The following is a 136,878-nucleotide window of genomic DNA, read 5'->3' as shown; positions in this document are numbered from 1 at the left end:
ACAAAATATCACACACACTTTCTGAAAGGCAACAGCTTGCCACTTATGGGACTCCTTTGCCACTTGTAGACCAAGCAGCAAGGTCTTTTAGTCATGTTATGAGTACGAACACGATCAGTTTACGCTCTCTCTGCCTTCCCTCCAAATGGTTGGCAACTAGCAGGGGTCATTTCGTAGAAAAAGAGCCACAGGAACTCATTAGCATAACTCATTAGCATATGCCACACCCCTTGACATCACCAGACGTGGTTCATTAGAATAACTTATTTGCATAAGCCACACCCCCTGACATCACCTATCCTGGCTGTTTTGGACCCAATCCTGGCCATTCAGGGCTGAAATTGGGCCCAAAATGGCAAAAAGGGGCTGAAATTGGCCAAAAAGGGGCACAAAATAGGATCGGGCCACTGATGAGCAGGAGATTGATCCACCACCTATCAGAGGCCCGATCCTGGCCGTTTCGGGACCAATTCTGGCTATTTTGGGCCCAAAATGGGAGAAAGTAGCCATTTTGAGCTTGTTTGAGCCCAGATTGGGACCAAAATGGCTGGGACTGGGTTGGTGCCAGGCAGGGGAGGGTTCCCCCACCCGGCACCGACCCAATTCAGGCCAGAACAGGCCCCAAATGGCCGAAAATCAGTTGGGCAGGGCCACTTGACATGTGACCTCTTTGGAGAACTACCAGAGCTGCGTTCCTACGCATTCCTCCTCGAAACGAGCCCTGGCAACTAGTGATGGCTGATGCAATCCAAATTGCAAGATCCACTTATGGGAAAATATATGGACTCAAGATATAGAATTTACAGATTGCCAGCTATTAAGAGAAAATTGGTATACAATGTTCTTTAGATGGTACTCTACTCCCAAAGATATTGCGAGAATTAGTAAGGGCTATAGTGGACATTGTTTGAAATGTCAGAGATGCAACATTTTACCATAAGTGGTGGACTTGCAAGGAAACACGAAAATATTGGATAAAAATACATGAAGAGATGCCAAAGATTCTCAAACTCAGATATGAATTAAATTCAAAAAGGATGCTTTTAAATATTTTACCGATTAATGTGAGAAAAGAACAAGGAGATCTGTTCCGTTACATGGTGACGACAGCAAGAATATCAGCAAAATGGAAAACAGATACTTGTCCTGGCCTCCCAGCATGGAGAGATAAGACTTATGAATATGCTTCAATGGCCAAACTGACTACCTACTTACATAATAGATCGATAGGGATGCCTGTTTGGGCGCGGATCGGGGCTGCTGCGGAGTGCAGAAGCACTCCTGCGCTCCACAGTGGCCCAAAACGGGCCCGATCTGCACCAAAACGGGCGCAGATCGGGCCCATTTTTGCACGAATTGGGCCCGTTTTGGGCTGCTGTGGAGCACAGGAGCGCTCCCGCACTCTGCAGCGGCTCAAAACAGGCCTGATCCGCACCAAAACGAGCCCATTTCAGGTGCTGCGGAGCGCAAGAGTGCTCCTGAGCTCCGCAGCGCCTCAAAACGGGCCCTATCCGTGGGCGCATTTTGGGCTGCTGTGGAGGGCAGGAGCGTTCCTGCGCTCCGCAGCGGCCCCCAACCCAAGACCCTGCGGAGCGTGGGTGCGCTCCCAGGGCTGCGTGATGACATCACTTCCCAGAAGTGATGTCATGCTTGTGGGAGTGCACGTGCGCTCGTTCCCCCCCTGCTCAAAGGTAAGAGCCAGGCCCCAATCCCCCGCTGGGAGATTGAAGGGGCTTGACAACCCTATAGATTGATAACCAAATTCTGGGGGAAATGGAAGGACATTTTTGATTACCTAGGCAGATAATAAATGACAAGAAGTTCACCTTAAAATATGGTAAGGAGAGGGAAGAGAAATATAATATATCCAGGCTTAGAGATGCTAAATAGACAAGATTTTTGTTTATTTGTATTGTTTGTTTAACTCCCAAAACTGTTCTATATGCACTGTTCACATATTTATTGTTTATGCGTGATTGTATAAGTTTCAATCTAATGCCTAATCTGTATAATCTTTTTATTATGCGCTTACTTTACTATACTTTCTTTTTTAAAAATAAAATTTTATAATTAAAAAAAGAGAAGCAAGGAATCAATTTGGGAGAGGGGAGGGAGGAATTGCAAGATCCACAAAAGTGACAGGTATCCAGAGCAGTCCACAATCTGGTCAGTTGACTGCAACATGTTCTGAAAATCATGGTACGCACCATGTTCTTGTCTGTGATTTGTTTATGGAAATAAGTACAGTCCTTTCCCATCATCCTTAGTGTCTTCTGAAAGCAGGGCTAACCGCACTGTACAAAGCAAGTAAAAACACCACCAAGCAAATTCAACCAACCCCCCTCAAGATTTGAGTCTAGTGGCACCTTAGAAACCAGCAAGATTTTCAGGGTCTCAGCTTTTGAAAGTTAGAGCTTGAATGAACAAGAGCCTGTGGGCTATACTGCGCCCATCTTTGCTGGCAGAGAAACAACCTAGCATTGTCAAAAAGAGTCCAGTAGCACCTTTAAGACTAACCAATTTTATTTTATTGTAGCATAAGCTTTCGAGAATCAAGTTCTCTTCATCAGATGCCTGATCTGAACTGGTCAAATACAGAAGAGGAGGGGAGGGGAAAGAACAGGACATATATCACAAGAAGACAGAATGCAATTAGTGTGAAGGCAATCAAAACATTCCTTTGCTTGTAAATGTAAACATCTCCTTTTGGTGTGGAGTCAGTTTGCCGCAGTGAAGGTATACAATTCCTATGTAGTATAAGCCCTCGATAACCACAGCTCTCCCTGCCAGCTGCATCTGACAAAGAGAACTGTGGTCCCCAAAAGCCCACAGGCACTCAGGCTGAGATAATTGACAAACAAAGCCCACACCAGGCGTCTCTGGGCTCCCCCAGACCACGCCTCTGTAAAGGAAATCTGTTACCTGTGATAATGTGATAACCATTCATAGTCTCTATTCAGTCCCAGCTTGACAGAGTCAAATTTGCATATGAATTCCAATTCAGCAGCCTCCCGTTGGATTTTGTTTTTGAAGGGTTTCTGTTGAACCACAGCGACTTTTAAGTCTTTGGTGGAATGTCCTGGTAGATTGAAGTGTTCTCCCACTGGTTTTTGGACGTTTCCATTTCTAATGTCAGATTTGTGTCCATTTATTCTTTTGCGTAGAGGTTGGCTGGTTTGTCCAATGTACAGAGCAGAAGGACATTGTTGGCACATGAGGGCATATATCAGATTGGAGGATGAGCAGCTGTAAGAGCCAGAGACAGTGTAGTTGATGCCATTGGGTCCTGTAATTGTATTCCCTGGGTAGATATAGGGGCAGAGCTGGCATCTGGGTCTGTTGCAGGGCCTGGTACCTGTGCTGGTGGCCCTGCTGGCCGATTCATGATTGTAAGTGAGAAGTCGTTTAAGATTGGGGGGCTGTCTGTAGGCAAGGAAAGGTCTGTCTGTAGGCAAGGAAACCTAGCATTGCTATTGCAAAAAAAAAAAAAGGCTCTCTTTCAGTTTCACTTAGCTCAGAAGATAGACATAGTCAACAGTGGCCAGGAGGTGGCGCCAAAACTTTATTTTTAAAAGGTAAAGGTGGTCCCCTGTGCAAGCACCGAGTCATTACTGACCCATGGGGGGACGTCGCACCACGACATTTTCTTGGTAGACTTTTTACGGGGTGGTTTGCCATTGCCTTCCCCAGTCATCTGAATTTAACCCTCTGGAAACTGGGTACTCATTTTACCAACATCGGAAGGATGGAAGGCTGAGTCAACCTTGAGCCGGCTACCTGAACCCGGCTTCCACCAGGATCGAACTCAGGCCGTGAGCAGAGCTTGGGCTACTGTACTGCAGCTTACTACACTGCACCACGGGGCTCTCTAGATCTTTATTATCTGGAACATAAAAGGGAGGTGCAGATCCCAAAGCCATGAGCTGCCAGGCAGAGGACTGTGGGGCTAAGGCACCTGGGAGTGGTGGGGAGACTGTAGATCATATCTATTTAGTCACAGTTTGTTGGCAATAAGCAGACAGAGATGCATCTCCCCTTTTTTGGTATTGAGCATGAAAGTTTGTACTTGTTCGTGGAAGTGTTTTGCGATGATCTATTTCCATCCACCCACTGTCAGTTCACATCTTTCAAGATACAACTGTACACTAACAACAGCCGGATCGGCTCTGGCACATGGGCTCCACCCAAGACCTGGCGAGTCCAGATAATGTTCAAGTGGGTGCTGTTTGCTAAGCACTGGGTCCCAAGTGAGATATCAAGTGAAGGGTATTCTTTCTGGGGCATAAGGAAGGAAAGTAAAAATAGCTAGGGAGGGGAGTCTAATAAGGAGATTCTTTTATCTACACTTTCCACCAAGGGTGCAGCTGCTGTTTCATTTAATTTCGTTTAATTTTTATTTATTAACTTTATTTCGTGGAGAAAAGGCAGCATGGTATAGTCCGATGTTGTCAGATCGCATAAGCTAAACAGAGTCACTTACTACTTGGATGGGAAACTAATAACAACAACAACAACAACAACTGTGCTTATATAGACGGATTAGTGCCCCACTCAGAGCAGTGAATAAGGTTAATGTTGTTATTATCTCCACAATACAGTTGGGGGGCTGGGGCTGAGAGGAGCAGCAGGAGTGGAATTCGAACCACCAGAGTGCTGCTTCACAGCCCAACCACTTAACCACTGTACTGCAGCAGCTCCTATAATAATAATTGTACTTACATATCTCACAGAGGAAGACCCTGCCGAAGAAGGCAATGGCAAACCAACTCTGTTCTTCTTTTGCCTTGAAATCCCCTTGATGAGGTGTCATAGATAGGTTGTGACTGGATGGCACGTATGTATGTAACTTTATCCTCTGCCTATCTCACTAAGACTCATAGCGGATTACACTGTGTAGCTAGACTAGAGGCCTCCCACACCCTCAACATCAAACTGCACTCTGTTAATGCTCAGAGATTAATGTAAAAACCTCCTTCAGAGGTATGGAAAGGGTTATGGAGCAGGATTTTCTAGCTAGCCTCTAGGTGTAAACTGTTTCATATGTAAAGAATGGTAGCCAATAGAACAAAAGATTCCTAGAAATAGAGACTGGCAATTTTCTGTAAGGGTCTGATGGGATTTAGAGGAAGACCTTCTTCCTTCATTTGGAAGTTGGAAGGGAGGAGGTGGGGGAGGGGGAGATGTGACTTTGGAAAGGAAAAGTTTCAGGAAAAGGTGAGATTTGAACAAACAAGCTCAGGTATAGCAAGAGGAAGAGGAAGAAAGAGCCTTAAACAGGGGCGAAAAGAAAAATCTGGTAACTTAAATTTTGCTGACCTCTGAACTCATCACCACCAAGGGGCTTTAGACCTAGAGGGAGAAGATGGTTTTTAATTGCTTATTTTCAGAGTCACAATTCTCTAGCCTGCCTTTTAGTTAAAAAAATATATACATACACTTTAATGCAAATCATCATCAAGACACTGTTCATGAATTGCATCCATGGCTTTCTGCGTTGGCCATGTCTTAGAGACAAACTACACAAGATGCCCAACACGTGTTCTTAGTGTGTCAGTTTCCGGAAAGTTTCCATGGGAAGTGTAGTGAGACAGAATGGTTGCTCAATGTGATTCTCCACTAGGGAGAAGAGGGAGAGAATCTCTCCCACCTTGCTCCCCTAAACATGCTCTGCAAGGAGGGAGCTCCCCTAAATGTGCTCTGCAAGGAGGGAGTGTGCCGGTGGCCAGAGGGAGCCGAGTGTGCCAGCAGCGGCCACAGGGAGCCAAGCGAACTATGCTCCACCTATCGGTCCTAGGGAGGTGGTGGAGCATTCATGGCGTTCGTTCAGTCCCAGAGTGGGTGCTGGTGGCTGGGGCTGCTGCAAGCACTCCTGGCTAGGCTGGGAGGAGGAGTGCTGGGCACCACCACCACATGGTGAGGCGGGCATGTGGGGGGGGGGGCTGGCTGCAGGCTTCATGGGCTACCCTCCTCAATATGATCCTTGAGCTGTGAGAGGGATTCTCTTGTTCTTCTCCTTGGCCGAGAATCACAACGAGCAGCTGTTTTTTCTCTCTACACTTCTCATGGAAACTTGCAGGAAACTGACACGTGAAGAACACGTGTCGGACGTCTCGTGTAGTTCCTCTCTACATTAAAAGGCATGGAGCACCTATACATAAAACTGCGAGGAACTCAGCTACAGCAAAACTTGCCACCCATCCCATTCTGTTAGTTTCCAGGAATCAGCTGTTGATGTTCTCCCAGCTTGGAAGTGGGGGAGGTTTCTTAAGAACGACCAGAGATCAATCCAGGCAATATTGTCCAAATGTCTTGATGCCAAGTTTCTGAGCTGGCTCGGAGTCGCTGAGGATCGTCTTCTTAAATGCTGGGAAAAGCTTTTCACTTTTTATTCATCCTCTGGAGAAATGCAATGGATATTCTTTACCCCGGCCAGATCTCCAAAAGGCCTTCTCGGCCTTAAAGAATGGCATAGAAGGAGAAATTCCACCTGGGGTGCAGCTTCCAGTATTCTGGTGGGAAAAGTTAAACTTGATAAAAGTAATCCTTTAGTGCAATTTTAAAGGGAATTTGGTGTGAGGGGATTCTCACCAAAGTTCTGATATAGGGAAACCCCAGTCAAGACTCTGGCTTTTAATTAAACCAAGGCAGATGATAATTGGCAATAAAGAGTTTATTAGAGAAACACTCTAAAACGCTGATGTGTTTTAAACAACTCGGCCAAAGTGCATACTTAACAAGAGACTGTCTACATGAGACATCTGACACATGAAGAACATGTCATATCAGGAGATGCAAGGTTAGTCAGGAAGGATAGTTTAAAAAGACAGAGCCGGCAGCAGGGCAAAGGCTTTGCTATACACTGGAGCTGTGTGAAGAGGCTGTGAAATGCCAGAAGGGAAACGTCAGCCCATTAGAACCTCTCCAGGTTGAAGCCTGGCTCTGGAAGGCAGCTCCAGCCCATTTCCATTCCTGGCTGCCCTCTGGTTGCGATCCTACACGGTTTTAAACTGGAGAGGTGAAATTAACAGAGGCGAAGATGAAATTAGCAAGCCCTCTGAGGAGCAATCTCTGCCGGTTTTGTCTTTTTAAACTACGCTTCCTGGCTAATATTGCATCTCCCTACATTTGACCAACACGTACCGATACATCTTGTATAGGGAGACTCTCAATTAAACTTTTTTATTTCTGTCAACAGGGGGGAAAATAGAATTGAGAACATTCATTTTCATTTTATTTTTAAATTTTATTTTCATTGAAATGTTCTTCCGTGTTCTTGTGATACACAATATAAATGGAACGGTGGCAGACTGATTACCGGACCGTGTAACCTGAGAGGAGCATGTCATTGTAGCTAGTGTCAAACGGGGAGTACCAGGTTCGAATGTCAACATTGCCATGAAGCTTGCAGAGTGACTCTAAGTGGGCCTCATTCTTTTGGCCTAGCCTGCCTCACAGGGTTGTTGTGGTAAAAAATGATAGGAAGAACCATTTTTAAGCCACACTCAGCTCCGGGTGAGGAACAAAATGTGCTACATTGACAGGCTTCTGTGGGGCTACCTTCTCTTTAAGACAGAACACTGCCCTGCCCGTTTCTTATGCCCCTCCTCTGTCCCCATTCACTCCCCATCTTTACCATTCCCTTGAGACAGAGACAGACTCAGCTCCGGGTGAGGAACAAAATGTGCTACATTGACAGGCCTCTGTGGGGCTACCTTCTCCTTAAGACAGAACACCGCCCTGCCCGTTTCTTATGCCCCTCCTCTGTCCCCATTCCCTCCCCAGTTCCCATCTTTACCATTCCCTTGAGACAGAGACAGACTCAAGGTTACACAGCCCAGCAAGCTTCCATGGCAAAGCTGGGATGCGAAACCAAGTCTCCGAAAGTCTTGTTTGGCAAGAATGGAGTCCTGTGACACCTTAAAAACCAACAAGGTTTCAGGGTATAAGCTTTCAAGAATCAAACTTCTCTTCTTCAGATACCATAGGGTTGCCAGCTTGAGGCTGAGAAATTCCTGGAGATTTTTCGGATGGAGCCTGGAGAGGGTGGAATTTGGGAAGGGGGGGCTCAGCAGGGTATAATGCCATAGAATCTGCCCTCCAAAGCTGCCATTTTCACAGGAGAACTGATCTCTGTCGGCTGGAGCTAAGTTGAAATGCCAGGAGATCTCCAGCCACCACCTGCCGGCTTCACAAACCAAAAAACTCGGTGGAGAAACCACACTGGAGGTCAAAAAGCAAAATTATAAATATTGATTTATGGATAGATTGAAGTGAAAAGTGACTAGTGCATTCTGTATAAATACTAATAAATATTTAAGATCAATATTCATAAATAGATAGCAATAAATATACATATTTAGGATACAATTCTCAATGGAAGGCTGAAATCAAGGTAAGTAGTAATCACAAAATCATCATAGTCCATACATAATATTTTCCTCCTTTCTTTGATGCAGATGTCGGTTCCAGAAGAGAATGTTCAGCCAAAGGCAGAAGTTCAACAGGTAAGTCAATCAATAAATACGAACCAAATTTCACTTTTCTCTTTTTGTTCTCTTTACAGGTCGAGCCAAATAGATGGGCTCCACCTGTATTGATATAGAATGTTCTAGTCACTTTTCACTTCCATATATCCATAAATCAATATTTATAATTTTGCTTTTTGACCTCCAGTGTGGTTTCACCACCTGGAGGCTGGTAACTGTAAAAGTCATAGATCCAGAGGAGTTAGCCATGATTGTCTGTAGCTGCCAAATAGTAAAGAGTCCAGTAGTACCTTTAAGACTAACCAACTGTATTGTAGCATAAGCTTTCAAGAGCCACAGCTCTCTTCGTCAGCTTATGCTACAATAAAGTTGGTTAGTCTCTCAACCCTAAAAGTGTCACTAGACAGGAATCTTGCTGTTGTACTGCAGACCAACATAGCTACCCACCTGTTTTTAAGGGGCTACTGGACCCAATCCTAGTCTGACCCTCTAGCCTCTACATTATACTGGATCTCTTTTGCCTCTAACACACACACACCCTATAAAGAATTGAATGCCCTGACCCCGTGAAGGAGAAAGAAGAGCAGAGAAATGGCTGTTTGTGTCCTCCCCAGAGACTATGCATTTGATTTACATTCATTTGCACATTATTAGTCATCATTATTCATTGATCATTTATTCATATATTCCTCATGATTTCACTTGCCACATTTTTCTTCTTTTTATGCTGTTACTATTAAGCAGCTGTTTATGTATTATTCATATAGGTCTTCATGATGTAACATCAGAGACTTTCATTTTATGCTAATGCTCAATGGGTATCCTACTATATAAAAGGCTACCCATGTTCCAGACGACTCACTTCCTACCCTGGTGTGCCTCCAGACGGCGCTGCCATGGAGGGAAGCCCAGGGTGGGAGATGGCGGGAATGCCCACCCCCAGCCTTCACCCAGTTAGGAGCAGAGCAAGTGATAATGCCCGCTCCACGCCTTCACCCAGCTGGGATCAGGAGTGGAGCAGGTGGCAATGCCCCCCCCTGCCTTCACCCAGCTGGGATCAGGAGTGGAGCAGGTGGCAATGCCCCCCCCCTGCCTTCACCCGGCTGGGATCAGGAACGGAAGAGATTGCAATGTCTGCCCCCCTCCTTCTCCCAGCTGGGATCAGTCACGGAGAAGGAGGCAATGCCTGCCTGCCTGCCCTCCCCTTTCTAGAGCCCGTTGTATTTTTTCCCATAACGGGCTTTGTTATTAGTTAATCATGAATACTTACTGATAATGTAAAGCATATTCACTTTATTTATTTACCGGATTTAGAGTCTGCCTTACTCACGGAAACTCGAAGCAGAGAGTATAGGTCGATACAATCAATATGAGACATTGAATGAGCCATCAGCTCGGCCTTGGATTGCCGAAGTCAGGAGGAGCTCAGGATCTTCGGCATTATGCAGAGTGTGGATATCATGAAGAAAAAAATTGGTACAACATTAGCAGAAAACAATGAAGAAACAACATGGAAATACATGCAGAAAACTAATAATACACGGTCTGCATAGTGGTATAATCCACAGTCCTTTTTCCTCTATACTGTCTCTTCCTGAACCATTCCATTATAATGCAGCCCAGCTACGGTTAGCATTTCTATAGGAGACAGGGTGGCCAGTTCCACGTTGGAAAATTCCTGGAGATTTTGGGAATGGAGGATGAAGAGAGCAGGATTTGGGAAGGAGACGGAACTCGGCAGGGTATAATGCCAGAATCCACCCTTCAAAGCAGCCATTTTCTCCAGAAGAACTGATCTCTGAGGCCTGGAAATCAGTTAATTGCAGGAGATCTCCAGCCACCACCTGGAGGCTGGCAACCATAAGGTAGACCACCAAGGAAGAATTGCTCTGTACAAGAAGGCAAGGGCTAGGACTGCCATTCTCCTGCTAGGGGTGGGGGATTCCCCACCCCTCGCTGCCCCCCTGCCCTGAGGAATGGTCCATCTGCCGGTACACCACCTGGGAGGCCCACAACCAAAAGAGATGCGTGGTCCCACATCACTGAAAAAGTCATTTCTGGCAAAACATGGAAGCAACAGTTCATGCCATCCCCCCGCCACTTGCCAGTCAACAAACACCGTGTAAGAGAAACCAGCCTGCCTCAGTACAATGCTGCTTTTTGTGATTTAATTCTTTACAGCAAGAGAAGGGATTATATCACTACAAAAACCGCATTCTCTCTCGCTTGGCATCGCCGCAACAGTTTTCCGAGAGCCCTGCTCCATTTCTCACTCGCTGCTGGGTAATAAGATTCATCTAGAGCCACGTGACCTCCCCCAAGGACTTCTCTGCATGCTGTTTAAATGAATTAGAAACCGACCATGCATTGCACAAGTTAGATCACTTTTGTAGATTTAAAAAAAAACCCTCGGGGGATAAAATAACTCCTTAGCCAATGATGCTTCCAAACTTTAAAAGAAAATTTGTCTTCTGCATGAGGAGAAAAGAAATCTTTCTGGTAGGAAGGGTTGCCAACTGATGAGGAGCCTGTCTTGCTCCTATGCCTTTAACAAACAACCAAAAGGAAGCATCACATTATGTAACTGTTGCCAAAACTAAGAGCCTCAAGCCCTCCATGACAAAAAAAGTAATGTATAAATAATAAGAATAAATTGTCGAAGGTTTTCACGGCCGGAGAACAATGGTTGTTGTGGATTTTCCGGGCTGTATCACCATGGTCTTGGCATAGTAGTTCCTGATGTTTCACCAGCAGCTGTGGCTGGCATCTTCAGAGGTGTAGCACCAAAAGACAGAGATCTCTCAGTGTCACAGTGTGGAAAACTACTCCAGGCCTTTATCATTTGGAGCCATGGTAAGGAAGAATTGATGGGAGTTTTTAAATCACCTCAACAATATCCACCTGAACATACAATTCACCATGAAGAGAGAAACTGAGGGTAAACTTCCATTTCTAGATACCTTGGTCATCTGCAAAGCAAACTTTCAGTTAGGTCACAAGGTCTACAGGAAACCAACTCACGCGGATCGGTACTTACACAAAAACTCCAATCACCACCCTCGACAGAAAAGAGGCATAATAAAAACATTAGTAGACCGTGCAAGACGGATATGTGAACTGCACTTTCTCAATGAGGAAATTAATCATCTAAACCACACACTTCAAGCAAATGGCTACTCCAGAAATGAAATCAGAAGAGCGAGTAAACCAAGGATAAATCAAACAACTAAGGAAAAACAGTCTCCTACAGGAAAAGTGTTTTTGCCATATATCAAAGGAATCACTGATCAGATGGGAAAGCTTATGAAAAAGTACAGCTTACAAACAGTATTCAGACCCACCCGAAAAATACAACCGATGCTACATTCAGCAAAAGACAGTAGAGACCCCCTTACCTCTGCAGGAGTATACCGTATACCCTGCAGCTGTGGACAAGTTTACATCGTGACCACAAAGTGTAGCATCCAGACAAGAATAAAAGAACATGAAAGACACTGCAGACTTGGCCATCCTGAAAAATCAGCAGTGGCTGAACATAGCCTAACTCAAACAGGACACAGTATCCTATTCCAGGAAACTAAAATACTTGACAATACTTCCAACTACTTTGTCAGACTGCACAGGGAAGCCACTGAAATTCACAAGCATAAGCACAATTTCAACAGGAAAGAAGAGACTTTAAGAATGAATAGAGCATGGTTTCCAGTCCTGAAAAACACCAGGCTAACAAAACACTCAAAACACTCTATACCTGACAATAGCCCTGCAGAGAAGATTAGCACATCAAGCACCAATCCATATGCAAAAGAACCTCCTCAGGATACAGTGAAGCCTCCCTCTATTAGCATTCCACACCCTGGGAAACTCTTACAGGATGACTCAGCCCAACCACAACCCTCCTGAGTAGATACAAATGACCTGCCAACATCTTTTCCACACTGTGACATTGAGAGATCTCTGTCTTTTGGTGCTACACCTCTGAAGATGCCAGCCACAGCTGCTGGTGAAATGTCAGGAACTACAATGCCAAGACCACGGCTATACAGCCCGGAAAATCCACAACAACCAACAAGTATAAATATTATAAATGCCAACATTCAAGAAACGCAAAAGACAAAGTCTATTTCTTTATATTAAAGTATCTGTGTGAAATAAATATAAGTCACACATATATATATATAAAATCTGTACCCATCCACATCCTATACGTATAATCTAATGATCATATAAATATATGTAAATCCATAAAATGCTCAATTATATAATGAAGAAATCAGAAGAAGATTGAGACTTGGAAGAGCAGCTGTGAGGGAGCTAGAGAAGAAGATCCTTAAAGATAAAAATGTCTCTCTGGGAACCAAGATCGAGATAATCCAAACTATGGTATTCCCCATTACGATGTATGGATGTGAAAGCTGGACAGTGAAGAAAGCGGACAGGAAGAACCAGTTTGGTGTACTGGTTAAGAGCGCGGGACTCTAATCTGGAGAGCCGGGTTTGATTCCCCACTCCTCCACTTGAAGCCAGCGGGGTGACCTTGGGTCAGTCACAGCTTCTAGCTCTCTCAGCCCCACCCACCTCACAGGGTGTTTTGTTGTGGGGATAATAATGACAGGATAATGGTAACATACTTTGTAGACAGCTCTGAGTGGGTGTTAAGTCATCCTGAAGGGTGGTATATAAATTGAATGTTGTTGTTGTTGTTGTTGTTGTTGTTGTTGTTGTTGTTGTTGTTGTTGTTGTTGTTGTTGTTGTTGTTGTTGTTGTAAGAAAATTGATTCATTTGAAATGTTGTGCTGGAGGAGAGTTTTGCAAATACCACGGACAGCCAAAAAGACAAACAAGTGGGTTCTAGATCAAATCAAGTCTGAATTCTCCCTTGAAGCTAAAATGACAAAACTGAGGCTGTCGTACTTTGATCACATCACGAGAAGACAAGGTTCTCTGGAGAAGTCAATAATGCTAGGAAAAGTGGAAGGCAGGAGGAAAAGAGGAAGACCTAAAACGAGATGGCTGGACTCAATAAAAGAAGCCGCGTCCTTCAGTTTGCAAGATCTGAGCAAGTCTGTTAAAGATAGGACGTTTTGGAGGTCTTTCCTTCATAGGGTCGCCACAGGTCAGAGGCAACTTAACGGCACATAACACACACACAAATGACCACAGGATTAAATTAACACCTTTTTTAACTGTTTTGCTTTTTTCTTTCACAGGGTGTAGCGAGAGGGTATGCTCACCGGCTCTGCTCCCACCAGTCCTGTGAACAAGGTTAGTCCAAAGGTATTGTCTAATCAATATTTGCCCTGAGCCCGTCCGTGGGAAAGCAGAATAAAAATCTAAAATAAATAAATAAATAAACCTCTCCAGTGCTCATTTTGAGGGGGAACGCGTAGGAACGCAGTTCCCGTAGGTCTCCAAAGAGGTCACATGTCAGGTGGTCCCACCCACCTGATTTTCAGCCATTTTGGGCCCGTTTCGGCCTGGATTGGGCCCAAAATGGCCAGGTTCAGGCCCAAAACAGCCACAATTGGTCCCAAAACAGCCAGGATCGGGCCTCTGATGGGTGATGGATCACTCTCCTGCTCAGCAGCAGCCCAATTCTGACCATTTTAGGCCCCTTTTCAGCCATTTTCAGACTCCATTTGCCATTTTGGGCCCAATTTCAGTCCTGAATGGCCAGAATTGGGTCCAAAACAGCCAGGAGAGGTGATGTCAGAGGTGTGGCATATGCAAATCAGGCATGCTAATGACACACTTCCGATGATGGCAAGGGGCGTGGCATATGCTAATGAGTTATGCTAATGAGTTCCTGCAGCTCTTTTTCTACAAAATGGCCCCTGAACCTCTCTATTTGATTTTTCAGATTCATGGAGACGCCAGCCGCCAAGCTCCACTCTGTGAGGTCCCGGCTCATATCTTCATTTCAAGGCAACTTTTTCAAGAATGTGCCACCTTGCTGCGATTCTCCAAAGGTAAAGTAACTGCTACAAATCATACAGCAACTCCATGTATCTTGCGGCCACCTGGTTGAAAGTACCAAGTGGCAGTTAAAGGCATAAGAGCTGAGAATGATTAAAAAAAAAATCGGCAACCCTGCAGAGAAATTGTGCAAAGAACACTTTTTTCTACCCAGCGAAGCACCTGGAATTATTTTGCTTATATGTAAAGTGGTTCACAGAGTTGTCGCTGCCCCATCCAACAACTAGTACATTGCCTCTGAATGTGGAGGTTCCTTACTGTGGCTAGTAGTCTTTGATAACCTTAATTCTCCATGAACCTGTCTAACCTCCTTTTAACACCCTCTGTGCTCATAGCTATCACTACAGCCAGTGAAATTCCACAATGTAATTATTTCTTGCCCCTGATCTGCATAGCCCAGGTGAGCCTGATCTCGTCAGATCTCAGAAGCTAAGCAGGATCAGCCTTGGTTAGTAATTGGATGGGAGACCTCCAGCGAAGACCAGGGTTGCAGAGGCAAGCAATGGCAAACCACCTCTCATAGTCTCTTGCCATGAAAACCCCACTAGGGGTCGCCATCAGGCTACACACGCAATTACTTCTTGAATAAATCCTAAATTTGATTGTCCATCAACTTTATTGGGTGCCCCTCCTGAGTTCTAATATTATAGAGGAGGGAGAAAAAGTTTTCTCTATCCAATCTAGTCCGGGGTTCCTCAATACACAGGCTTTCTCTGTGGTGGCCCCTATCCTGTGGAATGACCTGCCTGAGGAAGTCAGAAGAGCCCCCACTCTCCTGGCTTTCCATAAACGATGCAAAACCAAACTATTCAAAAAAGCTTTTTACTCAAATGGGAGGGCTGCATTGTAGGGAAGGGGTCTCAGATGCTTCTCTAATGAGTTAGGGACCATAGACTTCATCACTATATTGCCTTACATATTATCTGCTGCTTTAAATATGTACTCCTATGTACCACCAGTGCTCCACGTTGTCCAATGTCAGTCCTAGAATTGATTATGTTCTGCTTCAGTATTTTTTCTACTCTGTATCGGATTCTTGCTAAGACTATGTCATTTAAACGTGTATCTATTTACCTTATGGCATTGTTTATGAAATGATACTGTATGGAAATGTGTTTGACGCTGATTGTACTGTACTGTGTAATATGCCTTGAGTCTCAATGAGAAAGGCGGACTACAAATAAACAAATAAATAAATAAATAAATAAATGTGTCCGTGGACACAATGGTGCCCGCCATCACTTCTCTTGACCCCTATCAAGTTTTTCATAAAGCGTCCGGGACTGTTGTAAGGCAGGGTTTGTTACGCATTGCCCTCCTTCAAATGAAAGGGTTTTCCATGATTGCAACAGCAGCCACACCCAGAAGGACTGAAGTGACAGCACATAAGGAGTGACAATACACGTTGCCGGTGATGTTAATACGTCGCCGGTGAGAGTTGCCTCCGCCGCCACGAATTCCTCCCAGCAGTTGCCTGTCAGGCAAACTTCGCTCTAGTCCATGTGCAATATTATAAGCTTCTATCATGTGATGACCAAAGCAAAAAAGAATCCTGCATATACTTATTAAAAAAGCCTATAGCAAAACGTGTCCGTTAATTTCTTTAATAAACATTAATTCATGTATCCTTATTCACATATGCAGTGGTACCTTATAGTAAGCATTAAAACATTTATATGACTCCCTTCTCACAACTGGAGTACCAATTCCTACACATGCTATATTCCAAAGAACCCCGTATCTTGAGTATACTAAAGCGCTACCGCTAAAGTGCTATTAGAGAAATATATCAAAGTTATCTAATATTGCACAATGATATTAAAGTGCAAGTGCAAAATTTAGCAGCATCACTGGGAATGTTAATGAGGATATATGAATTAGGGTTCATTAAAAAAATTAACTGACACGTTTTGCTAGAGGCTTTATTAGTAAGTGTACACGGGATTCTTTTTTGCTTTGGTGAATACTTACCGTGTTACTCTCTTTGCTTGGATATCTATCATGTGACTAGCATTGCCAGCTCCAGGTTGGGAAATGCCCAGCAATTTTGCGGGGTGTGTGTGTGTGTGTGGAGTCTAGAAAGGTCAAGGTTTGGGGCGAGGAGACCTTAGCAAGGTATTATGCCAGAGTCCACGCGCCGAAGCAGCCATTTTCTCCAGGGGAACTGATCTCTGCGGCCTGGAGATCTGTTGTAATTCCAGGAGATCTCCAGCCATCACCTGGAGGTTGGTAACCCTATATCCCTCCTCGCTCATCTTTTTTTTTCTAGGCAGATTCTTCAGCCTGTCCTCACAGGAGAGGTGCTCCAATCCTTTCAGCATCCCGGTTGCCCACTTCTGGGCTTTTTCTGACTTAACAGTATTTAGAGCTAGGGTTGCCAACCTCCAGATGGAGCCCGGAGATCTCCCAGAATTATAACTGATCTCCAAACTACAAGGATCTGTTCCCCTGGAGAAAATAGTTGCTTTAGAGGATGGATTGTATAGCATTCTACCTTGCTGAGGTATTTCCACTCGTTAAGCTCCTCTCTTGCCAGGTTATACCCCCAAATCTCCAGGAAATTTCCCAGTCTGGAGTTGGCAACCTTACATCAGAATTAGATGTCAGGTCTCCTGCCTTGTCTCATTTGCAGTCTAAAAGCATAATTTCTGACATAGCTTAAAAAGAAAAACTAGGCCTGAAAAGGACAAAACTGCACAGAAATTTAGAGGGTAGATTCCCCCCCCACACACACACACACAACTGTTCCCCCTGTCCTACTGAGCTGCTTCACCTGTTGAATATCCACAGGTCTGGCTGCAGCTAAAAGCCTTAGGGCCAAGCTACACATGACGAATGACACTTGAACGGCAAGTGTATTTCTCCCTGTTCACTTGCCCTCCACTCAATCCACTTGCCGTTCAAGTGTCCTGGTCAGACCTGCTTTCTGTTTACTTCAGGAGCGGTCAAGGAAACCCTCCCTGGAATTAATTCAGCGGAACAAGGAAACCACCTCTTGGTTAGTATGTTACCACCAAAATAAACAAACTTGGCTGAATTAATATTAACCTAGGCAGGGAATGTGCACCTAAGGAGTGTAACCGGCACGCCTTCTGACTTTTGGAAGGCCAGCAGGTTTAGGGCTACCGTGACATTTATTGTTTTGTCCGTCTGTGGCGTGCATAACTCATCAGAACGTGAAGCTGGGACTCTCAAAATTGGCCGCCAAGTTCAGGATGGTGGTGGGAGCCAAACTACCCGAGACGCCCAACACGTGTTCTTCATGTGTCAGGTCCTGCAAGATTCCCTGGGTAGTGTAGTGTTACAAAGAACAGCCGCGCGATGCGATGCTCCACCAGGGGAAGAGCGATGGGAGGGATTCTTCTCTCTCTCTCTGGCAAAAAGCCTCAGTTCGAGTTTTCCTCCAGGAGCTCGGGGGTAGGTGGGGGGATGTGACGGGAAGCAGGAAATCCAAGGCAGCTTTTTACGAGAGAGAGAGAAAGAATCCCCACCACCACTCCTCCCCAGTGGAGAATCGTATGATGGATTCTCTCTCTCCGGAGGAAAACCAGAACTGAGGCTTTTTGCAAGAGAGAGAGATTCCCCCAGTGGAGAATCATATCAAGTGGCTGTTCTTTGTAAGACTACACTTCCCAGGGAACCTTGCGGGACCTGACACACACCCAGGTGTCTCGTGTAGTTTCCCTCATAGTGCCAAATGTGGTTGCCAGGTCCCCTTCCCCTCCCCGCCAGGGGGGTGCGGGGAGACCTGGCCCTTATCTCCTTCTTGTCTTCTTGTCTTCCTGTGATGTCACTTCCAGTGATGTCACCGCGCAGGCACAGGAGGTGTACCCACTTCACAGCAGACCGATTTGGGCCTCAAATAGGCCCAATTCGTCCCATCTGGGGCCCAAATCGGTCCATGACAATGCGCAGGAGTGCTCCCAGGGCAGCGCAATTATGTCAGTGACATCAGTGCGCCACCGCAAGAGCGCCCAGGAGGCGGGGAGTGGAGAGTGAAATTGTGGGATCCCCTGTGCCCACCAGGCAAATTGGATCTCGAGTGCCAGACGTAAAGGAAATTGGAACATCCTGACCCAAGCTGTCCCCAGAAATTCACCCCCTTCCCCCAACAACTTTTTGCTTTCGAAGCTGTGGCTGTCTGTAGCAGGCATAACACATCAGAAAATAAACCCGGGCATCTGAAAACTGACCACCAACTTCAGGGTGATTGTGAAAATTGCAATGCCGAACATGAAGGGAATCGGACCGTCCTGGAACAGATTAGCACTGCAACATCTCTCTGCCATTTTTAACCGTTTACTCACAAGAAGACAGGGAAGCACAGCCAGTACAAACAGGGAGGGTAGAAAATATCCCCTCTGTTATTATGAGGCAAAAATCCTGACCTGGATAGCCCAGGCGAGCCTGATCTTGTCAGATCTCGGAAACTAAGCAGGGTCAGCCTTGGTTATGAATTGGGTGAGAGACTTCCAATAAAGACCAGGGTCACTGTGTAGAGGCAGGCCACAGAAAACCACCTTTGATGGTCTCTTGCCTTGATAATCCCAGCAGGGGTTGCCATCAGTCAGCTACGACTTGACAGCACTTTCAACCAACCGAAATGGGGTTTAACAATTTCCCTGACTTATCAGAGCCTGTGTGGTGCAGTGGTTCGGAGGTTGGTCTAAGATCCGGGAGACCCAGGTTCGAATCCCCATTCCGCCATGGAAAATCACTGGGTGACCTGGGATTAGCAGCACACGCTCAGCCTAACCTACCTCACAGGACTGTCGTGAGAATCAAATGGAGGGGAGGAGAATGATTGGAAGCACTTAAGGTGAGTATCAGAGAGAATGGCAGTACAAAGAGAGAGTAGAAATATCCCATCCTTTCCAAAATATATGGGGTTTAAGAACCTACCTGAGCTACTGGAGGCAGTATGGTGTAATGGTTAGACATAAATTTGCATCATCACTCTGTCTGAAAGTTGCTGGGTGACCATGGGCCAGTCATACACTCTCAGCATAACCTACCTCACAGGGTTGTTGTGAGGATGAAAAGCAGGCAAGGAGAATGATGTAAGCTGCTTTGAGTCCCCATTGGGGGAGAAAGGCGGGGTACGATATTTATTATAAATCTAATGTTGGCTACAATTTGCAAAAAAGGACAATTTCGCTTGCTGTTACTTCGTCTGGTATTGCGGCCCCTCTTTTGGCAGGAGGCAGGATTGCTTATGCAATATTCAAATGACGGATAAATATCACAAGCGCAGGGAACGACAGGGTTGGTAAGCGGAGCGAACAGGCACACTCTAGTAAATACAATATAAGGGTAATAATTACTGGCACTGACTGCAGTAATCATATAAAGCCAGCGCCGGTCCAACTACAATTACTTTTCAAGCCCAAATCAGGATGTTGATATTAACCTTTAAAGCCCTAATTGTCCTGGGCCTCAAAGGACGTGAAAGGTTGTCAATTCTCACATCACCCTACCCGGGTGGTGAGAACAACCAGCGGTGCTCTTCTGCCGGTAATGGAGGAGATGTTGTCCAAAACTTATGGGAGGGTCAGCTGCTAGTGGAGCTCTTTCCCCCTGGAAATGAGATTTTACACGAGAGTAAAGCCATTCCTATTTTGAGAAAGCATTCAATCTACATTAGAGGAATGGCGCATCGTCCTACCTTGGCTCTTAATGGAGTGCTTTTGTATTTTATGGGTTTTTAAAAACGAAGTATCATTTCATCGTCCCTCACTTTCTACATCTATTACTTAGACTTGCCAAACATCATTGCTGAGGGGGAAATCAGCATGGCGTCTATAAATGGACATCCTGTCTCATCAAACTTTTGGCACTTGGGGAGCAGGTTCACAAGAATGCGGATAAGGGTGATCCGGTAGACATCATAAACTTGGACTTCCAAAAGCTTTTTGACAAGGTACCTCACCAAAAACTGCAAGCAATCGTGGGATAAGAGGATATGTCTAACCAGGGCTTTTTTTCTGGGAAAAGAGGTGGTGGAACTCAGTGGGTTCAGTGGGTTGCCCTCGGAGAAAATGGTCACATGGCTGGTGGTCCCGCCCCCTGATCTCCAGACAGAGGGGAGTTGAGATTGCCGACCGGTGCGGAGGGCAATCTCAACTCCCCTCTGTCTGGAGATCAGGGGGCGGGGCCACCAGCCATGTGACCATTTTCAAGAGGTTCCAGAACTCTGTTCCACTGCATTTCAGCTGAAAAAAAGCCGTGTCTAACCCATAAGAGGCAGAAAGAAGACAGAAAGAAAAAAAATGGACTCTTTTCGCACAAGAAAGAAATGATCCGTAGGGGCTCCAGGGGGTTGGTGTTAGGAACAGCACTATTTAATTTATTCATCAAAGGATGTGCCTTGGACTGGTTTAAATCGTTTCTCATGGGACAGACTCAAAGGGTTGCTGTTGGAGATCAGCTGTCTCCAGAACGGGAACTATTTTTTTTAATTGAATTTTATTTAAAAGACAAAGAAAATATAAGAAAATAGGAAGGGCATAATAGAATAAAAGATTATACAGGTACTAAATTAGAAATTAAGTTGCGTCTTATACAATCATATATAAGTGATACATATAGAATAATTTTGGGAGTTAAACAAGCAGTACGTTTAAACTTATATTGACCTTATAATTAAGGACACTGTAAATTCAGCATCCGTAAGCCTAGATACATCATAATTCTCCTTCCCTCTCCTTCCCTTTTAATTATGCAAACTTTTATATCAATTAATTTCTGCCTAAATAATCAAAGAAATCCTTCCATTTTCCCCCAAAATTCAGCTATCGGTCTATTATGTAAATAAGTACTCAGTTTGACTATTGATTCGTATTCATAAATCTTATCTCTCCACCCTAGCACGTCAGGACAGGAATCTGTTTTCTATTTCGTTGCAAATAAAAGTCTTCCTGCCATCGAATGGGAATTATCTTGCGGGGTTCCGCAGGATGCAGTCGTATCTCCCATGTTATTCAACCTCTACGTAAAGCCTTTAGGAGAACTCATTCACAGCTATGGAGTTGGATGTCACCAATATGCAGATGACACCCAGCTCTATGTCTCGCTATCCAGGTCCCCTCAGGATGCAGTAGAAATCTTGGATCGCTGCCTGACAGCTGTAGTGAAATGGCTAAAAATGAACAAATTGAAATTGAACCCAGACAAGACAGAAGTGATGCTTGTTGGGAAGGCAGAGATCCTGAAGGACATTGTACTCTCCATTTTCGATGGAGTTCGCCTGATCCTTGCAGACCCGGTTAAGAGCCTAGGGGTTATATTGGACCCAGTGCTACTACTAGAAAAACAAGTTAAGGCAACTGCAAAAAATGCTTACTACAACCTCACTCTAGCCTGAAAAATGGCTTCTTATCTTGACTTGGTCGACCTGGCCACCTGGATCCATGCTATGGTAACATCAAGGCTTGACTGTTGTAATGCACTATACATTGGTCTCCCATCCAAATTAACTAGGAGGCTCCAATTGGTGCAAAATGCTGCAGCTCGACAGTAATCGGGAGTGAGCAGGAGCATGAACATCACCCCCATTCCGCAGTCACTCCATGAGCTACCTATCAGCTACCGTGCTCAGTTCAAGGTATTGGTTATCACATACAAAGCTCTTTATGGTCTTGGCCCGGCATACCTACGGGACTGCCTCCCTCCCTATGTTCCTCCACGGCAGCTTCGCTCTTCTGAACAGGGTCTCCTGCAGGTGCCAACCTGCACATGGGCGAAATCGACAGCAGCCTGTACACGGGCTTTCACTGTGGTGGCCCCTATCCTGTGGAACGATATTGGATTCTTGCTAATGCTACGCCTTTGTAAAATTGTGTTTATTTACCCTATGGCATCGTGTATGGAAATGTCCTTGAAACTGACTGTACTAATCTCACACTGTGTAATCCTCCTTGAGTCTCAGTGAGAAAGGCGGACGATAAATGAAACAAACACATAAATAAATAAAATATTTGGAATTGGGGCTGAGCAGCGTAATAGCCAAGTTTGCAGAAGGTACCAAGATGGGGGGGGGGGGAGTCAGATTGTGAAGAACCACAAGAAGACTCACTTCCTAGTAAATGCATTTTGAATTCATTGCTTAATTGACACCACCACCATCCATTATCTTTCCTGTCCACCCACTTCTCTTAAGCATCAAGTTCTCAGGGTATGTATTGAGCTCTTAAGACTCCACTGCATTAGAAAATATCCTTTGCTCTGGAGCAGTCTGTAATCTCCTTGAGAAGCGATGCTCAGCATAAACTGGTTTATGACAGCCAATTTCAATTAAGCGCCATCGTTCTTCCTTAATGGTTTGTGGGTCACAGCCAAAATTCCACTCTTAGATCCTAAAGCAATTAACATCACGACAACCTTTACACATTACGCACATTCTGCAATGTGCCAGAAGTGGATGTCTAGTGTTGCGTTGATGTGATTTGGAGCATCCATCTACAAAAGGAGCCAGTTTAAATTACTGTTAAAGGAATTTGATTCTCTTAAAATCAGCAAGTTTATACGCATGATGTCACCTTAAATCTCATGCAAATCAATGAGGACTATGGACTTACTGGGTTCTTTTTGATTTATATAGTTTCAGGTGGGTAGCTGTGTTGCTCTGTAGTAGACGAGCAAGATTCGGGTCCAGTAGCACCTTAAAGACCAACTAGATTTCCAGGGTATGAGCTTTCGAGAGTCAGTACAGTACAGTACTGCTTGATTGATTTGATGTTTAGCCCGCCCTCCCCACGAGCAGGCTCAGGGCGGGTTACAATCATAAATAAATTACAATGGATTACAATGGATAAGAACAATAAAATAACATCTCAGTACAAACATGAATTTCAGTATTCCAGATGGGGCACCCTTCCCCGTTTCCCTGCCTGCCATACACCAAGGAAGAAAAGGGTTGGAGGTGTGGGTTGGTGAAACACGAACTGCCAAGCATAGCATGTAGGGGGTAGATGAACCATACACCCACCCCCCATTGGTAGGAGACCGGCAGGGAGGCTAATTAGATGGATATTGTTTAAATGTGACTAGTTTTGCCCATAATTACATTGTGTGTACCCAGGGCTTTTTTTCTGGGAAAAGAGGTGGTGGAACTCAGAGGGTTGCCCTCGGAGAAAATGGTCACATGGCTGGTGGCCCCGCCTCCTGATCTCCAGACAGAGGGGAGTTGAGATTGCCCTCCACGCTGCTCCAGCGGCATGGAGGGCAATCTCAACTCCCCTCTGGAGATCAGGGGGCAGGGCCACCAGCCATGTGACCATTTTCAAGAGGTCCTAGAACTCCGTTCCCTGCGTTCCCACTGAAAGAAAGCCCTGTGTGTATCACAGACTATTCAAAACAGCAATATTTTTTAATGTCACGTCTCCAGCTATGCAGTTCTGACAGAACAACTTCCTGTTGGCCAAAGAGCAGGCAACAAGTCTCCCCACCACTGCAGACTCCAACCTTGCCCCAAGAGCTACTCCCGAGGAGAGAAACTGGAAGGGGGGGTGGTATTCAGTGGGCTGTAGGAGAAGGTGGAAGCGGGGAATTTTCGCTCCATAAAGTCTGCAGACCGTTGGATTTATGCCAAGGTTGTTAAATTTAACTCCTCATCCGAATCTGCTGCTAGTCCTTAATACTGTAGGTTTATTGTCATCAGCCATAGGCCATCAGAAGATTTTTTTTAAAAATGCTTAACCTAAAACCAGTTACCTCCAGCATCATAGTTAGAAAAATTAAAATAAACTGTACAAGGACTCATACAGGTAATAAGGACACCCCATTCGGAGGAGCCTTGGCTCTGATCTTCCTGGCTGCTAATGCAAACGGTGAAACTCTATAGGATACAAAATAGTAAAGAGTCGTCCACCAGCTTTATTGTAGCATAAGCTTTCGAGAACCACAGCCCTCTTCGTCAGCTGCATTTGGTGGAAGAGTGCTGTGGTTCTCGAAAGTTTATGCTACAATAAAGTTGTTTGGTCTTAAAGGTGCTACTGGACTCTTTACTGTTTGGCAACTACAGACTAACTCGGCTAACTCCTCTGGATCTATAGGATACATGACTGTCGCTGTCCTGCTAGCAAGAATACAATTTTCTCAGTTACTGAGTATGCAGCTGTGACAGGCAAAATTCCGGCCAGTATAATAGATAATGAGGAAGGTTCTGCAGATAGTCCACAAATACAAACATGGTTTTCCTTGGGTGTCCGAGAGTAGCAGCCAGCCAGAAGGCTGATAGCATGGACTGAAAGCGCAGGGCAGTAAAAGAGGCTTTAAGATGGTAGTTAGAAATGCTGACTAGGTATGTGGCTCTTGAGTGGTCGATTTTTATTAATTTATAACAGAGGGTTGCCCTAGATTTAGATATTTATACCCAAGCTTTCGAGATTCAGAGATCCTCTCGTCAGACCCTGGGAATCTAGTTGGACTTTTAAAGTGCTATCAGACCTCAATCTTGTTTTTATACGATGCTGATACAAACCTTTAATTTTGGACACTTTCATTGATGGAGTCCCTGATTTTTGTTTCTAATAGGTCAATGCCATGTATCAATTTAGCTAATCAGATGAGTCTCATCTTTGCATTTGTCTGATATGGTTTAAAGTGATTTTAACTAGTGGCTGTTACAATATCCTGTGGCAGAGCGTTCCACTAGTGAACTGGTTTCTGGTAGAAGTAGTACTTCCGTTGGTCTTGCTTCTCAACTTCATTAGGCACCAGTAAATTCTAGTATTATGGGAGGAGAAATTCTCTCCTGGGCCCTTTGTCCACCCCATACATAACTTTCATCCTGTTCGAAGGCTGTTTGACAGCTGGCATTTCCTTTAAAAATCAAGAGGGAAAGGAGAATAATAGAATTAGAGGGTTGGAAGGGACCTCCACGGTCATCTACTCCAACCCCCTGCACAATGCAGGACATTCACAACTACCTCCCCCCTTACACATGCCCAGTGACCTCAGCTAGATGCATTGGTCTGCACAAAAGTCCCAGAACCAAAAGCGAAAAGAGTCCAGTAGCACCTTTAAGACTAACCAACTTTACTGTAGCATAAGCTTTCGAGAATCACAGTTCTCTTCGTCAGATGCATGGACGGTAAGAAGAAACTGGTCAGATATATAGGTGGAGAGGGGAGGGCGGAGTAGATGCAATCAGTAGCTTCTGATAATGGGATCAGTTACTTCTGATAATGAGATAACCATTCATAGTCTCTATTCAATCCAAGCCTGACTGAGTCAAATTTACATATGAATTCCAATTCAGCAGCTTCCCGCTGGATTCTGTATTTGAAAGGTTTCTGTTGAACTACAGTGACCTTTAAGTCCTTGATGGAATGTCCTGATAGACAGAAGTGTTCTCCCACTGGTTTTTGAATGTTGCCATTTTTAATGTCAGATTTGTGTCCATTTATTCTTTTGCAAAGAGGTTGGCTGGTTTGTCCAATGTACAGAGCAGATGGACATTGTTGGCACATGAGGGCATACATCACATTGGAAGATGAGCAGCTGTAAGAGCCAGAGATAGTGTAGTTGACGCCATTGGGTCCTGTAATCGTATTTCCTGGGTAGATATGAGGGCAGAGCTGGCATCTGGGTCTGTTGCAGGGTCTGGTACCTGTGCTGGTGACTCTGATAGCCGATTCATGGTTGTGAGTGAGAAGTCGTTTAAGGTTGGGGGGGGGGCTCTCTGTAGTCAAGAAGAGGTCTTCCACCCAGGGCTTGTGAGAGGCATCATTTTCCAGGATGGGCTGTAGATCACTGATGACACGTTGGATGGGTTTGAGCTGGGAACTACAGGTGACAACCAGTGGTGTTCTGTTGTTAGTTCCTTTAGGTTTGTCCTGGAGCAAGCTGTTTCTGGGTACTAGTCTGGCCCTGTTGATTTGTTTCCTCACTTCATTTGGTGGGTACTGTAGCCCCCAAAATGCTTGTTGTAAATCAAAAGTTGTCCAATGCCTTCTGTTAAGGCCAATGAAAATTTCACTCAACGGAGCACTATGTTCTTTGTGAGGTTTCAGAGCTAAGCTACAAGAGACGAATTACACAAGGAAGAACATGTGAAGGGAGTAGCAATGTTAGCCAGGTAGCTGAGGTTTAAAAGAGATTGGAAGGCTTTGTCAATTTCCCCTCTCTACTGAGCAAGGGAGATCCCTGCTCAGGTTTATTTCCTCTTTGCCTCTTAGAAGGGGAGGTGAAACTGACTGAGCCTTAGGGAGGCAAAGAGAAAACTAACAAACCCTCTGAGCAGCTATCTCCCTGACTCTGTTAACCTGAGTTCTGTGCTGTAAACTTGGTCATCTGCGCAGGGGGTTTCCCTCTCTTAGGAGGGGACAACTAACTTTATAGGGCTCCTCACCTGCTCAGCACTTAACAGTGAAATCCTAAGCAGAGTTACTCCAGGCCAAGCCTATTGGTTTCAATGCGCTAAGACTGGAGTAACTCTGTTTAGGATTTTGCTGTGTTGGTCATTGAATCTATGGCATCGTTTATGGAGACGTCGTTGTTATTGACTGTACTAATCTCACACTGTGTAATCTGCCTTGAATCTCAGTGAGAAAGGCAGACTATAAATAACATAAATAAAAATACAATAATAAATAAAACCTTTGGGAGCCTGGCAAACCGAGGCACTGTCCCCCAGAGATGCAGACACACACAGCAATTCCCGGATCCCAAATGACGATTTTCAAATGAGAACTCCAAGCAATTTTTTCCTTCTCTTTTTCTATGACTAACGATGTCCCATTCAGGTGGGGGGAAGGCAGGCAATACGAATTGGACCAGAAAACAAGAATTCCTAAACGTTCTGAGCTGGCGGTAAATCTCCTTGCAGTCAGTAAACATGGTTGGATTGAGCCAGTAAATGAGATGGGATTGGAGGAAAACTCGGCGCTGATAAAAGTGCTACAGAATTCATAAAAAGAAAGAAACCTATTTTGGCATTGGAGTCACCTGGGGAAAAAGTGCGCATGTCACATCTGTGGAACTGATATACAAACCATTTTTACTTCCATGCCGAGATAACAGATGCATACGACTGCCGTCTGGATAGGAATCTATTTTATTTTAAAACGTAAACTGCGCTACACCTCTCTTAAAAGACTTCAAGGTGGCTCATGTGATAAAGCCAGTCTTGTGAGAAGGTCAAGAATACCTAAGTACGCATCACCCTTGGTTCTAAGATTCCTTTCTTAGCTAGCAGGGCTCTTGTGCTTCCTCAGGTAGAAATTCATCAGGTAAAGCTTTCTCTGCATTTCCATGCTAGAGAAAAAGCATTCTCTGTTGAATTTCTGTCATATGTTATCTATTATATTTTTGTGCCCCAGGAGCGCAGGGTGCTGTACTTAGTCCTCTTCTCCTGAATTTTATCATCACAACAACCTTATGAGGTAGGAGGGGCTAAGAAAGTGTGATTGGCACGAAGCAACCCAGAGAGTTTTAGGGCATTGTGAAGATTTGAACCCAGATCTCTACAGCTCCTTGCCCCAATAACTTAAAATAATGGCTCTCCTTGCAGTAAGAGAGGGCAGCAGCATTCCTCATCTTACACCATTTCCTCCTACAGTTGCCAACCTCCGTTGGTGGCTAGAGATTTCCTGGAATTACAACTGATCTCCAGGACACAAATTCTCATTTAGCAAAATCAAAAAGAGTCCAGTAGCACCTTTAAGACTAACCAATTTTATTTTAGCATTCTCATTTAGGGTTGCCAGCACCAGGTTGGAAAATTCCTGGAGATTTGGGGGGGGGGGTGCAACCTGGAAAGAGTGGGGCTTGGGGAAGGGCCTCAGTGGGATATAATGTCATAGACTCGACCCTCCAAAGCAGCCATTTTCTCCAGGGGAACTGGTCTTTGTTAGCTGGATATGTTGTAAATCCTGGAGATCTCCAGGCCCTACCTGGAGGCTGGTAACCCTAGTTCCCCTAGAGGAAATGGCCGCCTTGGAAGGGGCTTATACCCCACTGAGGATCCTCCCATCCCCACACCCTCTCCAAGCTGACAACGTCGCTTTTTTTGTTGTTGCTATCAAACCTTAAGTGAAAAAAATATGTTGGCTTTTGTGGCCTGCGGGGGGGGGGGGGGAGAGCAGGAAGATCTAAAGGATCTCAACTTTCTTCCTCCTCCCTGCAACCCGCCCCCCCCAAACGCCCAGCTCTTTTGCATTGCATCCGAGCGCCGAACCCGTAAGGAAACGTGCCGGTTGTATTCTCAGAAGGTTGCAACTCCGTGCATCGAACAGATCGGGCTTTACTTCCGAGTAAGCACGTCTAGGAGTCGGTCTCTTTCAATCTGAATCAACTGCATGCTTCCTTCGGGCCACTGTACATTACGGACAGTGCAATGCTAAGAAGAATAGTAAAGAGTCCGGTAGCACCTTTAAGACTAACCAACTTTATAGTAGCATAAGCTTTCGAGAACCACAGTTCTGTTCGTCAGAGGCAGGACAAAGAGAGCTGTGGTTCTCGAAAGTTTATGCTGCTATAAAGTTGGTTAGTCTTAAAGGTGCTACCGGACTCTTTACTATTTTGCTACTACAGATTAACACGGCGAACTCCTCTGGATCTATGCTAAGAAGAGTTACTCCAGCCTAAGCCCACTGAAATCAACAGGCTTCGACTGGAGTTACTCTGTTTAGGATTGCACGGTAAATCTCTCCGTGTAACGATTGCTCTGAAACCTCTGTGCCACTGAAATCAACAGGGCTTCCTCGCGTGTAAAAATGCTCCGGCTCCTCAATCTGCAGACTCCGGCTCGAGGAACAAACGAAAAAAATTCCCTCGCCCCAACCCCTGTATATCAAGCGCACGCGCACCCCTCCGCCCCGCCCACTGCCCTAAGCTCCACCCCTTCGCCTCAAGGGGCGGGGCTTCGAGAGGGAAAGTGCTGAAAGGGGGATCCGAAAGCGCGCAGGCTGCATTGAGCTGAGCGGGGTTCGTCCGTCCTCGTTGCCAGGTAAGAAAAGATGCTGCAAGCTTTGCAGGATCCCTGGATCGGGAGATCTGTCAGATCCTCTGCAAGAAGGGATCCAGCTGCAGAGAGCGCCGTTGGAGCGGAATCCAGCGGTTTCCGATGGGAGCCCCTCGGCGAGCCCCCGATGTGCAGTGCGCGCATCCATGCGCAAAGAGAGCGCATGGAGAGCGGGGCTCCGCTCGGCGCTTTTGATGCGCTTCTTTTAAAAGGGCAGCAGCGGGGCTGGATGCCGAAGGGAAGCCCCGGCCACAAGCCCTCTTCCTTCGCCGTCTTGTGACCGTGCTCGGTTTCCCCTCTGGCTAGGAGCGAGCGAGGCTGTAATTTTTTTTTTCTGGTGGATTTTTTTTCCGGAGAAAAGAAAAGCAGAAGGGGGGGAGAGCGCTGGGCCGTTTAAAAAAAATCAGATATATTTTTATCTTGCAATCTCTCGAAATCGGTTTCTCTTTTTGCTGTGCCCGGTTTTAGTCTTAGCTTTTCCTTCCCGCTCCACTGAAGGGAGTTCCCACCGATAACCATTTTTTCCAGGATCTGTTTCCTTGTGAGTAGATTTCGATGTGAGCAGAGCCCTGTGGCACCTAGAAAATGAACACGTTTATTGAAGCCCGAAAGCTCTGGCTCCAGGCTACTCAAAGCGTTCAGCTGATTTATACGGTTGCCAGCCTCCAGGTGGTGGCCGAAATTACAACTGCAAAATTCAAGTCCAGTGGCACCTTAGAGACCAACAAGATTGCTATCTGTATCTGAAGAAGTGCTCTGTGACTCATGAAAGCTCACACCCTGCCACAGATTTTGTTGGTGTTACAGGTGCCACTGCACTCTTGCTCTTTTCTAGTGCTGCAGATAGACTAATACGACTACCCATCTTGAACAAGATTGCTGTTCTTTAAGGTGCCATCGAACTTGAATCTGCCTGTTCTACGGCAGACCAATACGGCTACCCGCCTAAAACTACCGTCCTGGAATTGCAACTGATCTCCAGGCTGTAGAGATCAGTTCCCCTGGAGAAAATGACTTCTTTGGACTCTAGGGCATTATATACCCTGTTGAGCCTGCCTCCTCAACCCCCCAAATCTCCAGGTGCCACCCCCAAATTTCCAGGAATCCCCCAACCTGGATTTGGCAACCTTGCCTTAATTAGCCATGCCTGGTCTTTTGGACATTCAAGCTTCTAGTTCGTGTTGAGGAGTGTGTGCTGCTTCCCTTGAAAGGGATAATTTTGGGAGTCTTTGTCTGAGATCTCTGTTCTGCGATCTGCGTTCAGTGTCGTGGCTTCATTCTTGAGCATGCGATGAAGAAGTAATGGAGGAGGGCTTCTAAACTGGGTCTCCTGGAAAGCAGGAAACTTGGGCACGAGGCAGGGCCTTCGATGGTAAGCCAACACAGGAGAGCAGAAGGCCTGGGCACCCTCAGTGGGCAGTTCTCACAAAGGTGAACTGGTGGTGGTGGGTACCAGAAAGAGGGAGTGAAACAGGGTTGCCAGCCTCCAGGTGGGGTCTGGAGATCTGGAATAACAATGGCTTTTCAGACAACAGATTAGTTCCCCTGGAGAGAATGGCTGTTTGGAGGGAGGGTGCTACGGCATTATACGCGGCTGAGGTCCCTCTGCACCCCAGACCCTGCCCTCCACAGGTCCCACTCCTGAATCTTCCAGGAATTTCCCAACCTGGAGCTGGCAGCCCTAGAGTGAGAGCCCCTCCGAGGTTTAGGAGGAATCAGGTGGTTGACACGTGCCAGGCGAAGCATTGGGCTGCTGCTGGTTAATTCCCAGATGTCTCAAAGGGTAAGCTGGGTGCTCGCAGTCAACGGGGCTATTCCCACACAACTACACTGGTGGCGAGTTTAAGGTTGTTGGAACATTGCTGTATCTTCCTATTTTCAGCTCTTTGTGCTTTCTGCTGCAAACAATTGTACTTATGCTACCTGTCCTCCATTTCCTTCTCTTGCTGCCATCTTCCCTTACTCACATCTGGCTGCCCTGTCTTTAGCATCCAGCAGAGCGTTTTCCCTAGATGTGAATATCTGGCATCGTCTGCGCTCTTCTCCTTTGCTGCCTTGCTGACTGGAAGCACTCCAGCCAAAGCTGCCGGCTCTGTTCAGACAGTCAGGTTGTCCCTTGGTCAAGGGCTAGTCCTGCAGGTATGAAAGAGCCGCCGCCTTAACTCAGGCGCTGCTTCAGGTGATGCTGAACTGCATTTTGTCATGAAATCTGAACTCGGGAACGGTGGCTTTTAATCAGCCAAGAAGCCGTACTCAGAAATGACTCTAACATATCATTGAGTGTGATGCCTGAATTGACAAACTACATTTTTGACTTGTGTCTACCTCCCAAGCCCGATGCGTGTAGAAGCAGGAGTGGAATGGAGAGTGCTGTCAAGTCATAGCTGACTTACAGCAGCCCCTGGTGGGGTTGTCATGGCAAGAGACTAACAGAGGTTTCCCATTGCCTGCCTCTTCAACCCTGGTCTTTGTTGGAGGTCTCCCACCCAATTACTAAGCAAAGCCAACCCTGCTTTGCTTCTGAGATGTGATGAGATCGGGCTTGCCTGAGCTTTCCAGGTCAGGGCAGGAGTTGCAGCACTTAGCAGATAATTAGCTTGTGGAACTCTTGTCCACATGATTTAGCAGTGGCTGCTCGCTTGGAGGGCTTTAAAATACAAATTTGAGACTTACTCATTATGATCATGTTTGGAGGCAGCTTACCTCTGAATACCGAGAGTGCGGGGCGGGGAGGCGAGGAGCAAGCAAAGGGGGAGCCTTTAGCTTTGAAGCCCTGGCTGTGGGTTGGCACCTGGACTAAATGAAACACTGGTCTGATCCAGTTGGACTCATGAAAAAGGAAAGCCGCTAAGATTTGCCTATTGGATGCATTTCAAACCCTGGCTTGGTGGGAGAACAGAATAAGGCGCTCAAACCCTGCACTTCTCTGTGGAGGTAGATTCTGAATACAGCTTGTGGCTTCGTTTTGGCCTTTCTTTCTATGTCTCAGGGTTGGGCCCTCGTGACGAAAAGCAAACTGATCACCATTTACCTGCTCTGGGCGTTCCTTTCTCTGCTTAGTGCAAAACCATTTGCTAAGGATTAGTGGAAGATCTTACGTTGCAAGCGTGGTTTCTGATCAGAACTGGTGGCCTAGCTTCCCCAGTGGAGACCCAAAGTGGCTTGCAACATTTTCCTCTTTTTATCTTCACAGCAACCCTGTGAGGTAGGCTAGGCTGAGAGTGTATAACTAGATTACACTGCAGACTTTCCAGTTTGGTGGGGCAGTTGGGCAAGGACTGGGGAGACCAGAGTTTGCTTATTTTAAAATTTTACTTCTTTTATCATCTGTCTTTCTCATGGAGACTCAAGGTAGATTATAAAATATACCACCACCACCCAGGGGCAGCGCCGGGGTTTCTGCGCGCATGTGCCCTCTGATCTACATGATGATATCATCACGTAGTGACATCATCACGCAGCAAAGCCGGCCCCATTGGCCGGCGGATGGCTGGGAGGCACGCGGAGGCTGCCTGCGCTCCCAGTCGGGCGTGGCAGGTGGCCGGGGAGGTCCCGCATGCCTCCCCGGATGCCTGCTGTGCCTGGCCTGTGGCTGCTGCGCCCAGCCGGGGGCATGTGTTGGTGGTGGCAGCAGCAGCAGTGGCAGCATGGGGCTAGCCGGCTGCAGCAGCCGTGGGCCAGGCATGCCAGCTCCGTGGCACGTGCCTCCGCCCCTGGCACCCCCTCCGGCGCCCCCTCCGGCGCCTCAGCACCTGTGGTGCCCACCTCACTGCCTCAATGGTGACGCCGGCCCTGCCACCCCCCCCCCCCCCGTAAAAAAAACAAAACAAACAAGAAAACAAATCAATTCAGTTAGCAGTGATGTGGCTTTCTGGGAAAACTTGAATAGGAAAATTGCCCTGGAAAAATTTCTGAAATATTTATATATTTAAAGAATATCAAAATGTAAGGCACGTGCTCCATGTACAAGCACTAGGTGTTGTCCCTTCTTTGTATCCCTCATTTAGCCCATCTTACAGAACTGATTTGCAGCACAAAAGCCCCGACAATCCTACTATATAAAAGGCAAGCCATATTGATGATGACTCACTTTTTATCCCCACGTAGGCACGCTCACATGCCCTTCCGCGGGGATAAAAAGTGAGTCGTCGGCAACACGGCTTGCCTTCCTGCTACTACGGCGGCCTCCTCGGGGTCTCTGGAGGACCAGGAAGGCCCAGTGTGGCAGCGGGAAGACCCAGCATGGTGTTCCAGCCTTCCAGAGGTCCGGAAAGGCCCACTGTAGCGGTGCAGCCCTCCGGAGGCAGTTTTCTAGTTGCTAGTTATAAATAAACCAACCATTATCTACATATGTGAGACAGAAAGTTATAGCCATTGTCTGTTGTTCAAACAACATAAGATGCCCAATAAACAATGTAATAGGATTAGGATTACAATATGATATGTGCAATAATAATTGAAATCCTCCCTCTGCCATGGGTGACTTTCGGCCAGGCCACTGTCTCAGCTTACATTGCTATTCTAAACAGAGTTTCTCCAGTTTAAGCCCATTGATTACTGGAGTAACTCTGTGTAAGATTGCACTGTTAACCTACCTCACAAGGTGGTTGTTCTTGCGCACATGCTGCCACTGCTTTTTGTGGTTGCGAGAATCAGAGACCAAGCTTTGGTCATATGACTGAACGTGCATAAAATCTGGTGCATTGCTAGAGCTACACAGTGCTGAGGTGCCAGCACGCACAGAGACATATGACAGAGTGTAGGAGAGACCCTTAGGAGTAATCGCCACATGTCATTCCCATGCGCTGGGGCATACTTTATGTGCTTGGAGAGAATTTTAATTGGAGTTTAATTGGAGGCTTGCGGTATTTCCCTTTCCAATCAGCTTTTTGTTAAAATTATTTGTGTCTGCGCCTGCTTGCGCTTGAAGTATGTTATGGACTTCTGCTCGCAATACTGGCTTTTGTGGATATTGGCTGGCCATCCCACTGGAGCAGGGCCTGCTTGTTGCTTGCCTCCGTGCTATGGAATGTCCTTCCACCGGGATGTGGAGATGCAGCCACATTCTCCCCAAGCTCTCTGCATAAATGCAATTGCAGATTTATAGATATGCTTCCGTGACGGCCCTGGGCTTACACGATCTGTCTGGGGGTAGAGAATAAAGGCGAAACGGCCTTTGAGGGGGATTGAAATCGTGAGGTGGGAGCTATCTTGGCTGTGTAGGGTTCCTTCTGCCTTCCTCTGTCCCGTTTGTTTGTATGTGGGATCGGAAAGATGCTGCAAAATGTGTCTCCTTGAAACATCGCAACTCTCTGCTTTGCATGCCCAAGGCTCCTGGTTCAATAGATTTTGGGATAGACGTTTCTCTGCCCAAGATGCTGAAGAGCGGCTGCCAGTCAGAGCAGACAATTGCGTATTGAAGTCCTGACACAACAAACGGCAACTTTGTGTACTCATCTGGGCAGGCGGAGAAAACTACATCTTTGAGTTGGCTGTAGGATTGCCAGCGCCAGCTTGGGAAATTCTTGGAGGTTTTGAGGATGGAGCTTGGGAGGGTGATGTTTGGGGAGGGAGAGGGGATGTGATGTCATAGAGTCCCCTCCTCCAAAGCTGCCGTTTCCTCCAGGGGAACCAATCTCTGTAGTCTGGAGATGAGTTGTAATTTGGGGGGAACTCCAGCCCCCGTCCTAGTTAGCCACAAGCTTTGAAAGGAGTCCACTTTGAGGAACGGCATTTTTGCCTGGAGAGATTTTGCCATCTGGGCTGAGCTTAGAGTTGCCAACTCCAGGTTGAGAAATTCCTGGAGGTTTGGGAGGTGGAGCCTGGGGAGGGCGGGGTTTGGGGAGGAGACGGACCTCAATGGGGTTGGTGGACCTCAACGAGGGGTGTAATGCCACCCTCCATAGCAGCCATTTATCCAGGGGAACTCATCTCTCATCTGGAGATCAGTTGTAATTCCGGGAAATCTCCAGGCCCCACTTTGAGGTTGGCAATTCTAGCTGAGCTTTTCCACCTACCCTGTTGCCTTTTAAAAAGGGGTGCTGCAGCTTGGAACTGCAACCTTTTGCATGGGGAGGCTGCCATTTCACAGTTAACTTTGATGGATTTTTATAGCATATCAGCTTTGTACCCCCCATTTATGAGCGACCACGCACGGTTAAGCCGCACCTCCACCTCCGTCAGATGCTATATGGTTTTTATACAGTGAGCAGGTGTTTTATTAGAAGGCTGTGTTAAATTATTGTGATTTTATCTCTGTATATTTTATTTATTGTTGTGACCTGCCCTGAGCCCGCTTGCTGGAAGAACGGAATATTAATATTAATATTAGTATCAGTATCAATATCAGTATCAGTATTAATAATAATAATAATAAATATAGCATTTCCTCTTTGTTAGCTGCCTTGAGCATTCCTTGTAACAGAAAGGTAGGATATACATTAATTAAATAAATGGGTGAATAATAGACAGCGGGGGCCCCAGGAGGGCTGCTAGTAAATCCTATAGCTCCACCCACTGCTTCCTGCAAATAACATGCGCGTTCGTAGTCCCTATGATTGTGAAGAGAATACTGAAAGCGTATGGGCGAAGCATGTTGAAACTTCCTACAATAATAAAGTAGTGAAAATAGTAAGTGTCATTATTATCTCTGCAATACAGCTGGGAACTCTGCCACCTGCAGAGTTCATGGCAGTAGAGGGAGTCGAACTAGCGGAGTGCTGATTCACAGCCCGATCACTTAACCACTATGCTACAGCAGCAGATTTAGAAAAAGAAGATAGAATTGTACACACGGTTGTGGACTCTGCCATGTGGCTTTCCTGTGTTTCGGGCTAATAAAGCTGTTGCTATTTAACCATGTTGGCCAACGGACTTTGTCTTTGTTTGCTGTGTGACTATTTGGTGCTCGGAGGTATCACTCGGCCTCAGGCCAAGCTGCCTCAGGTGATGTGCCATATTCTCATGGTGAAGAAGGAACGGCCTGTGCATGCGGGTGTCGTAGCTCAGTGGTACAGCACACGCTTTGTATGTCGAAGGTCCTGGGTTCACTGGAGAAGATCACTGCTAGAGACCCTGGAGTGCTGTGGCCAGTTGGAATAGACTGTACTGGACAAAATGGACCCATGTTCTGTCTCATAAGGCAGCTTTGTATGTTGATTTATGTTCAGTGCGTGGCAAAAAGTGTGTGCGTGTGTGCACACACGTGAACATGGTTGGTGGTGCAATGGTTGGGTAGCTTCTGTGGACCTTTGAGTATCTCTTGTGATTCTCTGACAGTGTAGGTGTGGTCCGAGCACAGACCTTCAAGACTGACCGGTGGTGGTGGGAAGCTTAGAGGAGCATCTATCTCAATTATTGCTTTCAGGGAAGGAGCCGAATGTGATTATGGTCCTTCTTAAAGCCTCGTCTGTGAGAGACTGTTGGCTAAACTACACGGAACAAATTACACAGATACTCAAGTGAAGGGAGATGCAATATTAGCTGGGAAGTGTAGTTTGAATTTCACCTCTCTCTACAGAGCCAGCAAAGATCGCTCCTCAGAGGGTTTGTTAATTTCCTCTTTGCCTCCACAAAGGCTCTGTCAATTATTAACAAACCCTCTGAGGAGCAATCTTTGCCAGCTCTGTAGAGAGAGGTGAAATTCAAACTACACTTCCCGGCTAACGTTGCGTCTCCCTTCATTTGAGCATCCTCGTGTAATTCGTCTTGTGTAATTTAGCTCTTTCTCTGTGTGTGTTTGAGATCCTGTTCAATATCAAGAAGAAGAATTGAGGAGGGAATCTCCTCATGGGCATGGATGAGAGCATAAATTGAAGATCTAACATTTTTGGTTGCATTGCTTTTTGTCTTCTTTTTGGGAGCCAGTCTCTGAAGAGGAAAGGTTTAAGGAAGTAAATAAAAAGGTTTCTCAAATGGACAATACTTCTGCAGTTCATTGTAAGAGAATATTTGCTTACCTTGTGTGTGGACCAAGGTCATGAAAAACATAAACTGGTTATCCATACTCTGGTCTGCTGCTTGCCCCTTGATCGGTTACTTGTCTGTTCTATGCAATGATCTTTTTTACACTTCTGAGGGATACGTGGACATATAAAGCTGCCTTCTACCGAATCAGAACCTTCCTCTATCGAGGTCATTCTTGGTTGATTCTGCACACGTTGGATTATGCACTTTCAATGCACTTTATCAATCGTTTGAGGTGGATTTTTGTCCCGCACACAAAAAAATCCATTCCAAATGATCTATAAAGAGGATTGGAAGTGCATTATCCAACGTGTGCGGAATCACTCCTTGTCTACTCACTCTGGGAGCTGCTCGCTAAGGTCTCAAGAGATCTTTCACATCATCTATAAATCTAATGTTGTTATTATTATGTTGTTATTATTATTATTATCTGTTCCTTTTGTGGGGGAACTTTTTATTTCTAATTTTACCTTTTTTAACAATCAACATAATAAAACAGGATAAACAGTCAGCATTCAAACAATAAAAGCATCTAACCAAATGATAAGTACTGTATGGAAGTTGGTAGAATACAAAGTTCATATACTTCTTCGGTAAGGCAGTCTCTGATTTGTGGTTTGAAATGTAATCTGGATACGGGAACCACTTTTCCGAAAAGCTGGATTGGAAAGTTGGGTTGTGTCATTTGTTATTAATTGGTCTGATATTTTGTCCGTAACCATCATGTCCCAGATTTAGTTCTTCCACTATGTGCTGGTTGGTACTTTGTTTGATTTCCACATTTGTGCTATCAGGAATTTCGCTGCCATCAACTGCCTGTTCCTTTTTAAGAGGAGATGATGGGAACTGAACTTGGAACCTTCCGCATGCAAAGCAGAGGCTGTACCACTGAGCCACGGCTCCTTCCCTAGGAATTTTTATTCCCACCCTCAGCTGCAGTTTCACTTGGAACAGAGTTTGCACACGCTGCCTTATGTTTCCCTTGAATCTAACAATGCCCTCCCCTGAGGATAAGAGCCAGTGTTTACTTAGGGGTCAGCCCCATTAAATTTTCCCTTGCAATTGGCCCTTTAATCCATATGTCCTAGAAACTTTCTGTTGTTCTGTGCTTCTCTCCTGAGGTCGGTGCCTGGCATTCCGGAAGGGAATTTTAATTCATCTCTCCCCCCCCCTGCCCCCGCCCCGTGTGTGTACCAGGAAAGAGGCTTTGAAGCCTTCTCTTTCCTTTGTAGCAACAGACGATTGTTCATTATGTTTTAATTAATTGCACAATGACAGCTTTACAGTCACAGAAAAATAAATACAAAGGCACAGCACGCTTTGCAGCTAAAGAGAATTGCACCAATTAAAGCCTCCCCCAACCTGGAGAAGGAACAGATTAAGAATACCTTCTGGCATTCCAGGGCAATGTTACTGAGCAGGAAGCAAGGGCAGCGTAGAAATGTCTTTAAAACAGAGCGAGGAAGGATTTATAGTGATTGAGGGAAAGGGTTTGAGTTATTGTGTTTGCCTTTGTCTGCTCTGCATGCTCATTAATATTTTTAATTATTCACTTTTGTAATTGCATGGCAATGATAACCAAATAATGAACAATCTCATTGACTGCCAGTGAAGAAAAGGAGTAATTAAAGATTTCCCCACTCTAAAGGATTCATTCAGGAATGCATTTTCTTGGCAAAGAAAGGCAGCTTTGTTTTTTTATAAGGGAGAATTTGATAGCGTTGCCTGAAAAAATCAGCTCTCCTCTGGACAGCTGGGAATGCAATTTTTTTTTTAAAGAAGTGTGAGGGGAAATCGCCACATTTCAGGTCTGATAAAATACAGGAGGGCAATGGGGGAAACCACTGGAATGCAGTGGGTTGACTGCAGTAACTTAACAGGTCGTCTGTACAATCAGGAAAATCTCAGACACTAGCGTAGTCAGTCTCCAGGTGGTGGCTGGAGATCTCCCGGAATTACAACTGATCTCAAGCCAGCAAGATCAGTTCCCCTGAAGAAAATGGCTGCTTTGGAGGTTGGAGTCTATGGTATTATACCCGATTGAAGCCCCTCCCCTCCCCAACCCCCACCCACTCCAGGCTCCACCCCCCCCAAAATTCCAGGAATTTCCCAAACTGGAGCTGGCAACCCTACCAGACACCGCTGTCCAGGTTGGCAGGTGAAGAGTTGGAAACACCGTTTTAAGCTGCGTCTTCATCACCTGGCAGTTTGGTGTAGAGATGGGCACGAACAGAAAAAAACCCAAACATGATGTTCGTTGTTCGTTGCCATCCACGAACAGGGACTCATGAACAACCACGAACATGGCCCTGTTCACGAACATGTTCGTCGTTGGCTGTTCGTGGAGGCCAGCAGGCTCTCCTGCAGCCATCATCCAAGCCCAGATCCCTACCGCACCACTCCCAGAAACCTGACCTGAGCAGGCAGCAGGAAAGGTACCAATAATAAATAATAGCTTGGCCCAGAGCCTGGCAGCAGCCCTGGAACCTGAAGGGGTAGATCCCTATCCCACCACACACAAAGCAAATTCAAGCTCCAATGCACTTTCTCTATCAAAATGCCAACAGCAGTTGTCTCTCCCTCTCCAAAGCCAGAGCTGGGAACCCCCTCCCCCCTGCTCTTTGCTCCCTTGTAACAAATTTGGAGCTCCACACTTGAAAGGAAGACCTGCCTCTCAAGCTAAATTGGGCTTAGATTGGGGTTTCCAGGGCAACAGCAGGAGTTCTTGCATCTGACAAAGAGAACTGTGATTCTTGACAGCTTATGTTACAGTAAAGTTGGTTAGTCTTAAAGGTGCTACTGGACTCTTTACTAATTGATTGCAGGTGCCAGACTGTCTGGCTTGACGAACAGCAACAAACGAGGCTTGCAACGACCACCTGTTCGTTTAGAATGGGGCCTCACAAACAGCTTCTTCACAAACAGCAGTTTGCTGTTCGTGCCTATTTCTAGTTTGGTGTAGTGGTTAAGAGTGTGGGACTCTAATCTGGAGAGCCGGGTTTGATTCTCCACTCCTCCGCTTGAAGCCAGTTGGATGATCTTGGGTCAGTCACAACTCTCTCAGCCCCACCCACCTCACAGGGTGATTGTTGTGGGGATAATAATAGCATACTTTGTAAACCGCTCTGAGCAGGTGTTAAGTCGTCCAGAAGGGCAGTATGTAAATCAAATGTTGTTATTGTTGTTGTGGCTAACATACTGAATTCATGCCTCTCTATCACTGCATTCTTGCATTAAAGAAAGCTTACCTGTGGGTTTCTACCTGTTACAGTTATAGCTGCAGTAACCTCTGACACCTGACCATTTAGGTCGGGCAAGAGGTTTTTAAATTAGCTTGGAACCGAAGCCAATTCTGATTAATGGGTCTTATAATCTCAGAAGCAGGAAACGTGAGTTTACCAAAAGGGTGTGCCACATAAGTGACTCAACTGGATAGTTCAATATTGTATCTATCTTGGTTAGTCTCCCCGTTTTATGATGTACGTGGACCTCTGGCCAAAGGTTGCATTCAAGGAATGCCTTGCGAAAACAGAATCTGTTGCTTTATAACCTCATCAATAATTATTGCATTATTAATTTGGGGGTATGTGTATGCTGGCCAGGGAGTGATCTAAAATGCAATTCTGTTTTAGCTGGCGGTTATCTTTCAGTTTAATTTTTGGGTATGGTGCAGGGTGACTGAGTAGAAATGTATTTTTTTAAGTGAGATTTTTTTAATGATTAGATCTTTCAGACCTCAAAGCATTTCTCTATAAAAATCTACTTGGTTAATAATGAAGCCTGAATGCAATATAGATAACTATGCAGTTTTGTTAAAATCAGTGGCTTCTGTATCGAACACAAAGCCTGCTTGTCTATTCTTTTTGTTTTAAAAAGTCCCTGCGGTATGGTGGGAGATACTGGATTTTAAGGGCAAGCATTATAAATATGACATGAGGGGCTATATACAATATTTATTGTTCTGCCAGACTGTGCATTTATGTCTGTTAACCCTCTTAGTTGGTTGTAAAAAAAAAAAAAGAGCCCTGTGGTGCCTTGAAGACTAGTCCATTTTTGCGTTAGCAAAAACTTCATGGCCTCTATTTCATGCAAGGTAATATACGCATGGAAATGGGTTTGCCTTTAAGGTGCCAAAGGTTTCCTGCTCCTTTGTGAATCTGTATGGTTCAACCTGCTGAACGCATGATAACAATAACAACAACAGCAACAACAGTGTGCTTATATATTGCCCTTCTAGACAGATTAGTGCCCCACTCAGAGCGGTGAACAAAGTATTATTATCTCTACAATACAACTGGGGACCTGGGCTGAGAGGAGTGGCTTACCCAAGGCTGCCTGCTGAGCTGATGGCAGTAGTGGGATTCAAACCAGCAGAGTGTTGATTTGCAGCCCAACCATTACCCAAGGCACAGCTCATGGCAGTAGTTGGAATCGAACCAGCAGAGTGCTGATTCACAACCCAACCACTATGCTCCAGCAACAGTATTCACTTTCCATCTCACGAGAGATACTATTTTTTTCAGTAAATGATGGTGGCGGTAGAAAGTGCTGTCAAGTCATAGCTGACTTGTGGCATCCCTTGCTGGGGTTTTTAAGGCAAAAGACTGACAGAATTGGTTTGCCATTGCCTTCCTCTGCAACCCCGGTCTCTGTTGGAGGTCTCCCATCCAATTACTAATCACAGCCGACTGTGCTTAGCTTCTGAGATCTGTTGAAATTGGGCTTGCCTGGGTTATGGCAACCCTCTTTTTGGAGGCAGGGTCAAGCTGGGTGGTGCGATCTCCCTGCTGTTTTTTGGAGTCCTGTTAGCCCAGTGGTATCCGTGGCCCTTTGAATAGCATCTCCCTGGCACGTCCAGTGAGCAAACTCTGCTGTTTTGCAAGGGTTGCCATCCTCCAGGTGGCGGCTGGAGAGCTCCCAGAATTAGAACTAATCTCCAAGCCACGGAGGCCAGTTCCCCTGGAGAAAGTGGCTGCTTTGGAGGCATTATAGCCCACCTAGATCCCTCCCCAAACCCCGCCTTCTCCAGACTCCACCTCCAAAATCTCCAGGAATTTCCCAACCAGGAGGTGGAAACTCTGTGTGATGCAGAATCTCTGTATTAACTGAGCCCTGATGGTGGCTTCCAGTAGAACCATCTTTTGACGTGCTGGATGCATTTCTATGAATTGGATACGTTTTGTATTTTAGCTTAACGATAAGGCGAAAGGCTTGCTGTTTCTCTTCTCCTGTTTTGGAAATAACTTCTCAAACTGGATGGCAGTGACTTCCTAGAGGGCCGAAGCCTTTTTGCTTTAATTCGATGGTGGGGAGGTGGGCCGCGGAATATGCAGTCCACATTTTCAAGTCACAACAGACTTGCCTTTCAGAAGAGGTACCTGTGTACAGATTAAGAGAACGGTCCTGTTTTTGTATAGTAAAGATTCTCCGGTTTAATCCCGGGCCTAGGGCTCAGTTTTGGAACATGTGCGAGCTTTTTGAATAAGAGCCTCTGAACATGTGCAGAGTTACTTCAGGAATCACGACTTAAGATTTCCAGCATTCACTTCTGCCAGTGCCCGTGTTAGTGCCACACCTGGGCAGCGCCGGATCTAGGGTTGCCCGTGCCCGGGGCAACCCTAGGCTGGCGATCTCGCTGCGTGATGACGTCACTTAGGTGATGTCATCACGCAGGGCGGAACAGAGGCAGCGTGCGGGGCTGGGAAGCCTCCCGCGCCATTTGCCTCCCGGAGAATGGCACGGGCGGCTTCCCAGCCCTCCGCGCTGCTTTCACCTGCCCCGCAGGACAGGGGGTGGCTGACTTGCTGCGCACCCCATTCCCTGCAGGGTAGGCAAAAGGCAGCATGGCGCAGGCAGCCCCGCAGCCCCCCACGCTGCCTTTTGCCTGCTCTGCAGGACAGGGGGTGGCCGGCTTGCCGTGCACCCCCTGTCCTGCAGGGCAGGCGAAAGGCAGCGCGGGGGGGCTGCGAGTCTGCCTGCACCCTCTGGCAGCTGGCAGCTGCTCCTGGCGCCCCCTCCCTGGGGGCGCCGGGGGCAGACTACCCCCCTGCCCCCCCTCGATCTGGCCCTGCATCTGGGTAAGGTTGGGGATCCAGTACAAGTGAAGAATTAAGATACACCAAGACTAGCAATGTTGTGTTGTGATGTATCTGAGCAAGAAGACAACACAACAGCCAATCAATAACATTCCCCTAGGGGAGGGGAATCTCCTTTGTTGAGCGGCAAGCTTATGTTACTTGCCAAGACACAGAAAAACGCACATCAGCTGCCCCGCCCAAAGTGCATTCCAGGAGCATTCAGGTGACAGTGGAACGCATTTCATCCCAGTAACTTGTGAACTGAGCCGTGGATAGGTTGGTTTGGTGGCATCACAGAGCCAGTGCAGCGTAGCAGTTAGCGGCGGAATAGGATCTGAGAGACCCAGGTTCGAATCCCTACTTTGCCACGGAGGCCTAGTGGGTGACGTTGGGCCAGTCATATGCTCTCAGCCTAACCTACCCCTTGAGGTTGTTGTGAGGAGGAAATCGAGGAGAGGGGAAGATCCTCATTAGAAAATCCCGGCTGCTTTCTTTATCTCTTCCTGCTCCCCAGTTTGGAAAGGGGAAAACAAGTAAGCTCCAATTTATGCCCTAAAATAGGGCTAGCACTTTCCTTGGTTTGTGTCAGGGTGGATTTGATTTAAATCAAACTGATTTAAATCACGATTTAAATCACGATTTAAATCACTAGTCATTAAGGCTTGATTTAAATCATACTTTTCTACATAAAGACTAATTCTTGCTGGTATAACTTTAATATGCAAGTAGATGCCTGCCTTACCGATAGGTAAAGGAACTTCATTAAAGTATTCCCAAACTGGGTCTCTTTTACGGCCTGCTGCCATTATAGGTTTTTTCCTCCAAGGAAAGAATGTGATAAACCTCAGGTCATACACACAAAAGATCCAAAAACTTGTGCAGTATTGTGCTCAAAAAGTTTCACTTTCATTTTGTACTGCTTGCCCCTCCCTCCGCACACTTAGTTTCTTCTTGTGCAGATCTATTCCACTCCAAACAATCAGAAAAATATTGTTTCTATTCACTGAACTTCTTGAAACTTAGCACTGGAGGGGTTGATTCTGTCTTCATAGGTTTGTAGAAGAATAGGATTAAGGTCTTTTTCTCAACTCTGTTCATGTTAGAACATTTTTGCTGTGAAGAAGAGGCATGTGATCTCTGCTGAGCTGACACAAATTCAGTTTTGAGAACTGCAAAACCAAGCATCTGTGATAATATCTTGTAGGCAGAGAAACTGCCCAATAATCTTACAGAAACCTCTGGAAGAGCATGACATTGTGAATGGATTAATGGAATTTATTTACCAAAAAAATTAAACATATACAGCCTTATTCTACATAATTAAAAACTAATCTTTATTTCATGATGGAATAACCTTTGTATGGTAATATATTTTCCTCAAAAAGCATTTTATTTAAAAAAATCCGATTTAAATAAAAAAAATCAGATTTAAATAAAAAAAATCTGATTTTTTTGATTTTTTTAAAAAAATCATTGATTTTTATCCACCCTGGTTTGTGTTTGGCACAACTGTCTGAGCCCAGGCCACTCCACCCTAACAATGGCTAGCTAGTGCACCTCCAACCAGGATTCAAAGCCGTGGTTTGAGATTGGTTTATTAACCATGGTTAGCCTTAACCATAGTTTCATGTAACTTACAAATCAGGACACTTTTTGGCTTCTTTCTGGGTGCTTTCCTTGCTGCAACGCATGCTGGGACACCAGCCACGTCTGTGCCGGGGAAAGAGCGAAGGCGACAAAACCAGCTTTAATCGAAGCCAATTGGAATGTGAATGCTTGCCTGTGAGCCGAGTTCTGGTTTTCACAAGATAACCGTAGCTAAAAATTAAACCCTAGTTTCATGCTATGTCTGACCTGAGCTATACAATTCTGTTTTGTGGTCCTTTGGTATGTATTTAGCCACTGGGACCTTTTGGATATGGGCTTCTGAGATCAGGTGGATTCCTTTGCCTACGTGTGCGCTTTTTTCTCTGTTCAGAAATAGAATGAAGTAAGTTTGCTCAACGGCATTTCTATTGAACTGGAACCACCCTGAGCCTTTTCACGTTTCCCAGGAACAGGTGGAAAAAAATGCCGTGACTCACTGTTTGCTTTCATTGTCTTGGGTTTTAAAAGGTGGGGGGACCACGTTGAGCGATTCCCTCTCTGCATACAAGAAGGTGTCTCCTCCTTTGTTGACATATTTGACTAGAAGGAGGGAATCCGGCTGCCTTGAGCGGTTTAATCTGCCTGTTCCAGAACAGACCTTTTTGCGGCCAGGGCAGTTTGGCTTTTTCTAACAATGAGGCCCAAGATCAGAGGATACAGGTGGTGCTATTATGGGGAAGTGCGCTGATTCCTTTCATCTTAAAAGGACGATTTGTTTCCTAAAAACACTCCGGAGATGCCCTTTGGAAAATCTAGGTTTTCTTCTCTTTTCAAAAGTGCCAAGCCCTGCTTTTGAGCGTTTCTGAGCATGCTAAAAAAAAAAATCCAGCAAGAAACCTAGAAACAAATTTCCCTTGATCATGTACAGAGTGCATTTATGAAGAAGATACGCCCTCTTCTGACCTATCAGAGACTATCTGATTTTGAGAAACTGTAGAAATGAGGGCCAGGAACACTTAGCCCAGCCTCCAGGTTGAAAGCGGTTATGTGTAGGGGACTAGATCATGCATGTATGATAGGGGTGCCAGCTCCAGGTTGGGAAATTTGTAGGAATTTGGGGGTGGAGCCTGTAGAGGGCAGGGTTTGGTGAGGGGAGGGACCTCAACTGGGTGTAATACCCTTTAAAGCAGCCATTTTCTCCAGGCAGGCTGATCTCTATGGCCTGGAGATCAGTTGTAATTCCCGGAGATCTCCAGCCACCCACTGGAAGATGGTAACCCTAAGGCGGGGCTAGCAGCTCTGTTTCTTTGGGCTATCCTTAAGGCCCGATAGCCACTCTAAATTGCCCTGTTTGTGACTAGATTCGTTTCATGGTTAGGTTGAACAGTTTTCTAATTTCTAAGAGTTATCCCAATATTGGAATTAAACGAGCCTCGTTAAATGTGGTGGGAGTTCCAACTGCTAAAAGAGTTTGCAAGGCTGGGCAACACCCTAGAATGCCTTTTCTCATTTTTGGTTCTTTTTTAATGATCCATTCTTATACTAACAGGGATGGTGGGAAATGAGTGTGTTGCTGGGCTGAGCCAAAGGTCCAGTGGTCCAGTGTCCTGGGGTCTGCCATCAGCTATTGTCCCACACCCGAAGTGCCATATTCAGGGGTCATTTCGTAGAAAAAGAGCTGGAGGAACTCATTAGCACGACTCATTAGCATCTCATTAGCATATGCCACACTCCTTGCCACCACCAGAAGTGTGTCATTAGCATAACTGATTTGCATATGCCACACCTCCTGACATCACCTATCCTGGCTGTTTTGGACCCAATCCTGGCCGTTCAGGGCCGAAATTGGGCCCCAAATGGCAAAAAGGGGCTGAAAACGGCCAAAAAGGGGCCCAGAATGGTCAGGATTGGGCCGCTGCTGAGTGGGAGAGTGATCCACCACCCGTCAGAGGCCCAATCTGGGCCGTTTCAGCCCCAATCCAGGACAAAACGGGCCCAAAATGTCCGAGAGTCAGGTAGGCGGGGCCACCTGTCATGTGACCTCTTTGGGGAACTGCCGGAACTGTGTTCCTGCGCGTTCCCCCTCGAAATGAGCCCTGGCCATGTTTGTCGGCCTTTACATTGCAATAACCAGCTTTCCTCTCTCCTCTTCCAGCTCTCACTCTAGTACATTTGAATCCTGCCCTTCCTCCAGTGAGCACCTCCAGTCGGTGAACATGGCTCTGCCTTCGGCATTTTATTTCCCCAACAGCTCTATGAAGGTGGGCAGAGAGAAACTGTCCCAAGGGCTCTCTGCAAGCTATGTTAGCAGAGTTTGTGTGTGTGTGAAACCAGCTTTCCACGAGTTTTGTGTCCCAAGCTCCTGCCACGGCCTGAACACAGCTGCCTAAAATCCCCCGGAGCGTTCCGAAATCCAGTAGGATTTATAGAAAGGCCATTTGAATCGACCCCCTTTTCTCCTTTTAATGTGGGCTTTCTGCTTTCTGAGCAGGCAAGAAATCCCATTGGGAAAACAGCCTTAGATTTTTCCACTGCTCTGCCAATTCTTAAAATTGGCCATTCTAAAAAGCCTTTTGTGTCCAAGTGTCTGTTAGGTAAGGGCGGCCCTCAGATGTGGCCAAAATCTTGCCAATTCGTTACTGTAATGGTTTTAACAGCTGGAAGGGGCTGGCACTGATTTTTCTCATCTCCCGAAATCTTTCTGTGATCATTAGCATCCTGTCGCTTGGCTCACTGCTAATCTCTGCAAAGTGAAGGTTCTGTGTTTTGGTGTCTCTTTCCTTTTCTGTTTTCATCTTCAAGCGTCTGTGTTGACAAGCTTGGATTTTGCACACGCAGCTTGCACAGAGAGTGTAGGTTTTGGCTGCCACTTCTCCCCATGTGCATATTTAAGAGCTGCCCTGAAGATTTCTCTCTGTCGTGTGTGGTTAGACTGATGGACTCGGACTTAGGAGTCCTGAGTTTGAATTCTAGCTCGGCCATGAAATTCGCTGGGTGACCCAGAGGCAGCTGTCTTTCTCTCTCAGCCGAGGCTGTGAGGTAAAGTGAAGGGAAGGAGAATCATGTGTGCTTCTCAGAGCTCCTTGGAGAAGATGGGCAGGTTAAAAATTTGTTAGATTTAGTCTAGCGCTCTGCTGGGAGCCAAGAAGAAAGGGGTGTCCAGCGTTTAAGCGTCAGTATGTAGCTACAAAATTGTAAAGAGTCCGGTAGCACCTTTAAGACTAACCAACTTTATTGTAGCATAAACTTTCGAGAACCACAGCTCTCTTCGTCAGATGCATGGAGGGTATGAAGAAACTAGCTAGAGATATATAGGTGGTGAGGGGAGGAGGGAGAGGGTGCAGGGAGTGAGGGCCATGTAAATGCAAAGCAGTTGCAAAAGCCGTTTCACACTCCACCTCTTTCATGACTTTTGCAACTGCGTTGCATTTACATGGCCCTCACTCCCTGCATCCTCTCCACCTGTAGGAATGACACGACACAGGGTTGCGATTCTGAGCATCAGTCTGCGAAGGCTAGTCTCTCTTAGCCAGGCAGTGGCTCCTTTATTTAAGCACAGCATGCATACACAAGGACTGATGACCAAGGAAATAGTTTATCGGTGCTGGCATCCAGTTAACCAGTTACTGACATGGACGGCTGAAACTGCACGTTGCATTGTTAAGCATTTACAAGGAGAGGGGAGCAGAGTGCCCTTTCAATCAGGGTAGGCTTTCCTATCCGCTGACCTAAGGACCCACATCCACCTATATATCTCTGGCTGGGGTATAATAGAAATAAATTTATTAGCTTAACTCTACTCCTCAATCCAGGATTTTTCACATTTTTAGAATGCCTGCAGTCATTGTGGAAAATAAATGATGAGCCAACTGGGGGGGGGGGAGGTGAGCTGGTCACTTTTGGTGCCGTGGCCAAATTTTAGTGCACTGGTGCCGTGGCCAAATTTCAATCAGTTTCTGGGCACTTGCAATTGCCACATATGGCCAGTAGGAGAAGCTGTTTTGCGCAGCTTGGTGCAGCTAGACTCTTAGTGGTAGAATGTTTCAGATGAGTAGCTGCGTTGGTCTGGAGTAGAAGAGCAAGATTCGGATCCGTAAAGACCAACTAGATCTCCAGGGTGTGAGCTTTTGAGAGTCAGAGCTCTCAAAACTGGTTTCATAGATGGTAAAGTAGGGGGCGCATCATTTTGAGCGGCGCATTTATACACTTCTTTTTTTTTTTTTTTGGCACACACACAGCTCTTTCTACTTGGCGCTTTCAGTACTCCTGCGGGAAATGCATTTGGCCAAGGTTTTCCGTTTTCCAGTTACAAAATCTGTATTCACTTAAGCCATGATATTTGAGTCCCCGTAAAAAAGCTTCCAAAGATTTTTCTGGAGGTCTTGTGCAATTTGTTTGCACCGTAGGAGACTAGGAACCCTCCCTCCCTTTTTCTCCCTTGTTCATTTTGAATTCCTGGGGAAGCAGTACGGTGCCTACCTGTTCTGGTTTCCTACATCAAAAGAACAGAAAACGTTGCAATTCATATTTTTCTCTCTAAAAACCATGAATAAACATCTTCTGATTTGGGAATGGAAGGTTAATGAAAGTGGCTCTTTATTACAATGGGACGTGAATAGCTGTAATGCTCTATAGAAATTCCTAGATTGCACACCGTTGGTTTTGTCACCAGGCCTTGAAATAATTAATTTTTCTTCTTCCTCTTTCCCCGCTCCTTATTTTTTGGGTTTGATACTGAACATCTAGGCTGATGAAGAGTTTTATTGATTTGTTTTTTTTATTTTACTTGATTTATAGCCCTCCTTTCTCACTGAGACTCAAGGCGGGTTACAAAAGACAAAGGGCTCTTCAACCAGGCAGCACAAGACAGCCAATAAAAATGAAATAAAGCCTGTGCTTACAGTTAGAAAACAACGCAAACAAAAATGATCTAAGGTGTGACATTCCAGGATGCAGGAAAATGATACAGTAAAAGCGAGGTAGTACCTACATTTCCTTACAAAAGCATTTGAGAGGGCTTGAAAACTTTACATACTTTGTTTTGTGTTTTTTAAAATTTTTGTGTAAAACATTTTGTATGCCACCTTTCTACCCAAAATAGATCCCCCAAGGATGGTCAAAAACTTACTTGTTTTGGGCATATTCCTCTTACCTGAGGTCAGTGGATTGAGGGGGGATACAGAGAAATGGAAAAGGGTCATTCGGTTCACTTTTATCCTTTTGCAAGGATAAAGATTCTCTAATGTTGCTAGAGGTCTTCTTTTCTGCCTGCCTCCTCCTTTGGGCACACATGGAAGTGCCAGATATAGTACTTCATACATATATATGTAACGAACAATAAAGCCTGTTGTGAGAAAAAATACAATGGGCTCTAGAAAGGGGAGGGTGGGCAGGCAGGCATTGCCTCCTCCTTCATGACTGATCCCGGCTGGGTGAAGGGCGGGTTGGGCATTGCCACCTGCTCCCCTCCTGCTCCTGGCCTGGCCTTTCTAGCACAGTGTGCTTTCTGAAGGGTCAGGCTGCCTCGCCTGGGCTTCCCTCTGTGGCAACGCCCTCTGGTGGCACACCAGGGTAGGAAGTGAGTCGTCTGGAACACGCTTACTCTTTTATATAGTAAGATGAGTATCTACCCATTAGCTTGGAAAGTGGTTTTCTGGTTGCACAGACACGGCTGAGTCTATTTCAGCTGCCACATCTGATTCAGAATCCAGCATTCTGATCTCAGCTTTTTCTGTCTCTTATTATTTTTTTTAAAGCAAATTTCTAGCCCTTATGGCTGTATAGATATCCTTGCTTCTATATGGCAATGATCAGTGGGGATCTGTATGTCACATGAGTTAGAAAAGGAACGGGCTCTGGTGGATGTTAGATATAGGTGGAGTTTTCATCTGGCCTCTTAGTATAGGAGGAGAAAGGGCAGATCCTTCGACGCCTCTCCCCTCGTGTCGGGGCGGTGTTTGCGAACATGCTGATGATTTCCTCTGGGCTGTCTGAAGTCATGTCTCTTCCTGCGATGCCAGCTGCTTTGGAGCAAAAATAATCAGGAAGTCCTTGGCTTGGATCCAAGAAGCCTTTTTAATTAAAAAGATGTCCAAGAAGCCTGTTAAATCCTGATATCTGCTGCGCAGAAATGCATCGGTGTTGAGCCGCAGAGTGAGATGAGCGGATCTTTCTCTCTCGAGGTGAAACATCTCTCTCTCCCCCCCTCCCGCTTTTCTCCTGCTGTCTTCTTGTCTTAATTCTCCTCTGGCTCCTTTACAACTTAGCTGTTGCTCAGTCTGTGGCATGCTGTCAGTGTGTGCGGTACGTTTAAGCCCAACCGATCCCCAGATTGCTGTGCATGCCTCAGTTCTATGCAAGTGCAGAAGAGTGGCAGATGTTGGCAGCGGCGTAGCATGGGCTAGGGGTGCCTGGGGCAGGAGGTGGTGCCCCTGGCCCGTGCAATGACATTACTTTTGGGAAGTGACATCATTGCACAGGAGTGCCCGTGGGAGTGCTCCCATGATTCAGGCCACTCACCACCCCTTGCCACTTCACCAGAGCTGCCCATGCCGCCACTGGGTGCCGAGCTCACGGCAGTGGCGTGGGTGGCTGCGGTGAAGAAGTAAAGGGTGGGGGAGGGGAGCAGCCCGATGAGCGGGGAGGCAGGCCACCTGCCGAGTCACCTGCTGCGCCGTTGGGGTACCTGGCTCGCTGGGCACTGAGCTGGCAGTGGCGACGTGGGCAGCTGTGGCGAAGGGGTGGGGAGGTGAGCGGGGAGGTGTGCGGGGGCGGGGAGGTGGGCCAGGAGTGCTCCGGGGGGGCAGTGGATGTGGAGCCCCCGCAAAATTTTGCACCCGGGATGGCTGCTCCTCTGGCCCCCTCATGCCACGCCACTGGATGTTGGGTGAAAAATTGAGCTTCCCAAATATTTGTTTTCTTTTAGGTTGGGGCGGGGGCGGGGGGAATATCTAATTGGTACTTCAAAAATACTGTGTACAGTAGAGGTAAGAATTCGTCAGATCTAGAGAGTTCTTCCGTCTATTTTCCAGCACAGTTCCTGATCTCAAGAGCTTCCTCTCCCCATACGTTCTTTGTGGAGGCACAGGCAAAGGGCACTCGAAGCTCCATATCTGCCAATGCCCAGCAGCAGAGGCTCTGGAAGAGTCCTTTGGCAGTTCAGTTGCAGACTTCAATGCACAAACTGTTGCCCTGTGAATGGTGGGAAGCAGCTGAGCTGGTTAAAGGAAGGCCACTGCCAAAGTCCCTGTTTCTGTTCCCACAGGGTGAGAGCGGGCGGGAGCCCCTTTCCCGAGTCTCGATGGGCGGAGCCAAAGTTGCCATCCCTGTGTCCTTTTCTCAGTTGAAAATATCACTCCTGCTGCTCCGACTGTCTGTGGTTGAACCCCAGGCCTCGTACAGGAGCCATTTCTAAACTTGCAACCAGAAATGCCTGGGATGGAACTTGGGACTGCCTGCGTGCAAAACAGATGCTCCGTGCCTTTAAGGTACGGCCCCTTCCATAAAAGATTTCTGCTCTGAACATTTTATCGAAATTATTTGTGTCTCTCTTGCAGCTGCCAGGCAGAATGTTCTCGTCAGTACAGCCATATGAAAACCAGCGATATGCGGCCCTGAAGAAGGACTGCCAGCGGAGGAAAGTTCTCTTCGAGGATCCTCTGTTCCCAGCCAACAATGACTCCCTCTTTTACAAGTCACAGATTCAGGGTATCGAGTGGAAACGTCCAAAGGTAAGATACTGGACAGGACGGATTGTGAATCCTAGCGGGCACCGTTCTTGTGGCCTCTAGTTGCATTGGTTACTGGAGATAACTTGATAACTGGGTAGCAGTGTGTGTGAACAAGATCTTGGGATATGGGTGGATGGGAAGCTAAATAGGAGCACTCAGTGTGATGCAGCAGCAAAAAAGGTGAATGCAATCTTGGGGTGTATCAACAAAGGCATTACATCTAAATCACAAGATGTCATTATCCCACTGTATACTGCATTGGTCTGGCCCCACCTGGAGTATTGTGTGCAGTTCTGGAGGCTTTATTTCAAAAAGGATGTGGACAAATTGGAACGGGTGCAGAAAATAGCAACTGAGATAGTCAGGGCCTGGAGACCAAGCCCTATGAGGAAAGACTGCGGGCCGTGGGAATGTGCATTTTGGAGAAGAGGAGTTTGAGAGGAGACATAATTGCTCTCTTGAAGTATTTAAAAGGCTGTCACTTAGAGGAGGGAAGGGAGCTGTTCCTGTTCGTAGCAGAGGGTAGGACTCGAAATAATGGATTTAAACTACAGGAGGGATATTAACAGCTGGATATTAACATGTAAGTTTTTCCCAAGAGTAATTCCGCAGTGGAATCAGCTGCCTAGGGATGCCTAGGCAGCTGCCTAGGCAGTCTTCAAGGAGCAGCTGGATGAATACTTGTCAGAGATGCTTTAGGCTACTCCTGCATTGGGGAGGAGGTTGGACTAGATGGTCTCTAAGAACCCATCCAAATCTATGATTCTGTGAACTTGAAATCTTTCTCCTGGTGTGGCTGTTCTGTTAAGGGGTGGTCATTTTCCTGTGTGTTGCTGTAAAGTCCTGAGAATTGATAACTAAGATCCCATTCTCTAGGAAAGTGACTCTAACTTAGGTTGCTTGGATGCTCTTCTAGGGGATAGTGACAAATGTCCACCATTGAAGACTGTGTTACAAGCCGGCCAAGAGGCAACCTTTTTTCTGAGGACTGTGTTATGAGCCAGCCAATAGAAAGCCTTTTCTAGGGACCGTGTAACAAGCCAGCCAAGAGGCGACTTTTTCCTGGGGACTGTTATGAGCCAGCCAATAGGAAGCTTTTTCGGAGGACTCTGTTATGAGCCAGCCAATAGGAAGCTTTTTCGGAGGACTGTGTTATGAGCCAGCCAATAGAAAGCCTTTTCTAGGGACCGTGTAACAAGCCAGCCAAGAGGCGACTTTTTTCTGGGGACTGTTATGAGCTAGCCAATAGGAAGCTTTTTCTGAGGACTGTGTTATGAGCCAGCCAATAGAAAGCCTTTTCTAGGGACCGTGTAACAAGCCAGCCAAGAGGCGACTTTTTCCTGGGGACTGTTATGAGCCAGCTAATAGGAAGCTTTTTCGGAGGACTGTGTTATGAGCCAGCCAATAGGAAGCTTTTTCGGAGGACTGTGTTATGAGCTAGCCAATAGAAAGCCTTTTCTAGGGACCGTGTAACAAGCCAGCCAAGAGGCGACTTTTTTCTGGGGACTGTTATGAGCCAGCCAATAGGAAGCTTTTTCAGAGGACCATGTTACGAGCCAGCCAATAGGAAGCTTTTTCGGAGGACCATGTTACGAGTCAGCAAATAAGAAGCTTTTTCGGATGACCATGTTACGAGCCAGCCAATAGGAAGCTTTTTCAGAGGACCATGTTACGAGCCAGCCAATAGGAAGCTTTTTCGGAGGACCATGTTACAAGTCAGCCAATAGGAAGCTTTTTCGGAGGACCATGTTACAAGTCAGCCAATAGGAAGCTTTTTTGGATGACCATGTTACGAGCCAGCCAAGAGGCAACTTTTTTCTGGGGACTGTGTTATGAGCCAGCCGATAGGAAGCTTTTTCTGGGGACCACACAAATCAGCCAATGGGATGTTTTCTGGGCAGTGCTGCCTTTTGGGTAGGATCCACACATCCCTGGATGTTGTGTTACCATGATAAAATGTCTGATATTTAGGTGGGCCCAGCAGTGTGGTGCTAATGCTGTCCTAACTCAGGGGGTGTCAGGTTTCTAGCCAGCCTAGTTCCTGTCCTGCCTCTGTGAAGCTGCCTTATATTCAATCAGACCATTGGTCTATCAAGATCAATAAGGTTTACACAGACTGGCAATAGCTCTCCAGTGTCTCAGTTAGAGATCTTTCATATCCTGTACTTAACTGCTCTTTTCATTGGGCATGCCGGGAATCGAACCTGGGGCCTCCTGCATGCCATGCAGATGTTCTACCCACTGAGCCATAACCCCTTCTTCTCTGTCTATGGGAAGATGGGCACACTTCTCTCTGAAGATAAAAAAATATTTCATAGAAGTTTTTCCCCCAGAGCTCCCTGAAAGATTTATCATGGGAAGATTGAAAAAAGCCATTGGGGAACCTTTTCCCTAAAATTTTCTAATTTTTCTCCATGGGCATTCACATCTCTAATTCCAACAACCTCCCTTAAGCAAGCTTGGAACACTTAGCACCTTCCCCCCAAATGCAATGATAAAAAATGCTTTGATCTTTCACAACATGCTGATCCCCCGTTTAAGAAAAGCACAGACAATTTGGATAGGCTTGCCATTCGCCCGCTGGCGGTGGGGGATCCCCTGCTCCCACCTCCTGCCCCCCGCCCCCACTTACCTGGTTGACGGGGGAGGTCACACCCCGGTGGCGCAGGTGCACCCCCGCACCCTGCAGAAGGCCCATTTCAGGCCAAATTAGGCCTGCGGGGGGCGATTCAGCCCTTTGGGGAGCGCGTTCACGCTCCCGGGCCGCCCTTTGACCCACATGATGACTTCATTTCCCGGAAGTGACAACATCATGCACGCCGGGACCACGTATATGCACGATGGAAAACTCCAAAGCCGGCTCAGGGTAAGTGCCAGCGTCCCAGTCTCCCGCCGGAGGACTTAAGGGACCTGGTAACCCTAAACTTGGAATATTGAACAAGTTACTGACAGATTTGGTTCCCTCCCTATGTGCATTAAAATCGATATGGCAAAGGACCCAAACTGCAGAAGGTGATTTCATTCTCTCTCACGCATACACGTACACAGAAGGAGAAAGAGAGTCTGCCTGCAGACGTTCGGCCACGGGCAAAACGATACTCCAAGCCTGGCACAGCCCCGCTTCTCCACAAAACCATTTTTATGCCTTAATTTGCTCTCTGACTGGCCGTGCTTTTTGGAGGACTTCATCAATGTGCTTCATTTTATCCCCGAAGGCAATCATCCTTCTCTCTCTTGCCTCAGCTGCAGTTCCTCCCCGACAAAAAGCACTTGAATTTCAAGAAGGACAATGAAGGTAATTGTCTGATTTGGTTGAGGAATGAGAGAACGGCCTTGATTCACTGCGGAGTCCCGTGGCTGGAGGGGCCGGTGCGCCCTCCGTGGTATTCGTCAAGGCCTTGATAGAAGGATTCTTTCTTTTCTCTCTTGAGGGCTACTTTTCTTCTACGAGAGATTTTACCGAGCCCCGGTGTGGGACTTTGCGGGTCAAAGAGGACGTTGATGAACTTAGAAAGGCTTGCAAGCCAAATTATACTCTTGGTGATAGCTTTTGAAACTGATGAGGGGTTAATAAAAGGAAGACTGGGATTTGAGAGAAGGGGTTGTGGATAGTTTTTAGATATTGGAAAAAGATTATCTGCAAGGGAAGGAACGAATCACAACACAACACGACGAACACAAACAAAGCCAAATCTGGAAGAATAATTTCCCCCCCCTGCTGGGTGATAGTTCTGTTTCATTTTCTTCTAAGGAGTTCGGATCCTTGCAACATCCCTGTGAGGTAGGATATTCAGAGAATGTCAAGCTCAAAGTTATCCAAGGACTTTAATGACAAAGAGTTGAATCTGAGTCTCGCTGGTCCAAATCTGCAATTCTGAAGAGTACGTGATATTGGCTGTATGAACGGCTTGCAGTATGGCCAAGATTACTTCCATTTGTCCTGGCTTGGAAGGTAGAATTTATTTATTTTATTATTTAGTTAATGTATTAAATTTATAATCCGTTCTCCCCTCAAGCAGGCTCCGAGTGGATAACTTCATATAATAAAACCACATTAAACGACATAAAATTCAGTAGACATATGCTCAGAATTGCCTCTGAGCATATACAGAAGTACTTTTAGTACTTTCCCCCCCTAACTTTTCCACACAAGGCACTACTTCATGGTGACTGTAGAAGAGAAGACATGTGACCTTTCACTATGGAAACTATAATTTTTGAGGACAATAAAATCGCTTTATTAGGGCCAGCCAGTCTTCTCGGTGTGACATAAAAACTGAACAGTGTTTACTTTGGGCTAGGTGCCAGAATGAGGTAGAACAGCTGTCTCTGGAAGAGGGCGTGCCGTTAAGGCCAAAAACAAACACAATTGCATTGGGGGAATGAGAAAACAGAGAATTTTTGCAATGTCCGGTCATAAATTTGTATAATGGAGATGGGAAGAGGCTAGTAAAGACAGGCTGTTCTTTCTGTAAAAACGAAAAGCTGCCATATGCAATGATTCTCGGTGAGAGATTAATAGCCTCTCTTCCTTTCTCTCTCTGCCTTAACATTTCTAAACTGAAATTCCAATATGTGTGTGTTAAAAGCGTGCTTAGTCTGACTAGAACCAGACGAGACCCTGGTTCAACTCCGCAGTGGGTTATTTTGGGCCAATCTCTTTCAGCTTAATCTACCTCGCAGGGTTGTTGTGAGTATACAATGGAGCTGGTGTTCTAAACTCCCTTGGAAGAAGCTCTAGATCGTTGGACAACGCAGGGTATCTTCCCCAGATCAGAGATGCAGATGGAAGCCTTTGGAAAAATACAGGAATGAAAGAGGAGGGGAGTCGCTCGATTGCACTCTCAGACATTTCTGCTGATACTGGATTGCAACACCCCGAGTGAATTCCACAATTGACTCCAGAGATGCACAAAGAGACCTGCAAAATTCACAGTGCAATCCTAAGCAAAGTTACTCCAGTCTAAACCCCTTGAAATCAGTGGGCTCAGAGCTAAACTACACGAGATGCCCGTCACATGTCGGGTTCCTGCAAATTTACCTGTAGTGTAGTTGGGCTCAAGCTCCTGGAGGAGTTGGGCCCAAGCTCCTGGAGGAAAACCTAAGTGGAGCAGATTTTTGCAAAAGCTGCTTGCAAAAATCTGCTCTGCTTTCCTCTGGGGGCGGAGGGGGGCATGTCAGAGCAGCAGCAGCAGGGCCAGAAGGATGGGAGGGAAAGAGTCAGCGAGGGGTGCCCGAAGAGGGCTGAGCCCGAAGCTGACAGGCGGCTAGCAGCGGCAGAGGGAGCTGCTGAGGCTGTCACCATAGCTGTTAGGCTCAACCTTCCCTTCCCACAGAGAGGGGAAGGAGACTTGAGCCCCCCGAGCAAACATCTGCCCTGCTTGGGTTATCCTTCGGGAGCTCGGGGGCGGGGCCCAACTACTCTTCCCAGGTAAACTTGCAGGAACACAATATGTGTCAGGCATCTCATGTAGTTTAGTTCTTAGACTGGAGCCTCTCAGAGCAAGTGTGGATTACAGTGGCCCATTGACGTCTCCTGTGATGCATTACACGTGTCTTTCCCCTCTTCTATGAGCCAAGCTACAAGTGATGAATTATACTTGCCTGGCAAGGGAACAGACTCACATGTATTCCTCCCTGTTCACTTGCCATTCACTTGTGTGAGACTCTTCCCTTGCCAGGCAAGTGTAATTCATCACTTGTAGCTTGGCTCTTCATCTCTAGCACTTGATCGGGAGAGGACAAAACATGGCCACACTTCACCTGTGTCTTATGTATTTCTGAAGTTGTTTGACCGTCTCTCAGTAGTGGGTCCATGGTTAGCAGTGTTTTTGCCCCATTTGGCATTTATTGTTCTTTTCCAAATTCTCATTGGGCCAGAACCTTGGTCCTGCTGTAACAAAGAAACAGAAGTTCAGGTTGCCTGCCTCTCTAGCACTTACTGGTGCTGGTACGTAATGGTGATAATTCCCAATGGGTAGCCACGTAGCAGCAAAATAAAGGGCCGCTGGACTCTTGTTTTAAAGACCCAACAAAATTTATTCCCACAACAAGCCTTTCCGAGTCAGAGCTCACTTCATGAAATGCGTGTAGCATTCAGCCAATAAATAATCAGATGGATTTATACTCAACTCTCAGACAACAGAATAGGGGCAGCGGGGGGGGGGACCTCACAAAGATAGGCCGGTTTTAAACAATATCCAACCCCCAAAGTAGTCCATCCACGCAGCATGTGTGAAGACCATTCCCAATTGTTGATGAAGAGGCAATGTGGGACTGATATAAAATAGGTGCACTCCACAGGGCTTTTTTTCAGCGGGAACGTGGTGGAATGGAGTTCCGGCACCTCTTCAAAATGGTCACATGGCCGGTGGCCCCGCCCCCTGATCTCCAGAGGGGAGTTTAGATTGCCCTCCACTCCCCTCTGTCTGGAGATCAGGGGGCGGGGCCACCGGCCATGTGACCATTTTCGCCGAGGGCAATTTAAACTTTTAAAAACTGCCCCCCTTGTTCCAGCTGACCCAAAGTGGCGTCATTGTGCGGTCTTGAGTTCCATCACTGAGTTCCACCACCTCTTTTCCCAGAAAAAAATCCCTGGCGCTCCAGAATGAAATGTGGCAAGCAAATCCAATTAGACAAGTATAGGAGAAGTATAGCTGAATTAATCAACACATGTAAGGGATAAGATATGCTAAGATATTTGCAGCTATATTGAGGAGGAGAATTTTATGGACATGGAAGGGTTAGGATACAAGGGAGCTCTGATTCTTGAAAGTTCGTACCCTGAAAATCTTGTTGGTCTCGAAGGTGCCACGGGACTCGAATCCTGCTGTTCTCCTGTAGACCAACACGGCTACCCACCTAAACTACCCTAGGGAATACAAGTTGACGTGTGAAGGCATATGTTACGTTGGTCGATGAGACCAAGATGTTATTACAGTACACTCCTGTGGTCTCATTCTTTGAGTGTCTATGAGGGCAAAATTGGCATCTCGGTTTGCTCTTTCCCAAGTTTGTATCTCGGGGCCAAGCTACAAGTGACAAATGACACTTGAATGGCAAGTGAATTGAGTGGAGCGCAAGTGTACAGGGAGAAATACACTTGTCGTTCAAGTGTCATTCGTCACTGGTAGCTTGGCCCTGAGTTGGGTGGTCTGTTGTTGCGGGGGAGAGATTGGTTTAGGTTAGGGGGCTTCCTGGAAGCAAGGAGGGGCCTGTCACCAAGTGTAAAATGGAGGCAGAGAGAAGTGTAACGGCGAACCAGACCTTTTGAGGATTAAAATTTATAACCAGCCTTCTCACGTCAGCTACGGACGGGATGAGTGCTTTGGCTCTTCCATAGGGGGGAAATGTAGGTTTGTTTTCTTTTTTGAAAGCAAGGTTTCCTGGAATTCTGCAGGCCCTGTGGGGCCTTGTGCTCTCAGGTATGCAGAAAGTCCAGTTAGACCTGCACCAAGGTAGCGTAACGAACGAACAGGCCGATTCAGCCGGCCCTTGGAGAGCTGCCCGCCGTGCCTCTTTCTGCTCAGATAAGATCTTTATGGCTGCCATGTTTGTTTTTGGTTTTAGAGGTTGCACGTGACAGCTCCCTCCCCAGAGTGACTGAGGGCCAAGCTGCAAGTGACGCCTGACACAGGTTGGACACTTGTCAGCTTCCCTCAAGTTTTGATGGGAAATGTAGGCATCCTGGTCTTGCAGCTGTAATGGAGAGCCAAGCTGTAAAACCAGGATGCCTACATTTCCCATCAAAACTTGAGGGAAGCTGACAAGTGTCCAACCTGTGTGAGGCATCACTTGTAGCTTGGCTCAGTGCTGCTTTTCATTGTTCAATTTCCACCTGTTGGCTCTCGATATGCCTCGACGGGCATTCTCCAAGTTCCTGGTTCAAATCTATGCCCCGAACCCCATAGGCGTTCTTGACTTTAGACAAGGTGCACACCATTCGCGTCAGGCTTCCTTCGCTGCAAAGACAGTAATGCTTTCGGCAACCTGCCTTACAGGTGGTTATACACCTGAAGCTGTCTTATACGGAATTAGAGCATTGGTTCATCAAGGTCAGTAATAGCATTGTCTGTTCACACTGGCAGCAGCTCTTCTGGGTCTTTCATATCACCTGCCACCTGGTTCTTTCTACTTGGGATGCTGGAGCTTGAACCTGGTACCTTCTGCATGCAAAACAGATGCTCTGCCTGCTGAGCTACTGGCCTCTCCCTTGGTTGTGAAGATTAATGAGAGAATGGATGTGTATAGTGCTCCATACACTCCAAAGTTACATAAACGCTTGGACCGGGTTGCCAGGTTTGTTCCTGTATCTGTGCCTCTTTGATCTCCTGAAAATAGCTGGTGAAACTTTTCATCATGTGGAGATGAGAAGTTATGCTCTGTTGACAGCTTGAGATGTAGCTGCTTTAAAAGAATAAACTCACAAGGTTTTTTTTTTTTTTAACATAGTATACACAAAACCACCCTGACCTGATTAGCCCAAGTGAGCCTGATCTCACCAGATCTCAGAAGCTAAGCAGGGTCATCCTTGGTTAGTTATTGGATGGGAGACCACCACCAAAGACCAGATTTGCAGAGACAGGCACGGGCGAACCACTTCTGTTAGTTTCGTGCCATGAAAACCCCACCAGGAGTCGCCATAAGTTAGCTGTGACTTGAGGGCACTCTCTACCACCACCATACACAAAAACAAAGTACCAATATTTTATTGCAGCATGTTTTTAAAAAAACATATGGACATAGTTTGTCTGAGAATCTGACATTCCAGAACATTTTAAATGACCATTTTCAACTAATCTCTCTGTCCCAGTTTATAGATCAAGATGAGTAGCCGTGTTAGTCTGTCCGTAGCAGCAGAAAAGAGCAAGAGTCCAGTAGCACCTATAAGACTAATAACATTTGTGGTAGGGTATGAGCTTTCGTGAGTCACAGCTCACTTCTTCAGATACCTTATAGTCTTATAGGTGCTACTGCACTTTCGCTCTTTTCTATTGTCCTAGTTTATGTATTTCTTGCTTCTACAACAGTCTGTTAACATTCTTAAAGTATCAACTTCCAGATCTGAGTAAACCAGCCCATAGTTCTTGAGAGTTTTGCTTGTTTCCAGGGCACTGCAGTACATAATCTTGCTGCGAACAGTAAACAGAGATCCGGTTTTAAACCTGCAAGACAGTTATTTTCCATCCAACATCATAATAGGGGGGTTTGTAGGGAGCTGGCGGACGGACACTTCAAAAATCAAATCCACAAGGTTGTTTTCTCTCTCGTCTCCTGCCCCTCTTTCTGTGGCCATTGGCAATCTTACGCTTGGGTGGGAGAGGATGGATTTTTGGCCAGAATTTGGAAGATTTATTGGGGAGGCTTTGGTTATCTTGCTTGGGGAATCACAGTAGAGCATTCTCTGTGTTAAGATTGGCTAACAATGAGCAGAGATTGCTTTCTCCTGCATTGAACAGTCTATGAACACCTGCTCTGCTGGGAGCATTTATGCAGTGCTATACTGCCTGTATTGATAAAGCCACGGGGAATTGGGCTAGATGGCTTCTGAGATGCTTTTTTTTCTAGGATTCTAAGCAGTTGCAAAATGTTTGTAGATTCAGCTGGCTGCTTTCTCCTTCCCCAAATGCTTTTAAACTCTGCTAAAGACTTCCTGAAATTGTTAGAGCTCGCCCGCATGCCCGTTTGTCTGCTGCCATTTTTGCGGACTACTTTTTAACTCCCAGGTGAGCAAATGTCAAGGTATAGAGGTGGAAAGGGGTAGAATGATGCTCAGTTTCTACAGTATATGGATTAGGAATGCTTGCCTGGGGCAATAATCCCAATAGCACACCAAGGGACATTAATTTCCTTTGAGAGAGCTGCTAGTATGTGCTGAGAAATTTTAAAGGTTCCCCATAAGCTCCAAGTGCTTGCCTGCAGAAGAAGCTAGCAGCTGTATCTCTGTATGTTCTGGATCCAGTCACACCTGATATGAGGGTACAGCAGTTACCTGCCCTTAGAAGAGGTTGTCCGTTGCCCCTCTGCACGATTCATTTTTCTGGGCTTGCTTCCTATCATTTGTGGCACATTCTGAATGGTGGCTCATGCCTAGAAAGCCGATAAGAATGGCCGACACTAGATCACTTTCCTGTCTTTCACCGTCTAAAAGTGAATCTTTTTAGGGTGTAAAGAGAGTGAGGGGAAAAACCAGTTCTTTCCAGAACCTTTTAATTTTACTCTTGAGCATCTTTTGTAGTTTTTTAACTACAAAATATAGCAGCCTTGCTTTTGCCTCTGGGTGTTCTGCCCTTTTAAGGGTGAAAAAACTCTGCACATGCTCAGAGGCACTTGCTCCAGTATGTGTGCCGTGATGGCAGATCTCTGGCATTCAAAACAGCTTCTGCAACTTCAGTCTGGTGAACCCTCCAATCCATCCCTGCGACCCAGCGTTCTTTATATTGACAAAATAATGGCAAATTCTTGGGAATGTATTTGGTGGAAATGAACTGGCCGTTTCCCTCCCCCTTTGGAGTACAAAATTTAAGCTTCCATCCTCTCCAAAATACGATTAGCTGAATGAAAGGCAGATGTTCAGACTCTCTGTTTCTCTTCATTGAGCCAAAAAAGATTAGGAAAGACAGGCCGGGAATTAGTGGCTTAGCGCAACCACGTGGAATTAGCTCTGACATGTTAGTGTGAAACTGCGATGTGTGGGACGCCATGCTCGAGAGCTAATCAACCTACTAACCTCTGTGAAGAACTGTAGAGAGATAAAGCACTTTGGGAGAGGGGGGAAGCATGAGATGAGGAGAAAAGCTTTGTGTGTATTAAAGGATGGAGAAAATGTAATTGCCAGAAGGAGCTTGTGTTCCCTGTAAGTGTTTAGCATGGGCCGGATGTTCATTTAGAGCAAATGAGATAAGCCACCCAAAAATGCAAAGTTAGGACGCAAAGCAGAATTGAATTCTTCATGCTTCTGGTTTTATAGAAGGTCATGGCTGTGTGGGTCACATGAGCAGAGTTACTCAGATCCACTCTGCCTCATTAGGAGAGGCTGTGTGGTGTAGTGGTTAAACTGCCAGACTATGATCTGGGAGGTGCCAACCACACAGAAAGACTGTATGTGGCCTTTACAGACACTGGAAATATTGCTAGAAAAAGTTGATGATTGGGGACAGGGAGGGGGCATGTAGGAAGAGCTGCTGTTGCATACTGGCTCAGTGGTCGGACTGCAAATCAGTACTCTGCTGGTTCGAATCCCTCTACTGCCATGCGTTCTGCAGGTGGCCTTAGGCAAGCCCGTCCTTTCAGCCCCAGCTCGTATGGTGGGGATAATAACACTGACTAAGTTCACTGCTCTGAGTGGGCGCTACTTTTTCTAGAAGAGGGTTGTTATTGTTCTTCAGCAAGACATGTAGGCAAATGCATGCTGTGACATCATTGCAAGCAGCAGCCATTGAAATAGCACGCTTTTGCCTGTGTCAGGTATGTCACTTCTGGACACTGCTGGCCTGAGTTGTGGTGGCAGCTGTTAAGGAGATGAGCTCTGTGCCGTCTTTACAGTTGCTACCACCTCCTGGCAAAGAGCCAGGCATAAGCATGGAAGTTGTTGCATCTTCTGCACAAAGATTGCCCTTTGGGGCCAGTGGTCTTCAGCCCCTGAGCTGGGGTCCTCAGAGGGGCACATATTCCCACCTGCTGAGTCATGTTAGCCCCTTTGGAGCCACCATTTCTTATTGCTTTTGGAAGGGTCTACTGCTAGCTTTCCTGGTTCGAGAGCGCCATCCCCCCCGCCTCTCTTCACATAGACACAGAGAATAGCAGTGACACAGCAAGGTGAAGTCCAGTGGCGGAGAGGGTTGACTGTGGAGGAGCTGTGGCTCAGTGGAAGAGTCTCTGCTTTGGACGCAGAAGGTCCCAGGTTCAATCTCTGATATCTCCAGTTAAAAGGACCAGGCAAAAGATGATGCAAAAAACCTCTATCTGAAACCCTGGAGAACCATTGACAGTCTGAGTAGACTGTACCGTCCTTGATGGACCAAGGGTCTGATGCAGTATAAAGCAGTTTCGTGTATGTCTTTTACTGAACTGGCCCATCGGCCCATCAAGGTTATTAGTGTCTACTCTGGCAGAAGGTCTCTGGCATCTTGGGCAGAGGTTTTTAACTGGAGATGTTGGGGATCGAATTTGAACTTTCTGCATGCTTTACCTCTGAGCCGTAGCCCCTCCTCTTCCTTTTTAATACAAGCAGGTTTCGACAGCCCGTCATGTGGCTGTTACATGCTTGCAACTTCCTGGGTCGCAGGTTCTGGCAAGGCGGAAGACCCCTGCTGTAGGCAGCCCGGCAGGTCATTCATTCAGCCTTCCCTTCTGGGAAATGTCCTGCTCAGTTTGAGAATGGATCTAAGCGGTGATCTGAGAGAGCGCTGGTTTTATTTACTTACTTATTCCCTGCCTTTTCTCCCCAGTGGGGACACCGAACAGCTTACATCATTCTCTTCTCCTTCGTTGTGTCCTCACAACAATCCTGTGAGGTAGAGCAGACTGAGAGTTAGGGTTGCCAGCCTCCTGGTGGTAGCCGGAGATCTCCCAGAATTACAACTGATCTCCAGGCCACAGAGATCAGTTCCCCTGGAGAAAATGGCTGCGAAGAAGGGTGAATTCTGTGGTCTTATACCCCACTGAGGCCCAGCCCCTTCTCTCCCCAAACCCCGCCCTCTCCAGGCTCCACCCCCCCTCCCCAAATCTCCAGGAATTTCTCAACCTGGACCTGGCAACGCTACAAGAGTCTGTGACTTCTCCAAGATCACCCAGCAAGCTTCCATGGCAGAGCAGGGATTCAAACCTCCCAGATCTTAGTTTAACGCTCTAACCCCTATACCACATTGGCTCTCCAGTTCACCTCTCCCAAGCAGGTCATGATACAGAAGCGAAGCAGGTGTGGGTCTGGTCTGTGCCTGCAAGTGAGACCCCCCCCCCTCACTGCCTTGAGTTATAATAACCTTGCGCTTATGCATATATACATCTCTTCAGGACAACTTAATGCTTGGAGCGGGCAGCCCTCTGTCTCCCCAGTGTGTTGAGCTTGGCTAGCTCAGCAACAGAAGCAAAATACTCTGCATATTCTCAGAGTTCCCCTTTGGGAGAAAGATGAGATAAAAATTTTCATCGCTGTAAGGATGCTTTTATCTTTTTTTTAAAAAATCCCGTAGAAATTCTTATGGAACAGTAGTCTGTGCAGCTCCAGCATAAGTAGTTTACTGTGCTCTGTCTTCTCTCCCTTCTCAAGGAAACGTTATCTAGTTCCTTTCTCTCTTTGGAGAATCTCCTGCCAAGCCTCAACAGTTCTCCTCTGAAACCGTTCCAGCTTTGGGAACATCTGTTTGCGTAAGAGGAGACAAGGCAAGGACCAAGCAGAGGAGCTACAGTCTGGGAGAGCTATTCCTTCAGAGAAGCGAGATGGTTTATTTACAGGACAGAAGGCCAGGCCGGGGCTTGTTCTGATACTGTAAGGAGATAAGTGGTTCTTTCGAGGGTCATATGCAGATGGCCTGTAACAGCTTAGGTTTAACCTGGTGATTAGACATCCTTGCTTTCCCCAGAAGCCTGCCATTTTTTTTTTCCGGGCCACTCCCATGCCATCTGCTTGGCAGATGTTCCAGGCAGGGCGTTTTAAGGTAACCTGTGATTACATATTCAAGAAGAGTCCAGTAGCACCTTTAAGACTAACCAATTTTATTGTAGCATAGAACTGTGATTCTCGAAAGCTTATGCTACAATAAAATTGGTTAGTCTTAAAGGTGCTACTGGACTCTTTGATTATGCTACTACAGACTAACATGGCTAACTCCTCTGGATATGTGATTACATATGTGTGCTTACTGAGATGCTAAGTGCTGGATTTGTTTTTTATTGCATTTGAAACATTTCTGCCCTGCCTTTCCACCCAGTGAAGCTCCTCAAGGTGACAAACAATTAAAAAGACATTAAAATAAATATAAATATAAATAAATATAAAATAAAAATAAGCTTTTAACGATGTGTCAAGTAGGGTTGCCAACCTCCAGGTGGTGCCTGGAGATCTCCCAGAATTACATCTGGTCTCCATACTACAGAAATCAGTCCCCCTGGAGAAAATGGCTGCTTTGGAGGGTGGGCTGTATGGCATTATATCCCCCTGAGGCCCCTCCCCAATTCCAGTTGCCAGCTCCAGGTTGGGAAAATCCTGGAGGTTATGGGGCTGTAACTTGGAAAGGGTTGGTTTTGGGGAAGGGAGAGACCTCAGCAGGGTCTAATTCCGTAGAGTCCACCCTCCAGAGCAGCCATTTTCTCCAAGGGAACAGATTTCTTTCGCCTGGAGATTAGTTGTAATTCCAAGAGATCTCCAGCCACCACCTGGAGGTTGGCAACCCAATCCTCAATCCCCACCCATGCCAGACTCCACCCGCAAATCTCCAGGAATTTCCTAACCTGGAGCTGGCAACCTTATGTCTCCCCAATGTGTAGCGCTTGGCTAGCTTAGCTACACAAGCAAAAATACTCTGCATATTCTCAGAGGAACTCCTCTTTCTTTCTTCACATTATTTTACATTACTATTCTCTATAGGCTTGCCATTCCCTGGTGGGGGTGGGGGATCCCCAGCCTCTGCCCCCTGCACCGTTCACATTTGGGGGGAGAAAGGTGCTGGGCTGAAGTGTGCTCCTACTTCCTCTGGAGCACCCCCACATGCGCCCACGTTGTGCCGGGAATTATGTCATTCCTGGCATAATGTGGAAGTAATGGGCAGTCCTGGAGGCAGATTGAGTGAAAATTGGCCCCAAATTTAGCAGTTGGGGGCCAATTTTCGCTCAATTGGCCCTTGGCACAATCCATTTGTTTCATTATATCATTCCTGGTGCAATATGGGGCATGAGTCCCCCACCCCATGCGACTCCCCCCCCCCGTCCCCTGGTTCGGTCCTCCAGGAACCTGGGAACCCTAGGCCTTTAGCTCACATTAAGTCTATGGTTAGAAGCTGAAATAAATAGGGGCGGGGGGGGGGGAGAAATTAGCTGTGGCCTTCATAGAAACTTTGATTGCCCTCCCCCTTCCCTGGCTTATATGATGATGGAAAGTGTCTTTGTTTTGCTTTGTTCTGGCTGGGCTATAAAGTTTGTCTTTGCTTATCCTAGCAAATGTCACCGAGATTTACTACACGGAGTTCTCGTAATGCAGAGAACAGCTAATGGCAGCAGTGAGGATACGTTTGCCGGCCACGGGGAGGCTTTGAATGACTCCAGAGCTCGCAGATAAAACTAGCTCAAAGCAGAAAACTCTTGTCCCTGGTCTCGGCCAGGACAGGTTTGGGTGATATCCCCTTGAGCTGTCTCATTTCTGTTTTCTGGAACCTAGTTAAACACTGTTCCTCATTTGCCTTTTAGGAAGCTGGTGGGTGTATGCTGCTTTGAAAATGTTGCACGTTTTCACATTCAGAAATCCCCCCCCCCATGTTTCAGCTGCTGTCCCCAAAGTCCCTAGAGGTTGCCTGGAAGTATACATGCATGCCAATGTGCATACATTACGGACAAGCCAGTCTATGGCTCCCCTTACAATTCCTCAGCCACAGTTAATCCAGATGGCAAGTGTTGTGAAACGTGTGGCAGTGATTATATAATAAACACAACTAGACCCATCAATGCGGTGGCGAGGGGAAACTGAAAGGAAATGTGAGAGAAGTCTCATTTGCTTCTTTTTTCTGGGCTCAGATTTCAGATGCCATTTTGGATTGCCATAGCAATCTCTGCTTTTTCACTATGCTCCTCTGAGCTCTTGTTCATGCCTGATGTTTTCTGCTCTGAACTGACCTTTCACATCCCTTTCAGCAACTGGAATGTTTGTGAAGATGCCAACGGCAAGCATCTCTACTGCAAGCAGTTTTAGAATGCCCCTGAACATTCGGTGACAGCAGCCAGTGAATGTTCTCTCATAAACAGACACACCACAAGCATTTTTAGGCGGTTGCTCGTTTTTACTCCATTTAATTATCTGTATTCTGTCTTTCCAATTGTCGTGGGGTGGCATCTTTTACCTGTTAAGATTTGGAAGCAGGGCAAGTTAACCGGACCCTTTGAAACAGAGTTTGTTCCTTTTAAAACCTCGTTTTAGGTTAACACTGCAACTTTTTGTTTGTCCCTTCTCCCGTGTTGTGAAATACTCCGCTCCTGTGCATGGACATTTCTAAGAACGTTTTTTTTGGAAGCGTTTCTCACTTTACTTGTTCAAGCCGAACTTTGGGGCTCAGGGTTTGTTTGGCAAGGACGGAGACATTTCAGGGTTGGTTGTTTTCCCTCTTTTGCTGTCTGTGCTTTTATTTCACGTATTATAGTTTATGTGCCCTCTGCTCCGCTGCACACAGGGTTCCTGAGGCAGCTGATGGAAAAGTCAAGGAAATGGAATACAATTGATAGGAATTTTGGTAACAGTTAACATTTCTGATTAAAACCAGCTGCAAGTTTAGAAAGCAACAGAACATCATAAAATAGTAATAAGTTCAGTAGGGTTGGATCCCACGGATATATTCTACTACCAACGATGCTTTCATATGTGCCTATACTGCTTTGACCTTGACCTTGATGGACCGATAATCTGATTCAATATAGAATCAGATTATCGGTCCATCAAGGTCAATACTGTCTACCAGGGTGGATTTGATTTAAATCAAACTGATTTAAATCACGATTTAAATCACGATTTAAATCACTAGTCATTAAGGCTTGATTTAAATCATACTTTTCTACATAAAGACTAATTCTTGCTGGTATAACTTTAATATGCAAGTAGATGCCTGCCTTACCGATAGGTAAAGGAACTTCATTAAAGTATTCCCAAACTGGGTCTCTTTTACGGCCTGCTGCCATTATAGGTTTTTTCCTCCAAGGAAAGAATGTGATAAACCTCAGGTCATACACACAAAAGATCCAAAGACTTGTGCAGTATTGTGCTCAAAAAGTTTCACTTTCGTTTTGTACTGCTTGCCCCTCCCTCCTCACACTTAGTTTCTTCTTGTGCAGATCTATTCCACTCCAAACAATCAGAAAAATATTGTTTCTATTCACTGAACTTCTTGAAACTTAGCATTGGAGGGGTTGATTCTGTCTTCATAGGTTTGTAGAACAATAGGATTAAGGTCTTTTTCTCAACTCTGTTCATGTTAGAACATTTTTGCTGTGAAGAAGAGGCATGTGATCTCTGCTGAGCTGACACAAATTCAGTTTTGAGAACTGCAAAACCAAGCATCTGTGATAATATCTTGTAGGCAGAGAAACTGCCCAGTAATCTTACAAAAACCTCTGGAAGAGCATGACATTGTGAATGGATTAATGGAATTTATTTCCCAAAAAATTTAAACATATACAGCCTTATTCTACATAATTAAAAACTAATCTTTATTTCATGATGGAATAACCTTTGGGTGGTAATATATTTTCCTCAAAAAGCATTTTATTTTAAAAAATCCGATTTAAATAAAAAAAATCCTATTTAAATCAAAAAAATCCGATTTTTTTGATTTTTTTAAAAAAATCATTGATTTTTATCCACCCTGCTGTCTACCCAGATTGGCAGCAGGGTCTTTGGTCGAGGTCTTTTCCATCACCTACTTGCTTGGTCCTTTTAATAGGAGTTGCAAGGGATCGAACTTGGGACCTTCTGCATGCTAAGCAGGTGCTTTAGCACTGAGCCACAGCCCCCTTCCCCTTCCTCCTGCATCAGAAGTCTTCTCCAGAGCGTCTGGCCTCAGGGGAATGCTCCTTGTACTGGAAGGAAGAGCTGAAATTCATGGAATGGATCTGTGGATTCCAACCCATAATAATTACCTTCTTATGGTGGGTGTTCTGTTATCTGCCGTACACTTTTTTTGGATTGGGAGATCTAAATTAAACTGTACAAGTGCGCCTATATTCCCCTCCCACCAAACTACATCCAGCATTTGGATACTTAATCTCGCCACGTAATATTCCTTTAACTCGTCTACTTCTCTTCCCCACTGCTAAGTGGCAAGCCTTCTAGGTGCGAACACAGCGCCTGATTTTGCTCTTGGCCTCTGATCCTCTTCTTCATTTTCATCCATGCATGAAACGACTCAAATTAACACCCTGCACGGCCGGCGGTTTGCTCGGCTGGGCTGTGCAAGTTGCTGATAACACAGCTCTGCTTTGATGCCCCGGAGCTAACCTTGGCTTATGAAAAAAAGTCTGGCAAGTCGAATAGCAGAAGAAAACACACAGAGAGGAGCTGCTGTAGCAGCTGTTTCAGGGGTGACGCTAACTGATTCGGACGCTGAGCCCTCTGGCTAGTAATGCCACTTCCAGTGCTTGAACCATCAGTGGCCTGGGATTTGTGGCTGTCTGGATTCGACGTGTGAATTTGGGGATACATGCTTTGATTAGTCCTGATCCGGTCCACTTTAAATGATGTAGCAGGATTTGAGTCCAAGTGGCCCCTTAGAAGCCAACACGATTTTCTGGGTATAAGCTTTCAGGAGTCAGAACTCCCTTCTTCAGATATGAGTAGAAATGGAGAGACAGAGGATGTCAGAATGCTACACCCTTCCAATCCAACCAAGCTGCACTGTATTTTGCAATGCCCCTTCCACCTTCTGGGTGGGATATAAAGGCTCAAGAATCTCCATTCCTTCTTGTATCTGATGAAGGGAGCTCTGATTCTCGAAAGCTTGTGTGTGTGTTATGTGCCGTCAAGTTGTCTCCGACCTATGGCGACCCTATGAATGAAAGACCTCCAAAACGTCCTATCATTAACAGACTTGCTCAGATCTTGCAAACTGCAGGACGTCGGTTCTTTTATTGAGTCACCCTGAGAATCTAGGCAGTCTCTAAGGTAGGGTTGCCAGATCCCTTCACTCCCACGGCGGGAGATCGGGACACTGGCTCTTACTCTGCGCCTTCTTAGTGTTTTCTTCTTGTGTGAGCATGCAGTGAAGCACACATTTCCGGCTAGCGTGATGACATCACTTCTGGGAAGTGACATCATCACATGGGTCAAAGGGCAGCCCGAGAGTGCTCCCATGCTCACCAGAGGCTGAATTCCCCCCCCCCACGGGGCCTGATTTGGCCCCAAACGGACCCACTGCAGGGCGCAAATTGGGCCACTGTGGGTGTGGGAGCGTGCCGCGCTGCCCGGGGCAGACCGTGCCACCTGGGGAGGCACTGCATCACCTGGAGGGGGCGCCCTGGGTGTGCACCCCCCCCCACTGGCCATGTAAGTGGGGGCGAGGGGAGAAGATGGAAGCAGGGAATCCCCCGCCCCAGGTGGAGGAATGGCAACCATACTCTAAGGTGCCACCGAACTCCTGCTGTTCTACTGCAGACTGACTCAGCTACCCACCTAAAACTTTAAATAATATAGTCTGTGCTGCAAGATGCATTGAATTCTGCAACCTGCGTGCATCATATAAACTGAGCAAAGTTGCAGAATTTCTCGTTTGCATAATCCTGCAGGCACACTTTATTGCACTAATCTGGTTTTGGAAAAGTGCGGAAACTGCAGCTTTCCCCCTCCCCATCCATCGCGTATATTGTTCAACTACATCTCTGGTGTTCAGTATTTCATCTGGCTCTGCAACCTTACTTTCAAGCATACTTCCGCCAGGAGGACTAGAAACTTGCACTTGCTTGTTATTATTTCATCTTATTTATGCCCTACTTTTCTTCCCAGTGGGACTGGAATCACTTTACAACATTGATCACTGTCATCTCCCCTAACTTGTGATCTTCTTGGAAAGAAAATGCTGGCCTAGATAGATGATCCAACCGTTCTTGCCTACTAATCAATCTTAAAATGTCCGTAATATTTGAATACATTTTGCTATAAGATGCAAAAATACATGTATGTGAAATTCATGTCATTGCTTGCTTATATGTTAACTTTAAACCATCAGTGGTGATAGAGGAATTCTGTTCTTAACCAACTGTTTTCTGTAGCTGCTTCAGTATTCAATTAAATGGAACTTCTTTAAACAATAATGAAATTATGAGAAATTAGGGTTGGAAGTTTGCTTTTTGTGGTGGTGATGAGAAACAGGCATGCCCCGTATTTATTTTTTACATTGCAGCAATTTTGTCATAGCTTTAAAAAAAGTATGAGAAACTGAAAAGATTTTTTGATCAGGTTTTATGTCACAATAATTAGAAAATATGGTAATTAAAATACAAAATGTTGGAGCAGGAAGAATGGGCTTAGACTAGAGTAACAATGGCCGTTTTCACACTACTAACCTGCTTCCGTAACGTTGCGAAACATCACGCAAAAACCGCGGAAGATAGCGGAAGATAGCGTCTTCTCGCAAGAGTTTTGCGCGATGTCGCACAAAACTCTTGTGATGTCGTGCAAAACTCTCGCGATAAGACGCTATCTTCCGTGGTTTTTGTGCGATGTTTTGCAACGTTACAGAAGCAGGTTAGTAGTGTGAAAACGGCCTTTGTTTAGGATTGCACTCCCAGTCTTCTAAATTTTGGGGCTGGCTTCTAGATCCAAAGATAAATGATCAAGGCTTTAGTTACAGGTCTTCCACCCCTGTTTTGGAGATGGGGTAGAAATAGCTGAAGAGGCAGAACACTTGCTGAAAGAAGGCCATACCCTCCAGTGTTTATGTGTAATTGTATCCTTGTTCTCATGCCATGGACTGCTGACTAAGTATTCCACAAACTAGGAATTTAATTCCCCCCTACCCCTGACAAACCCAGTAGTCTAACTCCAGCTAACTACTATCTCGATGTACTGCTCAGGTAACTGGAATACATTTCTAGCTGATTTTCTGTGCCAGAAGGGAGGGTGTGGGGCAGGCATGCAAGCTTGGCAACAAACTAAGATTTTGTGCATGTCAGTTCAGTGCTGATTGAATGTGGCATCTGAGTTCAGGCCATAGTTATAGCCTAGGCATCGTTGCATAATAAGGGATGAGGGCATTCTTTGGTTTTAAAAATGCGCTGAAAAATATATATATAAATGAGCAGCATTTTCAGTGGCTGGCTGTGTAGTAGGTCTGAAGTCTTCAGCTTTGCCTGTAGCTTGCCAGGGCTACCGCTGTACCTGTAACAGATCTCCTGGCAAAACTGCATTTTGCCCACCAGCACCTGAAATGCCAGCAGGAAGAAATGGGGAAGGGAGAATTGGGGAACGTGCCAGGACACTGATATCTCTTCTGGTAAAACCTGGAAGCAATGTAATGGACTTTCTAGGATTTTCCAAAAACTCTATGGCTTTATCATAGAGCTTTTGAATACTCTTTAGCTTCTGCTGACATCACTTCCGGTCTTTACCAGAAGTTATGTCAGTATACCAGTGTGATGCTGGAGCACCCCTTTTTAGCTTGCAGGGGTGTTGGCTGCAGCCTGGCAACTCTACGTGCTGGTGATAGAGCCACCATTTTTTGCTGCCTTTTTGAAGAACCTATAGCTAGTGCGCATGTATGGACAGTGAAGGCACCATGCCTCAACATTCATGCATGTTGAGAAGAGCAGCAGTGAAGTTCACTCAGCAGAAAGGATTCCCTCTGCAGATCTAACACTTGCTTGTTCCTTTACAGTACACCAGCTGGCGCTAGGCCTCCTATTTACATGCACAAGGTGGGGGAATTCCCTGCCCTCTACCCCTAGCTCCCCCCCCAGAGAAACTGAGGATCATAAGAAAAAAAAGGCTTCCACATAAGGACACTCTAGAAATTTCCCCTAGTCTCTGTGGTAAAGACCTTCAAGACTAGGGGAGGCAGCCTAGAACGTTGCCCAGAAGTGACATCACATCTTCCCCAAACTCTGCCCACCCCAGCCAGCACCCCTGCCCAAATCTCCAGGCATTTGCCAAGGCAGTGTCGGGAACCTTACCTGTTGCTCAGCTTGTTTTTCCCTGACCAGAGCTCTCTTTGTCTGTTGCCCTTGGTCTAACCTTGACAGCAGTGAATTCATAGCTCTGTCCCCTTCTGCCTATCACGTGGCTTTGATGTCACCTGTTGCATGAGTTCCTGTCTTAGTTCAGTTGGTCCAATCTGCAAAGATTGGAAAGCACTGTGTGCGCTAGAGTAAAAACAAGGCCGGCTTCAGATATCTTATTCTTGCTGTTCCCACCTGAAATACCCCATTTCAAGTTTGCTTCTCCCTTGTACAAATCAGACTGGCGATTCTTTATGTTTGCACCATTTTTTCTGTTAGTATGTCCATAAACCACCTTTTAACAATAAGTCCCCAAAGTGGTTTACGACACAGTAAAATACAACACGATCAATAAAAGGCCGGGAAGGCACAATAAAAGTTCAGTTAAACCAGTAAATTCTATTTTACCGTGCATAGAGTCTTCCCTATAAAATGAACATGCATTTCAACATTACCTGCACTCCGAAAAATCAGCATTATATGAATATTGTATGTATAAATTATATATGTTTTACATATAAACACCCATTACATTACAGTTAAAAAGCAACATACTTACATATTGTTTATATAACCAGCAATGAAAAGCAGAGAACCAATACCGTTCTCTGAAGTTATAAACAAAAATAAAGAAGAAATAAGAACACCCACTTTTCGCAAGTAAGAATATCTCTTTCCCCCAATCAGTGATTTAATTTTGAGAGACTCAAAATGGGAAGGGGGTGTGGAGGAAGTGAAACAAAATCTGTTTCTTATTTGTGTGTGCAAACACAAATCATCGATATGTAATCTAGGACCACTGTTTTATTGAGCACTGGTTCCAATCTTGTTTCAACTGGGTTGCTACATGTATACATTTATTTTATTTTTATTTCATTTATACTCTGACTCTCTCCCCAATGGGGACCAAAGTGGCCTATATAATAACAATAATGAGAATCGAAAAGAGTCCAGTAGCACCTTTAAGACTAACCGACTTTGCTGTAGCATAAGCTTTCGAGAATCACAGTTCTTTTCATCAGATGCAACTGACGGAGAGAACTGTGATTCTCGAAAGCTTATGCTACAGCAAAGTTGGTTAGTCTTAAAGGTGCTACTGGACTCTTTTCGATTTTGCTACTACAGACTAACACGGCTAACTCCTCTGGAATAATAAGAATGACAGTAACAGTTCATTTGTATACCGCTCTTCTAGACAGATGAGTGCCCACTCAGAGCAGAGAACAAAGTCAGGGTAATTATTATCCCAACAATACAGCTGGGGAGCTGGGGCCGAGAGGAGTGGCTGACCCAAGGCCACCTGAGCTCATGGCAGTTGTGGAATTCGAACCAGCAGAGTGCTGATTCTCAGCCCAACCACTTAATCACTATGTTACAGCAAGCTCACATAACAGTGTGCCACTCTTCTAGACAGATGAGTGCCCCACACAGAGCAATAAACAAAGTCAGTGTTGTTATTATCCCCATAATATAGCTGGGGAGCTGGCTGAGAGAAGAGGTTTACCCAAGGCCGCCTGCTGAGCTCATGGCAGTCATGGGATTCGAACCAGCAGCGTGCTGCATTGCAGCCCACACTACTCCAGCTTTCTTCCTCTCCTCGATTTTATCCTCACAACAGCCCTGTGAGTTAGGTTAGACTGAGAGGGTTTGACTGGCCTAATGTTGCCCAGCAAGCTTACATGGCTACACCAGACTGGCACTGATAATAACAACGACATTCAACTTATATATCGCCCTTCGGGACAACTTAACACCCACTCAAAGCGGTTTACAAAGTATGTCATTATTATCCCCACAACAAAACACCCTGTGAGGTGGGTGGGGCTGAGAGAGCTCTGAGAGAGCTGTGACTGACCCAAGGTCACCCAGCTGGCTTCAAGCGGAGGAGTGGGGAATCAAACCCAGTTCTCCAGATTAAAGTCCCGGCACTCTTAACTACTACACCAAAACCATGGCACATAGCTGCTTTGCTCAGGGTAGCTATCAGGGTTGCCAACCTCCAGGTGGTGGCTGGAAATCTCCCAGAATTGGGAGACAATGAATGTTTTGCAAAGTGAACTCTACTGTATTATACCTCACTGAGGTCCCTCACCTCCCCAAACTCCACCCTTCCTAGGATCCACCCCCCAAATCTCCAGGAATTTCCCAACCTGGAGTTGGTAACCCTAGTAGCAGTCCAGTTTAATTGGGATGTGCAGGAAAATACTGTACTATCCCATTTAATTTGGTCATTAATTTCTGGTTTTAGGGGCTCCTTTCGACCCTTTGATTATAGGCTTTTAGAGCAGGAGATCTGAGAAGCTGCTTTGAAAGTCAAGCACGGGCTGGGAAGCAAATTGAAATGTTTTTCTAGCATCAGTCCAGTAAGATATGCCTCTTCCCTGATGATGCGGAAGGGAGACACAGCGCGATTGTCAATGCAGCCAGAGCTTCCATGGCTGGAACATTCAAAGCGATTGCAGTATGTCTCCTTGGAATGGCCTGATTTATGTCTCTCTGGGGAGAACTAGCTTGGCAACATACCAAGATGACGATGTTTGTAGTTGTCCTCTTAATACAAAGCAGTTCCAGCTTTCAAATTATTCCTAGTAACACGTTCAATGCTCACTATATTCAACTAGTTCTATGACTCGCGGACATGTGGCTTGCTGCGAAGTAGCAGGTGTGGATGAGTTTTCTGCTCGAGGGAAGTATCTGGGAGTGGAACGCTTCCTGGGGCGGTGGTGGGGAATGGAATTAGGTCTCGTTTGAACGGAAGGAGTTCTTTCAAAAATTGGGGAGACTGTAGGGCAGAGCTAACATGGTCTGAGCTGAGATAGAAAGTTCCAGGGATCTCCGTTCCTACTTGTGTCTGAAGAAGGGAGCTCTGACTCTCAAAAGCTTACACTCTGAAAATCTTGTTGGTCTCTAAGGTGCCGCCAGATTAATATCCTGTTGTTCTACTGCAGACTGGCATTACCCATCTAAACTATCCAAATGGTCTGAGATAGAAGTAGGCTCGAACCGAAATACAAACCAAAGTTTGTCACGAACCTGGCTGGTTCGTGGTTTGTGAACTGGCAGTTGGAGGGCATTTCTAATGAACTGCGACGAACTGCAATGATTTTTAGTTTGGTTTGTTTTTCAGTTCGTCACTGTGGACAGCCTGGTGCCAATCTATCAGTTTCCTAGGCAATGGAGTGGGGGGGGGCTTTCTGCAGACCTTCTGCTGACCCAGAAGTGATGTATTCACGAACCAAATAAACCAATTCGTGAACTGGGCAATTTCATGCCGGTTTGTGGTTCATGGTTCGCGAAACACAACGAACCATGAACCGCAACAAACTGCTGTTTTCCCAGTTTGTGCCCATCTCTAGTCTAAGATAGTGGTCTTCAGCTTGAAGATCCTGGAACCCCAACTGCTGGTTTGTTGTGAGGACAAAATTGGGGGAAGGAAGAGGCCCGTGTGCCACCATGAGCACCTCGGAAGAAGGATGAGATCAACCTCAATGCATGCTTAGTGTTCTCTCTTCCCCTTTCACCCTCTTCCTCTCTGGCAGTACCTAGCACTATTTCTTCTGAATTTACTGGGAATCCTGATCTTTCCTGCTGTGGCTTCTCTGTGATGCCCCTAATATTCTGGCATTGCCTCCTAACATGAACATAAGAGCAGCCATGTTGGATCAGAGCAACGGTCCATCTTGGATGTCCCTGGAAGGACCTATAAGCAGGGTACCAAGGACAGACGTTACTGCCTTGGAATCTTCCATAAGGATAGTTTTAGGTGGGTAGCCGTGTTGCTCTGCAGTAGGACTTGGAATGTGGAAATTCATCCATAAGCACTCATCCTGGCTCATAGCCTTTGATGGACCTTGAACTTCTCACAATCCATTTGAAAGCCAATTTAGACACTCTCAATTGTTTGGGTTGCCCGTGCTGTCGGACTGCTAGAAGATGGATGGGATTGTCTTGCCTTCCTTGTGAGAGTTGGTTGCTAGCCAGATAACCTTTGGGAAGGTTGGGCTGAATAGATGCTTGGTTTGATCCAGCAAGGCAATTATGTTATTGAATCAAAAATACCGGCATGTGCGTGTGTTGTGTTTACAACATAAAAAGAGCCCTGCGGTAGTCCGATCTATTCCAGCATCACAGCGGCCGACCAATTACTCTGGAAAGCCAAAGAAAGGGTATAGAGGCCAAGGTCTTCCCCTAATGTTGCTGTCCAGCTCTGGTAGGTTTAAAGAATGTGTTCTAGATGCAGAGGCCTACCTAGGACACGAACAGTGCAATCCTATGCAGAGTTACTCCAGTCTAAGCTCATTGAAGTCAATGGGCTTAGGCTGGCATAAATCCGTTTAGAATTATATTGAAAGAGCAATTTTTTGCTTCGGTACCCATGGGGATGCTCCATGGACTTAAAAAACCGAGGGGGGGGTGTTGTATGAGGTATCGAATTGTCCATTGCAGTGTAAAATCATGGATCTTGTTGCTACGTTGAGCTGAGTGAAAAAAACACACCGTATTAAGGGTGAAAGCAAGAGGGAAACCAAACTGACTTCTCCAAAAGAGCCATATTTTATTAGGACCCCCCCCCCCCCTGTGTTTTGGACAATAATCTTTCTTCGGAGCAATCTACAGACTCCAATACAACCACAGCATTAAAATACAGGTGCGAATCTTGCCCAAACAGCTCGCTGGGAACAAATGACGCAATCACAAACACATCAAGATAAAACCTGAATGCCTATCCTTCCAACTTTAAAAAGCAGGGCTTTTTTTCAGCAGTAGAACGGAGTTCCAGAACCTCTTGAAAATGGTCACATGGCTGGTGGCCCCGCCCCCTGATCTCCAGACAGAGGGGAGTTTAGATTGCCCTCCACACCACCGAGCAGCCCAGCGGGCAATCTAAACTCCCCTCTGTCTGGAGATCAGGGGGCGGGGCCACCAGCCATGTGACCATTTTCTCCGAGGGCAACCCACTGAGTTCCACCACCTCTTTTCCCAGAAAAAAAAGCCCTGTTAAAAAGTATGTATTCCTCTGGATATGTTCATGATTGAACAATTTGTGAACAGCAGGCTGTGTGGTAGTTGTACTTAACTTCTTGAGAAGTTGGCTTCTTGCTTGTGCCGAAGTTCAAACGAGTCCACGTTCCCCTTCCGTTTTATGGAATTCGCTGGAGAGAGCTGCCGTAATCCTTGAGAACCGTTGCTGCTTTTCTGTTTCCTCTGTGGGTCTCTGCGACATCTGGAAAAACCTTCTTTGTATGCTACAAGTTGTCTTGGATTGAGTCCCTAGATGCACCTCTGCTGTCTTTCTTTCAGTCTTCTGCTAAATTTGACAAACAGGCTTTACGAAATTTTGCACTATTTGGAAAGCGGAGTGGGAGGAAAGGTTAAAGCAGTGACTTCAGTTCCCTCATCGGCAGTTTCCGAAGCAGATGTTCTTTGCTTTGTGCTGAGATGCTAGTTTACTGCTTGTCAGGGGCAAAGGTGGGAGGGTGTCATAGAAATCTGGCTTTCAGCACCGGACATCTTTGGTCCTTCCAAATGTTTCTGACGAGGTTCTGATGCTGCAGAGACCTCTTGCATTGGGGATGAGATGTCTGCGAAGATGGCCTTTTGAGCTCTTGTCACTCTTGTTAATCTGTTCTCGGAGGTGTGATTCATGCAGAGATGCAACGGACACCCTCCTCTAAATGCCAGCAGTTTAACAGCATCCATCAGCTGTCTCCTGTGGGTTAATTCTTGTACCAACTCCGTGTGTGACAAAGAAACGAATTCTAGTTGACAGAATATAAATTTGTGAGTCGTCTTACCCCCTCCCATCACTTTCCGTGATGCTTTATAGGGCTGTTTCATGACGCAACTATCAAGATGTTGCAAGAAACCCGTTACTAAATTATTTAAAGCCTGTCTATGAGCCCTAAGTATGTCTTTCGGCCTGATTCATTGCTTGGCTTGTCTGTGGGCTTTGCAATTCCACTGCATCTCTAAACTGGGTGGTACTGAATCCTTCAGTCCCTCTTAATGGAATATGTTCTGCGGAACTGCTTGCATTCAGGCGAGGGTGCCTGTTGCATCTCTGCATGCACTGCCACTCTGTCGGTTGTTTCCTTCCAACTGAGAAGGAAACTCATGCAGAAACACAACTGAGGGCAGCCAAAGTATGAAAAATAAACCTTTGAAAGTTAAACCATCTCCCACAGCTTGCAAAAACCTGGTCGCTATAAGCCAGTGTTTTCCCCACACGCTGTTCTTCATGCAGTCAACAGTTGGGTCTGTTGCTCTGATTTTTGTTACAGTTGTCAGAGGTCTTACCTCTCTTGTGTAAAGAAAGTAAAGTGGTATTCCTGATAAAAAGCAATTTGTGTCACTGGGTTTGGATGTGCGAACTGGTTCCCGGACACCATTTAGCTCACTCCTGCAATTTGCATCTCCCTAAAAGAGATTGTCCACACGAAATCTCAAGGGTGCATCTTAATTGCAAATTTAAACGGGTTTAATTGTCGTGGCTTGGCTGATGGGGCTCTTCGCCATCGTGCCTGGCTCAGCCTCTAGCTGACAGCTTCCGACTACCGTTGATTAAGCTATCAGAGTAAGAACCAGACAAGCACACACGCATGCACACACACACGATTTTGCCTGGGTGCAGCTTTGCCGAGAGGAACATTTTTATCACTTCTTAATTGTCGTTTGTATGTTTGAGTTCTGAGAACCGCTTCACAAGCCAATTTCGACTGCATGGCAAGATGAAAACGTATTTAAGAGATGTCCCCAAGCTAATCTAGAAACTAAACTTTTTTGTGAAGCTTGAATAAGGGTGCTTTGCTAACTCCATAGCTCCTCTGCCGAACAACGTCTCGGATTGCTAGGCCCGCGAGTCGGAGTTAAATGGATCTGCTCTGAAACTCCAGCGCAGACCTGCCCTGGAGTCATGGCAAAATGATTTTTGAGCATTGTCAGCAAGCTAATTGAATGTAAGGATTGTTCTTCCAGCAGACGCTTGAGGTCAGAAAGAACTTTCTGAAGTCTGCAAAGCAAGCTGTCCAGAATTTGCTGTCTCCAGTCAGGGGACTGAATATATCCTGTGGGGCTTTTTGTTTTTTTGTTTTTAGTTTAAACTGGACTGGGGCGAATTGAAATTCTGCAGGAATGAATCTGTGTTGTGCAGCCTGCGTAAATTATTCAAATTGAGCAATGTCACACACTTGACAATTCTGCCGCAAGGTATTCAGGTTTCAGTAATGCCGGAGGGGGGGGGTTGATTTTTGCAGGGAAGGCTCCTCAGGAGAAATTGACCCATTGAACCATCCAAACCACCACAAGAAAAATTGTTCCTGCTGGCTGTATTCATTCATTCGTTCGTTCGTTCTTTCATTCGTTTGTTTACATTATGTATAGTCCTCCTTTCTCACTGAGGGCCAAGCTACACATGACGAATGACACTTGAACAGTAAGTGTATTTCTCCCTGTTCACTTGCCCTCCACTCAATCCACTTGCCGTTCAAGTGTCATTCGTCATGTGTAGCTTGGCCCTGAGACTCAAGACAGCTTGTACAACATGAGTCAGTGTAGTCAATATCAAAAACATTTCAATAAAATATGTAACGGGTGGTGATGGAGAGTGCTGTCAAGTCATAACTGACTTATGGAAAAGAGACTAACAGAGGTGGTTTTGCCCTTGCCTGCCTCTACAACCCTGGTCTTCCTTGGAGGTCTCCTATCCAATTACTAACCAAGGCTGACCCTGCTTAACTTTCGAGATCTGACAAGATTGGGCTTGCCCAGGCTATCCAGGTCAAGACATAATGGATGGAGAGTGCTGTCGTCATAGCTGACTTACGGCAACCCCTGGTGGGGTTCTCATGGCAAGAGACTAACATTGCCATTGCCTGCCTCTGCAACCCTGGTCTTCATTTAGAGGTCTCCCATCCAATTACTAACCAAGGCCAACCCTGCTTAGCTTCTGAGATCTGACGAGACCAGGCTCACCTGCACTATCCAGGTCAGGGTATAAAATAAGTATATACATGCAAATTTGCAAAGATTTAAAAACCAGTAGAAGTCTAATACAGAGCTGACGAAATGCTGGAACAGTTCTATGACCGACATATTAAAGAACTTAAGAACTACTCAGTAGGATCATACTTATAGCAATAGTAGTGGAATCTATGGTCCATCAATATTTATAGCAGTTGTAGTAAATTGTAGTAATCTGTGGTGCACTCCCTGTCTCTTTACTAATACGTCCCTCTGGGACCACTTCCTTACAGTACAGCCTTCCTATCGGAGTAAAAATCCCTCTTGAATAATTCAGTTTTGCATCGTAGTTTCTCTCCAGCTGGGCTTCAGGATTGGAAGTAAGCCCGTTTTGGAGAGGAGGAGATCTTTTGCAGGGGTGCATTGATAGTCATAGGAAGCATACTAGTCTGCCAATTCTCCCAACCCCTGTCCCAGTTGTGAGTTAAGAACTATACATTCCCAAGAAGCTTCCTGTACTGAGTCAGACCTGTGGACTGTCCGGGCCAGTACCATCTACTCGATCTGTTAGCAGCACTCCAGGGTCTCGGGTAGAAGTTGTTCACATCACCTACTACCTGATCACGTTTCTAAGCAAAGATGGTGGGGATTGAACCTGTGGCCTTCTATGTGCTGAGCAGATGCTCTTCCGCTGAGCCACAGGTGCCAAGAGAATGTGTTGTTCTACCCTCCTTCAGTCGTTGTTCTGACTTCTGAGGGCCAAAACAGACGAGACGCCTGACGCGTGGAGGACAAGCGTCAGTTTCCAACATGGTTCCATGGGAAGTGTAGTGAGAAAGAACCTCTGCCAGGGAGAAGAGGGAGTGAATCCCTCACCTCCCTGGCAGAGGTTCTTTCTCTAGGCATCTCATCTAGTCCGTTTGGCTCCCTCTTGCCACTGCCAGCTCCCCTTGCTCCCCTAAAAGCACTTTGCAGCCAGAGGGAGCTGAGCACGCTGGCAGCAGTGAGAGGGAGCAGATTGTGCTGGTGGCAGTCAGAGGTAGCCGGCAGTGGCAATTGGCTCCTTGTCGCTCTCGCCACTGCCGGCTCAATTGGCTCCCTCTGACTACCACTGGCGTGCTCCCTTGCTCCCCTAAATGCAGGGCCGGATCTAGGGGGGGCAGGGGGGTAGTCTGCCCCTGGCGCCTCCAGGGAGGGGGTGCCAGGAGCAGCTCCCAGCTGCCGGAGCACGCAGGCAGCAGCGCGGGCAGCCCCGCAGCTCTCCGCCCTGCCTTTCGCCTGCCCCGCAGGACAGGGGGCGGCTGGCCGCCCCCTGTCCTGCGGGGAGGCAAATGCCGCGGGCAGACTCGCAACCGCCCGCGCTGCTTTTGCCTGCCCTGGAGGGCAGGGGGTACGTGGCAAGCCGGCCGCCCCCTGTCTTGAGGGGCAGGCGAAAGCTGCGCGGGGGCTGCGAGGCCGCCCGCGCCATTCGCCTGAAAGGAGGTGAATGGGACGGGTGGCTTCCCAGCCCCGCACACTGCCTCCGTCTGCCCTGTGTGATGACGTCACCAAAGTGACGTCATCGCACAGTGTGGGGAGCTCGCACGTCCGAGGCGACCGGACAAGGGTTGCCCCCGGGCGTGGGCAACCCTAGATCCGGCACTGCCTAAATGCACTCAGAAGCCAGAGGGACAAGGAGCTAATTGCCACTGCCAGCTCCCTCTGACTGCCACTGGCGCAATCAGCTCCCTCTTGCCACAGCCAGCGTGCTCGGCTCCCTCTGGCTGTGGAGTGCTTTTAGAAGAGCAAGGGAAGCTGGCGGTAGTGAGAGGGAGCTAAGCAGACTAGACGAGATGCCGTGAGAAAGAACCTCTGCCAGGGAGATGAGGGATTCTCTCCCTTTTTCCCCTGGCTGAGGTTCTTTCTCACTACACTTCCCATGGAACCTTGCGGGAAACTGACACGTGTCCTCCCCGCATCAGTCGTCTCGTCTGTTTTGGCTCTCTAATTCAGCAGGCGTGCCCAACGCATAGCCATTATGATTGCAAAGGGGTAGCCATGTTAATCTGTCGTAGCAAAAGAAAACAAAAATCTAGCGGCACTTTAAAGACCAACGGCATTTATTTCAACACGAAAGCATTTATGTGCGACACCTCATAGGCTTCATGACAAGCCTTGACTCCCCCATACACAACTGCTGTATTTTTTGTGAAATGTCGCGTATCCCAGCATCCCTTTGCATTCGTAAGAACTAGAGTATTGCTGGGGTAAGCTATTAAACTGAATTCTGTGTCCGGTCCCACTTTTTGTACTCTACAGAAGTCTCCCTTTTAGTTCAGAAAGGGTATGAGTTGGCTCCAGCAGACCCATTCTACTTACAGCAGCACTTTCTGGTACAAGGAATGTTTCGCTCTTGTTTCAGAGAAAGGCTCCTTGCACAAAAGGAACAGATCTGTGGATCCAGCCCCTTGTGTCCAGCTAGCTGTAAAGTCACTTTTGTGAGGTTCTTCTTTTAATGTTTTTTTCTTTTGGTGTTCCTGTATACTGTTTTCTGATCGAGTTGGTAACACAGAGGGCCAAGCTACAAGGGACGAACGACACTTGCCTGGCAAGTGAACAGACTCACGTCATGTGTATTCCTCCCGGTTCACTTGCCATTCACTTGGTCTCCACTTGAACAGGGAGGAATACTCGTGAGCAGGGCTTTTTTTCTGGGAAAAGAGGTGGTGGAACTCAGTGGGTTGCCAGCACAGGGGGCAACTCTTGGTGGGAGGTGGTGCCCCTGGTACGCACGCAAAGTGCACGCATGCTCCCAAGGCCAATGACGCCACTTTGGGTCAGCTGGAACAAGGAAGAAGTTTTAAAAAGTTTAAATCGCCCTCAGCTAAAATGGTCACATGGCTGGTGGCCCCGCCCCCTGATCTCCAGACAGAAAGGAGTTTCGATTGCCCTCCGCGCCGCTGGAGCGGCGTGGAGGGCAATCTAAACTCCCCTCTGTCTGGAGATCAGGGGGCGGGGCCACGTGACCATTTTCAAGAGGTGCTGGAACTCCGTTCCACCAGGTTCCAGCTGAAAAAAAGCCCTGCACATGAGTCTGTTCACGTGCCAGGCAAGTGTCATTCGTCACTTGTAGCTTGGCCCTAAGTATTCCTGCTTTGTCCCGTTTCTGTTTCTACACTCTAGTATTTCCAACACAGTGAAAACTGCACGCCTCTTCTAATTGTCAGGAATGCATGCATTCCTGCCATTAATGTATATGTGTTTTTCTGGCTGTACTGAGTTACTGCTGTTTTGGTTTGCAACTTCTACTGAGTTATTAATGTGCACTGTGCTGGACGAGGAGGGTTTGGTTATCAGTTATAAACGTACTTTCATTTTTAACAGGGAATGGCCTTGAAGGCCAGATGTGTAGTGAAACTTGTAACTATTCTCACAGACAAAGATGACCTAACGCTGTGCTGTTTCTAAAATGCTCTTGTCAATTCTCACAAAGATCTGGGGTGTCCGCGCCAGAATGCAACAGACCCCAGGGCGGGAAAATCTACCTATATCTAGTTAGTCTCTGTTTGAATGATCACTTCTGCCAATGACTATCTTAGAGTAAAGACCGTGTACTGATAGATCCTTAATAAAGTTACCTTAACCAGGACACCTGCGTGCTTGCTTGTAAGGGGCTTGGAGATTGAACTGCCACAGACTGACACTGATCTCCTCTTCTCTCACTGCAGGATATCTGTGATGACCCCCACCTTTTCGTAGATGGCATCAGTTCCCATGACTTACATCAGGGCCAGGTGGGGAACTGCTGGTTTGTGGCGGCCTGCTCGTCACTGGCCTCCAGGGAATCCTTGTGGCAGAAGGTAAGGACAGGCCTCAGGTGAAAAACGTCACTCAGCCCGCGTGTTTGCACCTTCTGAGGTCCTGAGATGTGTTTAATCAATTTACGCGCAGGGTTTGCCGTGTCTCCCACTATGGTTCTCTTCTCACTGCTGCTCTTTTGGGCAACAGGAGAATAAAAAAATACAGGCATTATGCGCGGCGTGATTTCATTTCTCAGGGAAACCAGAAGTGATGTCACATCATTCTCGAAATTGCTGGAAACTAACATGGAGTTTCCAGCAATAACTAGAGTGCCGTGATGTCACTTCCCATTTTCTCCAGAAGTGATGTCATGCTGCATGCAACAATGGTATTCCCCCCCCCATGTCCCCACCCCTCATCTTGCATTGGGTGTCATTCATTGGCTGGCAATACTAATCATGAGCAGTTTTTACGTTGTTTCCTAAAAATCTGTATTTCTGTATTTGTGAGTCTCTAGCTCTCATAATTATGGTAGAAAGTATTGAAAACTGTCTTCCCTTCTACCCTGATCCTATATTTATTTCTTTGCCACCCCTGGATCTAGAAGATGAAGAGTCTTGCTTAAAAGAAAAGAATTTCACAAAGCCTTGTATGTGGAGTGGGACAGAAATTTGAAATAGAAACCTGATTTCCCCTTTTTGTCCTCGACACACACACCCCAATAAAGTATGCCAAGACATTTGGACTTCTAGCCCTTCCCTCATATATATATATATTTAAATCTGCAGAACACGTCATTTTTGCCTGTCTATATTTCCTTGGTGAAAAATGCACTTTTAAAAAACCCTCTTCAATGTGGCCTGTATCTAGTGCATAATCCAATACTGAAATAACCATTAATCTAGTCTGACTGCATAGATTGGGGTTTTTTTTCCTGTAAAGAAGAGAGACCCTTGAAGGTCTGCACCTGCATGTTGAAATGGTTTAGTATTCAACATTGCTCGGACAAAAACAGCGATCTTTTTGTGTGTGCTGTCATTGAAGGCTTTCCTTTTTATGTCTTGTCTCTCTCCACCTCCATTGCCGATGTCCTCTGCATTTGTTTACTCAGTACCAGTCAGTTCTGCACTGGTTTCCAAAGCAGGGTGTGCGAATAAACCCTTCAGAAGCATTTCCTTTTTCAAAATTTGTGATGGGATGTGGTCAAGCTCTCAGAAGAACGGCAGAAGCAATTCCCTGAAAAGTATTTCGATTCCAGTGCTATTGGGAGCGAGATTGGAGTTGGCAGTCATGTCAGGAGTAGAGATGGGCACAAACTGCCATCCACGAACAGGGACTCACAAACAACCATGAACATGGCCCTGTTCACGAACATGTTAATGGTTGGCTGTTGGTGCGGGCCAGCATCCGAGTCAAGATCCCTACTGCACCACTCCCAGAAACCTTACCTGAGCAGGCAGCAGGAAAGGTACCAATAATCAATAATAGCTTGGCCCAGAGCCTGGCAGCAGCCCTGGAACCTGAAGGGGTAGATCGCTATCCCACCACACACAAAGACAATTCAAGCTCCAATGCACTCTATCATAATGTCAACAGCAGTTGTCTCTCCCTCTCCAAAGTCAGAGCTGGGAGCCCCCCTCCCCCCTGCTCTTAGTTCCCTTGTAACAAATTTGGAGCTCCACACTTGAAAGGAAGATCTGCCTATCAAACTAAATTGGGCTTAGATTGGGGTTTCCAGGGCAACAGCAGGAGTTCAGACAGAGTTCAGACAATCCCTGCCTAAGTTGCCAAGGGAATTGATTGCAGGTGCCAGACTGTCTGGCTTGACGAACAGCAATGAACGAGGCTTGCAACAAACACCTGTTCGTTTAGAATGGGGCCTCACGAACAGTTTGTTCGCGAACAGCAGATTGGGCTGTTCATGGCTTTTTTTTGTTCGTATTGCTGTTTGTGCCCATCTCTGGTCAGGAGACAGCAGCGATATCAGATATTGCTCGACTTACCTGCTGTTCTAATATCGCATATCTAAATTGGGTCAGCAGTCACTTTGGTTCCTCCCTTTGTCCCAATCCCCTGATTAAATGCCTGATATTTAGGATATCAGATATGGTCAGCGATATCTGACTGCCCACCCCTGTTTGGCATCTTTGTTCTGCACGCAATAGGCTCTACCAAAAGTTATTTTAAAGACAGATTTATAGGGGGTCATGACACTGCATGTGGGGATGGTGTGGGGATTTGGGACCCACCAGAGGGCCCCAACCCATGAACTGAAGACCTTCTCAAATACTCCAAAATTTCAGGATCCTTATTGCACGTACACCTTCCTCCGGTGTTATCCACCCCATGGCTTCTTTCGCTTTGCGATTTCCTTGCAATATGTGTCTAACCCATCCGTTCCACAATAATGGGTTGTGGTTTTGTGTGATGTTTGTCAGCCTTCTCTCAAACTGAGAGTGGCTGGAGGGGGGTGGGGGATGTGCACAGACCATCTCGATGCTCAGTTCAAACCCTGCGCCGTTTCCCAGTGCTAGAGATAAGCATCCGCTGATGAATATTCAAGGAGAAGTAACCCCCAAGGCACTGCGTGAGAGTTATTAGCTTGCAGGAAGGGAGAAGGTACTTGCCACGAAGTCTCAGCTTCACAGCCAAATAGCCTGCAGCTGGCGGGTTGGGAGCTATGAGTGGGTCACGCTCTGATCTTAAGCATGTTTTTGATCAGCCGCATCCCTGTAATTTTCTTATCTTTAAAGAACAGACAGGGACTGCCATGTAATGAGGACAGGTGGTGGCAGATGCATGTGGTGGCAGCAGTAGCCACCTCTTATACCTACCCAACCCCCAAATCCAGAGCAGTTTATGCTTTATTGGTCATATGTAGCTTGCTGAGTTGTGTTTTAATAATAATAATAATAATAATAATAATAATAATAATAATAATAATAAACAACGGTGCTTATATACACTCTTCTAGACAGATTAGTGCCCCACCCAGAGCGGTGAACAATTTAGTGTTGTTATTATCCCCACTATACAGTTGGGGCAAAGAGCCCCATGGCGCAGAGTGCGAAGCTGCAGTACTGCAGCCCAAGCTCTGCTCACGACCTGAGTTCGATCCTGGCGGAAGCCGGGTTCAGGTAGCCGGCTCAAGGTTGACTCAGCTTTCCGTCCTTCCGAGGTTGGTAAAACGAGTACTCAGTTTCCTGGAGGTAAAGTGTAGATGACTGGGGACGGCAATGGCAAACCACCTTGTAACAAAATGTCTGCAAGAAAACGTCATGACGTGACATTCCCCCATGGGTCAGTAATGATTTGGTGCTTGCACAGGTGGTGAGCTGGGGCTAAGAGGTGCTTGCACAGCTGGTGAGCTGGGGCTAAGAGGATTGGCTTACCCAAGGCCACCTACTGAGCTCATGGCAGTAGTGGGATTCGAACCAGTAGAGTGCTGAGATCAGGGGGCGGGGCCACCGGCCATGTGACCATTTTCAAGAGGTGCCGGAACTCTGTTCCACCGTGTTCCCACTGAAAAAAAGTCTCTCCCCATATGTACCCTGGAGGGCATTAAGATCTGCAAATAAGAACTTACTGGTGGTCCCCAACCCCAGGGAGGCCCGGCTGGCCTCGACTAGGGCCAGGGCTTTTTCAGTCCTGGCCCCAACCTGGTGGAACTCTCTGTCGGAGGACACCCGAACTTGCCAAGACCTTATGTCCTTTTGGTGGGCCAGTAAGACAGAGTTGTTCCACCAGGCATATGGTTGAGGCCAGTCTTTGAGTCTTTGACTTTCTGATTGCTTAAGTGCCTTCCTACTGGTCTCCTGCTGGGGGGGGGGACAAAATAATCTGCCCCCCATAAGTGCTGTCACCAGAATATGATCACACTGTGGCCCCCAACCACTCCTCTTGTTTTGTTATGTTCAGATTGGGGAAACTGGAGGAGGCCGCCATCTAATATGCTGTTTTAGGTGTTTATGCATTTATGTTTTTTGAATTTTAAAACTTATTTATATATGTTTTTATATTTTAAATGCTCATTGAGTATTTTATTGTACCCCGCCCTGAGCCTGTTTGTGGGGAGGGAGGGCTAAAAATCAGATAGATAGATAGATAGATAGATAGATAGATAGATAGATAGATAGATAGATAGATAGATAGATAGATAGATAGATAGATAGATAGATAGATAGATAGATAGATAGATAGATAGATAGATAGATTTAAAAAAGCTTACACTCTGAAAACCTTGTTGGTCCCTAACGTGCCACTGGACTCAAAGCTTGCTGCAATGTTTATTGTACATGTTATACGTAAGGGGGATATGCTGTAATTCAAATGCCTTCTACCTTCGTAACCTTCTCTTCAGTATAGTATGTCTGACTCTAGACAGTTCTCTGCCTGTATTGACTGTTTTGTTGCCTTGGACAGTTTTTCTTTTTCGCTTGTATTGTTTTCCCGTTCTTCAGTCCTACCCAGATTACATGGTTTGTTCATATCTTTGCAGCCCGGTTGAATAGTTTTTATCATACTTTGTAATCTCCACCTTCAGCATCAGTGAGAAAGGCAGGTTAAAAATGAAAATAATAATAACAATCTTACGATTGTGTTGACAAGAGAAATTGACAAGGCTAAGTTCACTCTTTTGCAGTACTGTTAGGGTACGGGGTTCTCTGTTTGCATCTGATCGTGCTGTTGCGGAGAGAGAAGGGGGGAAAGGTTGTATATGACCATTTGCATATGTGTGTATATGTATATGGCCGTTTGGGTTGTATGTCCCAAGTCTGGAGTGAAAGACCAGAGGAATTTATCTTCAGATTGACAATCTCATCTCAACTAGAAGAGGTGCTGGCTGGTGCTGCCCTCTTGTGGAGGGCTGCTAAATATGTGCCTGTCCGCACTCCACAGCTGTGGTTCTAATAACGTTTATCATGTGTCGGATAACGCCAGATGCGTAGCCACATATGATGGTGCGGGTGGGCTCATGGCTGCAAGAAAATGTGTCTGTATTTGTACAAACGTTTGACTGCTGTGTAACTGCTTGATGCTTTTAAATGTTAAATAAAACAGATTTAAATAAAATAAGCTTCAGCTGTAGGTAAGACACTGTAGCAGAGCCTCGGTACTCCTCAGCCCAGACGGCTTGAGACATGAATGGGTTCGCCTCTTGCAGGCAGTATTTGACTCTCATCTGAGCATCCTCTTCTATCTCTGTCATCAAATTGTGGATTGTTTGTTTTAGAAATGAGAGCTGCACGTTCAAAGACGGAGTCCAGAATATTATTGAATGTTGTAAACAAGAGATAATTAACTTCCCCTCTTGGTAAATAGCATGCCGGTTTTGGAGGAAGATGGTGTGTAATTTGGCAGGGGGTGGGTGGACACTTTTTGGTGGTCTTCTGGAGAACTGCCACCTGGTATCTCCAATTTCTGAATGCACAAACTGGTTGCCCTCCATCCAAAATATTATCCTCTAGAGCAGAACGAAAGGATGCAAATCTGGGAAATTACAAGCAGCTGAAATTACCTTCTTCTGAGTTGGTCCATCTTCTCCTGCCTTGACTACACTATCTGGCATCAGCTGTTCAAGGCTGGAGTGGGCCGTGGCTCAGTAGTAGAACATCTGCTTGGAGTGCAGAAGGTCGTAAGTTCCATCCTCAGCATCTCCAGTGAAAAGGACCAGGCTGTAGGTGATGCGAAAAACCTCCATCTTTGTTCCTGGAGACCTGCTGTGGGTTTGAGTACAATCAAAAATGTGTGTACAATGAATTACAGTGAATCCAATAAATATATATCAAAACAATCTCATTAATCGTCCATTTGTTCTGTCACAGTACAAAGTCCAATCCTGGTAGGCAAACCTTCAGTGAATACCAAGTTCATATCCGAACTCCAATAATTTCACAGTCTGAATTGTGGCCTGAATGTTCAACCAAAAGACTGGCCAGGAGATTGGCAACGAGCCTGCCAGCTATAACTTCTGCTCGTTTCGGCACTTCTTCTTCATAGCCAATTACCAGCAAGGCCAGATCATACGCTGAAAATACAAATACATCACACAGCCACTTCCCCACACACCTAAATATATTACAAGCCAAATTTATGAGAAATATACTCACATATCATACACCATAATAGGATGCCATAAATCTTTTTTAGGACCGTTATAACAGCTGATTGCAAATAATATCAGCATGGGTAGTCGCTGCTGGAAAGTTTCATGCTTAAATGCTGTAATCTTTAATTGACACTAGTCATTTCACTCCGCCTTAAAGGAAAACTGCCCAATTAATGTCGCTGTTAAGACCACTCGGAAATAAGCTATTCATTCTGTAAATCCAGCGGGCTTCTGCCCTCAATAGATCCGTCTTATTACAGTATTTGGATTTCTTTACCTCTAACACTGAGTAGACCAATTCCCTTTCCCCGGCATGGCAAGTACAAAAATGTTCAACTAGTGGAGCAGCAGGAGACCTGCTGTGGGTTTGAGTAGACAATACTGACCTTGACAGATTAGTGGTCTGATTCAGTAGAAAACAGCGTCATGTGTGTTCCTCAGCTATCTCTAGTCCTTTAACTAGGGAAGCCAAGAACTGAAATTGAATCACAACAGAGGCAGAGCTTGCTCTTTGCTCCTGAGCACATAGCCCCTTGTGATTGGTGCACATGTGTTGGCTGGTATGATGCACACCTGCACTGTGAGGTGCCTCAGGGGGCTGACTGGCTGAATGTGTTGCGTAGTGCGGTGCTCTAGCCGCTCGCCTCGAGCTGATACTTGGACAGCAAAACAGCTATAGGTCTGTTGCCATCATCAACAGATTTCTCATCATATCAGGGCGTCTTCTGTACAAGTACAGAAGAATTCCCTTCGCAAATATAACAGGTTTTGCACATATTCCACAGGGCTCTAGCCTAGGTACCAGAAATATTCTGGTCAACAAGGGCACAAACCCTTTAGCATATTTGCAAAACTTATGACAGTACGTATGTACTCTTGCCATCCTAACTCTCTTCTTTGCATAGTTTGCATTGTACCTTTGCCCCCAGACTCCCTTTTATCCAACCTCCCTTCTACCGTCTGACTGTGCCAACTTTTAGACAGAACTTGGTTGGAATGAAGAAAGCTATCGGGAACTGCGTCAAAATGAGGAGAGGGGAGGAATCGTCCAAAGAGGTTCCCTCTGCCATAAGGAAGCAAGCCCCCCGCCCCTACTGTGTTATCTCTGCCTGTCTTTGGCATCCCACAACTCTTTTGCCGCCTGTGTTTGATTTCCTTCATGGGAAGCATTTAGGGCTGCAATACAAATTGCCTCCCTCGGCGCTTCTTGCTCCATCCCGGGAGGCACCATTCAAGCAGGAGAGAAGGCCCCTGAGACCCTCATTATTTCAGATCATGGCGTTTCCTCCCTTGGCAGGCAGCCGAGCTTTTGTTTTCGCGGTTCCTAATTTTCCGAATCTTTAATGCTCGGCGGGAATGGGGGAGACTGATCCTTATACCCTTTTATTTCATAGAGAACAGCGTTGTGCGTGAAAGGGAGGTGGGGGGACTGCCTGCCAATATCAAACGGAGCCGTTCGACAGCTTGCTTCTCCAAGTCTGCGTTTTCAAAAATGTTGTCTGTTCCTCATCTTGGGCCTAGTAGGGAGGCAGAGCTGCCAGGTCTCAAATAGAGGGTGAAAGACAACAGGGCAGCCCTTTTTGGTTCACAGATCTGCCCCCATTCAAGCCTTTCTCTCCTTAGCCCATGTCATTTCTGGTATTGGGGGCAGTCTGAGGAGAAAAAGAGCCTGCAGTGAGGAAAAGTATGGAGATACAGTGGGTGAGGTTTCAGGTCACCTCAGGTGTGGGCCTCATTTAGTGTCAGAAGCCATTTTTCGATGTGACTGTGGAGGGCATAAAGATGGCTTCCCCATAGGGTTGCCAGCATTCGGGAATAACAGCAACGACAATAACAACAATGACAACAACTTTCAATTTATACTGCCCTTCAGGACAACTTAATGCCACACTCACGGTGGTTTACAAAGAGTGTTGTTATTATCCTCACAACAATCACCCTGTGAGGCAGGTGGGGCTGAGAGAGCTCTGAGAGAGCTGTGATTGACCCAAGGTCAACCAGCTGGCTTCAAGTGGAGGAGTGGGGAATCAAATCTGGTTCTCCAGATTAAAGTCCCACCGCTCTTAACCACTACACAAAACCTCTAGTTCCAGAGAGTGATGTTGCCCAATGAGGTGTGACATTGTGACATCACTTCTGGCTTGTATTTAGAAGTCACGTCATAACACTCTAGGAAATTGCTCAGTGTTATGGGTTTTTTATCATAGAGATGCACCAATTCCTAGAGTGACATCATTTCTAGGCACAGACCGGAAGTGATGTCCTAATGCCACACCCTGTCACATGACATCGCTCCCTGCCCCTAATGGCAACCCCACTGCCCTGCCATGATCAAGTTTTGCTCTGAGGTGATAATGTCTGCGGGAACAGAACCAGCAGTGGCCCAGGGGTGCCTGGAAATCCACTAGGGTTGCCAGCTCCAAGTTGAGAAATTCCTGGAGATCTGGGGGGTGAAACCTGGAGAAACCTGGAGGATGTGGTGTTTGGGGAGGGAAAGGACCTTGCCACAACGTAATTCCATAGAACCCACCCCCCAAAGTAGCCATTTTCTCCAGGTGAACTGATGCCTGTGACCTGGAGACCACTTGTAATTCCGGGAGATCTCCAGCCACTACCTGGAGGCTGGCAACCCTAAAGTCCACCCAGTTAGCTGCTTAAGGCGGCACCATGAGGACGCTGACGGATCACATGGCCACCGACACCGTATAAGTTGACAAGCATTTTCTCCCCAGACTATGCCCTTGGCAACTGAGTCTGAGCCAAGCAGCTCCACATAAACTCAGTTTGCTGCCAGTGACATGGTGGTTGTCCCTTGCTTGGGGTGACAAAATGACTTGAACTAGTTTTGAGCAAGTAAAAACACTCTGAGCCCACCCAAGAAAGGAGGTGGCGGGGAGGGGGGGGGAACTTTCTTTCTGAGACAAAGCCCACCCTTTTCTCTCAGCTCTAAGAGCTAAGCTACATGTGACGCCTTACACAGGTTGGACACTTGTCAGCTTCCCTCAAGTTTTGATGGGAAATGTAGGCATCCTGGTCTTGCAACTGTAATGGAGAGCCAAGCTGTAAAACCAGGAAAGCCTACATTTCCCATCAAAACTTGAGGTAAGCTGACAAGTGTCCAACCTGTGTCAGGTGTAACTTGTAGCTTGGCTCTAAGTAAAACTTTCTCGTCTTCCTTATCTAGCTGTTTTCACCCACCTTTCTTTACCAGCTTCTGCTGTCTTGCTGTCTGAGCTGTTCTCTGCACTGTTACACCCGCAAGGCCAAGCAACTAAACGGCTTCGTATTTCAGGCCAGCAAGAAAAATGGCTGTGCTTTTGCTCACACCTCCGTCCGGTTCAAGGCCAGCTATAATTTCTGCTTATTTATTTGCTTCATTGATACCCCACCGTTCTCCCCAATGGGGACCCAAGGTTGCTCACATCATTCTGCTTTCCGCCATTTTATCCTCACAACACCCCTGTGAGGTGAGTTAGGATGAGGGGGTGTGGCTGGCCCAAGGTCACCCAGCAAGCTTCCATGCGCATAGTGGAGGTTTGAACCTGGATTTCCTCCATTGCTCTAACCACTACACAATAACGACCCCTAAGAGCATTAAGATTTCATAAGTGTTTACTTTTGTATTTGGATTACAATCAGGGGTCATTTCATAGAAAAAGAGCTGGAGGAACTCATTAGCATAACTCATTAGCATATGCCACGCCCCCTGACGCCCCCCCCCCCACGCTGTTTTGGACCCAATCCTGGCCATTTAGAGCCGAAATTGGGCCCAAAATGGTAAAAAGGGGCTAAAAATGGCCAAAAAGGGGCCCAAAATGGTCAGAATTGGGTCACTGCTGAGCGGAAGAGTGATCCATCACCCATCAGAGGCCCAATCTGGGCCGTTTCATCCCCAATCCAGGCCAAAACGGGCCCAAAATGGCCGAGAGTCAGGTGGGCGGGGCCACCTGACATGTGACCTCTTTGGGGAACTGCCGGAACTGTGTTCCGGCGTGTTCCCCCTTAAAATGAGCCCTGATTACAATGCAGATTTGGCCACTAGCATCTATCACATTCTGTGTCGAAACAACGGTGAATGAAGTTTGCTGGTTTTTCACAGGAATGAAATTTTCCAAATGAACCCAAGGGGAAGGAGTTGCAAGAAGTTTCCATTTGTCGGTGATTGCTTAGCTTTCTAGAGAAGTGCATCGTGGAGTCACAGAGTGACAGGCCATTTTCTGATAATAAATGTTGGCAGAGTCCATTCTGAATCAAGATGCGTCTCTGTCGTCTTTTGTGGAAATGTTATCCACCTATCCATTTTTATCTCGGTGAGCTCAGGATGGGATAATTTATCTTTGTCTTCACAACAACCCTGTAAGGAAGGCCAGGTTGGGAGAGAGTAACTCGCCCAACGCCATCCAGAAAGCTTCTATGGCCTAGTGGAGGTCAGAACCTGGGTCTCCAAAATTGTAGTCAGACTCTAACCATTGCACAGCCCTTTCTTTCTGTCCAGAACAAGTGTACCGGAAAAGCACAGTTCAGCCTTTTAAAAATAAGCCCTTGGTAAGAGATTGCCGTGCTGTTTCCTGTGAATGAAGGCCAGCCCTGTGAAAGTGTTTACTGCTGGAAACAGTTTCTCATTCAACCCTGGGGTTTTCGAAGTTAAAAATGTATTCTTATTACTCTGGAGGGGAAAAACACAAGGTAGGAGCTTAAGTTCTCTTGAGTTAAAACGAAAAAAAACCCGCCTTCTGGGGATAGTTGCGCTCCCCACCACACGCACACACTGTTATTTCACTGGGCGTCAGTAGCATTTCCCATTCATATCCCAGAGAGCAAACCTGCCTTCTTATAGCTTTAAATGGCAGAAAAGATGCTCCCATTTGGGATCTCAGATTTTTGAACCACGGCAGTCAGAAAGGCAGGTTTGCGGGATATGGAGGTAGTTGGGAGAAAACACACCTGTGGAGACCTGCTGGCTTGAAAATATTAGAGGATCGGTTTATCGCAGTCAGTAAAATCAAGAGAGCAAGTATGGTGTAATAGTTGCTTTGGCAAAGTGCGATGGTGCGAGTTCAAATCTCCATTTGATCATGAGGTTTATAGGGGGACCTTGGGCCAATCAGTAGCAGCCCAACTTACCTCACAGGGCTATTGAGAGAAGAAAAATAATAGAACCCTGAGCTTCTCTGAGCTCCTTAGATGAAGTAGAGCAGGCTAAAGTGTGACAGTGTGTGTGTGTGTGTGTGTGTGGAGGGAGAAGTGTTTGCATGTTTTAAGTGTAGCAGAGGATTTGTGTGTGTGTAGGGAGAGGTATTTGCATATTTTAATATTCCCCTGCCGAAACAAAAAATACTTTCCCTGCACACACAAAAACGCCACGCAGAGGACATGGGATTTTTTTTGGCATGCAGAGGAATTTGGGGTTTGCCGCCCCAGGTGAGTATGCCGACATTTGTCCCACGCATGCAAGAGAATGACATGGTAGAGAGCAGAGGCAGTGGAATGGACTGGTACCGCTTCGGACTGCAGAGGAAAAGAACGCCTTTTGGAATATGCCCCTCTGTTCTGCAGATGGAAAACCAGCACAGCCACCAAAGAGAAGGGGAGAGGCTTTCTCCCTGGCATGCTCGCTTTTAGATAACAGAACATGCAACCGACCACCCTGCAGTCTGAAATGGTGTTGTCCGTTCAACTGTCTCAGTTCTCTCTTACCTTATTCTCTTGACAGTTGTCTGTCTGAATTTTTTTCCACCTGTTTCCAAACCATAGGGCTGTGTCCGCCTTCCTCACTTTTCTCTCTGGAGAGAGCCGAAGCCCATTAAGTGTTTGCTAAGTCATTAATGAAACCCTCGCTCCCTTTTTTTAAAAATCATTATTTAACGAAAAGCTTGCAACGTGGTGTTTTGTTTTCATGCTCCTTGGCTTCTTTCTTCTCAGCCTTCAATATTTCCACTCCTTTCAACGGATGCTTCATAAGAGTGAATAGCAATGTTCTTCAGCCAACGATACTTCTTCCCATCATAAAGAGGGTGGTGGTGTTGATTCTATACCTTCTGTGTGGGCAGAGGCAATATTGTGTAATGGTTAGAGTGCTGTGCTGGGATCTAGGAGACTCAGGTTTGAATGTCCGCTTTGCCATGGAAGCTTCCTAGGTGGTCTTGAATCAGTCTTGTCTCTCGGCCTAGCATACCTTGCAAGGTTGTTGTGAGGATAAAATAGAAAGGGAGCTGCCTTTTGCTTTTCAGAGAACTGGAAGGATAAAATATGACCAACAGAGAAAGAGAAAAAGGAAATCCCATCCATGTCTGGTTTACCCAGAGAAGATCAAGGGTAGAGCACCTCCTTGAGATGCTGAAGAGCTACTTGCAATTAGAGATCTCTCAAGGCTAAGTGGTAGATGGGAAAGTTTTAGTATAATTCAGGCTGTATGTATGCCAGTAGAGTAAAGTGGCCCTTGAAATGCTATATTCTGTGTCTCAGCTAATTTTCTGCACTTTGCACCCACACACTATAAAGCTAATTGCAACATGTATTATAGCTAGCTAATTACAACATCTATTACAGCTAGCTCCCTGATACTTTTATTTACAATACCCCTCCCACCCTCCGCCTGGATTATAAAGGGCTCCTTCCTTTCTTCCACTCCTTGTATCTGACGAAGGGAGCTCTGACTCTCAAAATTTCATACCCTGGCCTTTAAGGTGCAACTAGACCCAAATTTTGCCCTTCCTTGAGCAAAGTTTGTACAATTTATTCTGACTTTGATCCTTAGAAAGGGCAAAGAAATACACAAGACAGTCGTTCACTTCCCAACTGATTTAAATATGATGTGGCCAACCTTTGGCTACTGAGTTTAGCAGGCATTGCCCCTGGACGTCCAATCATCAAGGTTAGAAACTTGCTCTCTCTTTGTGTTTTTTCAATGAAAGCTGACATTCTGTGGGCGCTGGATTCTGTCCCTAGTGCTATAATAGTCAGGTTTTCCATTCCCTCACTTTAACTGCGCTATCTGTTCTGCCCTGAGTAGAAGAACTCCTTTATAGATATGGGCAGAAATTCCTCTGGCAGAGAAATTTAAAATGGTTTGCTTTTTTAACTTTTTGTATGGGATTTCAAATTGCCAGCTCTGGGCTGAGAAATTTCTGGAGATTTGGGATAGGTGAAGCCTAGGAAGGAAAGAAATTGGGGAGGGGTGGGACGCCAGCAGGTTATAATGCCATATATTCCACTGGCTATAGCTGCCCTTGTTTCCAGGGGAACGGATTGATTGATTGATTAGATTTCTAGCCCGCCCTCCCCCCATGCAGGCTCAGGGCAAATCACAACATCTCAATCACATAAATACAAGAATATAAATACATCACTACATAAAAGTAAAGCGTCCGGTAGCACCTTTAAGACCAACCAACTTTACTGTAGCATAAGCTTTCGAGAACCACAGTTCTCTTCCTCAGATGCCTCTGACGAAGAGAGCTGTGGTTCTCAAAAGCTTAAGCTACAATAAAGTTGGTTAGTCTTAAAGATGCTCCTGGACTCTTTACTATTTTGCTGCTACAGACTAACACGGCTAACTCCTCTGGATCTAAGTACATAAAACAGCGCAATAAATACATCCTAAAACCCAGTATAAATTACAAAAAATTACAGAATATAAAAAAAATCTTCAAAATATGGCAATCAGGAAGCAATCTAATAATCTAATAACTGATCTTTGTTGCCTTGAGATCTGTTGTAATTCCTGGACATCTCCAGCCACCACCTGGAGGTTGGTAACCCTAATGGTATTGGTTAAAAAAAAAAAAAGACAAACGCACACAAGAGCATTCCTGTTTTCTGCTTTATTTACTCTCTTGCCATTCTCTAGGGAGCATCTTCCACCGAATACCCTCTGAACCTGGGAGGGAGAAACTGTAGACCAAGAGGAAATCTGCCTTCCCTCTCTTTGCAACCTGCCCGTCCCCAAATAACTTCACCAAACGGCCCTCCGGAAGCTACAGCTTTGCATTTGGGAATCCTCCGTTGAAGTCTAAACAAGCAGGCCCACCCGGCTTGCTCTGTTGTCAGGCGTGTTGTCAGGGAAGCTGACATCAGAGATCTCGTCCCTATAGATTATCGCACAGTGTGTCAGGATCCGTTCCCCGCCTGCAAATGAGATGAGGGCACCCAGAGGAAACCCCCGCGGGCACTCTGCGTCACTGGCCCAGGTTGCCTAGCACTCGCTGGGTCAGGGGAGGAGACGAGAATTTGCAACAAATGTTTTATTCCCCCATGCTGACCAAACAGTGCTAGAGAAGTTTGCCGAGGAGAAGACGGGGAGAAAAGAGGCGATGGCTTCGAAGGTGTCCGAGCTGGAGCTCCACCTGGTGCAAGATGTCCAGCTGACCCAGTGTATGAGGCTTCGAGTAAAGAGCCTCCAACAGAAGAATGAGAAACCTCAAGACGGCGAGAAGCTCCTGAAAGCCAATGAGTATGTCTACCGGGTGGACTTCTCCCGCCAGCACAACCTCCGCTTCTTGCGCTGGAACGTCACGCTGAAGAAACCGGGGAAGGTGAACATCATCGGCACCTCTCAACACTGGACGCCGGATCTTACCAATCTCATGAGGCGGCAACTTCTGGAGCCCACGGGGGTCTTCTGGAAGAACGCCGATTCTGAGGAGGTGGACTGGAACGAGGCGGATGCTGTCGAGTTTGGAGAGAGGCTGGTCGAGCTCGCCAAGATCCGGAAAGTGATGTATTTCCTCTTGGCTTACGAGGACGGCCTCGAACCGGCCCACCTCAAGTGTTCTGTGGTCTTCAAAGTCTGAATGTTGACCCATCTTTGGATCCTTGCCTCTTTTACCCGTAGCCTCCTTTTTGCTGTCTCCATCTTTCTGCTTTTTGCTCTGTGGCTTGAGCATTTCTTTTCGAAGCCAGACAGCATTGCTGAAGTGCACAATTGAGTCTTCCCTTCCCACTCTCTCTTACCCAGGCGACCTGCTCTGGTTCTGAAAGCTGTCCGTCCAGGCGACTGCAAAATTCCCTGATCTCAAGCACAGTGAAAGCGGGCTGCTTCTGCAGTTTAGAAAGGCAGGCCTGTGAGCTTGGGTGACAGCGTGCCAGGATTAGACCATGACTGTGTGACCAGCAAACTGTGGAGAGGAGAAATGCATTTCTTTGTGAAGTTTTGGAGCGGCCCCCGTTTGGGAAAATTCATCTCTGTGCTCTCATGCTGAAGCTAAAAGCCCCCCTGAAAAGAGCAGAAGCCAGTTTGCCTTGCTATAAAGGACGAAAGAAAGGGCTGTGGGAGTAGCTGATGCCTCCCCCATCCTTCGCACCCAGAAGCTGCATAGTTGTAGCTGTGCTGCAGCGCGTGGAATATATATATAGCCTCTACAATGGAACTCAGGACTTTTGCATGCAACCCGAGAGGTTTTAATTTTCTCCTGCCGTTTTAATCAAGTGTCTAGTCCTCATGGAGGCTGAGGAAGAGCAGAATATATTTTTATAGCTGAAATATATATATATATATAGGAGCTAAAGGCGGAGCTGGCTCAAGGTATTTTGTCTCCCTAAACAAAGTTGCTGCCTCAGGTTGCCAACTTTGGGTTGAGCAATTCCTGGTCATTTTGGGGAACCTTGTTTGGGAAGGGGAGGGACCTCAGAAAGTAATAATGCCATAGAGTCCACCCTCCAAAGCAGATATTTCCTCCAGGGGAACTGATCTTTGTAGGCTGGAGAGTAGTTGTAATTCCAGGAGATCTCCAGGTCCCACCTAGAAGTTGGCAACCTTATTGCCATCACCTGTAGTGCTGCTGGCCAGAAGCAACTGAAGCACCTGTGGTACAGAAGGAACCTCCTTTTGCTTGGTTGGAGAACTCCAGCCCTGGCTAAGAGGAGATTCCCGTAGTCAAGGCTTTATACTTACGGTTATCTACCCTCTACCCTATTTGTGTGCCCCAAAATCTTTTCTTCCAGTCCCTGCCCAGTTTGCCATTTCACGCAGCACTTTAACTTCATGATGTTTTGTGCAGATGTCACTTTTCTTCCTAAACCCCTGAAACCAAGCTGAAACTGAATTACTGCAACTTGCAATCCGATCCTGCGCGGAGCTAATCCAGTCTAAAGCCACTGATTTCAGACAGGAGTATCTCCGCATAGGATTGTGATCTCAGTTTCTAAATGAAACCGATAGCTGGATTTGAATGGGGGTTTCTCAACGGAAGGGCCACCCCTCTGCGCCAGGGCAGCTCTTGTCATATTTTCATGAAAATAAAAAATTCTTCCCCCAATTGTACAAGGTGTATAAATTCTGTAAACAGAAAGCTATTTTTTTTGCCAAGGACAGCACAATTTATTGCTCTGTGGGGGTAGAATTTGTAGAATTAGAAGCTGCTGCCTAAAACCTGTGTATATTTTTTGTGCATGGCTGATCATTCCGTCGTATGTGAGCAAGGACGTCTTAAGCGTTTTTCTACTTATTTAGCTCTCGGGCCACTTTCTCTCCCCCCATCTCCTTCCAAAGTGTTCTCCCCCTCTTCCTCAAAGCCTTTGATAAGCCCGTTGCTGAGATGGGCGCCTTCTGCCTCGAGCACCCAAAAAGTGTCTCGTGAATTTATTTTTAATAAAAGCTTCCAAAATGCCGTGCTCAAAAATCTAATGAGGTCTTTGGGGAGCTCGAACGGCAGCTTGTTTTCAAGCGAGGTATCTGCGTTTCATGTTTCCTTGTGAGTAATTCTCAGGGCTTTTTTTCAGGGGGAACGCGGGGGAATGGAGTTCCGGCACCTCTTGAAAATACTCGGCAATAGTGCTTGAAAATAATATGATTTCAAAGAATCCGGTGTGTTTCTTCCTCATTTCCTTCTTGAGAGTTCCACCACCTCTTTTCCCAGAAAAAAAGTTTTGAGTAGTGGTTTAAGTGTTGGATTAGGAACTGGGAGAACCAGGTTCGAATCGCCACTCAAGTGGGTGACCGTGGCTCCGTCTTCCTTTCTCAGCCGAATCTACTTCACAGGGTTGTTGTAAGGATAAATGGAGGAAGGGAAAAAGATGTTGTAAACCACATTGGCTCCCCATTGGCTCCCCAGCTAATATCTCAAGAAACATTAGAAAAGAGAGAAAGAGCAGCCGGCTTCCGCTTGGCCTTTGATTCTAAGCTTGGAAGGTTAGTTTCAGTTTCTACACTGGAATAAGCTGCTATGTCTTTAGGAAAAACATTAGCAGAGAGTTCGTAATTAAGATTATTATCGGTGGTTTTGTGCTTATTTCTGTGAGGAAGGATGGGAGGAGAGGGCAGGCGCCACACACATATTATGTGTTGTAACATGGCGCCTGATATATTTAACTATTTAGATATTTATACCCCTTTTCCTGTCCATCGGGGACCCAAAACAGTTTACAATGTCCTCTCTTCTTCAGTTTTATCCCCACAACCAACCTCCCTGTGAGGTAGGTTAGGCTGAGAGCGACTTCTCCCAGGTCACCTTAAAAAAATTCCATGGTAGAGGAAAGATTCAAACCTGAGTCTTCCAGATCCTATTCAGACACCCTAAGTGCTACACTGGGAGGAGAGGCGGCATGGTACAGTCCGATCTTGTCAGATCTCGGAAGCTAAGCAGGGTCAGCACTTGGATGGGAGACCACCAAGGAAGACTCCGCAGAGGAAGGCAACGGCAAACCACCTCTGCTTCTCACTTGCCTAGAAAGCCCCAGCAGGGGTCACCATAAGCCAGTTGTGACTTGACGGCACTTTACACACAACTGCTACACCATGCAGGGTGTAAATATCCTATCGTTTGCTCAGATTTTGCAAACTGGAGGATGTGGCTTCTTGTGAGGGCAGGCACATGGTGCATGGGTGATCTCAAGCTCCCCGTTCCAAACAGCTGCAGTGCACCTTCCCCACCCGCTGTGGCTGCCTAGCACTGCCTCTCAGCAAGCACACGGTCACAGCTGCATGATACATCTGCCTCCCCGGTCCCCATGTGTTGGGCCACTCCCTGAACCTAGGATCTGTGCGCTCACCAAAGAGGCAATCCATTTGTAGTGTGTACCATTTCAGACTACAGGTGGGGGCACATGTGATTGAATGTTCTCCACCGCCACCCCCGGCCACAAATCCCTCCACATAGGAAATAGAAAATGAGATTCCAAGAAGTCTAGCCCCACTTTTTCCCATCCTCAATTTAACTCCTCTGTGGGGGGTCACATGCTAGATGTTTGGCACTTTTCTAGCTATGCATGATTTTCTTGTGGAAGATTAGGGAAATCTAGGTAGGCGATGTCTATGCTATTCCATCTCATCTAAATCTCCTTTCGTTCCCTTTCTGGAAAGATAGGAGAGATTTTGCCAAATCTGGATTGGAGATGCACTCTGCTAACCTTGAGCTACTAAAGTTCAGTTATCTATCATCTTTTTAAATACCTCCTGCACACACACACAGTGAGCAGCGTAACACTGATTACACGGCATATTAAAGATTAAATCTCATGTTCAGCCTTTGAATTTGGCAATAGGAAACGTTTAGTATTCTTGTTGGAGTATGTTTTCATGTTGATAGTATGACAAATGAGTACAATAGCCACTACATGGCTTGAAATATCATTGCTACCTGCAGCTTGGAATTTCCAAATATGCAAATAGGTATGAGGGGAGAAAATGAAGGGAGATGCTGTCATTGCAATGGCCCTTAAAGCTCCATCAAGAGCTTTTGCCTTAATCCTGTTCTCAGAATGATGTAAGAACATGGGTTTCTACAAACACAGTACATTGGTTTCTCTGCTAACTTTTCTGCCATGCATACCTGGATTTTCTTTACATTCGCTGGGGTTAAATAGTGGGGGTTAGGGGCAGTGTCTTCATGCCTGAGGGGTGGAGCTTAACTCTTAAGAAGAATCCCATTGGATCAGACAAATCTAGTCCAGCCTCCCATTTTGCCCAGTGGCCTTTTGAATTTGTCAATTTGGCAGACATTGGCTTTCTTCTCTTCCAACATTTATTCTACATCCATGGTTGGCAGAGAGTGCCAAGAGCTGGCGTGCTAGGAGCTGAAGTCAGAGTGCTGTTGTGCTTTGACTGGTAGGATAAGGCTTATACCCTGGTGCCGTCCTCTAGTTATAGACATGCCTGGCCAGGGTGAAGGCCACAAATCCAGCATTTGTCAAGGCAAACTAGGATTTGAATGATCAGGCCTCTCCAAGCCAAATCTGGTTTCACAGAGTTAGAATAAACCGCGGTTTTACATTATGCTGCAACCAAGCTTTGTTCAGATATCTTGCAGAACCATGGTTTAATTAAACTCACTGTAGTTCTGCTGCATACAAATTGGCTCTCTGCCCATGCTCAAAAATGTTTGAAAAACAGCATTCGCCATCACAGAGATGGAGCTAGGATGCACGAAGTCCCGTTGATTCTGCACTTCACGTACATGCAGAAGGGTGCTACTGAGCTATCAATCTATTATACTTTATTGCCGCCCTTCCTCCAAGGAGCTCAGACTCCTGGGAGTAAGTACATAGTTCTCCTCTATTTTATCCTCACAATAACCTTGTAAGGTAGGTTAGTCGGAGAAAGATTGAGGGTCCCAGCATACTTCATGCTTCAATGGGGATTTGAAGCTGTGTTTTTCCGCATCCAAATCGAGCCCCCTAACCACTATACTACAGTTGTTGCTGTGAGGCAGGGTCATGGAGACAAAGCCAATATGCTTGGCCCCATTCCACTTCTATGGACATTGACCTTGAACTTGCATGTTTTATGGGTTCAGAACTGCAGTCTAGAGCCCACAGTCAGGAAGATGAGAAAGGGGGAATAGGCAGGAGAAAAGAAGTGTGGTTACATGTGCTTAACTAAGAGTTTCTGTACATGAGATGCCTCGACATGTGTCTGTCAAGTGTAGGGAGATGCAATGTTGGCTGGTAAGCGTGGTTTAAAAAGATGGAGCCGGAAGAGATCGCTCCTCAGAGGGTTTGTTAATTTCATCTTCACCTCCCCAAAGGCGCAGTCAATTTCACCTCTCCAGTCTAACACTGTGGGATCGTAACCAGACGGAAGTAAGAAATGAAAATGGGCTGGAACTGCTTTCCAGAGCCAGGCTTGGACCTGGAGAGGTTGTAATGGGCTGAAGTTTCCCTTCTGGCATTTCACAGCCCCTTCACACAGCTCCAGTGTATAGCAAAGCCTTTGCCCTGCCACAGGCTCTGTCTTTTTAAACTACCCTTCCCGGCTAACATTGCCTCTCCCGACACGTGTTCTTCACGTGTCAGACGTCTCATGTAGAGAGACTCTAAGGAGTGGTATTGCTCTTACTGAAATAAAGATCTATCTGTTAAACGTTTGTCTCACCAAGGCGTTCAGATTAGCATGCATGGTTCTCCTACAACACCCCTGTAAGGTAGGCTAGGCTGAGAGTGAGTGATTCGCATAAGGTCGCCCAGAAAGCTTTGTGGCAGAGAAGGGATTTGAACCTGGGTTGCTCTGGTCTGAACCTACATCACAGGGGGTGTCATGAAGAAAAAATGGAGGAGAAGTCACTTTTGAGTTGCCATTGGGGAGAAAGGCAGGGTATAAAAGAAGTAAAATTAAATTAAATTAGTCCAGGGCTAACCGCTACACCACATTAGTTCTCAAATAGATTCGGAGAGAAAGAAAGAGAGAGAGAGAGAGAGAATGCCTTAACCTTGTTGACGAAGGGCATTCTAGGCAAAATGGCCAGCAAGAGGACGTAGGTAAAATCATGGTAGAGAGGGGAAGATCTTTGGGAAGTTGAGAGCGGTGGAGCTGGGTGAGAAGTAAAGTTCACAAGCTGGGCTCTGGTGGAAAATGAGAACAAAACCAGAACATGTAATATGCTGTGTTGGTATTCCTGCTTCTTAGCAACACCCACGTCTGCCCAAAGATGAACTCCACAAGAAACTTCATTTCCATGCGCCTTTAAAGGGGCAGCCCACTCACCAAACCCTGGCGGCTTTTCCTCATGAATCCAGATGTTTTGCAGAACAGTTGTAGGCCATCTGGCTTCCATTTTTTCAGCACCTTTTTGGGGGAACGCACTTTCTGTGATCCTGGAAAAGGCGCCGAAAAAACAGAAGCGAAACGGCCTGCATCCGTTTTGCAAACAGAGGTATTGCCAGCGTTCTGTTAGTGTGCCGTCCTTTTAAGGGTGTGTAGAAATGGCCCAAGGCACTTATTTTTGTTGTTTTTCATTAAAAATAAGAAAAATGCTGCGGGGGGGGGGAGCTTGGGGCTTTCTTTGGTCTCACTCATTCTGGGCATCCTCTGCTCCTTTCTTGGAAATCCTGGAGGGGGACGCAAACGTGTGGTTACCTGTGTTTGGCGTTATCCAAATGTGTGTGCTTAGGTTTGCATTTGGGAAGGCTCTGTTATTGGCTGTACGGGTGGTGAGCTGGCAACGGTCAGTGACAGCTGCGATAGCAAATTTGGCAACCAGTTCACCATGTCCACAGCCTGGTTTGTGTCAGAACTTTCCCCTGCATTCATGTTCCCATCTGGGCAGTTGAATTGCAGAGTTTAACCAGGCAAATCGGTCCTTGTCTTTGGAGAAATGATGCACATGGTAGCGAAGGATATCTCCTGCTGTCTCTGGGCCATACCAATGCGTGGGTACCAAAAATCCACCTCTTAGCTCTTCACACAGCCCAAGAACAAACTTTTGTTTCAAACTCCCCGTCCCAGTCTTTAGCAACGGTTCCTCTCTGGTGTGCTGGTATCTCCTTTTCCACAGCCCCCTGTATGAATTTGGAATGGGGATTTATGTGTTTATCTGTGATAGGGGAGAAAAATTCAAAACATGAAGCTTCCAACAGAATAATCTTTGTGTGAAAATTTTTTGCAATAATAAAAGCTAGAGAGAAAGAATATCTGGAACATGCTTTCTAACTTGTGGTGTCTTCATTTTAACAGCGGGGACTTCTGTTTTTCAAGAATGGATGAACTGTGACAGACGAATGTCGCACTGTGGTTTATATCCAGCCTTTGAATGTAGCCTGCATTTGGGATACAACCTTCATGTCCCTTCAGCACCCCCGTAACAGGACTCCAACATGGCCTCTCTCCAAGGGGTAGTTGAATGTGTGAACTTCCTTAGCCACACCACAAAGCCGTCTTGCTCCACATGAGATGGGGAAAAAAATCTCTCCGGGGTTTTGGACAGAGAAGGGTCTTTCTCCCCAGTTGCCACCTGAGGTCCTTTACCTGGAAATGTCAGAGACTGAACCTGAGATTTTTAGCATTTGTTTCTTTAAGAATTTTTAGGGTGCTTTTCTCCCTGGAAGGGCCCCAAGTGGCTTACAAAGAAGAAACACTTCCAAGTTACAGTAAGGTAGAGCAAGATGGGTAGCCATGTTGGTCTGTCTGTAGCAGTAGGAATTAGCAAGAGGCCAGTAGCACCTATAAGACTAACCAGGGGTCATTTTGTAGAAAAAGAGCTAGAGGAACTCATTAGCATAGCTCATTAGCATATGCCGCACACCTTCCCATCACTGGAAGTGTGTCATTAGCATAACTGATTTGCATATGCCACACCCCCTGACGTCACCTATCCTGGTTGTTTTGGACCCAATCCTGGCCATTCAGGGCTGAAATTGGGCCCAAAATGGCAAAAAGGGGCTGAAAATGGCTGAAAAGGGGCCCAAAATGGTCAGGATCAGGCCGCTGCTGAGCGGGAGAGTGATCCACCACCTGTCAGAGGCCCAATCCAGGCTGTTTCGGCCCCAATCCAGACCGAAACGGGCCCAAAATGGCCGAGAGTCAGGTGGGTGGGGCCACCTGTCATGTGACCTCTTTGGGGAACGTTCCCCCTTGAAATGAGCCCTGAGACTAACAAAATTTGTGGCAGGGGATGAGCTTCCAAGAGTCACAGCTCACTTCTTCAGATGTGAGCTGTGATTCATGAAAGCTCACCCCTTACCACACGTTACAAAAAGACAACCTGACTACCAAAGATCCCCAGTTGCAAACTGAGGGCTGAGAGCCGTTTGGGGCTTGCCCTTTGGCCTGTTTCTCTGGTCCTGCCCAGGCTACATAATAGGACAATTTAGCGGTCCAGTGATAGAAGAGCAGAAGCTGAGGCCTCATTGAATCAGCGTCACAAGGAAACACACCATTCAGAAAAAGCAGAAAGCCAAGACTATGCTGAGTCATAAGCCAAGGGATTTGCTGAGTCGCTCTTCACCTGGGGTTGCCCACCCTGGGTTGGGAAATACCTGGAGATTTGGGGGTGGAGCCTAGGGAGGGTGGAGCATGGAGAGTTTGCTTAGCAGGGATGTGACGCCATTAGACTCCCCCTTCCAAAGGCAGCCATTTTCTCCAGGGGAACTGATCTCTGTCTTCTGGAGATCAGCTGTAATTCCGGGAGATCTGGAGTCTGGCAACCCCATTCCTGCCCTCCTTTCCAACTTCCATCCTTCAACCCTAACCTAGATAGCCAGGTGCAAGAATAATGACCAGAACATGGGCATTTGCCACCTCAAGAATCCACCTCCACAATTCCACGCTGGTTTCCCCGTGGTCATGTTAGCCTGTGACAATTAAAAGGTTTGCATGTTTGCCCCCTCCGCGCCGATGCTGTGCCGCTGAGCTGCAAGCCACCACTAGTGAAGTGAGGTTCTTCCAGCTCTGCCGGAATGGACTAACAATCCACCTAGAGATTGTGTGAGCAATCTGACCCATCTAGGTGAGCGCAGACCCCTGTCTGTATCTTGTGGCCTGCCAGGGGCTTCACAAGTTCTTTGTGCTGTGCGTTCCTGACAACTTGGGTTATCGGGTGGATTGCCACCTCTGACTGGTAGGCCCTGTTTAGCTTTGTGGGTCACAAAATGTACAGGCACCCCTGTCCTTCGTTTCCAAGACAGTCAAGCAAGATGGGTCATAGGTCCAGAGGAGTTAGTCGTGTTAGTCTGTAGTAGCAAAATTGAAAAGAGTCCAGTAGCACCTTTAAGACTAACCAACTTTACTGTAGCATAAGCTTTCGAGAATCACAGTTCTCTTCGTCAGATGCATGGTGCGAGTGCCTCCATAATCAGAGCAGAGAAGCCATGGCTGTCGGTTTATTCCTAGCATCACAGATAACCTGCCTCTGAACGTGGAAGCTCCGTTCATCTATGTTAACCAATTCTTTTCAGACCTCAGTCATAAGCTCTCTTCATTGGAAGAGAAGCTCTTTTAAAGCGAGATTTCCTTCAATGTAAAAACCGTTAGGATCAGGTATAAGTGTTACACTGCAGGAAAATTTCCTCCTGCAAAAATGTTTCTCCACATGTACAAGAGTCAGGCAAAATTCTTCTTTCTGTGCAGCTCTTAAAGACCCAGGAATCCTTTAGGGTCCAGCAGCTGACAGCCTTAAAGGGTGGGAGGAGGGATCTGTGCTCTTCTGTAGCATCTCCATCCCTGCTATAGATCCAGAGGAGTTAGCCATGTTAGTCTGTAGTTGCCAAATAGTAAAGAGTCCAAACTAACCAACTTTTTTGCAGCATAAACTTTCTAGAACCACAGTTCTCTTCATCAGATGCATCATCAGATGCATCTGACGAAGAGAGCTGTGGTTCTCGAAAGCTGATGATGCATCTGACGGAGAGAGCTGTGGTTCTTGAAAGCTGACGCATCTGACAAAGAGAGCTGTGGTTCCTGAAAGCTGACGATGCATCTGACAAAGAGAGCTGTGGTTCTCGAAAGCTGATGATGCATCTGACGGAGAGAGCTGTGGTTCTCGAAAGCTGATGATGCATCTGACGGAGAGAGCTGTGGTTCTCGAAAGCTAACAATGTATCTGACAAAGAGAGCTGTGGTTCCTGAAAGCTGATGATGCATCTGACAAAGAGAGCTGTGGTTCTCAAAAGCTTATGCTACAATAAAGTTGGTTAGTCTTAAAGGTGCTACTGGACTCTTTTCTATTTGGCATTCCTGCTATGATAATAATGATTTCTGGAGAGCAAAATATCTCTCTTTAACTAATACGGAGACACTATTTTTTAAAATGTTCTTTGCAGCTGTTCTTTACAAAACCTTTGGAAACACATGAAGGAGTCTTAAATACTGTCCTCCAGCCTCCATTAACCCATATAGGCTTTGTGTGGTGCGTCTTAAATTCAGATAACTATTTTAATCTGGGCTCTTTCGAAAAGTGAAGATTAACTTCATCTTCGAATAATTTTTAATTTTAGGCACGCTGTTAGATTGCCTAACTCCCTCCCCTCTTTAACGTTTCTATAACCAATAAACAAAAGTGAAAAGATACCATTCATATCCCTGCCCTTTTGCAGCTTTAGTTAAAAAGAATTAGCTGCTTGTTAGTGCTTTTAACACTTGAGACCCTGGAGCAAAGGGTGACTCCATTTTCACATTCAGATTTTTCCATTTGCTGCCTCTTAATTTGGGACTTTGGGCAGCAGAGAACAGCATAAATTTGTTTGGGATCTCACGATGATAGCGCTGAGTGGGTATATTTTATGTGCTAATGGACTTTCAGGGCGATCTTGCAATAGCGTTACCCTCTTCTTTTGACCGCAAAAAGCCATTACTGATTTTATTCTATTTTATTTTTTTGCTTTGATTGAGAGTTTGCAAGAAATAGGTTGGGCAGCGCACAGCCAGTCCTTTGCCACACACACATCACACAACCTTTATTGGCATGTCAGAGCGAAAGGAGATACATTAAAGTTAGGTGATCGCTTCCCTGATACAAATTGCAGATTGAAGAAAACAAGCAACGTTGGAGGTTATAGAAAAGTTGTGACTAGATAGTAGTCGCTGGACCTTGACATTATCAGAAAGGCCGCACCATGAATAAAGAAGGGAGTTCAAAAATTTGTCTTGGGTCTTAGAATAAAATAAAGAGTTTAGTAGAACATGAGAGACGGTCTTTGCCAGTTATGTCGACCCAGAGACTTTCATCTCCCGTCCCTGCCGGTTCTCCTGTCCGCACCAGACCCCTAGAAGCCTCGAAGAGTTCTGGTTGTTAGTTTCAAGCACCCTTGTTTGTGGGTTCTTTTTTGAGTGTGTGTACCTCCTTAGCAAGCAACACTGGAGACAGGCCGGTAAAATATGGAAGGAATTTATTAGAAGAAGAACATAGGAACGTGTGCTAGGCATGAACCGCTCATAAAGCATTTAGGCAAGGCAAAAACAAATAACAGCTTGCTAATCTATCTGTGTTCTAGCTAGCTAAAATAATACTTTGCTGGCTAGCTGGCTAAACGTTCTCTGAGTTGGTTCCACGGCTGGTTGTTCTTACCGAAGTCCATCCATGCCAGCTCGCTCTAGGCATCCTTGAGATGGCATGGAGCTAGGAGCTCTCTTCTTGCATAGCTGGTAGCTGGCAGTGGCTACAAGGTAACGTAGCTGGTCAAGGCTGGTCCAGCATAGGGTTGCCAGGTCCAGGCTGGGAAATTCCTGGAGATTGGGGGGGTGGAGCCTGGAGAGGGTGGGGTTTGGGGAGGGGAGGGGAGGGGCCTCTCAGAATGGTATAATGCCATAGAGTTCTCCCTCTAAAGCAGCCATTTTCTCCAGGTGAACTGATCTCTGTCACCAGGAGATCAGTTGTAATTCCGGGAGATCTCCAGCCACCACCTGGAGGCTGGCAACCCTAGTCCAGCATGGTGTAAAGCGATAGAATGGTCAACGGCCTAGGAACAGAGAGGCTTCTTCAAAGTGGTGGGGGCATCAGCTCACTGAAAGAACCAATCGGGGCTCGTTACTTAATTGGACTTTACCTCGGTTGAGAAAGTTTAGGGAGGATGGCTAGAGCTGGGAGCAACGCTAGGCTTGGGGTCGCCCGCTTCCAGGTAGTGGCTGGAGATTGCCTGGAATTACGACTCATCTCCAGGCCACAGAGATCAGTTCACCTGGAGAAAATGGCTACTTTTGGGGGTGGACTCTATGGAATTATGCCATGCTGAGGTCCTTTCCCTCCCCAAACCCCGCTTTCTCCAGGTTTCACCCCCCAGATCTCCGGGAATTTCCCAACTTGGAGCTGGCAACCCTAGCTAGGCTCCAGGCCTCTGCAAGGTCACACTCTCAAAGCAAGAAAGTAGCCCCGGTGCAATTAATCAGGAAAGGCTGTGCCTGTCTCAGCAGACAGGCCTGGTAAGATTTCTTACAGGGCATGAAGCCTGAACCAAAGTTTTACTCTGTATAAGGTGGAACGGGGCCTGCTCCTTACGGCAATTAAATCTGGCAATGTGTGGGCAAAACTGTTTTTACACTGTCAGGACAAATTCCTAAAGTATAGTTCAGACGTAACACAAAAGTGTGGTTGAATTAAATTCGGGCTGTCTGAATGCGGGTCCGTCTGCTAATGGTGATTAGTTGGATGCCATGTTTTGAAGTTGGTTTCTTATCCATGGTTAAAGGTAACTATAGTTTCACATGATGTATAAATGTAGACAGCTTGGCTTAATCCTCTAGTTGTATCCAGAGTGAAGCCCACAAATCTGACATTTGTCAAGGCAAACTCGGATTTGAATGATCAGTCCTCTGCAGACCAAATCTGGTTTCACAAACTAACCAGAGTTTTTAAAAAAACGTGATTTTACGTGATGTCCGAACCACACTTTGTTCAGATCACGCAGAACCGTGGTTTAATTAAACTCACTATGGTTCCTTTGCAGGCTAGGATACCAGTCAGGTCTTTTTGTGGGAAAGGGTGAAGACCATGAATCCAAATTTTGTCAAGGGAAACCAGGGTCTGAATACCCCATCTGCAAGCCAAACCCTGGTTTCACAAACCATAGATAAAATAAACCGTGGTTTTGTTGTATCTGAATCAAGACACTCTTTACCTGAAGAGAGGACCTAACTGGGATGTCACTCCAGTAATTCTCCTCTCATTGGATTCCGCTGCTAGATAGCTCTTGGAAAAACAAACTCAAAGATTAGAAAATGGTGGAGTGGAAAAGAGAATTTTTTTCCTCCTCTTTTAACATTAATATTGCAGAGCTGATACGGGTTGGAGACTACTTTTGCAGTTGAAAGAACAGCCCCTGTTTTGCATTGTTTTGTGGATCGCTGTAAATGGACTGAGAAAGTGTTCCAATTCTTGGTGATCCCTGATTGGCTGGGATGGCCCATGCAATCGATACAGCCAGCATCAGCCTCATTCCACCGTGCTCACTTTGTCCTTAGCAATGTCCTCACAAAATTACATCTGATTGGCTATTGAACACAGTTATGACTCTGTGCCCAGCTTGGCCTAGGTCACTTGCGAGGAAATGAAAGACAGGAAAAAACGGCTTCCAGTGCAGCAGCCAGAGCCGTAGAGGGAAAACAGTGAGACGATATCAGCTGGGGATAATGGGGCATAACTATTATTTATTAAAACTGTTATCATTTTCCTTTCTCAAAGGAAGCTCAAGACAAAAGTAGAATGGAGGGGTTTTCCTGGAGGAGTTTCATTCCTTTCCTATCAGCACTTGGGTTCCTGTATGCAAAGGGAACTTCCAAGATATGCCGGGAAGTCTTGGTTATTTGTAAAAGGCCCCTAGCCCCCATCCCAAGAGCATGAGGTGGGGGGGGCTGCTTTCCTGCATTCTCTGAATATTGATGGAAGCAAGCGGGGTGCAGGCACCAGCTCTCAACCACCCAGGACTGCTTTGAGGGCTGAAAGCAAGCAAGCAGCTTGCCGCTGCTTTTAAAAGACAAAGAGGAAAGGGGAAGAACTTGATTTATTCATTAGGAATATCTTATATCCCACCTTTCAGCTGGCTAACAACCAAGAGGAAGCAGTAAATTGCTGAAAATGCAGCACCAGCAAATTTAAAACCAGCAACGCTGTATTGAAGATCGTTAAAAGCACCAAGGGAATGACAAATGGTTGTTAATTGGCACCAGTCGGTTAGACTATAGAAATACGGGCCGTTGGCTGCCTATCCTCCAAACCCCCATCACATAGCATGTGTGCTCCAGCCCCTTTGCTCAAGAAGGTTGCTTGCTGACTCATACAGGGGTGCACTGGTGGCTGTCCTTGGAGCTAGCTCCATGGAGTTTATGATCCAAGTAAACAGCTTCTTGTCCAGAAAGAGACTTCTGCAAGCATAGCAGTCACTAGGAATGCATCGATAAACTGGGTGCATCTCCAGGTGAGCATCACACTGTAGATGCAGTCTACCTGCTTTGGGAGGTTTCCGATGGAATATGCACAGCCCCATATGTATATTTCATTGGGAGCAACCTATTGCAGCTAAACTGCAGCTGCATTGAGATGCTCGTACAGATATGTGGTTCAGGTGGTTTCAGATCTTGCAGGCAATGTGGGCAAAAAAAATGGTTTTGTACACAGACCTGCGGAGTTGGATCAGACCGAGGAGTCCAGATTTGTTTGTTTTTTCAAAGGAAAGTGTGAGATGAAAAAAACCAGGTAGGAGCAAAATGCACAATCTGAATTTTTCACAGATCTACATCCCTTTCGTGTGCATGTGTTGATGTTACTGGCTCAATAGCAAATATATAATACCATTTTTCTTTGGCTAGATGGATAACCCGGTCTGGATTCCCATTTAGACGATGACCCCCTCTTTACTCATAAGGAAGCCTTGAAAGATAACAAAAATGCACCCTAGGTCTTTGCTGGAAGTTTGCTCTGCTCCACTTGAATCTATAATTTTTTTAAAAAATGACATGGCATTCTATTTTTTTCTCCCCCGTTACTATATCTGCTCTTTGGCGCCATCTGTCAAAGTTCTGAGGGATTGACTGAAACAGTGGTATTTTCCGTTTTATATGGCTTTGGTCTATTTTCTATTGCTTTCTTTAATTGCCACGTTATGTTTTGTCAAGTTAGTTTAAAACCTGTTCTTAAAGCTAAACCCAAAAGCCTTTTTTAATGTTTCGCAGGATTTGAGTCCAGCGGCTCCTTAGAGACAAACAAGATTTTCAGGGTGTAAGCTTTCGAGAGTCACAGCTCCCTTCTGCAGCCTTTCAAAAGCTTACGCCCTGAAAAACTTGGTCTCTAAGAAGCCACTGGACTCAAACCCTGCTGTTCAACTGTAGACCAACACAGCTACCCACCTAAAACATTCCTATATTAAAATCTGTTTATTGATATGTAGCTGCTTACAACATTGTTCCCCCTTCCTCCATTTTCTTACAACAAGAACTCTGTGAGGTAGGCAGGACTGAGAGTTTGTGATGGACCGAAAGTCACCCAGCAGTGCTAGATGCAAATACATCCTTGGATGAAAAGTACAGCCATATTCTAGTGAAATCAAAAGTGACCAGTTGTGCAAATCCGCAGCTGCACAGCTCTTACAAGAATTTAGCTGCATATTCCTCTTCCCCCGCCCGCCCGCCCCACGCTTTTTAAAACTTTGTAATCAGATGAAGGTTGTTTTTACGCTCCTGAGTCTTGAATGGCAGCCTGGGTCCACAGAAATTTAGCAGCTGAGGTTTTTTCCGGATGATGAATCTACAAAGCAGGAAAAACTTCCTCTTGCTAAATTTCTGGGTGTTGTTAAAGGCAGAGGAGCACAGCTGAAAGGGAGAGACGTGGTCTTCTTAATTCAGACGGATCTATTTTTCCATCCCGGCTGTTTTAGCCCATTTTTGTTCCTGCACAGAGCTGGGATTTTTCAGACTGTAGATGTGGTTATATCAATTGATTCACATCAATACTGTCCAGAAATTAAAGTAGCTCTCTGACCATAATGTGATTTATGGGGACCTGCGTTAATGGGGTTTGATTAAGACAAAGGCCATGTACAGCCATTGATTTAGGTGGTTAATTAAGTCCAGGACTGTGGGTGGCCATTAATTTAGGGGATTATGGCCAACATCATATAATTTTCTGTGGCTTTGCCAGAGAGAAACAGACTCTAGCTGACAAGTTCTTTAGAAAGAGAGGAGAAGAGAGAGGATCTCTGTGGATTCCCCCTCTCCCCCATTGCCATTGATCTAGATAATTTGGGGGGATCACTGAAAGTTGTGTAGAGTAGAGGAATAGACCATGTTGGAACGCACACAAGGATTCCCTTGGGTGAAACTGCACTGTGCAAAAACCACGATGCACACACCCAACCCGGCATATGGGATATCACTGCAAATATAAAATCTGCAGTGGCTAAAATGTCAACTGGGGGCGTGCACACCAAGTCTGGTCTGCTGTGCCAGTGGAACAGCTTGCAAGTAGAGGGAATTGCTGGATTGACCTCTGCTGTGCACAGCGCCGCCATTGCAGGTGGCCAGAAAGTGTATTACCGCATCAGCTTTGTGGAAACCGGCTGACAAAAGGAGTCAGGAGGGCCTCCTTTGGCCTGTCATGTCTGCATACCATTCATCCATGCCATTCATATATTCTCTGCTCTCGGTATTGATCTGCTCACTGCCTTGATATACTGTGCACCTGTGTGTTTCATGTCATGCTCATATCATGTAACCATTATATTCATGCCATCCTTGGTCTGCCTAAAACCGAAAGCACTAATGCTGAAAGAAAGTGGTCAGCCTGTTATCTCTAAAAGTATGCTTGACCTTGCAGCTGTACTGTAACTTTTCACAGGAGACAGAGGGAGTTTGATTCCTTGTAATCTTCTGCCTTTCTCTACCCAGACAAAGCTATTGTGTTCTCATAAGACTTTGGGATTTTCGCGCCTAATTGCTAACTGCTCCAAGGGAGGGGGAATCATAATCTTTATAGCAAAGTGCCTTTGCTTGTAACCCCATTCCTGCCAACTTACCTATCTATGGATGTACCCATGAACTTTCTGGATCTCTAAAATAAAACCTTTTCATCTAATGCACTGGAGTGCTTGCTGTGAGGGGTTTGGGGATCTATCTGCCATGGACTGCTGTCCCTAGAACTGACATGGCCCTAAGAAATTGCTTTCCCTGACCTCCGTCTGAGGTTTTCACAGTCTGCTAGACTGAAAAATAATACAGAAGGGTGGGAGAAAAGCAAATGTATTGGGTAATAATTTGGGGGGGGAATTGCCCATTGCAGTTTGTCGGGCCCTAGATGATAACTGTCACGTGGCAAGGTGCCCTTTGGATGAAGTATTCTCCCTTGTCCTCAGTGGGAAAGGAGTGTGATCTCTGAAAAAAAGTACATTTGAGGCTCCACAAGACATGGGCCGTTTCCACACTACTCACTTTCATCCGGAACGCTGCGGAATGTCGTGAAAAAAACGTAGAAGATAGCATCTGGAACGCTGCGGAACATGGGGGGGGGGAATTAGGAAGATAGTGTCTTCTCGCGCGAGTTTTGTGAGACATCGCACAAAACTCGCGCGAGAAGACACTATCTTCCACGTTTTTTTCCCGACGTTCCGCAGCGTTCCGGATGAAGGTGAGTAGTGTGGAAATGGCCATCGTAGATGCTAGATTTGGTGCCACAGGGCAGCGAAGAAAAGGTGATGTGACATTGCAATCCCCCCTCCACCCGAGAAAGTGGGACTAAACAGAGGTTTAGAATCCCAACTTGTATGAAGTAAACAAACTCCAATCCATTAAGATTTAGATAACAGATTGAACTGGAGATTGATCAGATTTGGTAGTTTTTCGTCTAGCTCCATGCACAAAGGGAGGCTGGAGGGGTGAGATTGACACCGAATACGCTCTTGTCCCATCAGAGTTGAATTGAAGGTTGTTGTGATGTCTGAGTATAGCCTCATAAGCTAAAATGTGTGTTCCATTAAATATTAAATTAATACCTCTCCTTCATTAACAAACCTGTTATGTACTTGCAAATGATATGAGTGATCCTCCTTGTTGTTTTAGATTTCGTTTGGACAATTGTTCCAAATCCAATTGTTTTCAAATCTTAGCCTTGGATTTGAGAAATGTTGGGGAATTGCTGTTTAATATCCTTCCTTCCTTTCCTGACTTCCTTAAAACATTTCCAACCTACCCTTCCCAACAAAACCTATTTCCTCGTGACAATTTTCTCTTTAGGAGGTTGTGATTTATTTCCTCAATGTATATGTTGCTTTTAAAAAGAAGTCCACAAAGAAAGCTACATCAAAATAACAGCAACAGCAAATTTGAGAGCCGGTTTGGTATAGTGGTTAAGAGCGGCAGGACTCTAATCTGGAGAGCCAGGTTTGATTCCCCACTCCTCTGCTTGAAGCCAGCTGGGTGACTTTGTGTCAGTCACTTAAAAGCGGCAGGACTCTAATCTGGAGAGCCAGTTTTGATCCCCCACTCCTCCGCTTGAAGCCAGCTGGGTGACCTTGTGTCAGTCACTTAAAAGCGGCAGGACTCTAATCTGGAGAACCGGGTTTGATTCCCCACTCCTCCACTTGAAGCCAGCTGAGTGACCTTGTGTCAGTCACTTAAAAGCGGCAGGACTCTAATCTGGAGAACCGGGTTTGATTCCCCACTCCTCCACTTGAAGCCAGCTGAGTGACCTTGTGTCAGTCACAGCTTCTCGGAGCTCTCTCAGCCCCACCACCTCACAGGGTGATTGTTGTGGGGATAATAACACACTTTGTAAACTGCTCTGAGTGGGGGTTAAGTTGTCCTGAAAGGTGCTATATAAATTGAATATTGTTGTTGTAATAAAGCAACATCTCTTGCTGTAAATGCAGGTCATCCCAGACTGGAAAGAGCAGGAATGGTCCGCCGAGAAGCCGGAGAACTATGCCGGGATTTTCCATTTCCAGTTCTGGCGGTTTGGCACTTGGGTGGACGTGGTGATTGATGACCGCCTGCCCACACTCCACAACCAACTCATCTATTGCCACTCCAACTCCAAGAATGAATTATGGTGTGCACTGGTAGAGAAGGCCTATGCCAAGTGAGTAAACCAGGAAAGGCTGCATAAGCAGCAAGATACAGGGGCAGTGGCTGGTAACAGCCACTCCTTGCAGCCCAGCTCCCCAGCTGAGAGCCAGTTTGATGTAGCGGTTAAGAGCGCAGGACTCTAATCTGGAGAGCCAGGTTTGATTCCCCTCTCCTCCACTTGAAGCCAGCTGGGTGACCTTGGGTCAGTCACAGCTCTCTCAGAGCTCTCTCAGCCCCACCCACCTCACAGGGTGTTTTGTTGCGGGGATAATAATGTCATACTTTGTAAACCACTCTGAGTGGGCATTAAGTTGCCCTGAAGGGTGGTATATGAATCGAATGTTGTTATTATTATTACTGTTATTATTCATTGTGGGGATAATTATAACACTGACTTTGTTCACTGCTCTGAATGGGGCACTAATCTACCTAAAAGAGCAATATATGTGTGGTTTTTATTATTATTATTCTGTTTCTAGACTGTCTGGATGTTATGAAGCCCTTGATGGAGGCAACACGGCGGATGCCTTAGTAGACTTCACCGGCGGCGTCTCGGAGCCCATTGACCTGCTAGAAGGCGACTACGTGAACGACGAAGCCAAGCGGAACCTCCTCTTCGAACGGGTGCTCAAAGTCCACAATCGGGGAGGCCTCATCAGCTGCTCCATCAAAGTAAAGAACCAGTTCCGTCGATCTTGAGATCAGACCCAATTTTATCCCGCCTTTTGTTCAAGGGTCTCGGGGCTGTCTTGCATAGTTAGCCCCTCTTCTGTTTTATCCCACAATGACCTATGAGGTAGCGTAGGCTGAGAGAAAGTAACTGGTCCAGGATCACCAGTACCTACAGGTGGTGGTTGGAGATCCCTCAGAATTGCAGCTGATCTCCAGGGGATGGAGATCAGTTCCTCTGGAGAAAACGGCTGCCTTGGAAAATGGACTCCATGGCATGATACCACAGTAGGGTTCCTAGTCCTGCTGTGGGGCTGGGGAATCCCTGCCCTCGGCCTCTGCCCCTTGCTGCCTCTTACCTGGCTGGCGGGGGCGGGGGGGGGGGGGAGTGCAGGGAATGTGCCTGGGAGTTCCAGAGCCAGAAGTGACATAATTCCCAGTGCAACAAGGAAGAGAAGGCCTCTTGTGTGGGGGTATTTTGCTTAAAATCACCCCAAATCAGAATGGTAAGTTCTCCCTGCACATGCCCCCCTGCACCCCTTCCACACACACACACGGTTTGGACCCTGGGGACCTGGCACCCTATACTCAGGGGTCATTTCATAGAAAAAGAGCTGGAGGAGCTCAGTAGCATAACTCATTAGCATATCTCATTAGCATATGCCACGCCCCTTGCCATCACTGGAAATGTGTCATTAGCACAACTGATTTGCATGTGACACACACCCCTGACATCACCTATCCCGGCTGTTTTGGACCCGATCCTGGTCATTCAGGGCCGAAAAGGGGCCCAAAATGGTCAGGATCGGGCCGCTGCTGAGCGGGAGAGTAATCCACTACCTGTCAGAGGCCCGATCCAGGCAATTTCGACCCCAATCCAGGCTGAAACGGGCCCAAAATGGCCGAGAGTCAGGTGGGCGGGGCCACCTGACATGTGACCTCTTTGGGGAACTGCCAGAACTGCATTCCTGTGCGTTCCCCCTCGAAATGAGCGCTGCCTATACTCCACCGAGGTCCCTCCTCAAGCCCCGACTTCCCCAAGCTCCACCCCCAAATTCTCCAGGAAGTTCCCAACACAGAGCTGGCAACCCTCGTCACGTGCTGAGTATGGATTTGAACTCAGGCCTCTCAAGGCCTAGCTCAACATTCTACATGTTGTCGAGGTTAAGAGTGTCAGACTAGAATCTGGGAGACCCAGATCTGAACCCCTGCTCAGTCCTACAAGTTCACTGGCTGACCCTGGGCCAAACACATACTCGCAGCCTAACCTACCTTACATGGTTGTTGTGAGGATAAAATGGAGGAAGGGAAAGAGATGTGGTGAGCCACTTTGGGGGAAAAAGTGGGGTATAAATAAATAAAATAAATAATAAATACACCACAGTAGCTTTCTGACAGAATTATCTTGCATTGAGGTTCTACAAAATCTGACAACCCGAGTCTTGTCGTTTGTGGGGATTTTAAGTGACCCTCAGAAATACACAACACGTGTTCAATCTGTGCTTCTTCATACTCCATGTGTTCAACAAAATATCGATTACTGTGCAATATTTCAAAAAAACCCTCTTTTTCTTGGTGTCTTGGTTTGAGTATTTTATTAAAGGGTCAATGGGCTCAATTAGACCCCAAATCAGGAGGTAAATCGTGTGGAAAATGAAACTTTTGCAAGTTACAAGGGGGTGGTATTAAATTGCCTCACTGGGTAATACCAATAGGTGCTTTTGTTTATTTATTTATTGATTCCATATATTCCATTTATAGCCCGCCCACCCCACCAACAGGCTTAGGGTGAGTTACAACAGCATTAAATATCATACAAAAAATAAAATATAAATTTACATTCAAGCAGCGGTCCGCAATATAAAATATCAATCCATTAATATTGGCTTTTGTTGATGCAGCAGTTCGATAAGGAAGTTATAAATATTCAGTGGTTGAGGGCGGGCAGTGGATTTTGTGTTGTGGTCAAGAAATTTTGTACCAAAAAGAAAGACTGTGGGCTCTACAAGGCCTATTGCTCTTTTCTTTAAAATCTCTTTTTTGTCTGCTTTACCTTTGTTCTTAAGCCCCCCATCAACCCAGATCACAGTTTCTCGGCATACTTTATTCCTTTTCCTCATAACCACTGGTTCTGCACTTTGTTGTTTTCCTCGGACAGGCAACCACAGCGGCTGACATGGAAGCCCGCCTGGATTGCGGCCTAGTCAAAGGTCACGCCTACGCAGTCACCGATGTGAGGAAAGTCCGCCTCGGCCATGGCCTCCTGGCCTTCTTCAAGTCTGAAAAGCTGGACATGATCCGGTTGCGGAATCCCTGGGGGGAGAGAGAGTGGAACGGTCCCTGGAGCGACACGTGAGTAAGGGCTGGAAAAAGCCGTTGACTGAAGTGGGGACCGAGTCATTTCACTCTGTCCACAGGGAAGACACTCCTTTTCATCTAGTTTGCATTAATGAACCTTTGGGGACAAGGAGACTGCTCGATGAATGCTTTCATGCGTTTAAAAAATGTGTTCATGCGTTTTTTAAAAACATTCCCCCACGTAGGAAACTAGTATGTTTGGGGGATGATTCTCACCTAGGACTGCTAGGTTATGTCTAGCGACTGATGGGTGCTGGTGGGGGACAAGGACATGGGGGGTGCACACGGTGCCACATGCACCATGACGTCACTTCCAGGAAAACCCAGAAGTGACATCAGATAGCTTTATTCCTACAGCTATCCGATGTCACTTCTGGGTTTCCCCTGGAAGTGATGTCATAGTGCAAGCTGGTGTTTTTATTTTATTGTATTCTTCTCCCACCGCTGCTCTGAGTGGCGGCAGGCAGCAAGGGTTGCCCAGGGGAGACTTTCCGCCATAGCCCGGCAACCCTATTCTAGCCTTCTCTGACAGTTGCTTTCTTTTCTTGCCCGTAGTTCTGAAGAATGGCAGAAGGTCAGCAACGGCGAGCGAGAGAAACTGGGAATGACCGTGCAGGATGATGGAGAATTTTGGTGAGTGTTCTGTGCAAATCAAAACGTAAAAAAGAGGAGCTTGCTGTCCAACTTCAGTGGAGAACCAAAGATGACATCCAGGACTCTGTGTCTTGCGTGGAAACGGAAATCTTATGAAAGACCACAGATTTATTAGCCTTGTTTTGATTTTTTAGTTGTTTCTAGGAACAAGGGGAGTAAGCCCCTCCAGTCCCCAATATCTCTGAAAGGATGTGTGATATTGGCGTTCCATGAATAGGCTCTTATGTGTGATGCCCCCATTTGTATGATTTTTCACTCTCCAAAAAAGGGGAGTGGAGGGCAAATGGCATATGTGTATATGGGCCCATGTGTTCCGTCACATGGTGGAAAAGACACCCATTTCTCCAGCACTCAAAGAGCAAGAAATTGCGGGAATGTTCTAAGAATCAAGAGGCAAGTCAAGAATTAAGGACAGAAGGTTGATTTCTTCTTCCTTTGCGGAGCTCAGGGTGCCATACATGGCCTGAGGTCATGGCCAACTTGAGCCAGTTTCCCATTAAAATTAGAACTTTTTCCTCCTTAGGATGATATTTGAAGACTTCTGCAAGTACTTTACAGACATCATAAAATGCCGTCTTATAAACACGTCGTACCTGAGTATCCATAAGACCTGGGAGGAAGTGGTCTTGCGAGGGGCCTGGGCGAGACACGAGGACCCCTTGAAGAACCGTTGTGGGGGCTGCGTCAATCACAGAGACACTTTCCTGCAAAACCCCCAGGTGAGAAGTTATGGGGAAGAGGACTGGCTGTTTCAGAGACTCCTCAAAATTGTTGGGGGTAGCAATCCCAAAGATGCACACATGCTCCATAGCTGGGTAAGAATGCACGCATGCATGCATGTATGCATGTATGTACGTGTGTGTGTATGCATGCATGGATGTATGTATGCATGCATGCATATGTGCATGTATGGATGCCTTGCGTGCGTGCATGCATTTGAATTATACCCCGCCTTTCTCCCCTATGGGGACCTAACTCAGCTAACGTCGTTCTCCTCTCCTCCATTTCATTCTCACAACAACCCTGCGAGGTAGGTTAGGCTGAGTATGTGAGTAAGGTCACTCAGTGAGTTTCCTTGGTAGTGTGGGGTTTCATACCTGGTTCTCCCAGATACTAGTCCAATACTCTAACCACTATACCACACTGGCTCTCTAGTGCACCCTTTTTTTTCTGTGTCCCCCAAACGACAGAACATCTGAGCTTCACAGCTCTCAAGAAGTGCCCAACGTGGTTGACCACTAATTTCAGCTACATCAAGGAAGACACACAGACAGTCGTTATGGGATATAGAAGTACTTTTTTACCCCCTCTCTCTTTCCTGCGCCCATAGCTCAGTGGTAGGCCGTATCCTTTGCATGCATAAAGTCCCAGGTTCAATCCCTTGCATTTCCAACTGAAAAAGAGCAGATGGGAAAAGGGCTCTGGTGAAGGCCTCGAAAGTTACCACTGACCAGAGTAAATGGAATCATAGAATCCTAGAGTGGGAAGGGGTCTTAGAGACCATCCAGTCCAACCCCCTGCCCAGTGCAGGAACAGCCTAAAGCATCCCCGACAAGTATTCATCCAGCTGCTCCTTGAAGACTGCCAATGAAGGGGAACCCACCACACTCCTAGGCAGCCGATTCCACTGCTGAATGACTCTTAACGGGAAGAAGTTTTTCCTAAGTTCCAACTGGTCCCTTCCCTCCTGTAGTTTAAACCCATTGCTTCGAGTCCTATCCGCTGCTGTCAACAGGAACAGCTCCCTCCCCTCCTCTAAGCGACAGCCTTTTAAATACTTATAGAGAGCCATCATGTCCCCCCTCAACGTCCTCTTCTCCCAACTGAACGTTCCCAAGTCTTTCAGTCTTTCCTCTTTCAGGCCCCTGATCATCTCCTCTGCTCCCATTTCAGTTTGTCAGCATCCTTTTTGAAGTGAGGCCTCCAGAACTGCACACAATACTCCAAGTGGGGCCTGACCAACGCGGACTAGAGTGGGACAATGACACCCTGTGATTTGGATGTTATGCCTTTGTTGATACACCCCAAGATTGCATTCGCTTTTTTTGCTGCTGCATTAAACAGATTGCTCCAGCAAATGGGTCAGTGATTTGGGTCTGTGTGAGGCAGTTTCATATGCTCACATATCCCTGTTGTCTGTTCACACAGACCTTGATGAGCCAAGCAGCTGAATCTAGAAGTATTTTGCTATTAGGATGCTTTTGGACAGCACTGGTTCTGAATGGCCTGTACTTTTAATTAACTGGGGTGCAGAAGGCACAGCAACTGAGGTGTAAAACTATTGCCAACTAACTTCTGATTTTTGTTTGTTTATCTGTTTCTTCCAGTATGTTTTTGATGTGAAGAAAACAGAGGACGAAGTGCTTATTAGCATCCAACAGAAGCCAAAACGGACCAGTCGGAAGGAGGGCAAAGGGGAAAACTTAGCTATAGGATTTGACATCTTTAAGGTAAGTTACGTAGCTCTCTACAAGTCACTGAACTATCATTACATTTTGAATACGTTTGTGTGGCAGTTCTCTAGAAATGTGGCATACCTTGGCATTCTTATATGTGCACTGAAAATTGTTTTTTCCTTTTTTTTGGATCACATTTATCAATTGACAAGGGGCAAGTTTCTAGGTTTTATGGGTGGAGAGGAGTAAATGTTTGGAAAATATAATAGTAACCCTATGCAACAGTCTCCAAAAGATTAACTCCTAAACAAAAAAAGGGAACCTGTTGTTAGAGGAAGGTCTTTTATTATGGAAGACATATTTTGTCTAAGTATGGGATTTTGATAATTTTATGATGTATTATTGAGCTTTTTTAAAATTGCAATTTGATATAGCTTATGTAAGCCACGTTGAGTCCTAGGAGATAAAGGGAGTATAAATGTCTTAAATAAATACATTTCAGGTGGGTAGCTATGTTGGTCTGCAGTAGAACAGCAAGATTTGAGTCCAGTGGCACCTTAGAGACCAACAAGATTTCCAAGGTGTAAGCTTCCGAGAGTTAAGCGGAAAGGGAGCCTGACTCTCGAAAGCTTATACCCTGGACATCTTGTAGGTCTTTAAGATATTGCTGGGCACAAATCTTGCTTAAGTATCACTCTTCCTCTAGGGTATCTGAAGAGGCTTACATGGAGGAGTTGTGAGGAGTTATAAATAGCCCTGTAAGGTTAAGTTAGATACTGAGTAACCTACGGTCAAACTGATAAACTTTGTGAGGATTCGAACCTCGGTCCGGCACCCTTTCTTCTGTACAATACCAACTTTCCTTCTTGCAGTCAGCCACAGTTCAGTTTTAGAACATCTGCAGAAGGTCTTGACTTCAGTCCCCAACTTCTCCAGCTCAAAATGTGAAGGTTTGAGGGAGCAGATGCCAGTCAAGCTGGAGGGAATTCAGCGTGGCAGCTGTTCTCAGCGGTGCTTGGCTTCCCCGCAGGTCGAGTTGAATCGGATCTTCCGGATGCACACCCTGCAGCAGAAAGTAGCCAGTTCCATCTACATCAACTCCCGCAGCGTCTTCCTGCGGACGGACCTGAAAGAAGGCCGCTACATCATTATCCCCACCACCTTCGACCCCGGCCACGTGGGCGAGTTCCTTCTCAGGGTGTTCACAGATGTGCCTTCCGATTGCCAGTAAGGGGAGGGGGCTGTCTCACCGCGCCTCCCCCTCTCGTTTCCACTTTCTTGCTTGTGAGACTCTCACCTGGTGCCATTCCCTCTCTCGTAAAAGGGTAGGAGGCAGATAAGAGGAAATACTTGGCCAGTGCACATGTAACCAACTTGTGAGGTGCATGGCCTGGACCTCTGAGTCTGCTTCAACATTCCCATCTCCACCCCTTCCTCCCCGCACACCCACTCTAAATTTTTAGGCTTCTAGAAACCCAACATCCACCTTTGCATTTTGGAAATAAGACTTGATTGTGGAGAGGTCTGAGAAAGGGGCCATCTGTCTGGGATACTCTGAGCATCTCCAGCTTTGAGCAAGGCTTGGGCTAGATGGCATGTAAGAGAGCCAGTTTGGTGTAGTGGTTAAGAGCAGCAGGACTCTAATCTGGAGAGCCAGGTTTGATTCCCCATTCCTCCACTTGAAGCCAGCTGGGTGACCTTGGGTCAGTCACAGCTCTCTCAGAGCTCTCTCAGCCCCACCCACCTCACAGGGTTGCGGGGATAATAATGACATACTTTGTAAACCGCTCTGAGTGGGCATTAAGTTGTCCTGAAGGGCGGTATATAAATCAAATATTGTTATTATTATTCTTTGCCAGGGCTGCCGAGAGTGGCCATGGTCCCCCGGAAAAAGATTCTGGAACTCCCGACCCAATATGACATTGATTCAAGCCAAATTTTATAACAAAACAAACCACTTGGCATCCTGGTAGCCTGATTAGAATAATAATTGTTTGTTAGGTAAGAACCGGAAAAGGAAAGGGACCTGAAAAGATTTTGCTTAACATGTGATTTGCACTGTGTAGGTTGCAGTAGAGTACAAAACAAAACAAAAATGAGCAAACAGAATCAGAAAGACTCCCCAACCGAGGGGTCTAGTCAGAATTAAATACAGATGAGATATATCCAGGAATAAGCCCCACTGAATGAAGTGAAGGTATTTGAAGAAGTGAGCTCATACCCTACCACAAATTTTGTTAGTCTTATGCAGGGGTCATTTCGTAGAAAAAGAGCTGCAGGAACTCATTAGCATAACTCATTAACATATGCCACACCCCTTGACATCACCAGAAGTGGTTCATTAGAATAACTGATTTGCATAAGCCATACCCCCTGACATCACCTATCCTGGCTGTTTTGGACCCAATCCTGGCCATTCAGGGCTGAAATTGGGCCCAAAATGGCAAAAAGGGGCTGAAATTGGCCAAAAAGGGGCACAAAATGATCAGGATTGGGCCGCTGCTGAACAGGAGAGTGATCCACCACCCATCAGAGGCCCAATCCTGGCAGTTTCGGGACCATTTCCGGCTGTTTTGGGCCCCATCCTGGCCATTTGGAGCCCAAAATGGCAGAAAGTGGCCATTTTGAGCCCGGATCGGGACCGAAATGGCCGGGACTGGGTTGGTGCCAGGCAGGGGAGGTTTCCCCCACCTGGCACTGACCCAATCCAGGCCGCAACAGGGCCCAAAATGGCCGAAAATCAGGTGGGTGGGGCCACTTGACATGTGACCTCTTTGGAGAACTACCGGAACTGTGTTCCTACATGTTCCCCCTCGAAATGAGCCCTGGTCTTATAGGTGCTACTGGACTCTTGCTCTTTTCTACTGTATGAAGTGAGACATCAATCTTGCTTAAAATGTACTCGACTAAAAAAATACATGAAGATATTTCTACTCACCTAAAAAAAATCAAGACGACAAGAATGTAAAGAACCGTAATGGGGAAACTGAATCCCCCAGGTTTTCTCTGAGACCCCCCCTATAGTGGCTATTTCCTTCCCCCGCCAAAGGGAAGCTTTAATTTTTTTAATTGGCGCTAGAATATTATTATATCAGTATAACGCGTGATCCTATACAGAGTTACTCTAATGTAAACCTCTTGCAATTAGTAGGCTTAGACAGGGGTAACTCTGCACTGATTATGTTCTTACACAAATACTTGTAAGCGGTTCTCGGAATTCCCAGCTTTCAGCATTTTATTAAAGTCTCTAGCCCCTTCTGATGTGAAAATGTAAGAAAAAAGGCATCTCTGCAATGGAAAGGGATACAGACTTGCATTTTTAAAAAAATAAAAAATGTAAGCAGGGCTTTCAGAGAACCGGATACTCGTGGGGCCCTGGAGTTCTGTCCCCCCCCCTCGGTGGTCCTGCCCCTTTCAATTCTAGAATGCTGAATCTATTACATATTTATCCTGACTGTCCACCACGAACTGAGAGCAGAATCCCTCGTTGTCCCCTCTTGCAAGTTCTGTCAGAGCTTTTCTCTCTTGCCTTTCGCCGGGACCTTTGGCTACCTACACCCCAATGTTTAGTAGGCGTGCTGGGACTCGGATAATACGGGGTCCCTGAAGTTCTGCGGTAGGAGTTACTGATGTTCCCCCCGCCCTCTTGTGTTTCCTCCTTTTCCTTTCAGAGAGTTGACCCTGGATGAGCCCCCGCACACCTGCTGGAGCGGAATGTGCGGCTACCCTCAGTTAGTGTCGCAAGTCCACGTTGTCTCGGCAAGCGGCCTAAAGAACCAGAGTTCCCAAGACGGTACTGAATCCTCTAGTATTTGAAACTATTTCTTTCCTGAAAAATCAGTTGTGATCCCTGAGGAGGCATGCCCTACAGGTGTACATCTTTGAAGGGGGCGTTGCCAATTTTGGTTCCATGTTTTGGGTTGAGAGGGTGTGACGGCCAATGTGGTGTAGTGGTTAGAGTATCGGGTTAGGATCTGGGAGACCCAGGTTTGAATTTCCACTCAACCATGAAAGCTTGTTGGGTGGCCTTGGGCCAGTCCCACACTCTCAACCTAATCTACCTCACAGGGTTGGTGTATGGATAAAATGGAAGAGAGGAGAGTGTTGTAAGCTAGGTAGGGTACCCACTGGGAAAGTGGAGCATAAAAAGTAAATAAATAAATAAACCACCAAAAATCAAAGAGCCATCAAAAATCATTTCTAAACCATCCACCCCACACTTTCCTTGGTGCTTGCCCACCTTGTACCTGAAAGTGGGAGACACACAGACCAGAGTTTCTTAATTTAGTGGTCGGGCTCTTTGTTTTGGGGGCTGCAAAGGGGTTTGGGGAAGAAATTTGAAGAAAGTGCGAGAAATACTGTCAAAGTAGGGGGAAGGAGTTCAAGACCAAGGGGAAAATGGTAGAGTCCTTTAAGAGCTTGGACAGTCTTCATGCAGGTGAGAGTAACCGTGGCTGTTCTCAGCCTTTTGGGGGTTGCCAACTCCCGGTTGAGAAATTCCTGGAGATTTGGGGGTGGGGCCAGGAGAGGGCAGGGTTTGGGGAGGGACCTCGACAAGGTATAATGGCATAGAATCCACTCTCCAAAGCAGCCATTTTCTCTATGGGAATTGATCCCTGTAGTCCAGAAATCATTTGTGATTCTGGGAGATCTCCGGGTTTTACCTGAAGGTTGGCAACCTTACCCATTCTGTGGCCATTCTCTTTTCTTCAGGACTGGATTCCTACGTGATTATTAAGTGCGAAGGAGAGAAAGTCCGTTCGCCGGTGATAAAGAACAGCCAGACACCTCAATTTGACGTGAAGGGCCTTTTCTATCGCAGGAAGCCAGGCCAGCCCATCCTCATACAGGTACCACTTTCCTTTGGGTGGGAAGGTGTTATGAATCCAAACAGTACCCTGAGCAAACCAAAAAGCAAGAGATAATCAGAGTATGGAAATGAATTATGAGACGTGCTGCAAGCTCTTTGTCTGTCTGTCTTATCTTTTTCTATCTGACTGTGAAGGAAAAGCCAACAGATGTTAGTTGGTCACAGCATTTAGCTCTCTAAGAATGTATTCATCTGCAGTGCCATCCTAAGCAAAGTTATGCCCTTTCAAGACCAAAGAAGAGTGTAACCCCGCTTAGGATAGTACTGCTAGAGCTTTTTTATCCCATCCAAGAAATTCAGGACAGCATTTCAGGGGTCCCCAAGCTTTTTAAGCCTGTCAGCATCTTTGGAATTCTGACAGTGAGTAGAGGTGCAATCACAAAATGGCTGCCACGGGAAATGGAGCCAGTCACAAAATGGCTGCCACGGGAGGCAGAGCCACATACACACAAAGCCCCAGTACATGGTAAAAGAGGAGTAATTTTTTTAAATACACTTGGAAAGAGGCATGAGCGAGAGAATAAAACCAACATTGTGGTGGCTGGTGATGCTAAAACAATATTTTAATCTGCACAGCCCATCAGGTCTCCAGTGGCCAATCAGAAGCCATGCTAGGCAGGAGCCCCACCTGCCCCATTCACTATCTATTAACACTTGGCAGGTGCCAGGAAAGGTGTCAGTGGGCACCATGGTGGTGGGATCCTTGCTCCATTTTATCCCCACAAAACCCCTGCAAGGCAGGCTAGATTGCGAGAGAATGATAGCCCAAGGATACCCAGTAAGTATCATGGCAAGCACAGATTTGGAACTGGGTTCGCCCCGGTACTTGTTCAGTTCTAACCACTATATCATATTGCCTGTCTTTATTTTACAGTTTTCTGTTAAAGCTAGTTTAGTGTAGTGGTTAAGAGCGGCAGAGCTCTAATCTGGAGAGCCAGGTTTGTTTCCCCCCACTCCTCTGCTTGAAGCCACCTGGGTGACCTCGGTTCAGTCACAGCTCTCTCAGAGCTCTCTCAGCCCCACCCACCTCACAGGGTGATTGTCGTGAGGATAATCATAACACACTTTGTAAACCGCTCTGAGTGCGGCATTAAGTTGTCCTGAAGGGCAGTATATAAATCAAATGTTATCATGAGTATTGAGGGGGGGACGGTCCACATGGCCTCTAAGATCGCCCCACTGCTTTTTGCGCTGCAACATACAAACCCTGCTGTTCTTTCCCCACAAACCAGCTGCACAGTTGGCAGAGCTATTCATTGCAACCATGAGGACTAGAGAATTTAATTTTTTATTTAAGATGCAGGGAAGTCCCCATGCATGGATGTTCACGATGCCTGTTGTGTGAATATTTTCGGGGGATCCCCTCTCCGTGAGTCCCCGTTGGCACCTTGGTTCTTTATTCTGAGATGCCCCTTATCAAGGCTTGGGTAGATGTAAAGCTAAACTTGCTCTCCCTAGTGCTGATCTGAGCTATTGACGCAGAGAGGCACCTTTGTACAGACAAGATCTTAACCAATACTGAAGGTTTATTTCAAAAACAAAAGAGACAGACATACAAGCATGCAACAGTAATAGTATTATAATATAAATCCCTATACACACATAAAAGCGTGCAACAATAATAGTACTATAATACAGTTCCCTAGCCCCACAAGAGTGCTCTTGGACCACCTGTGGAAAACCCCCAGGGCCAGACAGGAACCACAAGTGACAAAAGGCACAGATTGGACACTTGTCAGCTTCCCTCAAGTTTTGATGGGAAATGTAGGCAGCTTGGCGGAATGTTGGAGAAGTGACAGTTGAAAAGTCCATTGGACAGCAGTCAGAGAGCCAAGCTGCGAGACCAGGATGCCTACATTTCCCATCAAAACTTGAGGGAAGCTGACAAGTGTCCAATCTGTGCCTTTTGTCACTTGTGGTTCTGCTCTATTGTGAGTTCCCAAGAGGTAGTGAAGAGCGTCTTTCTGCCTCGCACTTTTGTAGACCAATTTCCTGAGTCTCTGACGTAGTTTAACACTTCGTCTATTACATAGTTTTTGTTATTATTAAATGTACTTCAGATATAAGGATGTTACCGGAACATAATTAGAACATTCTCTTCTCACATGATAGACAGTTTACTTGATATACGTATAGGTTAAAGCTGTAAATAACAAAGGAATGTGTACATTCTTTCCCGTCACTGGCAGCGTCAGACTGTTCCAGGGGGTGATAAGGTGTCCCCCTCTTGTCTTGTTGTAATTTACACGTTGAGGCCAAGAAGGCCTTTTCCCCGATTAGTCCTCGTTTTATGGGCCTCCCCGGTTCCTGTCACGGGACGGTACTGCGACCTTCAGCCAGCTCTCAGGAAGTGAAACTTTAAATGCAGAGAGAGCCTTCCGTGCTATAGTTTTGGGCCTAGCCTCGATCCAAACCACAGAATTCTTACGACAATGCCCAACACATGCATCCACCAAACTGAGTCAAAGAGTCTGGTGACCACCTGATTACTCACCAACCCCTGTTTCTTTCCCTCCAGGTCTGGAACCATAACCTTATCAGTGATGAGTTCTTGGGCCAAGTCTCTCTTCCGGGTGACCCTAACGACCTCCAGTCCGTGCATATCCTTGGTCTCCAGGACAAGGGAAATAAACGATCCGGTGAACTCCCAGGTTCTCTGAAGGTGCAGCTGCTGACTAGCAGCACCCTAACCAACGTCTGAATTACTCAAGGACTTTTCCTCTTGTGCCATATATAAATGTATATAATCTTACAAGATGCAGTATATACATATATATGCCTGCAGATGTATACGGACTGTGCATGCATTCACTTTGAAAAGGAGGACCGGCTCTTTTGTTTTCAAGGATTTTTTTTGGTTTTTAGTTTTTATAAAAAGGTGCCTTTTCCAGAAGCCAAAACATTTTTTGTTGACTGCATTCAAGGCATGATTTATGTCACTAGTGGCGGGTAGCAAGGTGGCACAGGGAGGCCTCGAACCAATTTTGCTCCTTTGGGGAGAGGGGGGTTGCAGCCTCAGGATTGCACCACGAGGCCGTATGTTTACACAGAGAGAAGCATCTCTCTCATGCGCACACGTATGGGTTTGGAGTATTATCCCATCCCAGAAAAATGCATTGCCAAATTCTCCGAAGGGCTTGTTCTTAACTGGTATATCCTCCATCTATGTTGTTAGCATTGAGGCTAGAAGATGTGTCCAACAGCCCTCTGCATTTCCTCGGACAGGTTATTTGATCCCCAAGTTGGGAATGAGATACGTGAGAATATTCCTTGCCCACCAGAGCCCTGGGGGAAGTGGCAGAAGTTTACTGCATGGATGCTCCTTAACCACCCAATGATTTGGCTTGGACTGCTGAATCTTTTAACCAATTGGGCAGTGCCTATGTGCGTGTTATGACTGCAGCGGGGGGAAAGCACAGAACGTTGTACTGGGTGCATAGATAATGTCATGTCCATTTCATGTCAAATAATTTCATGTAAAATCATTCCATGTCAAGTGTACTGCACCCAGTACACTTATTATTTTTTTTTAAAAAGAAGAGGTTTCTAGTCCTTATGATTGGGGCGATGTGCTTGCCAGTGGGTGAGCAATGCCTGCTGAAATCGCAGAATCCGGAGAGATGGCAGAAGGAAGTTGTTTCCAAGGTGGGTGAAACTCAGGGTCCCACAAAGCACCTTCCCAGTTGTGCAAACTAAGAGAGGTTAAGCAGATTGACACCTACAATTGCAACAGGCCGTGGAATTCAGCCGGTTTAGGTGCATAAATTCAGTTGCCCAATGTTGCCTTTTTTATTAATGGCACAGGTATAAATAGTATTATTCCATACTACAGTGGTAAAGTGTTGGAAAGAAGTCAGTCTGGCCTAGGAAGGGTCAAGAAGAAATAGGAGAAGACTTAGCTGTTCCCCAGCTTTTCCTTCCAATCGATCTGGACTGCTTTGGCCTGCACTGTTATATACAGCATTTTGCTCCAGCCCTCAAGATGTGGACCAATCAAGTCTTCATGGGGCGGAGCTGTACTCCTCTGCCATTAACTCTTTGAGGGTGATGTCAAATTCTATCACGGAGAGAGCTATTTCCACTACTTACTATAAAACAAGAGCTGCTATTTGGGGAGGGCCAAAGATTGTGGTTGCGAGTGTTAGCACACCCTTTCTAGGCAAGAAAGCAAAAAGAAGCCTGTATGTTTTCTGAGCATGGCATCTTGAAACCATCTGGAAAATGACCTAAAGGAGTTGGAATGCCATTGTCTGTACTAAAACCAGACAAATCAAATGTTTCAAGATTCTGGGCAGGTGTTTTTCGTAAGAGGAAGGACCCATACATTTGTGTCGCTCCGGTCTGCTGAGGGAGTGAACCCCTTAGGCTACAATTAAGTTTACGTGACATAAAGTGAAGTCCTGCTGAACTCGATGGAACTCACCTCTAAGTTCACATGTTTAAATTTGGGCCGCCTGTTAGTCCACGTGCCAAGCTGCGGTTCTTTTGTCAAACGATGGACCGAAGTGTTGGGTCTGTCCTCATCTAGTAGCAAGACAGTCTCCTGGGCTGGATCAAAGCCCTGCACATCTACAAAGCTGACCGCATGTGAACTGGAGAAAGCCACAGCCTAACCTACTTTACAGGAACGTCGTGAGGGCGGTTCGGTCCCGGCTGTGTATTTGAGCATCTGCTCGACATCAAGAGGTTCCCAGGTTCAGTCGCCGTCTTCTCCACTTAAAAATGATCAGGCAGTACATGATGTGAAAGACGTCAACCTCAGGCCCCGGAGAGCTGCTGCTAGTCTGAGCGGACAATTCTGAATGTGATAGGCTAATTGTCTGACTCAGTATATGGCAGCTTCTTGCAGACATAAGGGCTAGAAACTTGCTTGTTTAAGAAAAATCAAAAGATTAGATTCTCAAGATGCTGAATTTGGAACCCACTCTTATGTTTCTGCTCCCATGGAATCACACCTTATATTATTAGAATGGGTGGGGGATTTACTGTGCAATCCTAAACTGAGCTATACACTTCTAAACCCATAGACTTAGAAGGGCATAACTTGGTTTCGGATTGCACTGTGAACCATGTTTTTGGCAACATTTTCTGTCTCAGCTGATGTCTTTCTTGCGATGGAGAAGGGACTCTATTTGTAGACTCTGTGAGGGCCCAGAGAAGAAGCCAAACCAAATCAAACAGGGTAGGACAGAGAATGTTCGGCAACAGGTCTGCTAACAAAGGATCCAGAGGAGTTAGCCGTGAGTCTGTAGTAGCAAAATCAAAAAGAGTCCAGTAGCACCTTTAAGATTAACCAATTTTATTGTAGCATAAGCTTTCGAGAATCACAGTTCTCTTCGTCAGATGCATGGAGGGCCAAACCTGGCGTGGGCTTTCGAGGATCACAATTCTCTTCGTCAGAAGCATCTGGCGGGGAGAGCTGTGATTCTCGAAGGCTTGTGCTGCAGTGGAATTGGTTGGTCTTGGAGGTGCTACTGGACTCTTTTTGATTTTGCTACTACAGACTAACACGGCTAACTCCTCTGAACCTTTACAGAAGCAAACTGATCTCCATATCAGAAGGAGCTGTTTGCATCTACTCCGCCCTCCCCTCTCCTCCTCTATATCTGACCAGTTTGGCCCTCCATGCATCTGACGAAGAGAACTGTGATTCTCGAAAGCTTATGCTACAATAAAATTGGTTAGTCTTAAAGGTGCTACTGG

General features: G+C 46.2%; 2 protein-coding genes across 3 annotated transcripts; both read left to right on the top strand.

Annotated features, from left to right (window-relative positions):
- Positions 1 to 29,343: 29,343 nt before the first annotated feature.
- On the top strand, positions 29,344 to 136,447 carry CAPN5 (calpain 5). 2 transcript variants are annotated; one of them, XM_054973707.1, is made up of 13 exons: positions 29,344 to 29,412; positions 52,613 to 52,786; positions 86,356 to 86,487; positions 120,033 to 120,241; positions 120,708 to 120,900; positions 123,056 to 123,249; positions 123,811 to 123,888; positions 124,433 to 124,628; positions 126,237 to 126,359; positions 127,336 to 127,532; positions 129,977 to 130,098; positions 131,019 to 131,155; positions 133,694 to 136,447. In XM_054973707.1, exons 2-13 carry the CDS (start codon positions 52,625 to 52,627, stop codon positions 133,874 to 133,876), a joined length of 1,926 nt encoding a protein of 641 aa, XP_054829682.1. In that variant the 5' UTR covers positions 29,344 to 29,412; positions 52,613 to 52,624; the 3' UTR covers positions 133,877 to 136,447. The 2 variants fall into 2 exon arrangements, with proteins under 2 accessions (XP_054829682.1, XP_054829681.1); XM_054973706.1 differs by lacking the exon at positions 29,344 to 29,412 and adding an exon at positions 51,152 to 51,238.
- Positions 100,850 to 101,329, top strand: OMP (olfactory marker protein). The gene has a single exon (XM_054973708.1). It carries the CDS (start codon positions 100,850 to 100,852, stop codon positions 101,327 to 101,329), a length of 480 nt encoding a protein of 159 aa, XP_054829683.1.
- Positions 136,448 to 136,878: the final 431 nt, after the last annotated feature.

Source organism: Eublepharis macularius, chromosome 3 (genome assembly GCF_028583425.1).
Source record: "Eublepharis macularius isolate TG4126 chromosome 3, MPM_Emac_v1.0, whole genome shotgun sequence".
Classification (NCBI taxonomy): Eukaryota; Metazoa; Chordata; class Lepidosauria; order Squamata; family Eublepharidae; genus Eublepharis; species Eublepharis macularius.
The sequence above is the reverse complement of the archived record's forward strand: the minus strand, read 5'-3'. Positions and strand labels throughout refer to the sequence as shown.

Coding starts and splice junctions, on each gene's coding strand:
- CAPN5 (XM_054973706.1), top strand. CDS start 51,215: ATGAGCGGATCTTTCTCTCTCGAG. Junction 52,787..86,355: donor TCGAGTGGAAACGTCCAAAG/GTAAGATACTGG, acceptor CTCTCACTGCAG/GATATCTGTGATGACCCCCA. Junction 120,242..120,707: donor GTAGAGAAGGCCTATGCCAA/GTGAGTAAACCA, acceptor TTCTGTTTCTAG/ACTGTCTGGATGTTATGAAG.
- OMP (XM_054973708.1), top strand. CDS start 100,850: ATGGCTTCGAAGGTGTCCGAGCTGGAGCTCCACCTGGTGCAAGATGTC.